A 130,013-nucleotide genomic window follows, 5' to 3' on the forward strand; every position below is an offset into this window, starting at 1 on the left:
GACGGAGAACCAAAATCAAAAGACTTCGCAGCGATGGTACGCGTAGCGCCATCTCGCAGCCATCGGAGAAACGAGCTCCCCTTCTAGCCACCATGCTACCGCCCTCCGCGGCGGAGAGCTCGTTTCTCCGATGGCTGCGAGATGGCGCCACGCGTACCATCGCTGCGAAGTCTTTTGATTTTGGTTCTCCGTCGCCACAGACGATGGGGATTTCCAAATAATTCTGCCCGAATCAGGCAAGTACCCCACCTAAATGTAGTATAAAACAAAACTGACCACTAAATGCAACCTCTGTGCGAAATTTGAGCCCGAACAAACGTGCGGTTAAGCCGAGAGAATTTTTTTTCGATTTTCTCTGATTTGCGCAACAGTCGGTAAACCAGATAATGTGCTGCACAAAAAAAAAAGAAAACAGGCTAACAAAGCAGAACACACATCATAACAGGACTCATCTCTGGCATATGAAATGACCTGCAATGCATTGCACAACCAGTCACTTCCACACACATCAAACACATATGAAACACAAACTGGCAACAATCTGCAGTACCTCGACTTTCTTGGTACTAATGCATTGTCACGTGCTGAAACAGCAGCAAAAAATTTTTTCTCTTGCCACTGATTAAACAGAAATCTCTCTATACATAGCAATAATCCAGATTCATTTCAAACAAGGTTCTTCAAAAATTAAAGCCACCCTATTGCCTGCAATGCACATGCTGAAAGCTAGATACACTGCAAAACCTTACAACAACTGAATGCATAAACCACTGTACAGAGACAGAGAAAAAAAAACTATATATACAATGACAGTGAAAGATGAATTTAAAAAAAAAATTCATCTTTCAAAGATGAATTCAATGTTAAAATAAGATGGGTTCTTGGCAGGCAGAAAGTTGGTTCAACTTAAGGGGGGACATGGGTCTTAAAACATTTTTTTTTATTTACAGACCAAATGCAATGAGAAGACTTGTTCAGTTTTTTCTACTGATTTCAAATATGCAATTTGTTTATTTCTAGGCCAATTAGTTCCTGAGATATTAATATATATCATGCCATTGTCTGCTCAAACAATAGAAAAAAATTGGCCACCCGAAATTTAATTTTAATGTGTGGGTAGATACTACAATGTGTGAGGAATGAAACCCTGGAAGCAGTTTTCAGTTTTTTTTGTCCATGTAGACAAATGGCTTAATAGTTAGTTTCATGTGTGTCATGTGTTTTCTGGCACTGTATGTCTGGTTAACTCACTTGAAAACTAACTATTAAGCCCATTTGTCCACACGGACAAAAAACTGAAAACTGCTTCCAGCGTTGCATTCCTCACACTTTGTAGTATCTACGCACGTATTAAAATTAAATTTCTGGTGGCCCACTTTTTCTCTATTGTTTGAGCAGACAATGGCATGATATACAATAATATCTCAGGAACTAATTGGCCTGGAAATAAACAAATTGCATATTTGAAATCAGCAGAAAAAAACTGAATAAGTCTGTACAGTTTCATTGCATTTGGTCTGTAAATAAAAAAAAATGCTCTAAGACCCATGTCCCTTCTTAAACAAGAGCGAAAAACAGCCCAGGAATGCAAACGAGAAAAAGAGAACGACATGGGCGCTAAGAACAAGGTCTGCATCCTTGAGCTGTTTTTCACTTTCGTTTAAAATGCGCGGAGCCAAGCTATTCACACGCTACTTCATGCAACAAAAACACGGTTTCCACACAAATGTGTCCACATGTCATTTTTACAAGTGTACGATCCCAGCACGACGCATGAAATGAGATGCACTTCAGACACATGTGATTTCTGTCAATATACAATGCTGACAGATCGCGTGTGAACACTGCACAGGCAATGCACGTTATTTCTTTGTGTTATGTCACGCCATTCAACAACTGGTACAGTGGAAAACGATGACACGTGCAGAATTCCAAATGTCAGCCCCCGTATTCACACCAGGGAGAACCTCCGACGAAATACCAAACTAAAAATACAAGGCTTGGCAGTCTCGTGCTTGAAATAAAGTTCAAAGTCGGCGCTCTGTGTGTGTCTTTTCTACTGCCTCAATTTTTGTTGAAGCATATCTACCCAAGTCACCATACACAAACCCCAAAGCTAAAACCAAACACCGCATATTTATGCTCCGGTCACAACCATAAAATAACTTTCTCTGCAAAGCACGCGCCTTCTCTTAGACACACTGCCCGAGATTTTCATTTACGAACACATTCCCCCACCTCTCGGATATCCGCTGTGTGTACACTCAGCCTGAAGATGAGAAAATACCACAAAGAAGCAAGAACATGTGCTCAATTCGCTGCAATACACACGACACACTGCTATGCAAATACATGCCAAGTGAATAATAAAACGAAACTCTCCCTCTGACTCTTATCAAGGGAAAGCACTGACTTACAAGAAACTTTTCACAGAAACACAAAAGAAAATGCACTGCAAAGAAATGCGTCGTCTCGGAAGCTAACTCTGAGGCAGTGCATTTCTTTGCAGTGATTTTTCTCACTCGTGACTCTTTTAAGGCGTCGCGGAATTCCTAAAATTCCACGCCCCCTTAAAGAGAAAATTCGACGATTCCCACACATACAATGAGCAAGAATGGTGTTGTGATGAAAACTTAATGATGACGTTCAGCTGCTTTACAAGCTGCACACTTGCATGTCATGTGCTTCACATGTACTGTACAGTATGTACACCAAGCTAACGATCACAATCATGTGAGAAATTGAAACAATCAAAAAGCAAAATTGCAGGCGCTGAGGTCATCTAAAGAAAGGCTACGAAGAAAGGGGTCCAGCTTTCAATGCCTCCAGCTATCTGAAGATCAGGTAGGCACAGAGCTTACGTTGTCATTAACATCAGTTTTAACCAGCAAAACAAATCTGGAGTGTGTCCGTACTCCGACGAGCTAAAACCACGCATCACTCGGGCAGGTACAAACCTGCGGCAATTAGAACAAAAGCAAGATTCCAAGATCCATCTGCACCGCTCCCGAAATTTAGAAAGTTCACAAAATGATTTGAGATCGAACCCTCCCGTAGCCCATGCCCTGGGCAAATGCGATGAGCAACGCGCCGACCAATCATGAATGGCCGTCACGTACGATGGGCTTTCAGAATTTGGCCGGATTACCCAACAACATAAGCTCCGTCTTCCACTGTGCCACATGGTCCCTATAAGACAGAGTTACGATCGTGCAGTAGAAAAAACGAGAGAGAGAGTCAGAGAGAAAAAAAGAGATAAAACACCCCTACACAGAGGCACACACCTTATTCCAAGGTGGTGCGACGAGTTAAGCGGGTGGAATTTTTTTTTAGATGTGCACCGGTTCAAACTGCAAAGCAATGGTGCCGTCATCTCGACGAACGTTTGACGGCCCTCTCAATGGCGATACTGGCGGTCACTGTGCCATTGACACGGGAAAGAAGGCTGCTATCCTTCTCCTGGCTCGTGGAGCGGCCGAAGTTGTCATGGAGTCAAACAGCTCGGCTGACACATCGGCCAAGCTTGACCCAGCAACTGAAACAAAATGGGGAGTAAGAGGTTTTCAGGATCAGTAGGTACCTCATGGTAAGGACACTGGAATATGTGATGTGCATTGCATAATGTATGTACTATCGGGGACAAAAGTGGTGTACTCCATGCAGCGGGAGCCGGAGCAACGAATGGATGGATGGATAGGAGCGCCCCCTTTGAAACGGGGTGGTGGCAATTGCCACCATGCTCAGCTTTTCTTTTTTATTTTTTGTTTACTGTGTTGGCAATTCTCATTAAGAATCGCCACCACCTTTGCCTACGGTTTCCTACAATTCTAACCCTATGCCACATCTCTGCTTTTCAGCCACCAATCCTCCAATCGCTTTTTGCTGACTTCCACTGCAGATTTATTTACATGACCATTGTTATCTTTAAACCCTAGGGCCTCAGGAAGAGTGACTGCGCCTGCATCGACATCCGGATGGATACCGTCACATTTGATTATGAGGTGTTCAATTGTGTCCACAGATCTACCACACACTGCACATGTGTCATCTTCTCCGTTGAATTTCTTTTTGTAGCTGCGCGTTCTAAGACACCCTGACCTAGCTTCAAAAAGTAGGGCACTGCCTCTTGAGTTATCATAGAAAAATTCATTCCTGATCTGCCTTTTCCAGCATCGATATAGTTCTACACTATGTTTCTTTTCCATTGAATTCATCCAATTTTTAACTTCCGCGTTTTTAACCTGTCGTTTAATGCTCTAACGGTAAACTGCGTTGCAATGCCATCTACAGGCGCTATCTCGCACCCAGATAGCCAATGTGCAACCTTTATTATCAACAGGCATGTCGCTTGGCTCGTTTCAATGTTTCAAAAATGCGCTGCCTCCATGACAATTTAGCCACGTGTGCGCGGCCATTCGACGGCATTTGATCACATCATAATGGTGCCAGCGCCGGCTCTCAAGTCATATCTCGAATGCATATTGAAAAATAGAAGACGCAAAAGAAAAGAGGGCCACAAGATTGCTACTGGTGCGGCGCCGCTCGGCATTTTGGCGAGCAAAAGCACAAAACATTGAAACAAGTGAAGCGACATGCCTGCTGATAATAAAGGTCACAGATTGGCTGTCTGGGTCCGGGATGCCGCCTGCAGATGACGTTGCAATGCAGTTTTCCGTTGCTCCGGCTCCCGCCGCGTGGAGTATACCACTTTTGTCCCCGATAGTACATACTATCGTGCTCGTTATGAACTACACCACATGAGCGCTTGGGCAGGTGCTAGCATGGTGTAGTTCATACTGAGCGCAATAGTACACATTATATTGCATTTGTTTTAAATATTTTATGTTCGTGAAAAATATAATGCAGTCACAGGGTTTTGGAGTTGTCGCTCCCAAACTGCGAACAAAAGTGTGTATCACTCAAGTTCTGTGATAGGCAGGGTGATAATTTTACCCATACATACTGGATTCCCTGGCGTCAAGAGAATGCAATGGCATACATTTCGGCAAGTTTCCAGCAGCAAATTTTCTTGGAAGCTCTTTACAAAATACTTGCACAAAAATTACAGAAGTGTCCAAGGAAATCTTTTACATGAAATTCAATGACATATTTAGAATCAGCGTGCAAAAAATATATGTTCCCTGAAGATTTCACAATCTACTACACTAATCAAATTTTGTTTTCAAGATCAGACTCCCCCCTGCCATCTCGGATGAGGTTCATTCTAGGAAGGCTATGCAGCAGTGAGAGCGTAGGAAGCATGGGTGCTAGGCAGTTTACTTGATAATTTTTTTTATCATGTTTTCTAATTTGCACCAACTAGCTCAACTACGCAGCATGGCCAATTAAAATTTTCCCAAGTCTTAACCACTAATTAGGCGGGGTGCGTTTGTGATGTGCGCATTTAACTGTCAAAGGATTTTTGGAACGCGGTGCGTCGGACAGCGGAGCGCCGTGCGCGCCAGCCCCACGTTGCGTGTGACGCAGGCACGAGGAGTGGAAGGCTGATGTGTCAGCAAACCGAGGCGTAGAGGAAGACAGCGCACCACATGTCTGGTCCTTCAAGTGTGGAAGTGGCAGCTGTCGGATGTTGGATCCAAGCTGCCAGTGACTTCCCTTTAATCATCGACTCAAGACCATTGAGTCCCATTCAAGCGTGGAAGTGGCAGCTGTCGGACAATGGATCCGAGCTGCCAGTGGCTTCCCTTGAATCATCGACTCGACCATCGAGACCCATTCAAGCGTGGAAGTGGCAGCTGTCGGACAATGGATCCGAGCTGCCAGTGGCTTCCCTTGAATCATCGACTCGACCATCGAGACCCATTCAAGCGTGGAAGTGGCAGCTGTCGGACAATGGATCCGAGCTGCCAGTGGCTTCCCTTGAATCATCGACTCGACCATCGAGACCCATTCAAGCGTGGAAGTGGCAGCTGTCGGACAATGGATCCGAGCTGCCAGTGGCTTCCCTTGAATCATCGACTCGACCATCGAGACCCATTCAAGCATGGAAGTGGCAGCTGTCGGACAATGGATCCGAGCTGCCAGTGGCTTCCCTTGAATCATCGACTCGACCATCGAGACCCATTCAAGCGTGGAAGTGGCAGCTGTCGGACAATGGATCCGAGCTGCCAGTGGCTTCCCTTGAATCATCGACTCGACCATCGAGACCCATTCAAGCGTGGAAGTGGCAGCTGCCGGACAATGGATCCGAGCTGCCAGTGGCTTCCCTTGAATCATCGACTCGACCATCGAGACCCATTCAAGCGTGGAAGTGGCAGCTGTCGGACAATGGATCAGAGCTGCCAGTGGCTTCCCTTGAATCATCGACTCGACCATTGAGACCCATTCAAGCGTGGAAGTGGCAGCTGTCGGACAATGGATCCGAGCTGCCAGTGGCTTCCCTTGAATCATCGACTCGACCATCGAGACCCATTCAAGCGTGGAAGTGGCAGCTATCGGACGTTGGATCCGAGCTGCCAATGACTTCCCTTGGATCATCGACGCAAGACCATCGAGGCCCATTCAAGCGTGAAAGTGGCAGTTATGACGTTGGATCTGAGCTGCCAATGACTTCCCTTGGATCATTGACGCAAGACCATTGAGGCCCATTCAAGTGTGGAAGTGGCAGCTGTCAGACGTTGGATCCAAGCTCCCAGTGACTTCCCTTTAATCATCGACTCAAGACCATTGAGGCCCATTCAAGCGTGGAAGTGGATGCTGTCGGACAATGGATCCGAGCTGCCAGTGGCTTCCCTTGAATAATCGACTCGACCATCGAGACCCATTCAAGCGTGGAAGTGGCAGCTATCGGACGTTGGATCCGAGCTGCCAATGACTTCCCTTGGATCATCGATGCAAGACCATTGAGGCCCATTCAAGCGTGAAAGTGGCAGTTATGACGTTGGATCTGAGCTGCCAATGACTTCCCTTGGATCACTGACGCAAGACCATTGAGGCCCATTCAAGTGTGAAAGTGGCAGCTATCGGGCGCTGGATCCAAGCTGCCAGTGACTTCCTTTGGATTATCGACGCAAGACCATTGACGCTAATTCAAACGTGGAAGTGGCAGCTATCGGACGTTGGATCTGAGCTGCCAATGACTTCCCTTGGATCATCGACGCAAGACCATTGAGGCCCATTCAAGCGTGAAAGTGGCAGTTATGACGTTGGGTCTGAGCTGCCAATGACTTCCCTTGGATCATTGACGCAAGACCATTGAGGCCCATTGAAGCGTGAAAGTGGCAGTTATGACGTTGGGTCTGAGCTGCCAATGACTTCCCTTGGATCATTGACGCAAGACCATTGAGGCCCATTGAAGCGTGAAAGTGGCAGTTATGACGTTGAATCTGAGCTGCCAATGACTTCCCTTGGATCACTGACGCAAGACCATTGAGGCCCATTCAAGTGTGAAAGTGGCAGCTATCGGGCGCTGGATCCAAGCTGCCAGTGACTTCCTTTGGATTATCGACGCAAGACCATTGAGGCTCATTCAAACGTGGAAGTGGCAGCTATCGGACGTTGGATCTGAGCTGCCAATGACTTCCTTGGATCATTGACGCAAGACCATTCAAGCGTGAAAGTGGCAGCTATCGGGCGCTGGATCCAAGCTGCCAGTGACTTCCTTTGGATTATCGACGCAAGACCATTAAGGCTCATTCAAACGTGGAAGTGGCAGCTATCGGACGTTGGATCTGAGCTGCCAATGACTTCCCTTGGATCATTGACGCAAGACCATTCAAGTGTGAAAGTGGCAGCTATCGGGCGCTGGATCCAAGCTGCCAATGACTTCCCTTGGATCATCGACGCAAGACCATTGAGACCCATTCAAGCGTGGAAGTGGCAGCGGTCCGACGTTGGATCCAAGCTGCCAATGAATTCCCTTGGATCATCAAAGCAAGAACACTGAGGCCCATTCAAGCCTGGAGGTGGCAGCTATCGGACATTGGATCCGAGCTGCCAATGACTTCCCTTAATTCATTGACGCAAGACCATTGAGGCCCATTCAAGCGTGAAGCGGCAGCTTCGGACGTTGCATTCGAGCTGCCAATGACTTCCCTTGGATCATCGACACAAGACCATTGAGACCCATTGAAGCGTGGAAGTGGCAGCTATTGGACGTTGGATCCGAGCTGCCAATGACTTTCCCTGGATCATCGATGCAAGACCATTGAGGCCCATTGAAGCGTGGAAGTGGCAGCTATCGGACGTTGGATCCAAGCTGCCAATGACTTCCCATGGATCATCGACGCAAGACCATTGAGGCCCATTCAAGCATGGAAGTGGCAGCTATGGGACGTTGGATCCAAGCTGCCAATGACTTCCGTTGGATCATCGATGCAAACCATTGAGGCCCATTCAAGCGTGGAAGTGACAGCTATCAGAAGTTGGATCCGAGCTGCCAATGACTTCCCTTGGATCATCGACGCAAGACCATTGAGTCCCATTCAAGCGTGGAAGTGGCAGCTGTTGGACGTTGGATCCGAGCTGCCAATAACTTCCCTTGGATCATCGATGCAAGACCATTGAGGCCCATTCAAGCGTGAAAGTGGCAGTTATGACGTTGGGTCTGAGCTGCCAATGACTTCCCTTGGATCATTGACGCAAGACCATTGAGGCCCATTGAAGCGTGAAAGTGGCAGTTATGATGTTGAATCTGAGCTGCCAATGACTTCCCTTGGATCACTGACGCAAGACCATTGAGGCCCATTCAAGTGTGAAAGTGGCAGCTATCGGGCGCTGGATCCAAGCTGCCAGTGACTTCCTTTGGATTATCGACGCAAGACCATTGAGGCTCATTCAAACGTGGAAGTGGCAGCTATCGGACGTTTGATCTGAGCTGCCAATGACTTCCCTTGGATCATTGACGCAAGACCATTCAAGTGTGAAAGTGGCAGCTATCGGGCGCTGGATCCAAGCTGCCAATGACTTCCCTTGGATCATCGACGCAAGCCCATTGAGGCCCATTCAAGCGTGGAAGTGGCAGCGGTCCGACGTTGGATCCAAGCTGCCAATGAATTCCCTTGGATCATCAAAGCAAGAACACTGAGGCCCATTCAATCCTGGAGGTGGCAGCTATCGGACATTGGATCCGAGCTGCCAATGACTTCCCTTAATTCATTGACGCAAGACCATTGAGGCCCATTCAAGCGTGGAAGCGGCAGCTTCGGACGTTGCATTCGAGCTGCCAATGACTTCCCTTGGATCATCGACGCAAGACCATTGAGACCCATTGAAGCGTGGAAGTGGCAGCTATTGGACGTTGGATCCGAGCTGCCAATGACTTTCCCTGGATCATCGATGCAAGACCATTGAGGCCCATTGAAGCGTGGAAGTGGCAGCTATCGGACGTTGGATCTAAGCTGCCAATGACTTCCCATGGATCATCGACGCAAGACCATTGAGGCCCATTCAAGCATGGAAGTGGCAGCTATGGGACGTTGGATCCAAGCTGCCAATGACTTCCGTTGGATCATCGATGCAAACCATTGAGGCCCATTCAAGCGTGGAAGTGACAGCTATCAGAAGTTGGATCCGAGCTGCCAATGACTTCCCTTGGATCATCGACGCAAGACCATTGAGTCCCATTCAAGCGTGGAAGTGGCAGCTATTGGACGTTGGATCCGAGCTGCCAATAACTTCCCTTGGATCATCGATGCAAGACCATTGAGGCCCATTCAAGCGTGGAAGTGGCAGCTATTGGACGTTGGATCGAAGCTGCCAATGACTTCCCATGGATCATCGACGCAAGACCATTGAGGCCCATTCAAGCGTGGAAGTGGCAGCTATCGGACGTTGGATCCGAGCTGCCAATGACTTCCGATGGATCATCGACGCAAGACCATTGAGGCCCATTCAAGCGTGGAAGTGGCAGCTATGGGACGTTGGATCCGAGCTGCCAATGACTTCCGTTGGATCATCGACGCAAGACCATTGAGGCCTATTCAAGCGTAGAAGTGGCAGCTATCGGACATGGATCCGAGCTGCCAATGACTTGGATCATCGACGCAAGACCATTGAGTCCCATTCAAGCGTGGAAGTGGCAGCTATTGGACGTTGGATCCGAGCTGCCAATGACTTCCCTCGGATCATTGACGCAAGACCATTCAGTCCCATTCAAGCGTGGAAGTGGCAGCTATCGGATGTTGGATCTGAGCTGCCAATGACTTCCCTTGGATCATCGACGCAAGACCATTGAGTCCAATTCAAGCGTGGAAGTGGCAGCTATTGGACGTTGGATCCGAGCTGCCAATGACTTCCCTTGGATCATCAACGCAAGACCATTGAGCCCATTCAAGCGTGGAAGTGGCAGCTAGTGGACCTTGGATCCGAGCTGCCAATGACTTCAAATGGATCATTGACGCAAGACCATTGAGGCCCATTCAAGCATGGAAGTGGCAGCAGTCGGACGTTGGGTCCAAGCTGCTAAGTGACTTTCCTTGGATCATCGAAGCAAGACCATTGAGGCCCATTCAAGCGTGGAAGTGGCAGCTATCGGATGTTGGATCTGAGCTGCCAATGACTTCCCTTGGATCATCGACGCAAGACCATTGAGTCCAATTCAAGCGTGGAAGTGGCAGCTATTGGACGTTGGATCCGAGCTGCCAATGACTTCCCTTGGATCATCAACGCAAGACCATTGAGCCCATTCAAGCGTGGAAGTGGCAGCTAGTGGACCTTGGATCCGAGCTGCCAATGACTTCAAATGGATCATTGACGCAAGACCATTGAGGCCCATTCAAGCATGGAAGTGGCAGCAGTCGGACGTTGGGTCCAAGCTGCTAAGTGACTTTCCTTGGATCATCGAAGCAAGACCATTGAGGCCCATTCAAGCGTGGAAGTGGCAGCTATTGGATGTTGGATCCAAGCTGCCAATGACTTCCCATGGATCATTGACGCAAGACCATTGAGGCCCATTCAAGCGTGAAAGTGGCAGCTATGAGACGTTGGATCCGAGCCGCCAATGACTTCCGTTGGATCATCGACGCAAGACCATTGAGGCCCATTCAAGCGTGGAAGTGGCAGCTATCGGATGTTGGATCCGAGCTGCCAATGACTTCCCTTGGATCATCAATGCAAGACCATTAAAGCGTGGAAGTGGCAGCTATCGGACGTTGGACCCGAGCTGCCAATGACTTTCCTTGGAACATCGTCGCAAGACCATTGAGGCCCATTCAAGCATGTAAGTGGCAGCGGTTGGACGTTGGGTCCGAGCTGCCAGTGACTTCCCTTGGATCATCGACGCAAGACCATTGAGGCTCATTCAAGCGTGGAAGTGGCAGCAGTTGGACGTTGGGTTTGAGCTGCTAAGTGACTTCCGTTGGATTATCGAAGCAAGACCATTGAGGCCCATTGAAGCGCGGAAGTGGCAGCTAGTGGACATTGGATCCGAGCTGCCAATGACTTCCCTGGATCATCGAAGCAAGACCATTGAGGCCCATTCAAGCGTGGAAGTGGCAGCTATCGGACATTGGATCCAAGCTGCCAATGACTTCCCATGGATCATCGACGCAAGACCATTGAGGCCCATTCAAGCATAAAAGCAGCAGCTATGGGACGTTGGATCCGAGCTGCAAATGACTTCCGTTGGATCATCGATGCAAGACCATTGAGGCCCATTCAAGCGTGGAAGTGACAGCTATTGGACGTTGGATCGAAGCTGCCAATGACTTCCCTTGGATCATTGACGCAAGACCATTGATGCCCATTCAAGCGTGGAAGTGGCAGCAGTCGGACGTTGGGTCCGAGCGGCTAAGTGACTTCCCTTGGATCATCGATGCAAGACCACTGAGGCCCATTCAAGCGTGGAAGCTATCGGACGTTGGATCCAAGCTGCCAATGACTTCCCATGGATCATCGACGCAAGACCATCGAGGCCCATTCAAGCGTGGAAGTGGCAGCTATGGGACGTTCGATCCGAGCTGCCAATGACTTCCGTTGGATCATCGACACAAGACCATTGAGGCCCATTCAAGCGTGGAAGTGGCAGCTATCGGACGTTGGATCCGAGCTGCCAATGACTTCCCTTGGATCATCGATGCAGGACCATTGAGGCCCATTCAAGCGTGGAAGTGGCAGCTATCAGACATTGGATCCAAGCTGCCAATGACTTCCCATGGATCATCGACGCAAGACCATTGAGGCCCATTCAAGCGTGGAAGTGGCAGCTATTGGACGTTGGATCCAAGCTGCCAGTGACTTCCCTTGGATCATCGACGCAAGACCATTGAGGCCCATTCAAGCATGGAAGTGGCAGCAGTCGGACGTTGGGTCCGAGCTGCTAAGTGACTTCCCTTGGATTATCGAAGCAAGACCATTGAGGCCCATTCAAGCGTGGAAGTGGCAGCTATCAGACGTTGGATCCGAGCTGCCAATGACTTCCCTTGGATCATTGACACAAGACCATTGAGTCCCATTCAAGCGTGGAAGTGGCAGCTAGTGGACGTTGGATCCAAGCTGCCAATGACTTCCCTTGGATCATCGATGCAAGACCACTGAGGCCCATTCAAGCGTGGAAGCTATCGGACGTTGGATCCAAGCTGCCAATGACTTCCCATGGATCATCGACGCAAGACCATTGAGGCCCATTCAAGCGTGGAAGTGGCAGCTATGGGACATTGGATCCGAGCTGCCAATGACTTCCGTTGGATCATCGACACAAGACCATTGAGGCCCATTCAAGCGTGGAAGTGGCAGCTATCGGACGTTAGATCCGAGCTGCCAATGACTTGCCTTGGATCATCGACGCAAGACCATTGAGGCCCATTCAAGCGTGGAAGTGGCAGCTATGGGACGTTGGATCCGAGCTGCCAATGACTTCCGTTGGATCATCGACACAAGACCATTGAGGCCCATTCAAGCGTGGAAGTGGCAGCTATCGGACGTTGGTTCCGAGCTGCCAATGACTTCCCTTGGATCATCGACGCAAGACCATTGAGGCCCATTCAAGCATGGAAGTGGCAGCTATGGGACGTTGGATCCAAGCTGCCAATGACTTCCGTTGGATCATCGATGCAAACCATTGAGGCCCATTCAAGCGTGGAAGTGGCAGCTATGGGACGTTGGATCCGAGCTGCCAATGACTTCCGTTGGATCATCGACACAAGACCATTGAGGCCCATTTAAGCATGGAAGTGGCAGCGGTCGGACGCTGGGTCCGAGCTGCCAGTTTCTTCCCTTGGATCATCAACGCAAGACCATTGAGCCTCATTCAAGCGTGCAAGTGGCAGCCGTCAGACTTCAGGTCTGCGCTGCCGTGGACTTCCCTTGAATCAACAACGCAGGCCTACTGCGATTGGCACTTTGCTGCCATGGCTTCCTTGGATGGGCTGCATAGGCCTACGGTGTATCGGGACACCATCGACAGGACCTGGCTAGTTTTCCTGCTGCAGCTGCCCAGTTCTTGGGGGCGGGGCGGCTGACAGGAGTTCGTCAACGTCTCCTGTGTCCATCCCCGTTCCTCACCTCCTGGTGCTGTACCACCGCTGCCCTGGACGCAACGCCAGCGACGCATCCCAAGTCAACAACCCGCGTCTGTGCTACCTGCAAGGCATTCCCGCTCCACCTGGGACGCTTTGTATACGGTGAACTCTCCTTTTTATCCCTAGTGTACGCATTTCTAGTATGTGTTTTCCTTGGTGTTTTCGTTCCTTTTATTGGCTCTTTTCCTATAAAATATAAGCACGGCTTTGTTTTGTTTGATTCCGTTGTTCTTTTCTTCAAACCTGCACGCGAAAGTGCTCCCCTTCAGCAGTTGGGGACGCGTCACCCCAATTCGCGACAGCGTTTATTTTGTGGGAGTGCTCGTTATGGAAGCAAATACAGAGACCAAAAAATACAACACTCAGTGTACACATAGTACAGTATGTTCCTTTTTGGTTTCCCAAAAGCCAAATTAAATTTATTTCAGCCAGTGTATGTTAATATATACAGTCTCGGGAGCAAGCAAATCGCTGGTTCTTTCTCAGGCTTGTTTCACAAGGCAGGAAAAAGTGAACCCATCACAGCCACAAAAATTTCCCAAGAAAGCTCACCGCAGTCGGCCTGGTCGAACTGCATGAGGTCGGTTGTTTCCGCAGTTACAACGCCCGCAGCTGGCGACACTTCCGGTCGGATGACTGGAGATGGGATGCCGCTCGGAATCGGTCTGTCCAGCAGGTCGTCCGGGCAGAGCTTCAGTAGCTCTGGCTCGGATCCGTTCTCCGAACTTCCGGCCACGCTCGCGTCCTGATCCAAGATGATCACTGGAGAAGTGGCAGTCGTTGCCGGTTCTGACGAAGCTTCATCTCCTCCTTGTGTGGTGAGCTTGTCTTTCGTCGCGTGTTGAGCGGGCGAATTGCGGGTGTTGGCCTCCGACTTTGTGCCCGTGTCTGCGAGGCTAACGCACACCACCTCCTCGGATGCAAATACGTTAAAGTACTCGGGCAGTGATAGGAGAAGCCCTTCTAGAGAAGTGAAACCCAGATGACATATCGCCGGAGGCGCTCCATGCCTGTGTCAGTGGAATGAAAGAGAAAATATGATGCGTCAGTAAGCTGCTGTACTGTGACCAAGAAAATATGGAAACAGTTCATTATAATGATGGTTTGGTTTGGTTTATGGGGTTTAACGTCCCAAAGTGACTAAGGCTATGAGAGACGCCGTAGTGGAGGGCTCCGGAAATTTCGACCACTTGGGGTTCTTTAACGTGCACTGACATCGCACAGTACACGGGCCTCTGGAATTTCTCCTCCAAAGAAATTCCAGCCGCCGCGGCCGGGATCGAACCTGCGTCTTTCGGGTCAGCAGCCGAGCACCATAACCACTGAGCCACCGCGGCGGCAGTTCATTATAATGAGGGCGAAATATTAGAAAAGGAGCATGCATGGAAGACTCCATCTTTTCACAGCCACTATCCCATGACTGACACATCAATGTTTGACTTACAGCGCTATACTTTTTTACGGGACTTTCAAGGGGACAACAGTCCAAGCTGTCCCATAAAAACTATAATTCAATATATCCAGGATTGACTGCACAGTACATAAGGTATTACCTTTTAAAGCTACATACCCTCCATGTGGTGACCAACTTTCTAAGGCTACATACAATCCATATGGTAACCACAACATAAATGCACAGTACTCTGAGCAAGACACAAGCAGGAAAGTGCAGAGCACAGTGTTAAAGGAAACTTTGAGCAGTGTGTAGTATATACTACCATGAATAAAATAGAACTCACTTGAAACAAACTATTAATTAAGAAGTTTTCTTTAACCCTTTGAGGGTCGAATTATTTTGAACAAAACTTTCCCAGGTGGTCAAATTACTTTATTGCGGATCTTGAATCTACAAAATGTATATAATCGAGAATAAATAGTAAAAAAAAATTAGGAACAGTACTTTGGTGACAGCATCACTCACAACTGGAAAATGTTCAATAGAATAGAATAGCAACGGTGATAAGCAAGCTAAGAGCAGCACCAATAAAGATAGAAATCAACTTTCGCCGCCTCTGCAAAACAGTGCCCACAAAGAGAAAACACGTTTCGCGCGACTCTGTTGCGATCCCGCGGCGGAATCGAAACCGCGTAGGCGCGTTGCCACAGAGGGCGAGAATACTTCGCGAGCAACGGTGATAAGCAAGCTAAGAGCAGCGCCAATAAAGATAGAAATCAACTTCGGCAGCCCCTGCAAGATAGCGCTGACAAAAAGAAAAACTCAAATTTCGCGCGACTCCGTTGCGATCACGCGGCGAAACCAAAACTACAAAAGGGGTGTTGCCGCAGTCTGTGCCGCCGCGCTAAAGCTAGACATAAGTTCTGCTTATCTCCGTAAGAAGGCAGCACAAAATTCAAACACTTCTTGTAAGTCCTAAGAGGTGGCAGCACCCCCCAGTGAGCACGCATTGTTCTTTTGGCGCAAAATTTCAAACGGAAGATCGAAACCGTACCCGTACGGCAAAGACCTTGTGGGACAGAAAACCGCCGCCGTACATATACGGCAAAAACCTTCAAAGGGTTAAGAACATGGAGCCTCCCCTCTCCTGTGTGCATCTTTGAAGCCAATTCTCAGACCAATTAAGCCCTCACTAAATGCACGGCAGCAACTGTTTTCACTGTGTGCACAATTATCTGGGAAACAGTGAGAAACGGACGAAGGCAAAAAAAAAAAAACTAACAAACCGAGGATGCTTCTGACAGAGAATTCTCAGCATACAGTGCAGATAACAAGCGTTTCATCTGCACCATAATCGGATACAACTCAAGCACGAAGCAGCGGATGCCTATCAAAAGAGGCTCGCCAGCCAATAGCATGGGCCATGACCAAGTGGTTAATCCGATTAAAGGGGCCCAGAAACACAATCTTAGTTGACTGTTTTGCCTGTTGATCACATACAGTGAGTTATAATGGTGCTATTAGCGTCGGTAATACCGCATACATTCCGTTTTTTTAATATTTTAATGTCCTCCCAAAAACAACTTCATGGCTCTGGTGGTGTCGCCACACAGTGGCGGGTTTTTAGCAGTGGATATGACATCACCTGGCGCGAGCTTCATGATCAGACAAACAGTAAATATACTGCAAATTGTCTGAATAAATAGACACATTTTGCACCTGTCTGCGTTTTATATTAGATCAACAAAAACAACTTGTTTGTCTTAGATAAAAGCCCTGCAAAGCAAGTAAAATAAAAATACACCACCAGGGGCGCTCTGGCATGGAAACGACGCTGCCAGTCTATGCAAGAACGAGTTACAGAGAGCAGGCAACCATGGAGTACAAACTTCCGCGACGTGCTCTGGCGGGCTGTTTTGATTGGTTGCGCCAGGTGCCGTCATTGGGAGAGCGAAATAGGAGTGGGAAGCCCCGCCAAAATTGAGTTGAGGGCAGCGTTTTGTTCGCTTGTATTTTGAAATTTCTCGACTGAATAACTCCCGTTCCTGTGCATCGATTCCTGCAATTCTTTTTAAGTCAGCATCTGTGTGACATAAAGAACCCACCTGAAGTATAGCCGGTATTCCCCCAGGCAGTGTTTCGCAGCCCCTTTAAGTCTTGATTGATCCTCTTACATCATCCACCCCAAGTGATGTAACGATAGCAGATCCTAGGGATTAACACAAAAGTCACGAAAATCGGTTGACGCCATTGGCTCTGAGGGGCATCTGCCGCTTCGTTCTTGAGTTTTATCCAGCTATAGCAATTTCTTAAAGGTGCACTGAAGAGGAATCTGAACTCGTCTTTTTGGCGCGGGAACTCAATCTACACGTTCCGAGCATTCTTAGAAACATCGATTTATTGCCCTGTGCGGCCGATTTCCCTAATTAAATTGAATTAACTTGAGTAAAACACGTTTTTGGGCAAGTTGGTAACATTGTTGATTCATATTGCAGCGAAGAAGCACACACACACAGAGAAGGAACACGCAAAAAAACACGGACGAACGCTGCTTTTATACTTGAGTAAAACACGTTTTTGGGCAAGTTGGTAACATTGTTGATTCATATTGCAGCGAAGAAGCACACACACACAGAGAAGGAACACGCAAAAAAACACGGACGAACGCTGCTTTTATACTTGAGTAAAACACGTTTTTGGGCAAGTTGGTAACATTGTTGATTCATATTGCAGCGAAGAAGCACACACACACAGAGAAAGAACACGCAAAAAAACATGGACGAACGCTGCTTTTATACTTGAGTAAAACACGTTTTTGGGCAAGTTGGTAACATTGTTGATTCATATTGCAGCGAAGAAGCACACACACACAGAAGGAACACGCAAAAAAACACGGACGGACGCTGCTTTTATACTTGAGTAAAACACGTTTTTGGGCAAGTTGGTAACATTGTTGATTCATATTGCAGCGAAGAAGCACACACACACAGAGAAGGAACACGCAAAAAAACACGGACGAACGCTGCAAAAATTGAATTAACGTCCGGCTCCCGCCTTTTTTTTCGAATTCTCTCCCGTACGGTGGGCGGAGTCGACCAACGCGTGGAGTGCCTTTCAGCCAGCTCCGTGGAGGCTTTGCTTTCGCTTTATTTTGTTTTTTAAGTTTCCGTGAATAAATAGTTTCATTCGCAGATAATATAGCCACAAAATAAGCCCGCAGAAATAAAAATACGCGCGGACTATTTGCTTCTACGGACTAGTACGTATTACTCCGCCGATGGCAGAGCGGCAAGCCGCCACGGGACCGGGTGAAAGTCACTCCACGCGTTGGTCGACTCCGCCCACCGTACGGGGGGAGAATTAAAAAAAAAAAGGCGGGAGCCGGACGGTAATTAGATTTAAGGGGGGATGAGGGTCTTGAAAACTTGTTTTTTATTTTTTGACATAACTTGTTGAAACTTAGCACACAGGTGTATCATAGAATGCTGATTTCAAATATGCATTTAGATTTCAAATATCTTACCTGGAAAAAATTTATCTCAAAATAACATTCAAATTAGGTAATTTCTTACGGGCTTTTATAGTAATTTATCAGTTAAAGAATGATTTTTAAGAATAAGCAGACATTTGCAAAGGCCCAAAGCACATGCTAAAGCTTTCTTTTTTCCTTTAAACATGATATATGAGCAATTAGGCCAAGTGTGGGCTAATTACTGCCACGTCATTTTTTCTTTCCAACTTTGTTGTTTATTTATGATCAACAAAATTAGTTTGTAGACATTCTGTTAGCTTTAGGATGTGCTTTAAGCCTTCATAAATGTCTGCTTATTCTTAAAAAATGTTTATTTAGCTGATAAATTACGAAAAAGGCCCGTAAGAAATGACCTAATTAGGATATTTTATTTTGCCATATATTTCCTTCCAGCTGAGATATCTGAAATCTAAATGCATATTCGAAATCAGCAGTCAATGATACACCCAGGTGCTAAGTTCCAGAACGATATGTTAACAAATAAAAAAAAAGTTTTCAAGACCCTCATCCCTCCTTAATTAGGGAAATCGGCCACACAGGGCAATAAATCGAAGTTTCTAAGAATGCGGGGAACGTGTAGATTTAGTTCCTGCGGCAAAACGACGAGTTCAGATTCCTCTTCATTGCACCTTTAATCATGCTCTTCCGAAACCAAGGGTTCCATGAACTGCTTTCCAGGGTAAACCAAGAGCTCGAAACTAATGCGAAGTAGCCCTCCCTCTCACCTTTCCCGATAGGCCTCTTCCAGACGAGCCAGTGGCATAGAACCCTGCGACAGATCCCTGTGTGACAGCAGCACGCGGCGCAGCTGTCTGGCGACCACGTGCCGCGGGGACAGGCGCATGCGGCCGGCCTTGCGGTCGAGGCTGACGTAGCCCCAGGCCTCCAGGTGGCGCAGAAGGGAGATGCTCGGGTAGGAGCCGAAGCGGGCGTGGAACGCGTCCCACAGCTGCACCAGGTCCAGGCTGCCACCGGGCTGCTCCGACAGCAGGTCCAGCAAGGACTCCTCCTCCTGCATCCTCTGCAGCTCTTCCTCCGTGCCCTTCTTCCCTTCTCGATTGCCCTGCACCATCATCATCATCATTGTCATCATCATCAGTCCAACTACCATAGAGTTTCTTACTACTACCTAGAGGGAAAGCTGGCGGCGCTGCACTTCAGCCACCATGGACGCCCAAAGCATCATGGGCCGGTGAGCTACTTGTTGCGGCACAGTCGTAGTTTTTCGGGAACACGGAGTGGTATTACTAAGATGTTTCATTCCGAAAACGCTGTCCGTGTGTGCGCACACGACTTTCACGCGAACGCAGTGTGCAAAAGCCATAGTAGTGAAAACGCGACGACACACGACGCCAATAAAAGGTTTTACTCTTCCGAAATGCCATTAAAAAACCTCTTAAAGTATCTAAGCAACAACATTTTTTTAAAAACATATTTACTTTTAAAAGTGCGCCTATTAATTACGCAATATTAGTTTTTTTGGTGTTCATCCCTCGGCCAATAGGAAAGCTAGTCATCTCTTATTTTGGGCAAACTTTGCACTTATATGCTTTTCTGCTCGTTTGTTGCAATCATTAGAAAAGATATCGAATGTTAGGACGTTTGTAGTTATCAAACAGCTTTATTTTGGCATTATTTTTTGGCCAAAAGTTGCAGTTCCGCAACAAGTAGCTCACCGCCCCATGATGCTTTGAGCGCCCATGGTGGCTGAAGTGGTCTCGAGGGGTCTCCATGCAAACTCCCATAGACGGGCCGCCAGCTTTCCCTCTAGGTAATAGTAAGAAACTCTATGCCAACTACACCCTCTGCAGGGCAAAGGCCTCTCTCCCAGTACTACTGCTCTCCAATGCCCCGCCCAATGCCAGCCATATCTGAGCAAATTTTGCTACTGCATTTCTTTTTCCCTAGATTCCCGTATCACACCTCCCCATGACTCCCTGCAGACCATGGCAATGTTGCCCTTCCTTTCGATATCCTCTTGGGACCATAAACTGCCATAATACAAACAATATTGCAAAATTTATTTATTTTATACAAGTACCTGCAGCGCCCAGGGGCATTATAGCAGGGGGGACAATAACAGTAAACATATACCGAAAATGAGCATGTCACAAATATTGAAAATAAACAATAAGGCACATTTGTCTAAAATAAAATAGTAACGCATCACTGAAATGGCGGTCCGAGAAAACAAGTTCTGAAAGGGTGGAAAGCTTCTACGACAGATTGGCTGCCAGGAAATAGTGAAAATGTTTATCTGTTTTACATTTTTCTATGCTCTTGGGAAGCCTATTCCAATGTGAAGAAGTATGAAGAAAAAAAGAATTACGAAACACATCAGTTCGACATCACGGTACAAGAACTTTCAAGTTATGATCGCGCCGTTCAGAGATAAAATGTGGAGGTAGAATGTACAAGCACTTGTTTATTCCCGTGAGATCAGAGTATATCTGGAAAAAAAGTTCTAATTTTGCGGTTAGTCTCCGGTGAGCCAGTGTTTTCCACCTAAGGTTTTCTTTAACTAATGTGATGCTACTACGGAAGTTATAGTTGCCAGAAACAAACCTGGCAACTATAAATGTTGTAATCATCACCATCACCAGAAGAGTAGGGTCTAATCCAAGACAAAAGCCTCTCATGAGAAAGGCTACGACATTTTCAGCCTCCCCGGCAACCCCTCTCCACTTCAGCTATCTTCCGAAGTTCTGCAGTACGCCACTTGTGCTGCTTTTTGAACCCTTCGTGCTCATCTGTGAGTGATGCATGTGCACATGGTGATCACATTGTATTACACTTACCCCGTCATCACCTCCCACCTTCACTTTCCCTTTATTCCTGTCATTCCCCTTTTTGTGCACGATTCCTCAGCGCCTCTTGAAAGTCACTGGGGTTCCCTGAGGCTGAAAAGGTTGTGACCTCCTCCTACTATGTGGGGACACCTTCGTCCCCTATGTTCACTTTCCCGCATTGCACACTCCACTGTTGTTAGCTCCCCCCGAAAAGCGCTCCTCTCGGTTCGGTTACTTTAACTAACAGGGGAGGGCGCTCGCGTCGTAGCGACACCAGCGCCACGAATGGCGTTTTGCTGCGCGCTCGCGGGGACCGGCGGGGGCTCTTCTCCCTGGGATCGGGAACGCAAGCGGACGTTTCCGCGCGCCGCTCCGCTCTTCGCCGCGGGCCTCTCGTGGTTGGAACTTACTCCCGCCACCCCGTCCCGTCGGGCCTCGGAGCTTCCCTTTGCCCTAGCGTGGGCGAACGTTCGCTCGTAGCCGTGCTGGTGAGTCAGACATCCTAGATTCCTCAGTGTATTTTGTTGCTAGCTGGCGATATTGTTGTTATAGCAATAAATGCTTTGTTTGTGTCAGCCAGTGTGTCGTTCCTTTGTTCCCGCAGAGCAAGGCCCGCCGTGGTCGGCGTGCGCTCGGTAGCGTACGCGACCACGGGGTGGGGGTCCGCGCGGCTTTGAACCGTGTCAGCCGCGGTTAAAAAGGGAGAACGTGTTTATCTCCCCCTTTTAAAACCCCATAACTAGTATGACCCAATAGGTGAATAAAGTGAAACAACGCTCATTCTCTCCTTCAGTGTGTACTACGGGGCTAGTTATTGTTGGTAAGATATGATGTATACTGCGTAAAGGGGCAAGGATGACAGAAAAAGGGAGGGCCAACACCACTGCACACAATAACAACTGTGAGGGAGCAGTATTTCCTGTCACAGTGGCACTGTAGTTGTTTTTATTGCGTTAATGATTTCGCTAGTCTTTCCAGATACTTTCCTTCTTTCATGCGAGTTGACAGCCATAAAATGGTGTGTACACACGAATAAAGAATCAGTTGCCAGTCGATGCATGCTGTGACACTTTCTTTTTCTGCCACCTAAGTCCCTAAATGCAGTTCACACCATGCAGTGCAAAGAATGAAACAAGTTGAAAGTCACAAGAAAGTTGAATTAACCAGCGCTGAATAAGCACATGTTGTGACTTGCTGCGTCTCATAAAGCATGTGCCGCTGAGTAAAACGCACCGCTGGTGACTGGGGTGCCGGTGACGACACCTGGTCCCCGCTGTCTGCCGGTGTCAGCAACTGGTAGCCCGGTGCCAGACGCACCATTCGGCGGTTCCCAGCTCCATGTACCTGCAAAAGAGAGGAAAAGAGGAGACAACACTTCAGAGTTGAACGCGCACAAAACACAGCATTCTGATATACTGCTGTCAACTGCTCCCTCTCACTATTTATGCTTGTTCTCAGACAACGCCCCACAATTTTCAAACTACTGAAACCATCCATACGTTGATAGATAGGCATCAGTGGCTAATGAAGTTCAAGAATGATAAATCAGGAAACCCAACCCCTGTGCTTTCTGGTTTGGTTTGGTTTATGGGGTTTAACGTCCCAAAGCGACTGAGGCTATGAGAGACGCCGTAGTGAAGGGCTCTGGAAATTTCGACCACCTGGGGTTCTTTAACGTGCACTGACATCGCACAGTACACGGGCCTAGAATTTCTCCTCCAAAGAAATTCAGCCGCCGCGGCTGGGATCGAACCCGTGTCTTTCGGGCCAGCAGCCGAGCACCATAGCCACTGAGCCACCGCGGCGGCTCCCTGTGCTTTCTAGCAGGAAACATCTTTGTGTTCATAATCATTTAAGAACCTGCATTTTTTCCAAATTCCCAGGAACCTTTGTTCTGTTTATATATTAGGAAAGCAAGTGCAAGGCATGTGCTATGTGCATGGGGTAGACATGTGAACAACTTCCATGGGGTGCCTCTGTGGCCCTGTCTTTCCAGTCACACTGCGCTACGCAGGCGCTTTTGGCTATTAGTACAGTAGAACCCCGCTGTTACGTTCCTCATTGCTGCGTTTTCCCGGCTGTTACGTCGTTTTCTTCGGGTCCCGGCATAGCTTCCATAGGATCCAATGTATTGGGAACCCCGCTGTTACGTCATAGCCGAGGAAACGATCCCACATGATACGTCGCAACCGGGCTCCCCGAACCCGCCTGGGCAATGCGCGCCAACTGCCTTTTTTATTTTTGACGAGTCTTGGCCAGGCTTGGCTACGGAACTGGCTGCAAGAAGCCGCACGCGAGTTGGAGAGGCCGCCACTAGATGGCTATCTGCCTTGCGAACGCCGAATGCCGCGATCTTTATCGTGGGAGGTGGTGACGAGGAGGCGCGCGGCTGCGGTCACTTATCTGTTTTTCTCCGCCAGCGTCCGCTTCGGCGGACGCAGTTGTTGCGACGCGCGTCTTTTCTTTTCTTTCACTCTTTCTTTTTATCTTTTAACTCTCCTCTATCTGCAAGTGGCAGCGGTGGTGGCTCGGCTGGAGCCAGTCAGCAGGCCCGTGCAATTTCCTTTTCATCCTTCTGTCAGTCACAACAGCGTGCTTTGATGATAGCGTTGCATAAGCGGAAGGCACTTCCCCTTGAGGAAAAGCTGGACGTACTAAACGCAGTCGACAGGCCTACGCGGAGCAGCGCGGCGAGCAGCCTACGAACATTTCAGTGCTTGACAATGTGCACAACGTCGCTTCAGCGTGGACTGCAGTGAGCGCGTGAACTGCACAGCACTGCTGCGTGCGGTGTGGCCGCACCGCAAAGCGACGCTGACAGCAATGCGGCCTTTGCTATTGAGAAACGCGTTGTTCTTTCCAGCGAGCGAAAGAAACTGCAATCCACTATTCTCGGTTTTTTAAAGTCCTAGGGTCAATTTGCGGAAATAAATTGTTTCAAGTCAAAGCTGCACTGTCATTAATTTTCGGTGCTTTCCTCACTGTTGCGTTTTCCCGGCTGTTACGTTTTTTTTTTCCCGGTCCGGTGAAAAACGTATGAACGGGGTTCTACTGTACTACCACAGCGATGACGACACGACAAACGTGCATCACCGAGAATCTTTCCATTGACAACTAACGCTGTGAAGGAAAAAAAAAAAGAAAGAAGAAATACATGGCAATGCATGGTGTGCTTTGCCGATCAGCACAGCAACCATAACGTGCACCACAACGGTGTGTAACCGAATACGCGTGTCCATGGTGAACGCTTTCCACTTGCATTGATACAAAGTGGTTCCCCACACGCTTGACCTTGGCTAAATCAGACTGCTCTAGCGATAGCAGCTCAATTATGCATTAAAAAGAGTCAGCCATACAGCTCCTTATAGAGGAGCTATGAATTGAAGTCAGTCGTATAACAGACCAAAATCTTGGACACTATCAGAATGGTGTGCTGTATCGAGTTGCTGCTGTATCACTGTCTCCAGTTGTATTTACAAGCAAACTGCTATGATGTCAAGACAGTTTTCTGGGGCCGGACTACTGAGACTAGGACATGCTGGCATCCACTTCCTAACGATGATCACGGGGCGCTCCTTGGTCTTGCAGGCATGAGTTTGAATTGAGTGGCCGGAAATATTTGAAATAAAACTTTTTGGCTGCTGCACAAGCATCAACATGCCCAGAGGAAGCAAAAAAATAAATTTTTAACAAGAAAGAGAAACGGAGCTGTTCCCATTTCAAGGTAATGAACCAAATTGAACTGAATTGACCGATACACACTTCCAAGCTTTTGAGAGATTCAATACTTTTCCCCCACCTGGGCGACGTCGGGGATGGCCTGGAGCAAGGGCAGAAGCTTCCGGAACGGTCCGTACTCGGCGGCCCGGAGCTTGCGCCCAAAGCGCTCCTGGTAGGCGGGGCTCAGCTGGGACAGGAGCAGGCCCCTGTTGCTGGTGGGACTGAGGAGCATCACCAGCTCCTTGGCAAACTGGCGCAGCCGCTCGGCCTCCTCCGCCGTCGGGACTGTTTTTGTTTTTCGGAAGGGTGAGATGAACGACATGCCGATAAGAACATCATGTCCTGGGCAGGTATGGTACAATGGTTACGCAACCGACACCAATCTGTAGTTGTATTTCCCGCACACGGTCACTGGCTGCAGTGACACAATGCCCGCAATACGTCCTCATCAGCATTGGCTCAAATTTAGCAGCAGCAGAAGCGCGGTGTCGCTTCAGGTAATGACCACCTGGAAGAAATAGTGCAGTAGAAGCCCTCTAATGTGCAGCTCCTCGGACCAGTAAAAAACTTGTTGTTGGTGATGGCTATGGCCCCGGGAACCATAGAGTTTCTTACTATTACCTAGAGGGAAAGCTGGCGGCGCTGCACTTCAGCCACCATGGGCGCCCAAAGCATCATGGGGCAGTGAGCTACTTGTTGCGAGACAGTCGTAGTTTTTCGGGAACACGGAGTGGCACTACTGAGATGTTTCATTCCGAAAACGCTGGTCGTGTGTGCGCAGACGACTTTGGCGCGAATGCAGTGTGCAAAATCCATAGTAGTGAAAACGCGACGACACACAACGCCAATGAAAGGTTTCACTTTTCCGAAATGCCATTAAAAAACCTCTTATAGTATTTAAGCAACAACATCTTTTTCGAAACATATTTACTTTTCGAAGTGCGCCTGTTATTTACGAAATATTAGTTTTTATAATGTTCAACACTTGGCCAATAGGAGAGCTAGTCGTCTCTTATTTTGGGCAAACTTTGCACTTAAATGCTTTTCTGCTCGTTTGTAGCAATCACTAGACAAGATATTGAATGTTAGGACGTTTGTACTTATCAAACAGCTTTATTTTTTATTATTTTTTGGCCAAAAGTTGCAGTTCCGCAACAAGTAGCTCACCGCCCCATGATGCTCTGAGCGCCCATGGTGGCTGAAGTGGTCTCGAGGGGTCTCCATGCAAACTCCCATAGAGGGGTCGCCAGCTTTCCCTCTAGGTAATAGTAAGAAACTCTATGCCGGGAACACTGTGAGGTAATTTGGCAACTTACTAAGCACGTAGAGTTGGTTTAGACAGGAAACGCTCAGAAATACCTTCCATCCTGCACTGATCATTTGATCATGTGCTAATAAATTCTGGTTATCACATTTTATCTTATGTTTTCGACTGAATTGCTGGCTTCAGCATGTGCGAATTGGGGGTTAAAAAATAAAATGCACAAACACACAAAAGCTCCGACTTTACTGCGTGTTAAAGAGAAGAGCATTGCAGCTGTTCACTATTATGAGCCTTACAGCTGAGGTGTAACTGTAGCGAAAAAATCTTCAGGGAATTTGTATTTTTGTGTGCCGATTCTAAATGTGTCATTGAATTTCATGCAAAACAATTCCTTGAGCACTTATGTAATCTTTATGCAAGTATATTGGGAAGAGTTTTGAAGAAAATTCGCTGCGGCAAACTTGCTGAAATGTATGCCTTTGGATTCTCAAGACACCAAGCAAGGCAATAAGGGTAAAATTGTTTTCCTGCCTATCGTAGAACTCAAGTTACAGAGTTTTGAAATTGTCGCTTCAGAAATGAGAAGAAAAGTGTGTTTACCTGTTTCTGAAGTGGCAGCTTCAGTACCCTATTACTCAAGTTCTATGAGAGCCAGGATGATAATTTCACCCTTATTGTATTCCTTAGTGTCAAGAAAACCCAATGGCATACATTTCAGCGAGTTTCCCGCAGCAAATTTTCTTCAAAACTCTCCGCAAAATACTTGCATAAAAAGTGCATAAGTGCTCAAGGAATTGCTTTACATGAAATTAAATGACATATCTAGAATCAGCGCACGAAAATACATGTGCCCTGAAAATCTCATAACTACGAGTAGATTAATAACATTTTCTTTTCAAGGCCAGGCTCCCCCCTTAAGAACTGAATTACACCACCGATCAACACCCAAATCAGGGCGTCCTCAGAGCTGAGAGAGTTACCTGTTATGAGGACTGTAACTGAGGATGGTGGGCAAGGATAAGGAATAGATAAGGAATCTCGTACAGAAGATAAGGAATGTGGAAGCCACTGGACATGCTTGTCTGTGTCGCACTTTACGCAGATTCCACTGTCATCATCATCATCATCAGCCGTGGCCATCTTATTCCAGCACCCCTGCCAATCTCCAACTCTCCACCTGACCATGGGTCACCCGTGGCTCCATCTGCCTTCGCTCGGAGGGAAAAAGCAGCCAGGAATTGAAAAAGCCTATCCTTACCCGCAGCCAGGAATTGAAAAAGCCTATCCTTACCCCCTGTTTCGCAGGAAAGTCTTGTAAAGCATTTCACTCTTGCAGGCATTGCCGACACGCATGCCTTCACAACCCCTTATGTAATGTCCCAGATGGGATCTTTAAGGGATCAATAAATGATGATGATGACGACGCATGCGACGGATGCTCTGTGCCTTACCCCTCTCAGGAACCGTGAGCACCGTATTGCCATCTCTCTGCTCCACCTGCAAAGGAGGTGAGAAATGTTTACAGCATTTTGATCACCACGATCTTGATAAAAATCATCATCATCATGAAAGAAATAAAAAAGGTGCAGTTGATAAAGTCGTTCCTTCTAACACTGATTCGCGGTGTGTGCATGAAATCTTGCAAGAAATAAATATAGCAGACTCCCATTAAGATAAAATCAAAAGTTCATCTTGACAGAAAGCGCAAAGCCACGCTCCTGATTAGCAGTAAAACCCTCTTTTCTCCGCGTTAAGAGCTAGTTTAACCCTTTCTCACGTTTCCTCAAAGTATGACACGACACATACTGTATATATTATGTGCGCAGTCTTTATTACCCCTTTTCTGAGTACGCTTCAAACGAACCCTAAAGAGTAAATATTTTTTTAAAATCCCAAGCAGTATCTTCAAAAGCTCAGCTGGGCGCTTAAGGGGGGACATGGTTCTTAGAGCATTTTTTTATTTACAGACCAAATGCAATGAAACTGCACATACTTATTCAGTTTTTTCTGCTGATTTCAAATATGCAATTTTTTTTATTTCTAGGCCAATTAGTTCCTGAGATATTAATATATATCATACCATTGTCTGCTCAAACAATAGAAAAAAAATGGGCCACCAGAAATTTAATTTTAGTATGTGGGTAGATACTACAATGTGTGAGGAATGCAATACTGGAAGCAGTTTTCAGTTTTTTTGTTCGTGTGGACAAATGGGCTTAATAGTTAGTTTTCAAGTGAGTTAACCAGACATACAGTGCGAGAAAACATATGACACACATGAAACTTAAGCCCATTTGTCCACACGGACAAAAAACTGAAAACTGCAGTGAAAGGCAAAAAGCTTTTTTTTTTTCCCCAAAGAGAAAGCAACAGTGATCATGCAGATCAAATCAAACAGGCCGTGCAAGCACTGCCGGAAATGTGGCTCACCACAAGCACGGACTTGGGCAGAGCCTCGAGCAGGTCGTCCAAGCTGCAAGCTCCGTAGTCCGCCACCTCCAGCGGCCTCTTGTGGACCTCCCGGAAGTGGTGGAGGAGGCTCGACAGCAGCAGGCTCTTGGGGCCATCTGCCTTCCCAAACAGACGCCGGACATCCGAAGCGAACCGCTTCATCTGGGTCTCGTGTGTCAGCGTCAGGACACGGGTGTGGCCATAGCCCAGGATCTGCAGGGTGACAGCGAAATGCGTACCGGATTTATTAAAGGTGCACTGAAGAGGATTCTGAACATGTCTTTTTGCCACGGGAACTCAATCTACACGTTCCGAGCATTCTTAGAAACTTCGACTTATTGCCCCCTGTGGCTGATTTTCCTAATTAAATCGAACTAATGTCTAGCTCCCGCCTTTATTTTTTTTTATTTCTCCCCGTACGGTGGGCGGAGTCGACCAACGCGTGGAGTGCCTTTCACCCAGTCCCGTGGCGGCTTGCCGCTCTGCCATCGGAGGAGTAATACGTAGTAGTCCGTAGTAGCAAATAGTCCGCGCGTATTTTTATTTCTGCGGGCTTATTTTGCGGCTATATTATCTGCGAATGAAACTATTTATTCACGGAAACCTAGAAAACAAAATAAACCGAAAGCAAAGCCCCCACGGAGCTGGCTGAAAGGCACTCCACCCGTTGGTCGACTCCACCCACCGTACGGGGAGAATTCAAAAAACAAAGGCGGGAGCCGGATGTTAATTCGATTTAATTGGGGAAATCGGCCACACAGAGCAATAAGTCGAAGTTTCTAAGAATGCTCGGAATGTGTGGATCGAGTTCCCGCAGCAAAAAGATGAATTCAGATTCCTCTTCACTGCACCTTTAAAGCACAATAGAGTTAGAAGAGCAGACATTCAGCAGAGACCCCCAGGGCTACAACGGAATTCTCCCATTGGTTGGCAGGCAAGGTGGAAACCTGGGCATGTTGGTGTGTCGTTATCGTTGCAGCGAAAAAGACGAGTACGAGAAGGGTACACAGGCACGACACGAGAACACAGTACACAGCGCTGCGTCTGTGCACTTGTCTAGTCCTCGTCTTTTGAGCTGCAATGATAAAGGTCAACAAGGCCGTGACGTCACAACCAGATAACCTAGTACAGGCAATTCAAACACACAACAATGGTCACAAAGTACAACAGTGATAATGTCACGACACAATTCCTCATTGGTCTACAGGGTCGAGATGACATCAAAACCAAAGTCACACAGTTGAGCTGTGGACTTCAACAGCTGCCCCCTGGGACATGAGCCCAGTCCGCAACCCCTTGTCCACTCAGCAACGCTCTTTCAGGGCGACAGTTTAAGGGCTTTACATGACCATGTCATACTTGATATACAGTTGAACCTCGTCATAACGAAGTTAAAGGAGGCCCGCCATTACTTCGTTATAGCCGTATCTTCGTTACAGCCCATGTTGACCGAGCTCCCAAGGAGAATTATCATTCCTTCGTTATAAACCGTTTCGTTATAACGAGGTTCGACTGTAGTTGGCAATGCTATCGCAATTACACTCTGCATCACACCACTCCCGGCGCAGTACCGTATTTTCCGGTGTATAAGACGCACCCGCCATATATGAAGGCTCTCATTGAAAAAGTTGGTATATAAGACGCACCTGTGTATAAGACGTACCCAAATTTACCCACTTAGTCTAGTGAGGGTTAATTAAACACGCTTGCTCGACCATCGCGAAATGAACCATGGATGGACTCCTCTGATCGCATAAAAGCTCCGTAGCTCCGTAGGCCCGCAGCCCGATTTCCGTTTTCGGTAGCATACTTGACCGCAGATAATTTGAACTTTGCGGTGTAGCTCTTGTGCAACTTCGGTGGCATACTATAGTAAGACCGAGCACGACAGGTGTAGGTAGTGGAAAACACGCCGAAGTCACCAACACAGACGTAATACGTACACGGTTGCAAAGTTGCAAAGAATGACTGAAAAAGAACACCGGCTTGGCTTGTTTTGACAATGGCGAGAAGCGCGACTGTCGCCATCTTTTGGAATTTCACATTACTTTTGCTTGCGCCTCCGAAACGACCGCGTGTGATTCTAGAAGTCGTCATCCCCGCCGTTTCATGATAAAGTTCATCTAAAAAAAGTTGCGCACGGCGGTCCACGTATTGAAGTATTAACCGTGTTACTACCGTATCATTGGTAGTGATATTTTTTCGGTGAAAAAAGCTTGAGCACGAACCTGAGTAATTTCTGAATTCGCAAAGAAAAAAAGAGAAATTCTCATATAAGACGCACCCTTGTATAGGACGCACCAGCAAGATTTTTGACAAAAAACCGCGTCTTATACACCGGAAAATACGGTAGTTTAAGTGATGCGCCAGTGCCCCAGCAGGTGCTGCCACTGGTGGGGCTTGTGCGATCTCGGGACCTCTCGTGACCAATCCTTTATTTTATCTGCCACCTGCCACGATGGTCAGTTTGCTCACAATCTGGAGGGCAGGTTGTGATAAAGTCACAAGGTCACAGGACCTAGCTGTACCCCAGATGTTCAAGGTCAGAGAGGAACCGGACGAACATAGGTGAGATCGGGAAGTGGGGACTCTACTGCTAGCGCACTTAAAATTCCCAGAGAAGCAACTTAGGTGGCAGGTGGGCTAGCCAGGTTCACGTGACCTTGTGACGTCATCACAACCTGCCCACACAGAGGGACAGCACAAATGGCTGAGCAACTGAGTGGAAGCTCCAGTGATAGCGCACTAAAACTAAATAAAAAGAAAAGATTGGTTGGTTGGTTGTATTGGGGTTTTAACGTCCCAAAGCGACTCAGGCTATGAGGGACGCCGTAGCGGAGGGCTCCGGAAGTTTCGACCACCTGGGGTTCTTTAACGTGCACTGATATCGCACAGTACACGGGCCTCTAGAATTTCACCTTCATCGAAATTCAGCCGCCGCGGCCGGGATCAAACCTGCGTCTTTCGGGTCAGCAGCCGAGCGCCATAACCACTGAGCCACCGCTCAGTGGTTACAGAAACAGAAAGAGAACAAAAACAGCAAAGCTGATTAAGAGCTGTCAATGCTTTGCATATGCGGCATTCACACAATCTGTGACTGTAATCATATCCACTAGCTGGATTACATCCACTTCAGGGCAACGACCTCTCTAGATGTCTGCAACAGGCATGACCATGTGATCACCACAACATATACCCGATTCATAAGGACCAAACTCCCTGCATTAAAACTAAACAGGAGCAACAGTGTTCCACATGTGCGCCAGATTTTCAGAGGCGGAACTGGTACATAGCATCGCAGTGTGATGCACGAACTTAGAAACGGAAGGAAAATTTGTTTATTGGGGTTTAACGTCCCCCAGCGACTAAGGCTATGAGAGACGCCGTAGTGGAGGGCTCCGGAAATTTTGACCACCTGGGGTTCTTTAATGTCGCACAGTAAACGGGCCTCTAGAATTTCACCTTGATTAAAATTCAACCGCTGCATCCAGGATTGAATCCACATCTTTCGGGCCCACATCTTACGACAGCAGCCACCGTGGCGGCAGAAACGGAAGGAAAAGGCGGGCAGCCAGTAACAAAGGTTGGGCAAGCCATGGGCCCTGCCTCAGCTACCTCGACAACGCGCTCAACGCCGGCGAGCATGTCGAGCAGCTTGGAGCAGCCGTAGTCGGCCAGGCGGCACTGGCGCCCGAAGTGCCGGTGGAAGGTCGCGATGAACTGCTGCAAAGGGAGGCTGCACCGGGTCTGCCCCGACAGCAGATCCACCATCTCACGTGACAGCTCCTCCAGGGCTGGCAGATACCCTTTGACACCACCTGGAGAGGATTGGACACGATGAGTCTCCTGACACTGCCGAGACTATTCCCAGGCCACAAGGGACGTTTCTACAGAGGGCTGCAAACTGAGATCATGATCAACCTGGGGTATTTACGAGAAAGAATGCTGAATGAAGATTCCCGATTGATTGACTGATAAGTACAGTCCTTGTCAAAAGTAACCAGGCTGCATGGTTTGCTTCTAGCTCGTACAGTGGAGCCCTTAGAACTTAACTGAAGCTGAAATGGTCGTTAAAGGTAAGAACGGGGGGTCTTCTTACTTTCCAACAACTTTTGGACTTTAGGAAAGCCACAAGGACTCCACTATTCAAGCTAGAAGCAAACCATGAAGCCTGGTTACTTTTGACAAAGACTGTACCTACATGTAAGTACACATACAGGTCTTCATCATGCGTGACCGCTATTGACAGGTGTCTACAACGCTGAAAGAATACACAAGTAAATCAATATATAGCTTGGCAGGTATCTCTACAGCAGTGATAATTCCAGAAATGAGTCCAAGAAAAGTGATGCAACAACGATGGGGTCAAGAGGAGAAGATAGCACATACAGTGAAAACTCGTTAATTCGAACCTCGATATTTCGAATTTCGGATAATTCGAACTACACTGCTTGGTCCGGCCCAGCTCCATAGAGATCTGTATATAAAAAAGCCCATTAATTCGAAAGCGAGTTGGTACCGCTACCGATAATTCGAACTACGCGCCGCCGTGCCTGTGTGGCTTGGCGCGCAGCACGTGCCCCCCCCCCCCCCCCCCCCCCAAAATGCATCTCCGCATAGTTATAGGCTGCGCAAGTCCTAAACGGGGACAGAAGATGGAACTAGATAAAACCGTGGATGAGTGGTTAAAGCCTATATGGCGCCATCACCGGCGCGGCGGCCGGCTGCCTATCCTCTTTTCCGCGCAACCTCCGAAACTCGCAACTAAATACTCGTTAATTCGAGCCCTGTTAATTCGGAAATACGGATAAGTACTGTCGGTGCGGTCCCAGCCAACGCCCGTGAAAGGCTATGACTTCGGACGGGCGCTACAAATTACGTGGGAAAAACTTTTTTTTTTCTTTGCGAGTGTCGTCCATCCTTCCACCCATCAGTCCCCAACGGAAGCACGTGGTCCGCCGCAATCATGACGCCAGCTTTTAGCATCGTTCGCTGCATAAGGCGTTTGCTGCTATCGCGCGTTCTAATGATTGAGTGGCAGTAGATGCCCCATTCACCCATGGCCCGATAAGGCGAACGTACCGAAAACGAGGCTTGCGCACCAAGACAAGCGTTGGCACTCTGCCAAGTTCGCTTCCCCCCTAGCTAGAGCTAACGCCAAAAGTAAACACACCGTGATGTTATATGTTATCGCTGCGCAGCATCTTGGCGCGCCGCCAAGAAATGCGTTGTGGACCCTGACGGCGCAAAATGGAGGGACGAATTTTTTTTTTTCAAATTCTTTGTAAAAAATCAGGAGTGGGTGGGTTCATTATGCGAGTGGGTTCGTTGCGCGAGTAAATACGGGACATATACCGTAATGCAAATGGTTCTTGCCGGTTTTTTCGCCGGCCATTCGACAAATCGAACACCGGATAATTCGAATTTTTTTCCCGGTCCCGTGAAGTTCGAATTAACGAGCTTTTACTGTATAAATTGCTACGTTTGAGATGTTTATACAACAGGGATGCAAGGTAGCCTTCGTATCCAGAAATAAAGAGACAGACCAGCCCTATATTTGCATCATCTTTTGCCATGTCCCTTTGCTGCCTCAGTCTCAGGCTATTTAACAAGCTCACGTCACTTTTCTTTGAAACAGCACTGTTCTGGCTTTTTTTTTTCCTGCAATTTCTTTTTCTACTTTGCAGCAACCTCTGAGTTAAAAAACTCTTTTCGTTTCTTGTGTTCCCTCCACTCCAAGTGCTCCAAAGATGCCCAGGTGTCAAATGCAGGCTCTGAAATGATATAACTGCTTTTTTTTAAGCTTTTTTCGGTGTTTTATCTCAATATTTCCTTACAACTACACAAAGTGGTGCATCATGCATCCTTCCTTTCATTGCAGTTACATCTTGCAGCTGAAAAATCCCTCCGAAAAATCCCCATTTCAGGCCATTTTCTCCCTCACAAGCTTGAAAATTCCACTAATTTAGAAAAAATGAGAAAACTTCAGTTCTTAAGCGGGGAGCCTGGTCTTAAAAAAAAATTTTATTAATGAGGTCACAGTTAAGAAATCTTCAGGGAATATGTATTTTTGTGTGCCGATTCTAACTGTGTCATTTAATTTCATGTAAAACAATTCCTTGAGCACTTATGTAATTTTTATGCATGTATTTTGGGAACAGCTTTGAAAAAAATTTATTGCACGAAACTTGCTGAAATGTATGCCATTGGGTTCTCTTGACACCAAGGAATGCAATAAGGGTAAAATTGTCTTCCTACCTATCATAGAACTTAAGTTACAGGGTTTTGAAGTTGTCGCTTCAGAAATGAGAAGAGAAAATGTGTATTCCTGTTTCTGAAGTGGCAGCTTCAGTACCCCATAACTCAAGTTCTGTGACAGCCAGGATGATAATTTTACCCTTATTGTATTCCTTGGTGTCAAGAGAACCCAATGGCATACATTTCAGCAAGTTTCGTGCAATAAATTTTTTCAGAGCTCTTCCCAAAATACATGCATAAAAATTGCATAAGTGCTCAAGGAATTGTTTTACATGAAATTAAATGACATATTTAGAATCGGCACACAAAAATACATATTCCCTGAAGATTTATTAACTGCGACTCCATTAATAAAATTTTCTTTTCAAGACCAGGCTCCCCCCTTAGCATCACAATCATCCAAGAAATGACCACTCTAATAAGGGAGTAATTACTCATTGACGTCCACCCGAGTGCAGCCATACGGCTACAAAGGGTGGAAAGGCTGCGCTCGGGTGGATGTCAATGAGTAATTACTCCCTTATTACAAATCTACTCCACCTTGGGGGATTCCCCTAAACATTTGACCAACACTCTTCCCACTTCGAGTTACTGATCAATTCGCTCTCGTCCTACCATAAGCTTGCCATCCCGGTTAGCTCAATTGGTAGAGCGACTACTCCGGTGAAGCGGTGGTCCCGGGTTCGATCCCCGGACCAGGACGAATTTTTCTTTAACTACGAAGTTTCTGAGAAAGCTGTATAGCTTTCCTTTGTAGCCGTATGGCTGCGCTCGGGTGGATGTCAATGAGTAAGTACTCCCTTATTACAAATCTACTCCACCTTGGGGGATTCCCCTAAAACATTTGGTCAAATGACCACTCTATCCCACAAGATGCAAGCTTGCTGGGCTGACCTTTCGGTGTCCGCCGGCGCTCGGCTGGCGCCCGCACAGCTCTCTTGAAGCCCTGTGGGGTGGTCACAACCGTGACTCCCGGCGTGGACAGCACCAGGTGTTCCAGCGGTACGCTGCCCGCTTTCCAGGGCTCCGAGACGGCTGCCACCGGCAGTGGCCCAAACTCAGCTTCGTAGCACGCTTGGAAGCTGCACAGATTGCAAGACACGCGTCAAGCCAAGATAGGCAGATAACAGGCAGCTCCGTTAAGGGGGGACACTGGTCTTAAAACTTTATTTATAGCTAGAATCTCATGAAATTGTGCACACAGATGCATTTTGCTCTTGTGATTCCAAATATGTAATCATAATTGAGCTGGTGGTCTTAAATCTTACAAAATCTAGGATGTAATTAGGTAAATTCTTACGCAGTTTAATGCACTTTATCATTGCATTTTGCTGCTGTTAATCACATGAATTGATAGCCAGAGAGTTCCCATACCCGATGACATTCTTCGTTTTTCTCTTAAGTTATGCCATTGTGATAATTACGTCGAGAGTAAAGGTCGCAGTATTTGACACTGCAGCTCATTAAGCTAATTGTAAATTTCTATTTATACGTGGCCTAAACAAAAAAAGTAAGAATGTTATCGGGTATGGGAATTCGCTGGCTATCAATTCATGCAATTAAAAGCAACAAAATGCAACGAGAAAGTTCATTAAAGCTGCGTAACAAATTACCTAATTACACTCTAGAATTTAAGATAACTTATTATCTAAGACCACCAGCTCTATTACGACTACATTTTTGGAATCAGAAGAGAAAAATGCATCTGTGTGCAAAATTTCATGAGATTCTAGCCATAAATAAAAAGGTCAGTTTTAAGACCATCGTCCCCCCTTAAGAGTGGACACTGGTCTTAATTTTTAGTCCAATCCTAATGAAACTGAACCACCTTGCTGAGTTTTTTATACGCATTTCAACGATGAAATTACCTTTCTCATAAATTAGTCATTTCCCAAGATAATTAATTTTAATTAGCCATTGATTAGCACCTCGGTGCAAAAAGAACTGCTCAATAAAAAAATCACTTTTCAATCCATGGCTACATAGTACGGTGAGCAAGGAGTGCAATAATCAAAACAATTTTCCATTTTATCTTCATTAGTAATTTTACAGCTCTTGGAACATCAATGTTCCAGGTGTGAATGTAATGCATCGATAAACTTTGCGAAATTACAAATTTTTGAAGTGCGACTGCACAAATCTGCTTCGATTATTGCACACACTGTGCCCTCAGCTTCCCTTAGCAAACAATATGACACTTCTATCTGTCCCAGATGTTGAGATATCGACATACTAAGACAGCCAGATGTCCAAAATTTTCATTCCATTAAATTGTCTGCTCCTGCATCAATTCACCCCACACAATGATCTGAATTTAATATTATGGTCAAAATGTTGATTTCCTGGAGGAAAAGACTGGTACAGTTGGAGAATAATAGCTGTACATTCCACAAATGTCATTTCTTGGAAATCGATTTTTTGGTCATTTTCTGGTCTCAATGACCAGTGTCCCCTCTTAAAAGGAGCTGCAAAACACTGCCTGGGGGGATACCGGCTATACTTCAGGTGGGTTCTTTATGTCACACACATGCTGACTTAAAAAGAATTACAGGAATTGATGCACACGAACGCGAGTTTATTCAGTGAAGAAATTTGAAAATACAAGCAAACAAAACGCTGCCCTCAACTCGATTTTGGCGGGGCTTCCCACACTCCTATTTCGCTCTCCCAATGACGGCACCTGGCGCAACCAATCAAAACAGCCAGCCAGAGCACGTCGCGGAAGTTTGTACTCCATGGTTGCCTGCCCTCTGTAACTCGTTCTTGCTGAGACTGGCAGCATCGTTTCCATGCCAGAGCGCCCCTGGTGGAGTATTTTTTATTTTACTTGCTTTGCAGGGCTCTTATCTAAGACAAACAAGTTGTTTTTGTTGATCTAATATAAAACGCAGACAGGTGACAAAATGTGCCTCTATTTATTCACACAATTTGCAGTATATTTACTGTTTGTCCGGTCATCAAGCTCGCGCCAGGTGATGTCATATCCGCTGCTAAAAGTCCGCCACTGTGTGGGGACACCATCAGAGCCATGAAGTTGTTTCTGGGAGGACATTAAAATATTAAAAAATGGAATATACGTGGTATTACCAACGCTAATAGTACCATTATAACTCACTGTATGCAATCAACAGGCAAAACAGTCAACTAAGATTGTGTTTCTGGGCCCCTTTAAGGGAGGACACTACCCTAAAGAGTGAACTTTGAACCGCTTGCTCGATTTCATTGAAACTTGCGAATATCACTGCTGGGATCACCTCTGACAAATTTTATTAATCAGCTGGGGGCTTGTCTAGAACACTGTAACGCTTAAAATAAAATGGGATGATTTTCAATCATGTGAGTCTATTTTTCTCATCGCCTGTTTCTTCAGTAAACTGTCAGCTTAGAAAAACTATCATTCCAATATTACTTGATAATATTGGTACTGTAGCAGGTTTTCTGGGGTGAAATTTTATGAGGAACACAACTGTGCGCTCAGTTTGTCTATATTTTTTCCTTTTTTCACACTAAAAAATGACTTAAAAAAAATTAATGCAAAATGAAAATCCAATGTCATTCTTGATACAGTATCATTCTTTCAACATATAGAAGAACTAAGCAAAATAATTCCACAGTTGTGTGCTCTGGACATTCCCAATGCCACATAACATAAAAAATTAGAAAAAATACTTATTTTTCAAACAACAGTTTTCCTAAGCACGCATAGTCATCGTTGGCACAACGGTTGCATAATGTGCTTCATACTTACTCTAGATTAATTAAATTCGGCAGAGGTGGTCCCACCAGTAATAAAACTAGCCCCACAAGTTTCAATAAAATCGAGCCAGTGGTTCAAAAGTTCACTGTTTAGGGTAGTCCCCCCTTCCCTTGTTTGCTTAATTGCTTAGCGAGGGCCTCGATTCTGGCAGCCTTGACGCCTTAGGGTGCATAAGAGGGTTCTCACGCAGCTTCCACCCTCTCCGTTCGATGACGTTCTACGTCCGCCGCTTATGAACGTGGGTGGCGCTGATGAACACTCTCAAGGTTAGGTTACTTGTAAACATAAATACCCCCGAAAGCAGAAGAATTGACAGCCGTCGCCGTAGCTCAGAGGTAGAGCACCGGACGCGTAATTCGGAGGTCATGGGTTCGGATCCCACCGGCGGCAGGTGGTTGTTTTTTCTTCTGCTTTTCTAATCAGTTATCTTTAAACGATAACATATTCAGTAATATTCTATATTGATCAACACCACAAAATAAATAACTTAAAAAAAAAAAATCCCCTGTGCCCCTTGGTTTCTGTGGCTGTTGGCTTCTGTCATATTTATAACGAGCCCCTCATCCCCTTCCCTTGTTTGCTTAACCTCTTAATCATAGTTTCTTACTATTACCTAGAGGGAAAGCTGGCAGCCCGTCTATGGGAGTTTGCATGGCGACCCCTCGAGACCACTTCAGCCACCATGGGCGCTCAAAGCATCATGGGGCGGTGAGCTACTTGTTGCGGAACTGCAACTTTTGGCCAAAAAATAATCAAGAAATAAAGTTGTTTGATAACTACAAACGTCCTAACATTGAAAATCTTGTCTAGTGATTGCAACAAACGAGCAGAAAAGCATTTAAGTGCAAAGTTTGCCCAAAATTAGAGACGACTCGCTCTCCTATTGGCCTAGTAATGAACACTACAAAAACTAATATTTCGTACTTAACAGGCGCACTTTTAAAAGTAAATATGTTTTCAAAAAAAATGTTGTTGCTTAAACACTATAAGAGGTTTTTAATGGCATTTCGGAAAAGTGAAACCTTTTATTGGCGTCGTGTGTCGTTGCGTTTTCACTACTATTAGTTTTGCACACTGCGTTCGCGCCAAAGTCGTCTGCGCACACACGAACAGCGTTTTTGGAATGAAACGTCTCAGTAGTGCCACTCCGTGTTTCCGAAAAACTACGACTGTGCCGCAACAAGTAGCTCACCGCCCCATGATGCTTTGGGCGTCCATGGTGGCTGAAGGGCAGCGCCGCCAGCTTTCCCTCTAGGTAATGGTAAGCAACTCTATGCTCTTAATAGATATCGTTAGAACATGTGGTGGATAGATAACCAAAGGTCTGTTGGGACCAACAGAGTGGATTCCAAAGGAAGAGAAAATTTCGGGGCAATCAACTGGACTGGTGGGGTGAGAACATGTTAGCTTTCTTCTTTCACTCGCCAATCCATTCCAGTTCCGATTCTATTCCAATTCTGAACCCACTGTGTTTCACTCTACAATCTACTCAAATTCCATAAATGCAAAATGACAGAAGCCAACAGCCACAGAAACCAAGGGGCACAGGGGATTTTTTTTTAAAATATATTTATTTATTTTGTGGCGTTGATCAATTTAGAATATTACTGAATATGTTATCGCTTAAAGCTAATTGATTAGAAAAGCAGAAGAAAAAACAACCACTGCCGCCGGTGGGATCAGACCCACGACCTCCGACCTCGGAGGTCGTGGGTCTGATCCCACCGGCGGCATGTGGTTGTTTTTTCTTCTGCTTTTCTAATCAATTAGCTTTAAGCGATAACATATCCAGTAATATTCTAAATTGATCAACGCCACAAAATAAATAAATATATAAAAAAAAATCCCCTGTGCCCCTTGGTTTCTGTGGCTGTTGGCTTCTGTCATATTTATAACGGGACGACGCTGAAGGCTCAAAAACCTAGCGCAGTATTGCTTTCGCAATAAAAAAAAAACGGGGGTGTGACCTCCAGTGCTCGAGTCATCACCTGTCGAGAGGCAGCGATCCAGTGTGCGAGTCCAGCAGTGTTTCGAGCCGAGCGATCCACTCCGCGCGGCCTAGGCACACCTCGGGCAGGGGCATGGGCATGGCTACCCACAGTGCCCACGGACTGGACGATGACGGTGCAGATGTGGACGATGACACCGCGGAGGCAGACGTCGGGTTGTAATGCAGTGCGCAGTACACTGGCTCTGTTGTCTGCACGCGACAAAAGGGCAGGCAGAGAGGCCCTGAGGCTGTGGCACAATACAAAACTGTGCAGCAGGACTAATCCAGCAGCCTGCCTAGTCCTACTTTGTTATACCCCTGTCAAGCGCACAAGTTAAGTGGGGACCCTGGTCTTGAAAAAAATTTTTTATTAAACTCGATATAGTAATGAAATTTTCAGGTCACATGTATTTTTGTGTGCTGATTTTAGATATAGTCATTTAATTTTGTGTAAAACAATTCCTTGAGCACTTATGCAATTTTTATGCAAGTCTTTTGGAGAGAGCATATAAGAAAATTTCCTGCAGGAAACTCGCTGAAATGCATGCCATTGGGCTCTCTTGACACCAATGAATGCAATAAGGGTAAAATTATCATCCTGGCTATCATAGAACTTGAGTTACAGGGTACTGAAGCTGCCACTTCACAAACAGGAATACACACTTTTCTTCTCATTTCTGAAGCGACAACTTCAAAACTTTATAACTCAAGTTCTATGATAGCCAGGATGATAATTTTACCCTTATTGCATTCCTTGGTGTCAAGAGAACCCAATGGCATGCATTTCAGCGAGTTTCCTGCAGCAAATTTTCTGCAAAAATTTTCCCAAAATGCTTGCATAAAAATTGCACAAGTGCTCAAGGAATTGTTTTACACGAAATTAAATGCCATATCCAGAATCAGTGCACAAAACTACATGTGGCCTGGAAATTTCATAACTGTGACTTCATTAATAAAAATTTTTTTTCAAAGACTAGGGTCCCCCCTTAAGTGCACTTACGGCGAGTGCTCTTCGGCATCCCGAGTGACACTTTGGTCCGCGGAGTGCTAAACGGGAAAGCAAAGTGCACTCGTAGTAAAGAAAAAAATGGCGACAGAAAATGAGCGGAATTTCTGAACAGGGCGATGGAAATGAAAAAAAGACTCATAATATTTGATTTCTAAACGTGACAGTGCAAATATAACAAGGTTCAGCAGTTTGTAACGATGAAAAAAAAAAGAAATAGAAGAAAAGCCAAGACCAGCCAAGACTATCCAGAACTGCGGCAACAAACAAGATGGCGGCGGGCTGTGATGTTGCATCAGATCACGTTTCCTTGTTTTGTTACTTCGCTTGTAGCTATAACGAGCGAATTTTTTTCTGAAAACAGTGTTATAGCATGTAAAATAAAGTTGCAAGTACTTTTTATGCACTATACATGTTTTGCCTTTGAAGTCGCTGGCGGCGAGGGTACGCACTCAGCCCTCCAAGTGTGGTCCGTGAACACACTCCCAGCGGAGTGCACTCTTCCGCGAGTGGCACTTCACTTGCGTCGTTTAGATGTGGTGAAGTGTGGTTACCGCGAGTGACGCTCTCCGTAAGTACACCTAACTTGCCCGCTTGACAGGGGTATTAGTAAGATGGAGTACGCATACAGAAGGGCCAGTATGGGGAACCGCGAAAAGCAAGAACGCCGTGACAGATGGCTTACTGCTGCGGCTGTCAACAATGATGGTGGTGTGTTGGATTTTATGGCACGTAGGCAACCAAGACCATCATGCGCAAAATGCCGTCAACGAGTAAGAAATCCTGGCTACTTTCGCCCCTGCCATCGAAGGACTGGGTCTGTGGTGAAGTCCACGCTGAGAACAACATACCTGTGGACTGAATTCTGTGAGCAGTTGAAAAGATACTGCTTGAACCTTGCACCAAGAAATGCTAGTCTACATTTTTATGGAGATTCGCAATAAGATGCCTCTGATGACCTCATTCACCAGTTGAAATTTTTCAGAATCTTTGGAGTCTTGGATCATACAATTTCTTGGATACAGTAGCCGACCGATTTTTCGGATTCCAAAAATTCGGACTTCGCTTGAATCGTCGTGCACCTCATAGGAACGTGTACATTTTCACGACCAATATTTCGGACTTTGTGGAGCCAAAAAGTTCAAATTTTCGGACTAAAATAGACGCCAACAATATTGTGGAGGTCGTTTTTCAACCGAAAGTTTGTTATTTCGGCCTAATGTAGACGAGAGCGGGCATCGCTGTCACTACCAACCTGCTCCCCGCCACCGTGAAAGGCGCCATCTTGGATTTAAACGGAATCGGCTCGGCGGGCGCAATCAGACTGGCTTGGATAGGCTTGGTTATTTGTTCTCCATCGTTGCCATTCGAGACAATGGGATGCTCTCCGTTGCCATCTAGATGGCCGACAAAGAGCACATGATCGCATTGAAAACGGGACAGTGGGACAGTTCCAGCGTGCACTGTCTGGCATCATGATGTGATAGGGTGCGGACATGATGAAAGCATGGCTGTGACTCAGATAGAGGCTAATATTATCGCTTATAGGCTATTATATTATCGGGAGCGGCGATTTTCGAGATTTTGAAAGCCGGTTTTTCGCAGAAAAGTTATTTTTTGGATTTTTCAGACTGATCGATTATTCGGACCAATTTTCGGGTCCCGCAGAGTCCGAAAAATCAGTCGGCGACTGTATTGTTTTTTTTTTTTCAGCATTTTTTTTGTTAATGTATCAATGAGGTTCCACTGTACCTTTTTCTAGCAGCTTTCATTGCAGTGGGATTTGGCTGAACACTCCTTCCAGTAACTATGTCTTGCATCCTCATATTTTCCGACACATCGAATACCACATTCGTTGAACAATAATAATAAAGAAAAATGCACAGGCATTCATGGAATGTGATGAGAAACAAATTTGCATTTGTAGTATTGGCTGCACAGTCTAGCGTGATTTGAATGTTACCACATTGACTCCGACTAAAACAGCAACAAATTTTTCCTGGCACGACGATCACTCATTCCGCAACAGGCGTGACAGTGTAGAATAGAGGAATCCTTCAGCTAACTAAGCTCATGTACTGGCTACAGCCTCATAGCAAAAATAAACCGTGACAGAACTGTTTAGTTGGAGTAAGTTAATCCTGGCATGATCGCCTTCAAATCGCGTTAGACTGTACATTTCGCTTTTACACTGATCACCTTCCCGTTGTGTCTCTAAAAATTTGATTTCACCGCGGACTTCTGGAGAGTGGGAGGTGAAGCTGTAGGGTGGAGGCTCATAGGTGGGAGATGCATTTTTACCAGTGGGTGCCTGTAGGTGCACCCACATGAAGATGCTTCACAGGAAGATGCTTCACAGGAAGAAGCTTCAGAGAAAGCACCTCTTGGGCCATGCTGGGAAGGTGTGTGTGCGCACACACACATCCACGCACGCACAAAACGTTTTTGCCAAAACAGTTGTGGGGTTACTGGCACGGTTCGGACCCTGAACTCAGGGCCAACGCCACTCCGCTAGCTCGACCACACCTGTGGCCGCGAAGAACACACCTCCGAGGAATAAGCCCGCAGGCAAAACCTTTAATTGGGATCTCCCAATGTCTTTCCTCGGTCGCGCGCAGGCAGCAGCGGCAGGCAACAGGCACAGGCACAGAGCAGTTCGGGTCACCTGGGCCGCCGCTGGTGTCGCGTCCGCTCTCTCTCAAGGCTCGCTGTCAACTCTCCATCAGACTGTCCCGTGCGCGCGGCCCGCGCGGCCGCCGAAACCGAGAGGGCTGGGTAAGGAGGACTGCCCACGTGACGACGCGTAGTCGCAGGCGCCTCACCTCCGCTCCCTCCACCGCCGCGCCTAGTCGGGGGCCATGTCGGGGGCCGCCAGAGGAAGAGCCGTGGTAGGCCACGAGAGAGAGAAGGGTGCATCCGGCGGGCGAGGGGCAACATGAATCCCCACACCCTCCCTCTCTCAATAGTGACCTCCACCCGCTGAAGCGAACTCGGCGGATCAGCAGGTCCATGCCGCCTTTCCGGAAACTGGGCCCCGGGATGGTAGCTCTGCGCCTGGGGCGCGGGCCAGACCAGGATGGCGCCCGCGAAAGCCGGCCTGCTCCGCGTTCAGGCCGCCCATCGTCAGCTCGCCCCGCGCTGCTCCGGAACCGCCGCCGATGCCCCGTGCGATGGTGTGGGGGCGAAGTTCGGCGGCTCGACCCCGGCCGCGCGCCGCTCTCAGTGCCGTCGCTGAAGCCAGGGCCGTAAATCAGGGCAGCCGGTGGGGGCTCGGTTCCTCCGAGCGGGCCTCTTGCAGTGCTCCGGGTACAGGAACTACACCGGCTTGTGTATCCACACAGGCAGGGTGGGTACGAGACCTCTAGCACCAGGCTTTGCCGTGGTCGGCATGGGTCACATTCGGCGATCTCGCCGAGTTCGGATGTTGTGACGTCGGGGGCAAGGACCTCCTTGCATTAGGCCCACCGTGCGCGATCTCGCGCGTCTGGCGTTCCTTCGCCGTTTGCTCGATCTCGAGCTGTTTTGGCCAACCGACGCCGCCGTGTGCGTGATCTCACGTTTTCGGCATTCTCCCGTTCCCCAAGCGAGCTCGCTGGCTTCGGGTATCATAGCGATGCCTGTAGAGATCTCTCTGGGCTTCGCTCGCCTCTGCGCAATCTTGCGCGGGTGGCGTTTCTGCTTCCACAGCAACCTCCCTCTGGAAGTACTGTTTCAGCTCTCCCACGTGAATGGGTCCGCTGATTCGGCCCGATCTCGGGTCTTTCAGCCGGTAGTTCAGCCGCGAAAGCTTCTCAGCGATCAGGAAGGGTCCCACCCATTTGGGCGCTAGACTGGCCGCGAAACCTGCGGTTGCATCGCTGAGTGCGTGATTGCGCTTGAGAACGAGGTCTCCCATCTGAAAGTCCACGTCTCTGTGTGCGCGATCATAAGTGGCCTTTTGACTTGCCCTGGCCTTCACGCGGCTGCGGTTCGCCTCCTTAATGGCATTTGCCAAACGCTCGCGCAATCGCCTTGCGTAGTCGTCAACATCTGCCGTGACTTCGCGGACACTCTCCGACCCTTCCATGAGAATTGTGTCCATAGGCGTGTTCAGCTCTCTGCCAAACATGAGAAAAGCCGGCGTGAAGCCGGTCGAGCGATTTGTGCTCGTGCGCAGAGCGAAGGAGATGGCGTCCAAGTGCTCGTCCCAATCATTGTGCGATCTCGCATATGCGCCCAGGAGCGGCTTGATATCTCGATTTCGGCGCTCGCTCACATTGGACTGGGGATGGTAGCACGTGGTTTTCTGCTGCCGGACACCCATTGCTGCACACGTATCACGGAAAACTTTCGATGTGAAATACGTGGCATTGTCAGTGATCAGCCGCTTTGGGAATCCGTAGCGGCAAAACACTTCACACAGCTTTGCCAGGATCTCCCGGGCAGGCGCTTTTCGCAGCGGGTACAATTCAGCGATCCCACTGAAGTGACACGTGACTACCAGCACGTATTTGTACCCTCGTTTGCTGCGCGGCAGCGGCCCCATCAAATCGCACGCCAGGATCTCCCAGGGCTTGGTGCTTATGACGGGTTGGAGTAAGCCGGGTGCCTTTCCACCTCTAGGCTTTCTCTCTTGGCATACGTGGCATGTTCGTACATATCTACATACGTCAGCCTTCATTCCCGGCCAGGTAGCAAACCGACAAAGCTTCTGCCATGTCTTTGGAGCGCTCCCGTGACCGTCTGCGTCGTGATAGTGCCGCATAGCGGCGCGGCGCAGTTTGCGCGGAATAACGGCTTTGAAACTCTCATCCGAGGCCTCTTTGCCTGGCACGTATTTTAGCAAAGCTCCATCACGGTCCAGCAGGAAGTTCTCCAACTCACTCGCCACAATACCAGCGACACTAGAGTTAGCGCCAACCACACTACCAGTGGCTTCACAGCGCAATTTGGCCTGACTCGTCGGAGTGTCTGTCTCTTCACTAAGACTATTGATCAACTCCTGACAGAATGAGTCTTCCTGCTGAGCCCTGACAAGCTCTTCTCTGCTGAACGCAACCTCGAGAGGGATCCCCGCTCCAACGAGGTGCACGTGCTCTCGGGGCTTCGGAAACGGGGCACTCCCCGCAACGAGCTCCTTCCGCAGAGGGGGAGACAGCTGCCACTCTGCCTCCTCCTCGTCCTGGCCGGCCAGTTGGGTGTCAGTGACCGGCGCCCGTGACAGCGCATCGGCGACTACATTTGCAGTGCCTTTGCGGTAACGCACTTCGAACTTGAAGCGTTGCAGTGTCAGGGCCCACCGCGCAAGCCTCCCGCTGGGCTCACGCAGGCGTTTCAGCCAGGTTAAGGCCATATGGTCGGTCTCGACCGTGAACTTTGTTCCCTCTACGTACATCTCGAACCTTCGAAGTGCGTAGATGATGGCCAGGCATTCCTTTTCTGTCGCTGAGTAATTGCGTTCTGCCGGCGTCAGGGCGCGGCTCGCAAATGCCACAGGTAGGAGTTCATGCCACTCCATCTGAAGGAGTACTGCTCCCACCCCGATATCACAGGCATCTGTCTGGATAACAAATGGGCGGTTCAGGTCGGGCAGCTTCAAAGCCGCCGTCTCAGCGATAGCGTGCGAGAGCTGATGAAAGCTCTTTTCCTGCTCGTCTCCCCATATCCACGGAGAAGACTTTCTCAGCAATCTTGCCAAGGGCGCTTGCAGTCGCACACAGTTAGGAATGAAATGGCGATAGTATCCCACCATGCCAAGGTAACGGCGAACACCGCTCACATCTTTAGGCGCAGGAAACTCCAGGATCGCCCGAAGCTTCTCTGGATCAGGAGACACCTGTCCCCGGTTTACTCGATATCCAAGCAAGCTCACCTGAGCCTGGCAGATTTGCACCTTTGCGGGATTGAGCGTGATGCCAGCCGCCCTGAGATTTCCCAGGACATCTCTCAGGTGATCGAGGTGCTCCTCGAAAGTTTGAGAGTAGACGATCACATCGTCCAGGTATGCGAGAGCGTGATGCCATCTGGCGTCTCCGAGTACACGGTCCATCAGCCTTTGGAATGTGCTCGGAGCTCCGGACAAACCGAAAGGCATTCTCGTGAAGTGAAACAGACATCTGTGACACGTGAAGGCCGTTTTGCACTCATCGCCCGGTCGCATTTCGACCTGCAGGTACCCCTTGCTTGCGTCAAGAATCGAGAAGAACTTAGCGCCGCCGAGATTTGAGACGATCTCGTCTATTCTCGGGAAGGGGTACGCATCTTTCTTTGTGACCGCATTCAGCCGCCGATAGTCAACGCACAAGCGCCACGTGCGATCTTTCTTCGGCACAAGAACCACTGGGAACCCCCAGGGACTGGAAGAGTGGCATATGAGACCAGCATCGAGCAACTCCTGGAGCGCCTCGTCGATAGCTTGCCATCTGGCAGCACTGACGGGCCTTGGGTTACATTTCCAGGGCAGCGCGTCACTCGTATCTATGCGGTGCTGCACCAAACTAGTGCATCCCGGCTGGTCCGTGAATATCTCGTCAAAGTCATCCAACAACGACAAGAGGCGGTCACGTTCGAGCTGTGTCAGCGCACCGGCATCTGCCAGTAAGTTGTGCATTTTCTCCCCCGATCTCGGAGGAAACCTGTGCTGACATGCCGCCGCTGCCGATCTCGGCATTGGGCGGGGAAACCCGCTGTCTCTTAGCTCGCCGACATCTGTCGGTACAGCCTGCTTTCCCTTCTCCGACCTCGGAGAGGGCGCATTGAAGCGGGCCGCTGCTGCCGATCCCGGCATTTGGTGGTGCGGGCTTTGCTCGTGGGAGGTATTTCGCTCCTCCGCGGGCGTGTCGGCCGTGCGTTCTGACAACGATCTCGTTGCAGTCGGCGGGTCGACAAAGGGCCTCAGTGGGGCGCACGGGCTCTCCCGATATCCGCCACGGGCGATGTCTACAACCAGTCCAGTTTTCGCCAAGAACTCTCGGCCTAGAATAACTGGCACTGTGAGACCAGGCAGGTGAACGAAACGCATTCTGCGCACACGCTGATCCCAGCGCACTGCGAGGCGAACATCACCACAGGACTGCACTTCTCCGCTAGCTAGCTGGAGTGGCGTCCTTCGCTGTCGCAACCGAACGGATCTCCGCCGGAGCTGGGAAACGACCTCGTCTCCTATTAGCGAGATGCTTGCCCCCGTGTCCAGCAACGCCTTAAAGGTTCTCCCCGCAACTGCGAGGTCCATGAAAGGAGCAGACGTGTTAGTTGGTTCTCCAACTTTGAATGCGGACGTGACGGGGATGGGCTCCCGAGCGTTGGTAGCCTCCGCCGGTGCTGCTACCGGCGGCCTGCCTCGTTTCCCGATCTCGAGGGGCAGTTTCTGGCTATGTGACCACTCTGGCCACAATTAAAGCAGCGCACAGATCTCCATGCTTCTCGCTGCGACGCTCGGGGGGTCTCAGTGGCACCTCGGCCATCCAGCCGTACACGGATCTCCGTGGGTGCTTTCTGAGCAGGTGTGGGCTTTTGTCGCGGTACCCCGCAGATCTCCGGGGGTTGTGTATCAGCACTCCGCAGCCCGTACCTGTAGGGATCCAGAGCACGATCCGATATTGCGAACGGCATCCGCTCGTTCGTGAACGCACCTGCCATGGGAGTGATCTCACCCCTTATCGCTGCAACGCCGCTCCAGGCACACCTTGGCTCGAGGCACTCCTCAGCCGGCGGTGGGGGCCGGTATTTACGGGCCGCTGAAATTTGAGCCTGGACTCGGCGCGCTTCAATGGCAAGCTCGTTCAAATCGCTGCATCTGCAGCCCCTTACGTAGAGGGAAAATGTCGGATGGCTCTGCCGGATGACACGTTCCACTCGCTCCGAACTCGGAGCTCCTGGGTCTGCATATTCATACAGCTCTTGCATCGCTCGTACGAACTCGACAAGCGATTCATTCACAGGGCAATAAGTCGAGGTTTGCGAGAATGCTCGGAGCGTGTGGATCGAGTTCCCGCGGCAAAAAGATGAGTTCAGATTCCTCTTCACTGCGCCTTTAATGCAGTTAAACTGTTAACAATACTGTTGACAAGTATAAAAAAAGTGAAGACTTACCTGCTGCTGTGCAGAAGAGGACAGCAGCTCAGCTTCATTGAAGCTCAGGTGCAGGCAATGCAGGCCAAGGCGGTGCTGATGGAGGCGCTCGACCGCTCTCCGGGCGTCAGCCACACTGGGGACTCTGACGGACGCCTGCAGGCTGCTGTCTGGCTGCAGAAGCAGCGACACGTGCAGAACCTGCAAAAGAAGGGGAGGAAACGAAGGGGTTACAACCCGTGAACAGACTTTATGCCAGCAAGACCAGCAAAAGTGTAACCACCTTCGGTCTCGGCAAGGTTTTGGCTGTTGGGCCAGTTAGCATACCATTTTAGCAAATTAAAAGCATTAGAAATGATGGGGATGACATAACACAACGCGCATTTCTGCTGTCCCTTGTCTGCTCACGCACTTTGGGCTTTCCCTAATAGTTCATTAGCCCTTTGATTTTATAAAGTTTATATAAGTTCACAAACAAAATGTGATATCAAAGTACAGCATTTAGTACAGTAGAACCTCGTTAATTCGAAGTCTGTCGGACCACGGAAAACCATCGAACTAACCGGGTTTTCGAATTATCAAAAATCGACGAAAAATTTGAAATAAACGTACGAAGCATGGCTGCATCAACACTGCACCTTTATTTTGCCTGAAAAACGGTCACTTGAACTAGTCATCGATGCACGACTGCTTGGCGCGGTAGTTAGAGGTGCGTACATACTCCGACGTTCTCGGCACGCAGGCGAGAGCCAGCTGTGGTCGGATACGTCAGATTGGCGACGCTACGCCAGGCGCTCCGATGCGACTGCTACTTGTGGCTACAGGAGGGAGGGGGGGGGGGGGGGTACGCTCGCTTTTCTGCCACCCTTTGATTGGGGGCACTGCTTGGAGCGGAGCTCCGACACGCGCGCAGAACGTTCTTCGTTCGACACGCCGCCTGGGAGAGGAGGCGAGTGGCGAAGGGAGTAGAGGGGAGGAGTGGCGCGGGAGGCGGGCGCAGTGCATTCTGGGTGGGCGGCTTCGGCACGCTCGGCGCGAAATAGAGACATGCTCCACGGTGCGGTCAGAGTGCGCCGAAGCCGCCGGACACGTCCACAGTCATAGCCATGCCGCGCGAGCGCGCACTACGTTGGAGTATAAACGCGCCTGAACACAGAACACGTTTGATCGCGGCACCGAACAATCAAAACACTACGAGCAGCGCCTGCCACGAGCTAGACAAACAACGGAAACAGAGCCAGAAAATTGGGACCTAGCGGCACCTGGTTGTTGCTTTGTCAACTAAAGCTAGCCTCCGAGACTGGTAGTCGACTGTGCAGATCGCTGAGGCACAACAAACCACCGGAAACCGAAAATTGATTTACAGTGCCGCCTGGCTGCCACTCCGGCAACTCAACTATACTGGCCTCGGAGACTGGCAACACATTTTTCTTTTGTGCGAATCACGGAGGCCATGGTTTAAACCTACGCATTATCCGGAGAGGGGTGCGCTGGCTGTTCAAATTATCCGGCAAATTTTGCATGGAAACTGTTGGGACCGCTGAAAACCTTCGAATTACGCGGGATTTCGAATAAACCGAGTTCGAATTAACGAGGTTTTACTGTATATGCAACCATGAATAAAACGTGAGAGGAGTGTTTAAAACAGCACGAAAATGAAAAATAAAAAATAAAACATTATGTTTTGGTTTGGTTTAGGTTTATGGGGTTTAACGTCCCAAAGCGACTCAGGCTATGAGAGACGCCGTAGTGAAGGGCTCCGGAAATTTCGACCACTTGGGGTTCTTTAACGTGCACTGACATCACGCAGTACACGGGCCTCTAAAATTTCTCCTTCATCGAAATTCGGCCTCCGCAGCCGGGATCGAACCCGCATCTTTTGGGTCAGGAGCCGAGCACCATAACCACTGAGCCACCATGACATGTATGACATGTAAAGATATGGAAGCAATCAATGTGTTGATATTATTTAAGCGGTAACACTTCAGAAACACACGTGACATCATAAAAGCACAGCGAATCCTCTGAAGCCACTGCATGCAGTCGCTTATCCAGCAATGGCCATCATAAATGCTACACTCTGACTACTTTGTGCTTCGTGCTGCCAGGTATTATGCCCGTTCGCCCTTTTTTTCTTTTCCCAACTCTATTCAACTCTTTGGTGCTCTCTTTCTCTCATCGGCGCCTGCCGCCCTCTTTTCCCTCTCCTAACCTACGACCCGCATAATCCCAAGGACGTAGAAAAGGTGGCTTCTCCTACCAGCTCAACAGTACGGTGGTGAAGCCTGGCATAGTTCTCGTGAGAACCGGCACGAAGAAAAAAAACATTGTGTTATATCCGTGCAATAGGGGATATTCAAAATTCCGCAAGTGCACTTTCCCGCATAACAATGATGCCCCTAACAAGATGGCCGACTTCGCTATAAAGGAACTACGTGGGCTTCAGGACAGGCGCTAAAGTTGTGGATAGAATGTAAGAAACGTATTTTGGAAGAATCAAACAAAAAAAACCAGTCTTTCTTGCTTTGTTTCAGCTGGAAACGCATGGTCCGCCATCTTGTTGGGGGCAACATTGTTATGCGGGAAAGCGCACTTGCGGAATTTTGAATATCCCCTATATAGGGGATATTCAAAATTCCGCAAGTGTGCTTGTTTCATTCTTCCAAAATACGTTTCTTACATTCTATCTACACCTTTAGCGCCTGTCCTGAATCCCACGCAGTTACTTTATAGCGAAGTCGGCCATCTTGTTTGGGGCAACATTGTTATGCGGGAAAGCGCACTTGCGGAATTTTGAATATCCCCTATTAGGGTACGCAGCCCAAGTTCTACTTGTTGCTGCGAAATGCCTGCCAGAGGTGCTTCTCCTGAGAACAAACTCTGAAATAAAAGCTGAGACAGAGCTTTCATTTCCGATGCACATTTCAGCTCCTCCTAAAGCCCGCGTACGCTTCACCACAGGGCAGTATTTATGGAAAGCCAAGCGCCCGCACGGTAAGGAGTTGGTGATACAGTCGAACACGGATATATCGAACCCACATATATCGGATTATTGTCTGTATCGAACTCGTAAATTATCCCCTTGAAAATTCTGTGTAAAAGTATAGAAATTCTAACGTTTATATCGAACGATATTTTTACCCGCCATTGGATATATAGAACGCCGCGCGATCTCGGCACTCGCTGCACACACGAGCTCCGCACCTCCCCCGAAAGACTCTGAAAATGTGAGAGCGAGGGGGAGGGAGGCTCGGACTGTACTCCCGCTGCGCACGCTCTCCGACTTGCGGAACAGCTTTTTTTTTTTTCCTCTCTCCCAATGTCTCTCATCCTTCCCCCGCGTAACCATAGTGATCGGCTCGGAAAAGGTAGTCAGGAACGAAGGCGCCGGCGGCCTCCTCCTTTTGCCTTTTTTTTCTTGTTGCTTTTTCACGAGTTTTGCTCAGCCAACCACAGCTCGTGCCTTTCGTACGTCGCTGTCGCCCTCGGAGGTGGCCATCGCGAGCGCTTTGTTGGCAGAGGCTGCGCACGTGAATTGTTGTGTTTTGTGCGCGTTGTTGTGTTTCGTGTTCGTACGTCGCTGTCGCCCTCGGAGGTGGCCATTGCGAGCGCTTTGTTGGCGGAGGCTGCGCACGTGAATTGTTGTGTTTTGTGCGCGTTCTTGTGTTTCGTGTTCATTATTGTTTTGCGTGCGTCTCACGACACGTGTGACTGGATCGTGGTGAGCTGACGCGGAAGCAATGGCCGCAGCAAGCACAAGCAGCGTCAAGAAGCGCAAGAACCTGGACTTTGCGACAAAGCTGAAAGCCATTCAGCGTGTTGAGGCGGGCGAGAAAAGTGCGACAGTGGCAGACGACATCGGGATTCCTCGGAGCACTCTAAGCACTTTGTTAAAAAACAAGGCGGACATAAAGTCGAAAGCGGCGGAGCAACGAACGTCGGGAGCTTGTCGTGTGCGCGCTCCTGCCCACGAGAAAGTTGAAAAGGCTCTCTATGCGTGGTTTTTAGAGGTGCGGGCTAAGAACATTCCGGTGGATGGCCCAATGCTAATGGCTAAAGCCAAATGGTTTGCCGCTGCACTTGGTGATGACAACTTCGCCGACAACACAGGGTGGCTGCAGAGGTTTAAGAACCGCCATAAGATAGTTGGCAAAACCATTTCTGGGGAAAGCGGAGCCGTCATCAGCCAGGATATCCAGCAGTGGATTTCGAAGGAATGGCCGGAAATTTGCGCGAAGTTTTCACCCGCGGAAATCTTCAACGCCGACGAGACCGGGTTGTTTTGGCAGATGCTGCCCAGCAAGACGCTCGACGTCCGGGGCAGCACGTGTCACGGGGGCAAGATGAGCAAAGTCCGCGTGAGCGTTCTGCTCGCTGCTAATATGGATGGCTCTCAAAAGCTCCAGCCCTTTGTGATCGGCAAAGCAAGGGCACCGCGCTGCTTCAAAAACTGTAAGCAGCTCCCCGTTCGCTACGCCTTCAATAAGAAGGCGTGGATGACGCGTCAGCTGTTTACAGAATGGCTGCAAGCGTGGGACGCTGAACTGGGCAAGTCGGGGCGTCACGCTTGCCTTCTCGTCGATAATTGCTCGGCCCATCACACCACCTGCGAGCTCGAAAACATCGCGCTCAAGTGGCTGCCGGCGAACACGACAGCGAAGTTGCAGCCGCTCGACCAGGGCGTCATTAAGTCGTTCAAAGTCGGCTACAGGAGGCGACTCATTGATAGGCTTTTGGTGAACCTCCGCATGGGCACCGAGCTTAAGGTTGACCTGCTGGGGGCCATTCAAATGATGACGGGCGCCTGGAGAGACGTGAAGCAGGATACCGTGGCCAACTGCTTCCGGAAGGCAGGCCTCGTGACGGCCGAACTTCCCGAAACCTGCGAAGACGGCGACAATGAGCGCATGGACGACGTGTTTCACGAGTTGTCGTCCCTTTTCCCGGCTGCCGTTCCAGCCGAAGTGTCTGCTGACGATTTTGTGAACGTTGACAGCAATGTTCAGGCTGTTGCAAGCCTCGCCGACGAGGACATTGTAGCTGCAGTCGCAGGGACCCAGGCCGACAGCTCGAGTGGCGACGAAGATCGTCCGGACGAGGGGGCGGCTACACGCTCGTACTCCGCCGCTGAAGTGGCGGCCGCGTTCAGCTTGATTCGCCGTTGTTGCGGCGACATGGAAGGAACCGGGCTTTCGCATCTGAACAGCCTCGATAAGATCGAGGTTGGCGTCTTTAATTTCATTTGCAAGGCGAAGAAGCAGACCACCATAAGCGATTTTTTTTCACGCAAATAAAGCATTATGTTGCGTCGTGTGTGCGGAAATAATTGTCATTCTTGAATGCTCCGATCGGTAGGTCATCGTCCGCCACAGGTAAAGTCTCTGGGCCTGTATGTTTTTTATATCGAATTTTCAATATATCGAATTAATTCGCGATCCCCTTCGAGTTCGATATATCCGTGTTCGACTGTATTCCCTTGGAAATCAGGAGAAAGAGAAACGGCCCAGGAAGAACACGTAAAATGGCAAACAGATAACCAATTCATTATCTTCGTCGACGAATGATAGTTACAAGGCAAGAGGAACCGCTGTTGGGGGTAACAGAAATTCTGATGCAGGAATGAGATAAGGAAGTTCGTCGGGAAAGGGATCGTTAGACTGCGTCAGGATCCTCGAGTGAACGTAACCAGGAATGATGATGACGAACCATTTGCATCACAGAGTTTCATCTGTTGATGTTTGCGCACCTGATGCAAAAGAAAGGTTTAAGATTTATATCATCTTATGAACAGGTGTCTGAATTTTTTGTGAAAGATGATATATTGAAACTTGAAGCCTTGTACTACCAGCGGCTTTCCGAAGCTATCTATCTAGAGGTGAAAGCAAATAGCAAACTTTTCTTTTCTACTTACACTAAGAATTTACCTCATTACACGTTCAGACACCACTCCTTTTTTAAACCTCTCATTAGAACGAATTATGGTATGCAACTGCTCAACTGGCAAATTCCTAACTGTTTGAATCTTTTCCCGCCTTTAATCGAAATCATTAATTGTTATTCTTCCCTGATCTACTTCAGGAAAAAGGGGCAAATTTATTTTCTGTATAAGCTGTAAGCATGCCTACAGGATTTGGTCAATGACGCTGCTTGCGAATAGCATATCATAATCCAGTGTTGTCCTGTGATTTTATTATTTTCCACTGCATGAGTTTACGCCCACTGATTGGCTCTGTATTTTATTATTCAACTTATTCTGTCAATTTATTTTGTGCTTAGTTCACACAACTGTATAATTTGACTAATTAGCCCTGGCTTCAATCCTGCTCTTCTTAATTTCCTCTGTAATCGACAGATTGCCTCTGTCCATAAGCAAAATGCTTTATTTATAGTCATTGCTATGTGTGTGCTGTTTGTGATGCCAGTTTTTGTAGGGACATTGGCCCAGTCAGGCGTTCATTGCTATCGCCTTTAGCCTCTGCCCCTTGGCACTACTTCTGTACTGTCTTAAGCACAGTAAACAAACATCATCATCATCAGCCTGACTACACCCACTGCAAGCCAAAGGCCTCTCCCATGTCTCGCCAACTAACCCAGTCCTTTGTCAGTTGCCGCCACTGTATCCCCGCAAACTTCTTAATCTCATCCGCCCACCTAACTTTCTGCCGTCCCCTGCTACGCTTGCCTCCGCTTGAAATCCACTCTGTTACCCTTAAGGACCAGCGGTTATCTTGCCTTCGCATTACAAGCCCTGCCCAAGCCCATTTCTTCCTCTTGATTTCAACTAGGATGTCATTAACCCGCGTTTGTTCCCTCACCCACTCCGCCCTCTTCCGATCTCTTAACATTACACCTATCATTTCTCTTTCCATAGTTCGCTGCGTTGTTCTTAACTTAAGCTGAACCCTCTTTGTTAGCCTCCACGTTTCTGCCCCATAGGTGAGCACCGGTAAGATACAGCTGTTGTATACTTTTCTCTTCAGGGATATTGGTAAGCTACCATTCATGATCTGAGAGAACCTGCCGTATGCGCTCCACCCAATTCTTATTCTTCTAGTTATTTCCCTCTCATGACCCGGATCTGCGGTCACTACCTGCCTTAAGTAGACATATTCTCTTACTACTTCCAGCACCTCGCTACCAATTGCGAACTGCTGTTCCCTTTCTAGGCTGTTGAACATTGCTTTGGTTTTCTGCATGTTAATTCTTAGCCCCACCGTTCTGCTCTGCCTATCTAACTGATTGATCATGCTTTGCAGTTATTGTCCTGAGTGACTTAGCAAGGCAAACAAACAAGGTTTGGTTTATGGGGTTTAACGTCCCAAAGCGACTAAGGCTATGAGAGACGCCGTAGTGGAGGGCTCCGGAAATTTCGACCACCTGGGGTTCTTTAACGTGCACCGACATCGCACAGCACACGGGCCTCTGGAATTTCTCCTCCAAAGAAATTCGACCGCCGCGGCCGGGATCGAACCCGCGTCTTTCGGGTCAGCAGCCGAGCACCATAACCACTGAGCCACTGCGGCGGCAATAAACAAACCTAAAGCACATGCTGAAATAAGTGACACTTACCGTCACGTGCTCCTGGAAAAGCGCGAACAGCTTCTTCTTGAGTTCAGTGGCCTCTATGTCCGGGTCGAGGTTGGTGATGTGAACTTCGACAGGACCGGTTGCCAGTTGCGCCGGACTGTCCTGCAGCCTTGCTTTCGCGGCTAAATTCTTCCCCTGGGGGCTTCGGGGATTACCGGGCGAGCCCTGCGGCCTGGTACGAATGCGTGGCTTCTCGAAGCCTCCGACGCTGCTGCCACCGTGTTCTGACATGGCCCGCCCATGCAGGTGGCTCGACTTGGCCGAGGCGCACAACCGGGGACCTGGGGAGACGCTCGAAGTCCGCAGGGAGAGCAGTGACATGGCTGCCACCTCGCCGGAGACACGGTGGGCAGTAGGGGCCTCTGGCTGTGGACGAAAAGGACAGAAATTAGGTTTGGTTTGGTTTATTGGGGTTTAAGGGGGGACACTGGTCTTTGAGACCAAAAAATGACCAAAAAAAACGGTTTTCAAAAAGTGACATTTGTGGAATCTGCAGGTATTATTTTCCAACTGTACCAGTTTCTTCCTTCAGGAAATCAGCATTTTGACCATAATATTAAATTCACATCATCGTGTGAGCTGAATTTATGAAAGAACCCCAGGTGGTCGAAATTTCCGGAGCCCTCCACTACGGCGTCCCTCGCAGCCTGAGTCGCTTTGGGACGTTAAACCCTATAAACCAAACCAACCACCTATGCAGGAGCAGATAATTTAATGGCATGAAAATTTTGGACATCTGGCTGTCTTAGTATGTCGATATCTCAACATCTAGGACAGATAGAGCTGTCATATTGTTTGCTAAGGGAAGCTGAGGGCACAGTGTGTGCAATAATCGAAGCAGATTTGTTCAATCGCACTTCAAAAATTTTTATAATTTCGAAAAGTTTATCGATGCGTTACATTCACACCTTGAACATTGATATTCCAAGTGCTGTAAAATTACTAATGATAGTAAAATGGTTTTGATTATTGCGCTCTTTACTCACCATACTATGTATCCATGGATTAAAAGATGATTTTTTATTGAGCAGTTTTTTTTACACTGAGGTACTAATGAACGACTAATTGAAATTGATTATCTTGGAAACCGACTAATTTATGAGAAAAGTAATTTCACTGCTGAAATAGAAACTGAGCAAAGTGGTACAGTTTCATCAGGATTGGACTAAAAATAAGGAAAATAGGTCTAACACCAGTGTCCCCCCTTAACGTCCCAAAGCGACTCCGGCTATGAGCGACGTCGTAGTGAAGGGCTCCGGAAATTTCAGGGTTCTTGAACGTGCACCGAGATCGCACAGTACACGGGCCTCTAGAATTCGCCTCCATCGAAATTCAGCCGCCGCGTCCAAGATCGAACCCGTGTCTTTCGGGTCAGCAGCCGAGCACCATAACCACTGAGCCACCGCGGCGGCAGGACAGAAATTAGGACCGATGCAAAAATATTACTTATCATACGTTTTGATATGATTTATCATATATTATCACATCTTTACTGTAGGTTTACTCACATTCTGCACAAACACTGCAATGAGACGTAGCTGTCATACGAAGATCAAGACTTTGCAATCGCACCATCTTTCATAATGAATGAATGAAAAACATTTACTACTCAAAAGATGTCTTTCATACTCCGAACTTCATGTGGAGTTAAGGGGGAAAGCAGGTCTTTGAAAAGAAATTTTGTTAATGAAGTCACAATAATGGAATCTTCTAGAAACATGTATTTTTGTCTGCTGATTCCAAATATGTAATTTAGTTTTAAGTAAAACAAGTCCTTGTGCACTTACATAATATGTTATGTTAACTTTTTGCCGAGAGCTTTCAACAAATTTTGCTGCAGGAAACTTGCTAGGACACACGCCACTGGCTTGTCTTCACATCAAACTATGCAATAACGGAAAAATTACTATCCTGCCTATCATAGACATTAAGTTACAGGGTTTTGAATTGGCCGCTTCACAATCCTACAACTCACCTTTTATAACAGGCAGAATGATAATTTTACCTTTATTGCATAGCTTGATGTCAATAGAAACCAATGGCATGCACTCTAACAAGTGCCCTGCAGTAGAATTTCATTGAAATTCTCGGCAAAAGTTACCAAACAGATTGTACAAGTGCACAAGGACTTGTACATAAAATTCAATTGCGTATTTGGAATCAGCACGCGAAAATGCATGTTCCCCAAAGATTTCATAGTTGTGACATCATTAATGAAAATTTATTTCTAAGAACCTCCTTCCCCCTTAAACCTTGTGGTAATGAAGATAAAAGTGTGCTGAAATTGCTTTGTTATGGCCCCTGTTTCATTACATCCAATTACACTACATTATGTTTCAAGAGAACCAAACGTTCTTTCGTAATAAGGGAGTAATTACTCATTGGCATCCACCCGAGCGCAGCCATATGGCTACAAAGGAAAGCTATACAGCTTTCTCAGAGACTTCGTAGTTAAAGAAAAATTCGTCCTGGTCCGGGGTTCGAACCCGGGACCACCGCTACACCGGAGCAGTCGCTCTACCAATTGAGCTAACCGGGACGGCAAGCTTATGGTAGAACGAGAGCGAATTGATCAATAACTCAAAGTGGGAACAAAGGTTCCTTCATTACGACCATTACAGAGTTGAAACGACATTTAACTATAACCATAACCAGGCCTCTTACCTGGCTGCTGCAGCGGAAAAAGGGGGACACTCGGCCGACACTCCTCGACTTCTTGGCTTCCGGAGTGGCTTCGGCTTCCAAGCCAGGCATCGAGTTTGCCAGGCGTTCCGGACACCACGTGTCGATTACAAAGCCACTGTCATGGGGATGGGCAATAAGAACAGAAAAGCGAAAAGCGAGCTCTTGGGAGAATCGGTTGTACTCCCGAGACACAAACGCAGTGCAAGACACACATTCGCAATCAGGAAGCACTCAGCTGCATCTGTCCGTGCGTGTGTGTGAGAGCGCTTCTTTATATCGTGAACGTGTTTCTTGTGATGCAGTCTTGCCTCAATACAGTCTAGCCCGGTTATAACGAAGTCGGCGGGAATCGGAAATCACTTCGCTATATCCGCTATTTCGTTATATGTGGACTACGAAAAAAAAATGCAAACATCGGCATACCGATTTATTGCCTCTGAAAGAAGTCGTCCAGCGTCCCCTGAACAAGTGTCGCGAGTGCGGACTTCAGGATTGCGGCTTCCATACCATCCAACTGCGAACCAAAGATCTGGTCGAACTCCGCGATAACGCAATAACGATAAAAATGAGCCACGCTTCCAACATGCACAATGCTGCCGCGCTTTCTCCCTGCCTTGCGCACCGCGGCACCGACATAAAACAAAGCGCGCGCTGCCACACCTCCTGCAGACTGCAATCCAGCCGTGGCGCCGACTGCCTGGGAGAAATAGAGAACCGCGATTGGCCAAGACGCCCGCTCTCTGCGACGTCATCGAAAAAAAAAAAATCGTCTCTCTTCTTTTTAAAATTTTTCCCCTGCGCTGCGTGCTCTACCGCTCTACGCCGTGACGCCGTTCAAGGACGGCGCAACACGAGACCGGCGTGCCATGCGATGCAGTGAAGCAACCTTTCGCTCCGCAGGAGAGCAGACGACGCCACGAAAGGACGCCGTCAGCCGAATTTTGCTCTTATTTTCGCGGAAAAAATCGTCTCAAAGACGCAAAAATGTGTTGATTGGCAGATTATTTTTCGGTTGGTATTAAATCTCTTCGTTATATCCGCTGACGCGCTCTTATTTACTTCGTTCAAACCGGACCCAAAATGTATTGAAAATGCAAAAATGGGAATGGGAAATTGAAATCCCTTCGTTATAACCGCTATTTCGCTATAAGTGGCTTCGTTATAAACGGGCTAGACTGTAATAAGAAAAGAGTTTTGTTATAACCTTACGCAGTAACAAAAGCGCACTAGTTGCATTAAATGGTCACTTTCCCGGACGAACAGTTGCGACAGCAAACTCCTGGTAATCTCCAGCATGCACCGGAATCTGAAACTACTGAACCATCTGTTGTTCGGTTTGCTGCTAGTTAGCTGGGCTGCAAGCGAGGGCGCCGGTTTATCGCCTTTTGTCTCGATTTACCTCTGACTGCCGGCTTTGCGACTGTACGTTGCACGTTTATTGCTTCGAGCTGCGCAAGTGTCGCATGTCATCCAGTGGAGCACTACACAATGTGTGTTGGGCCGGAGGGGGTATGAGTCCTATATTTTCCGTAAACATTTTTCTTGAGGGGGTGATGTACAGGCATCAACACATGGTATACATTGTGTGTTATGACCTTTGTAGAGTATTTAAGGACATGTTCATGAAATATCAGCGTAATTTGTGTACCCCGTTTCTGCAGCCCTAACTTTAGAAAAAAATAAAGGATGCAAGTTAGGAGAGCAAATACGCTATACACCCAAGAACCTGTGGCCACTTCAGGGAGGTATTATATTCCCACATCTCCATTATACGGAGCTCATTTTATCCTCCACATAGTGCTTCGACGAAAGCTTCACTTTACCCGTTTTCAGGACGATGTGACGAAAACAAGTGGTAGCTGTCTGCCTCCGCGGATGACGACTCTGGACTGCGGCTGGTGCTGCTGCTGCTGCTGCGTTTCGAGCCTCCGCGGAGGCCCCGTGACCGACGTCTCCGGGTGTCGTGCAGTCCGACGGCAATGATAGACCCGAAGACGTCTTCGCCATCCATGCGTTTGCTAGCTCTGTGTGTACAATTAGCCACAGAAAGACAACATCACTCTCTAGGTACGTACTCCATACTGCTTTAGTTAACAGAACCCCACTATAGCAAACTCGGATATAGAAAAGCAAAATGCGGTCCCATTTCGTCTCCGTTAGATGACTGTACATTCTTTCGGTTATAGTCAAGATTTTTTTTTCAAAAAAAAAAAAAAGACTGCTACAGTAAAGAGCGTCTGGCCGTGGCGGCATACCTCCCGCGGGACGATTACAAAGCGGCACACGTGAGGCCGACATTGGGAGGTAAATGCATAACAAAGCCGATGAAACGATGCCCGTTGAGACAGCTGCACCACCAAGCTCGGAAGCTATGAGGAGAAGACAACTTCTCAAAGTCCTTGAGCCGTGAGGCGCGGCGTGCACGGGAAAAAAAAAAGTGGCTACGAATGCACAAAGGTAGAGGCGCGGCTCACTGAGGGCATTTCATATTAAAGCACGCTTCAAGAGCCCAAGGGGTCTTCTTCTGGGTTAAGGGGGGACACTGGTCTTGAAAAGAGAATTTTATTAATTTAGTCATAGTTATAAAATTTTCAGGGCACATATATTTTTGTGCGCTGATTCTAGATATGTCATTTAATTTCATGTAAAACAATTCCTTGAGCACTTATGCACTTTTATGCAAGTATTTTGCGGAGAGTTTTGAAGAAAATCTGCTGCAGGAAACTCGCTGAAATGTATGCCATTGGGTTCTCTTGACACCAAGGAATGCAATAAGGGTAAAATTATCATCCTGGCTATCATAGAACTGGAGTTACAGGGTACTGAAGCTGCCACTTCAGAAACATGAATACACACTTTCCTTCTCATTTCTGAAGCGACAACTTCAAAACTCTATAACTCAAGTTCTATGATAGGCAGGAAGACAATTTCACCCTTATTGTATTCCTTGGTGTCAAGAGAACCCAATGGCATACATTTCAGCAAGTTTCCCGCAGCAAATTTTCTTCAAAACTCTCCACAAAATACTAGCATAAAATGTGCATAAGTGCTCAAGGAACTGTTTTGCATGAAATTAAATGACACATTTAGAATCAGCACACAAAAATACATATTCCCTGAAGATTTCGTAACTGTGACTTCATTAATAAAAATTTTTTTTTCAAGACCAGCGTCCCCCCTTAAAAATAAATGTGAATAAAAAGCAAGGCTGTTATCTTCCAACCAAGGAGTAAACTTCTGCATACAAATAAAAAGCTACTACTTAATTAAGAGGAGATTGAGATAGTAGAAAAATTTAAAACACTTGGAGTCGTCTTTCTCGACACAATGTCATGGGACCATCATGTAGATACTATCTTGCCTAAACTCGCTCGAGTCGTAGGACACCTATATCGCCTGAAAACAATGCTTCCTGCGAGGATTAAGGAGCTCATATACAAATTTTTGTTTTTGTCCCATTTGAATTATTGTCACCTTGTCTGGGGCATGACCACTCTGAATAATATTGACAAAATTTATCTACTTCAAAAGAAAGCGATAAGGTGCATATTCCAGCTTAGTTTCAACCAGCATACAAACCAGTACTTTGAAGATGCATGTATTATGAAAATTTTTGACATCTATAGTTTTCAACTGCTTTCGAGGTATACGAAGGAGCTACTTCGTCATATTGATTATTTGGGGACACTGGCCTGCCTAACGCCGAGCGAGAAGCTGTATAACACTAGACAACACTCCCCGTGGCAGACTAAGACTCCAAGAACAAACTACGGATTACAAATGATTGCCTTCCAGCTGCCTAAACACCTAAACACGTTACATCATAAAAATATTGACGTAATTAGTACGCCGATCCGTGACCTTTGTAAACGTTTCCTGTGTTTCAAAAATTAGTCTGGTTTTATTATCTTTTCGTTTTTCCTTTTTATTCGATGTCTGCATCAAAAGTTTGTAGTACTATTTTTGTTATTGTGATACTGTTGCGTATGTATTCTTTGTTCCCCTGATGCCTCTGTATATGTAGGGGCCGAGGGCTCGTCAAGCCTTGCTGGCTTTTTTCCTCGGCCCTTTTCATCGTTGTGATGAATAAATCTCTATTATTATTCTGAGTAGACCTGTGCAAATTTTGGATAATTTCGAATATCCGAGATGTGGCTCTGAAGTGCACAGCAGACGGTGGAAGGCATGCTCAGCCAATCATGTGACACCCACTCACGCGACACCTTTTTGTCACATGCACTGCCTAATGAATACAAACACGTGCGTTTCCAACTAGCGCATATGTTTCAATATGGGCAACTTTTTTTGCTGTTTTTTTTTTTATTGAGCCTATCAGCAAAACAGGGTGCCAACATGCAAAATTTAAGAAACCGCTCTTTTAAATGATACCAACATAACTATTAGCACAGTAGCGGAGCAGGAGGTGTACTTTTTGGCAAACGAGCTGCTTTATTATGCACATTAGCTCGAAATGAGACACCAGGCATATTATAAATTGATATCATGCCTCAAATATTGGCAGAGGAGAAAAGAAAGTTGGGGAATCTATAGAATAATAGTTATCAATTCAAAAAATCCATCTTTACAAAAATCAATTTTCAGCAGGCTAGCACTAGCAAAAGCCGTCCTTGGAGTAACTCAGGAAAGCTCAGAGAGGTGTCAGGCCGGCTACAGCCAATAGGAGGAATCTCGAATAAGTCCCCAGGAGTGTTGTGCCAGCTCTAGATGATGTCAGGAAGCTCGGGTGTGCTTGGAGAAGCATTGTGCCAGCTGCAGCCAATGGGAGGAGAGTGAAAGATGCGAATAATACGATGGAGTGCAGCAAAAGGTAAATCATTGATGAAGCCAGTCCTGTGACATATACCGAAGCCAAACGATGTGCACAGGGAGCTGAGTAGCAACCTAAAAGAAAAGAAAACCAACTCGAGTCAAACGATCCAGAGGATACAGCGAGATGGCAAGCCGAAGTACAGTGGCAAAGACAGTATAACCTTGCTAAACGGGATGAGGGAGTAGATGAACAGTGGGAAGTGCAAAGAAGAGCAAGAAAGAAGAGGCGAATGATGAAGTTGCCAGAGGAAGGTGCAGCCGAGAGGCTTCAGAGACTGCCCAACTGAGGGAACGGTGACTTGAGTTGCAACGAGCAGCTCAGGTGGCTTATCACAAAAAGAGAGCCGAGGACAGAGCGCAAAAACATTTGGGTGCAACCCGAATTTTCAAGCTTTACAAAAAGCTAAACAAAGATAAACAAAGCTAAACAAGGGCAAACGTGCCAGTGTACCAAAGTCGCACTTAGCTTAATCAGGTAAATCAGGGGCAATTTTTTAGAGATTCCTTCCACCTCTTCCTAAAACCCGTGCCCCCCTTGACTGTATTACAAGTATTTTGCAATGTACAGTGCCAATCTCCTATGCAGCACTTCCATGTCCGTGGAAGACCTACCTGTCTTCATGAATAGTGAAAACATTCACTCAATGTCACAGCAGCCATTTGAAATGTGCAAGAGTCTGAAGCAGCACGTCGTTAGTGTTCCTAAAACATACTTTTCGAACTTATCTACAAATTCGATCGTGTACAGCTAAAAAGAGGTTTTTTAAAATCACCAGTAGACTAAAAACACACACCTGGAATGAGTACAACAGACGCACTACATTTCATGCGGTCGCTTCAGCTTTGTGAACTGAAAAAACATATGTTCTCTAGAAGGCGCATTTCTGGGTGGAAGTCAATTTTTAAGAAATCCGAGAGCAAGAATGAGGTAAAATCAGGTTTTACCTGAAAATGAAGGGCCCGATTACATAACGAGCATTGCAACATGGCACATCTTTGGGGGTCTGCGCTTTTGACAAAGCCTCTACAGTTCTGCCCCCATAGCAATGCTTCACATGGGTGCACACGATTACCCGGTGCCAAAGCGGGATGGAGGCACAAAAGACACTTGCCTGAGTGCGGCGTCTGGGGTGGGGAAGCGCAGGACGGCCCTGGGGCCAGCGATGGACAGCACGCGGCCTCCGCAGTTGTCGGACAGCTGCCGGAGTCGCTTGTCCACTAGGCTGTATTCCTTGTCCGTCGGAAGGTCCAGCACCACGAGCTCGCAGCACCGGGGCTGGCCCTGCACCATCATACGCCATTCCTCCATCATGCACTTGCACGCATCTAGCGTTTGCTCTGAACTGAAAACCACCTGAGGTGTGTGAATACGAAATACTGGTTCCGAAGCGAATACGAATAAAAAGTAGTTACAAACTGAATCCGACATTTCCAAATATCAATTCAGGTATGGTTCAAAGTAAACACGAATGCTTTTCCAAAGGACACAGCTATGAAACGAAACATAACGTAAACAAATTTTGATTTACCCGCCATCGGTAAATCAATTCTTAACAAAGAGCCCTAATTGTGATTAATTTCTTTCCATTTCTTCCTACAAGCATTTTGCACTGCTTCATGATCTTCATTATAATTCAGTATGACATCAGCTTGCTTAGTTATGTACTTTATATGTTTCGGTGGTCCTTTTTAATAGCTTTTATTTCTCTCCCATGTGCCTGCTTTAATTGTATCCCATACGTGTATATTCTGTTTTGTATATTTGTCTGATCTGTCGTATGCTGTTAAATGTTTTACTAGATATATTTAATCAGAAGGTCCCATTACAGTCTCTGACTTCGGGACCTCCTTCTGCACAATATGCTGTACTCTCAAAATGTATCAACAAATAAAGACTGATTCTGATCGGCATTAAATAAGGGAGACGGAATCTTGCACCAGTAACAGTAATAAACTACTGAATGCTGAAGCTTATTGAACGCTGTCATGAAGCACTGTAAGGTGGCCAGAACCTACTCACTGGAGGAGTGATGTCAGTTGTCAACTACAGTCAACGACCGAATTTTTGGATGCCCAAATTTTCAGACATGCCCGATATTTCGGACGTCGTCGTGGCACCGCCACAAGCCCCATAAAATCAATGTATCTGAAATTTCGGACGCTCGAACTCCCTGCCGTCCAATTTTTCAGACTTTTTGACGTGGCGGAAGGTCCTCAGAAGGTCCACACTTTTTTTTCCAGATTCGAGGGTCAATTTTCGGGGTGCGGCCCATACACGCGATGTGTGTAAAAAAAATTGTTTGCAAATAAAAACACACCAATCGCGGAATGAGCGGCACTTATTCTGCGTTCAATCGTCACTCGCAGATTATTTAGACTCTGAGCTGGTGCTGTGCTCTGGCGCACGCTTATCCCACAAGAAGCCACGCAGCATGTCCGCTGTCAATGCGTAGCCGTTGTTCCGCACTTCGATCACAAAAGAGAGCATCTCTTCTTTTAGTTCAGGAAACTCGCACGGCTTGCCTCGGAAAGCGCACTTTTTGCAGCTTCTGTTTCTCAATGCATCCTTTTGGTTGCACCTTTCTTGCCTGCCGCACGCTTGCCGTGTTCGAGAGCCAACTCCCAGGCGTGTGGCTATTAAGGTGCTTGTCCATCGAGCTAAAACTGCAACGCTCGGCGGCAGCACGCGAAAGCCACAACCACCGTAACTACGGCGAGCACGCTAACACGCCACAAAAACAACAAACGGCTGGAGCTGGTGATACTGATGCCGATGTGGATAGCGGGAGGTCATGGTGGAGAAAAAAGTTAATGGTGATGATGATGACAGCGGCCTTGGGCGCCTTCCGTGAACGGCGCTTGGAAGCTCCTGTGCGCGTGCGTGGCCTCCACGAACAAGCGCACCGTTGCTCGCAGCCGGAGCTGATCGCGGAGGCTACGGCGTGTGCATTTAGAAGGCTACTCCCGCCTGGGTCATGGAAAGTTCGGATGCGGCCCTTACACGGATTTATTTTTTTAAAACATTTCCTTCGGAAAAACGGGGTGCGGCCCATACACGGGTGCGGTCCTCACACGCGTTTATACTGTAATTTGTACAATGGAACCCCATTAATTCAAACTGCAGGAGAGATTGAAAACATGATCAAACAAAACGAAATTCTCCATTTCTCGGTTCCTATTGTTTTTCCACCTTCGCGTTCTTGTTTACGAGCCCATCGTCCTGCGGGCGCAGCGGCGTGTTCGCTTTCCCGTTTAGACTTTGTCCCAACCCGTGCGTTCATCGGTGGCATGCCGAGGGCAGCACAGCCAGGCCGAGCTCGTGAAAGCGGTTGACGCCCGTCGTCCGTGCACATGTCGCGCGGCGAAATATAGTCATGAGGAGCTATGGAATGAGTGCAATACAACTGGCCGCTTCCTCCGGCATGCTGGTAATAAGTTCGTGATTTTTTCGGTGAAATTTTATTTTCCAGACTGCCCCATTTTTCTGTCGTTTTTTTGCGGTCCCTAGAGAGTTCGAAAAATTGGTCGTCGACTGTATTCAACAGGGAAATTGATTTTCTGTATCTTGGCACTGGTCGTGTCATCCACCCCTCAACCACAAAATCTAACATAGCAAGTTGCAGAAGCCTTTGAGAGCAGTGATTATAAGCAACAATCAGGTACAAATCTCTAGCCACTGACATGCCATTGACACAGCCACTAACACGGTGAGACCCCCGTTCACCTGGCCTTGCACTACTCTCTCCATCGCTCCTCCGAAGAACTCTGAATCTAATGTGAAATCCTGCAAACCCTCCCTTACTATGCTAGCAACAACGGAACGAATGCGGGTGAGTTCCCCATCAATACGTGTGGCTGACACGGAAGTTAAACTTTTGAGAATGGACAACCAGTCTGGTTTCAAACAAGTTAGTCTGCGCTCATCCAGTCACGTGTGTCATCATCTTCCTTTGTGAATTCTGCATCCTTTGTATTGACTTGGTGCAACTTCAAAGCAGTCAAAGCAATCAGGTATGCTCAGCTCTTCCAACAGCCCTTGCACAATGGCAGTCATCTCACCTTGGGTTGTGGGGTGCGGAATGGCACGCCTGCTGCCACCTGGGCAAAGCTGTAGCACTCGTGTGCGCAGGCGGTCAGTGCCTCCGGGGCCGAGCTCCCGTGGAGCAGCACCACCCGGATTTGCTGCCGGTGCCGGAAGTCCGACAGCTCCGTCGAGAAGTTCACATCGCCTGCGCACGTGACCGGCACAAGAAGAAAAAGAAGAGGTTTACACTTTTGCCAAAACAGGTGCCAGTGAAACTTTTGATACGTTTATTTTCACATGCAACAACTCAGAACAGTCAGCGGAACTGACTACAGTCACACAAAGTTCAACGAGTTGCTTTCACATTCTGTCCATGTGGTCTAATAGGTGCTTCCCACTTTTATTGAAAGCAGTGAAATCACAAAGAAAAGTAGATGCCCACTAGTCGCAAAGTGAACACGGGAGTTCCATCTTTATGGCTGCTGTTTGGCTAATCAGACATTCAGTGAGTGAGTAATAGTATCGGCAAAAAGCTTTTCACATAGCCGAAGAGATGAAGTATCTTGACCACTAACTTACTTCACAATACATGGCAGTTTGTATTTGGTATCCACACCATACTCATTTATGTCCACTTATGTTTACATTCATTCCTGTTCGAGCCAGATCAATGCATGGCTACCACAGTTTGTTTTCTTTACTCTGCTAATCTCGTTTCGTACAAACACAAATGTTATATTAGCTACATAAATAAGCACACTGGCTGCGTTAATGCCCTTTGCCCGCCTGTAAGCTGTGATCTTTGCATAGACTGAAATTTGTGTTGGACTTTGCATACTTGATGCTATAATTAAATAATCTGAACATTTCCTTTTTGTTGCACGACCAATTTTACTCCAGACGCAACAGGGCTTAGGCTAGTTGATTATGCAATGTAGAGATAAAAAAGGCACAGAAAAGATGGGGAGCCAGAAAGACTGCGAGTCTTTTGCTGTGTCCTCATCTTTTTCAGCACTTTCTTATCCCGACAATGCCTTTATTTAGTTTGCGTTTTTGATAAAAGATCCCATTACAGTATTTACTATGGGACCGTCTCCTGTATGCTTCTAATCATGTGCTCTGCATAATCAAACAATTTTACCAAAATATTATACACAGCTCTCTAAAATTAAATAGCCTGAACAGTACGTTGTTTTTGGCCCAACTGCTTTTATTTAATTTCTGTCTTCGATAACAGCTCCTGTTAATTTTTTTTTTACCTACATGCATCTAACCAAGTGTTTTCTGTAACTCAATTATTACACGGCAATGTTACTTGTACATGACTGTGCACAGTTAAATAATATGAACATTTGTTGTTTTCTGCATGACTGCTTCGATTTAGTTAGCATTTTTGATAAGAGACCTTGCAAGGGCTTACCATGGAAACTAGTCTAGATTGTCGTTAAAGAACCCCGGGTGGTCTAAATTTCCAGAGCCCTTCACTACGGCATCTCTCATAGCCCGAGTCGCTTTGGGATGTTAAACCCCATACACCAATCAACAACCAACCAGTAGGTGTCAAACCATGCGTTCCAGGCACAAGTTGTGCGAAACACACAAAAAAAGCACTCTGAACATCGAACAGCTGCCAAACTTGCAAGTAGACTGACCTGATATGAGCATGAGCGTGGCGGGGCTTCCGTGGATGTCGACGTATCGCCGCATGCACTGCTTGAGCTTGTCGTCGGCCGCATTCTTGCTGGTGGCGTTGATGTGGACCACCGTGACTTGGGCCAGGTTGAGCTCCTGCACCACCTCGGGCCGCTCCTTGCGGATGTCGCAGACACACAGGAACTCCGCCTCCGCATGGCCCGAGAAGAACAGCTGCCGGATGTGGCCCACCAGAGCAGTGGCCGACTTTCCCCGCGGCACCTGGCAGTTCTCAATGTCCCAGAAGACCCCGATGGGCAGCAGACTGCGGTCCCCTGCAAAAAACAACGCGCCACATTGCCCTGAACAAAGATATCTTATCTCAACTTGGCAGCTTGTCAACGTCCTGAAAGGCACTGATAACAATCAGGGAGCGACTCTCTGCAAAACAAGCAGCATCACGATACCATACCCGATAATAACGAGCTTATAAACGTCCAGGAAAACAGAGATTAAATGGAAAATGCTATCCTCTGCAAGGCATACACCATCGGCATTGAAGACAAACTGAAGTTGGCATCAGTTGACAGATTACTCAAATGTTTAGGGGAATCCCCCAAGGTGGAGTAAATTTGTAATAAGGGAGTAATTACTCATTGACATCCACCCAAGCGCAGCCATACGGCTACAAAGGAAAGCTATACAGCTTTCTCAGAAACTTCGTAGTTAAAGAAAAATTCGTCCTGGTCCGGGGTTCTAACCCGGGACCACCGCTTCACCGGAGCAGTCGCTCTACCAACTGAGCTAACCGGGACGGCAAGCTTATGGTAGGGCGAGAGCGAATTGATCAATAACTCGAAGTGGGAACAGTGTTGCTCAATTTACTCCACCTTGGGGGATTCCCCTAAACATTTGAGCAACACTGTTCCCACTTCGAGTTATTGATCAATTCGCTCTCGCCCTACCATAAGCTTGCCGTCCCGGTTAGCTCAGTTGGTAGAGCGACTGCTCCGGTGAAGCGGTGGTCCTGGGTTCGAACCCCGGACCAGGACGAATTTTTCTTTAACTACGAAGTTTCTGAGAAAGCTGTATAGCTTTCCTTTGTAGCCGTATGGCTGCGCTTGGGTGGATGCCAATGAGTAATTACTCCCTTATTACAGTTGACAAATTAGTGTGTATGATTTCACAAAGCCCCAACATCTCTGCATAACAGGTGTCTGATATCAACAGCAATCAATGTAACCCAAGGATATCTCATCTTTAAACGCTAACTGACTTTTGAACCCCAATTTTCTCTAAAGATGCCAGGCCACAGACTTTACCTTATCTAAATGATGACAGTAAGTGAGACATAACTGCCAGCATGGATGGAGGCCAAACACAAAACGCGCCCATGTGCTGTGGGTGAGAAGCCAGTGCACATTAAAGATCTCCAGGGGATCAGAATTATTCCAGAGACCTCCACTACTCTACCTCTTTCCTTCTTTCACTCCCACCTTCCTCCCTTCTCTTATGGCCAGCACAGTTCAGGTGTCCACCAAGATATGTTAAACAGATACTGTGATTTACTTTCCTTAAAAACGATTTTTTTAGGTACTTTCATGAATGCTTATCACACAAGCAGTGATGCTCATAGGCCTCTTTGTTACAAAATGTAATGAGGTGACTTCTTATCATCAATGCTGACAACAGCTGAAGCTTACAAACAGCATTATGGTAGGGCAATTACCTCCTCAACCTTGACATTTAGTCTCAATGCATCCATTGTATGCATCATTTATTTTATTTAATAAACATTACAGGCAGTGAAGGGCACTGGGTAAGGGGGGTTACAATATCAAAGTGGATCACAGTAAACAAGGGGCAAAACACTACTCATTGCATTGTTGCAAAAATAAAAAAAGATACCTAATTCCTAAGCATTAATAGAACTATACATGGTCACTACTGAATAGAATATATACAAGAGAATTCCCCCCCCCCCCCCCCCCCCCCCCCCCGTCTGTGCACATTAAAGATCCCCAGGTGGCGGAAATTATTCCAGAGACTTCCACTACCCCACCTCTTCCTCTCTTTCTTCTTTCACTCCTACCTTCCTTCCTTCCCTTATGGCACCCAACGAGAAAGATACTGCACCATTTCCTTCACTACAGCACCTCTTTCTCTCTTTCTTATTTCACTCCCACCTTCCTTTCTTCCTGTGGTGGGGATCAGGTGTCCACCAAGATATGTGAGAGATACACTGCGCCATTTCCTTTCCTCAAAAACCATTTTTTTTTTATTCTAGCAGTACAAATAAATCGGTAAATTGGTTTTTGAGGAAAGGAAATGGCGCAGTATCTGTCTCGCATATATCGGCGGACACCTGAACCGCGCCGTAAGGGAAGGAAGGTAGCAGTACAAGCTACAAACTAAATTTGGACATGAACGAACGATTACCTCATGCACTCTGCACACATGTAGCACTCCCATGATACAAAAGATTGCTATCGGAAACCAAAGACACAGTAACGTGCAACAGTTCTCCCAACATAGCACTGGGGTTCATGATGGCTACAGTGAACACATACACAAAAACAAAGCAGCGCTTGTGCTATCCCAGCTCTTTGTTCTACCCAAGTGCGAGCCGCAACACTAGCAACAAGTTTCAATACAACCCGTACAGCATCCTTTGGCCGATTAATAGCAAAATGCCGTCGGGCAATCTCACCTTTCTTATTTTCTTTGGCCTGCATGCTTGGATCAGGGTGCAAGGTAAGCTCGTGCTGGAAGAAAGTGCAAAAAATAAGCGTTAGCAAAGCCAACAAGCGTAGCGACGATCCCAAAGCGCGGATGATAACGTTCGCTTGGTCAAACAATGCGATCACACGGTAACGAGACAAGTGTACGGGTTTTCGGCAGTCGCGAGCTATAGAAGCGCTCAAGGCACGAACGTACGCGTTTAGATGCTCGCAAACAACTCGAGGACAACTCACAAGTTTGCAGACGCGGCACCGAAACACAGCGAAAGCCGAAAAGTCAGTTTAAAATGACTCTGTGCGCAATAGCGCGCGACGATGATACCCGACATCTGTGGCCACGGTAGCACGTTGGAAGCTTTGCCGAAAGAAAAGAATTCAGGCCCAGTAATGGGCTCCGCTCCAATCTACATGCATACAAACAGTTACCGCAAACAACTGTACAATTATGCCTCTTGGAAAAGCTGCGATCAACAGTGAAGAGTTGTAGCGAGACTGTTTGTACACACGATCGGCCTGAGGAGGCGATCGGAAACGGCCACTTACCGCGGCAGTGCCGGCGATTCAGGCACAATAAGCGAAACGAAAGTATGCTAGAAGCACGTAAAAGCCTGGCTTTTTACAATGGGCTGATGGCTACGCCCGAAAGCAAGAAAATACGCCAAGTTTTGGCCACAAAATTCCTTTAAACTGCACAACCGCCAGCCATCTTGTCACGGACTTAACTGGCCTCGATACCGCTGCTGCTACGGTGAAAATCATTAAACACACTTGTTCACAAAATTATTACTTTATCGAGTAATTTTATTCAAATTTTTAACGTATTTTTATAAACATTAATAAAAATGTTAAGTTTTGTAAAGTTAATTATTACTTAGTTGCAGTTGCTTGTTCAAGATTACTTGTTTCTCCGCCAGGCAAATCTAGGCGCATGAGCGGTAAATTAGAAAATGTTTTGTACGCGTAAAAATTGGCAACACGGTTATGGGAATATGACGACAAACTGAGCGATAGCTATTGATTTTTGAAAGCGCGGGAAAAAACGAAGGCCAAGAGAAGTGGGCAGGAGAAGCGCCTGTCCCGTCCTCTGCTCTTGGCCTTTGTTTTTACCTGCGTTTTCAAAATCCAATATGCTCTGACAACTACACCAGCATACGAATTTGTTGAGCAAAAGCTAGTGCGAACCTGGTCAGCAGTCGGAAACGCCTCTTGCCGCTGAGAGTGGCGAGCCGATAGTAATGCCGTGAGGTCGTTGCAGACCACAGACGATCACACACGAAGCAACTGACAACTTGCATAGAGTTCCAGTGACTTTAAACTTGCAGATCATGGAAGACAGTTGGGCTAGTTGGTGTGAATTCGTTAATGACTGCGACATTGCAACTAGCGTGGAAACACAAGGACAGCGACACAAGAAACCGACGGGACAGCACGCTAGTGAAGAAGGAAGTTGGGAAGGACAGGGCCCTTCCCAACTTCCGACGGGACAGCACTAGCGTGCTGTCCCGTCGGTTTCTTGTGTCGCTGTCCTTGTGTTTCCACGCTAGTTGCAATGTCGCAGTCATTAACGAATAAACTTGCAGAGTAACGATCGCCCTCTACAATGTGCCCACCAAACACCCTCGTTCGCAGACGGCAATCTCGCATTCTTCGAAAAGGGGAGGGTGAGAGAGAGATGTGCCTTTATCTGTATGAGAGGCAAATTGTTGAAAGGACATAATAGAGCCGGGGGGGGGGGGGGGGGGGGGGGCGAACGCGAGGAGCGGGTCGAGACAGGTACTCGTCAAAGGAATGCATCATTGTAACCTTTGCACAACTTTTCTTTACACTCTATCTCGAAAGCTGGTAACGTCCTCAGGGGCTTCAGGTTCACGCAGATTCGAGGGGCAGCCCCTCACACCTTTTCGAAGAAGGACACAGCGGAGGGTTGGTGACTCATCTCCCCTCGCGCTAACCCTTTCAGGCAACAGGACAGGAAGCGAATACGTGTCTGTGAACGAGGGTTTTTGGTTGGAAAACATTCCTGTAAGTCAGCTTTCCTGCTATTTTGCAAGCCTTCCCGCGTGCGGCACTGTTGCTTGTGGTACTCTGTAATACAATGGAAGTACGTCAGTAATGACCGTTCCCCCTCGAGTACGGCCGGTCAGGGGTGACTAAAGTGTGCCAGCAGCAGCGGGTTGCTGCCTTCGCTCTCCCTTTGTTAGCACGTGGTGCAGCGTTCCTGGAGTCCTATTCAACGCCGCCTTTGTGAGCCGGATGTTGACAAGAAAATTGAAACAGCGCTAGACAATAGGACCGGAATGAGGAGGAGACAAACATGGCGCTGAACTTACAACTGAGTTTATTTGAAGGAAAATGTCAATATATACCAACAAAAATGGGCACACGTGCGCACAGTCATACATCGAAGTTCGGATAAAAACTACAAGCCACAACAATCGCACGTGTTGTACCCTCCAAGCTACCCTTTGTGTAGGAATGTCATTTCTTTCGCTGACAAAGCTAAAGAAGTTTTGCTAACGCAACCATTAGATTTTCTGGTGATGCAATGACTGCAATGACTTGCCAGGATCGTGCCTTTTTTCTCCAATGAATTAGCATGCTCCATAAGTCTAATATTAATGCAACGGCCTGTCTGGTTTATGTAGGTACGACCACATGATAACGGAATCTGGTATACAACACCCATCTTGCAATTAACGAACTTATTCACAGGGTTCATCTTGCAGAAAGTCTTTGGTGGAGGTGTTTTGTTTCGTCAACGTATGAAGCCGGGCACCTGGAGCACGGGATTTTGTAAACGACACCAAGTTGTTTTTCTCTGGGGACGCGGTCTTTCGGTCGTGGTAAGAAGCGGCTTATTGTCGAAACTTTTGGTCTTTCTTTTAAACGACATGAGTGCCTCCTCTTCGATGACCTCCATTGTCAGGTTGGCAGCGGTCACCGAGATAGCGGCGATCGAGGAGAATTTTATAAGCAGACCAGCGGCACTGCCATGGACGCCGCGATCTTGGTGACTGCTGCCAACCTGACAATGGAGGCCATAAGCCGCGTTTACATGAATGCGACAGCAGCGCATACACGTACAGCATCAAGTCCGGTGGTACCGTGACCCTTCGCCCATTGCACGCGGCAGAGGCGTCCAGTGACCCCCATCTTGAGCCAAGTCTGCTTTGTTATCCGGCGGGGGGGTATTGTGTAGGCACGACAAGAAGGAGGAGGGACACCTCCAAACCTGTTTCCATTCCCCGCTGAAGTCGACTTGCCATTCTAGATCTACCCCCATCTGGCGCATTGATGCGATGCGCTTTCCTAGCGCATTAATTATCACCGTTTACATGAATACGATGCGCTAAAAAGTTGATGCGATGCGCTGCTGTCGCATTCATGTAAACGCGGCTATAGAAAAGGAGGCACTCAAGTCACTTAAAAAAACCCCAAAGTTTTCATTCGTTACATTGACGACTGCTTCTGCATTCTGAAGACATCGCAGGTCGAAAATTTCCTGGCACACCTCAACTCAGTCGAACGTTACTAGCCAACAGGCATCCGTCGTCACCTCTCTTCTGAGAAGATCAAAGTCAATCTGCTCCTCCGAAGCAGTGAAAAAAGCAGAAGAGGCCACCGTTTTCTCCGACCTTCAGAAGAATATGGCTACACACGTGGCTTCATTCAACACGTTGGTCGCCATCAGGCTCGGAGGAGAGGGGAAACAGCCAACAATGAAACAACGAAACGCGCGCGCGTGGTGCTTCCATACGTGAGGGGAACCAGCGGGCCCCTGCGCGCATTCTAGGAAAATATGGAATCTACGTTGCTCACGAACATGTTTCGACAATAAGCCGCTTCTTACCACGACCGAAAGACGTATGCCCCCCCCCCCCAAAAAAAAAAAAACAACAACCGGGTGTCGTTTACAAAATCCTATGCTCAAGTGCCCGGCTTCATACGTCGGCGAAACAAAGAACCTCCACCGAAGAATAAGGCAACACAAAAATTACATCCGGCAAATGAATTCGGAATCCAACCCCCTCGCCGAACACTGCGAGCGCGCCGACCACCGAATAGCTTTCGAGGAGGTGGGTGTCTTGGCCGTGGGACCAAACCTGTTCAAGAGGCGACATGTGGAGTCATGGCACATCCGGCCATAGCCTCCTTTATACTTTCTGCGCCTGTCAACTCCGCGCTCCGCGGCCGTCGTCGCCGCTCCTCCTCCCTTGAGAAGTTACGCCGCTGGCTGCCGAGAGATGGCGACAGCGACGTTGGGGCATCCTCGCGAGGCGAGTGCCGGGTGCGCTGTGTTGACAGCAGCCCGGATAGCCACGTGCTGTTGATCTGTCGTTATGTGGGCTGTTTTGCAGTGTTTGCAGTATTAGAGTGCTTTTTTAAAGCTTTGATTATTGCCACGTCTTGAACAGTTTTGCAGCGGTTTTTTTAAGCATCCGCTCTCAGTTCCTTGCACGCGACCTTGGAAAGAAAGGAGAGGTTTCGTCATCTCACTTGAAGAAACTCTACGAGATGTAAAAAAAGATAGGATTGTAAAACCTGTGAGGAGTCTAACCAGAAAACATGTTTTTCCGAACAATATTGAAAAAATGAACGTCTAACGAGCTGTCCAAGTTTTTCTCCAGACGTTATCATCTGCTCAGGAGTTTTTGAAAGAGCACGCAGGACAGAGCTGCCATGCATCATTTGCCTATGCGGAACCAACTACTACTACACGACACCAGCAACAAGTGCCAACATATCGAGCAAAATTTCCCTGACGCCGGGCACTTTGACGACAAAAAATGATTCTAGGCTACAATGGCTGGAAGTTACATTTCCGCTGTATATCGACCAACTAAAGAAAGATGCAACTTATCTTCGTGCCTTTTTCACAGCCGAAACGTACCAGGCCCTTCTGCTCACAACTTACTCGACTGCTTGCTGCATTCGCTATCTGTTAGCTGAGGAGAAGTTCTGTTTTGTACTAACGCGGAAATTCAGCAGTGACCCAACTGAAGCGCTATTTGGAACCCTGAGGCGGTCGCTGGGATGCAACGACCAACTTGACGTGCGGCCGGTGCTCAGGACTAGACAAAGTCTTGAAGACGGGAATTGCCGCGACATCTGAACACAGCAACGTACTATATCATGAGAGTCACCACAGCACTGGACTTAGGACTGTAGGGCTATGTGCACTTGGGAGGAGCGATGAGCTTCCAGAGGCTGCTTTGGAAGTCTTGGGACTCTTAGACGTGCAGCATGTCCCTGCTTCTCTACCTACATCGCAGCTGTCGACCACGTTCTATGTAGGTGGCTACATCGCTCGTGTGATAAGTGAACATATGGAATGTGAGCAGTGCTGTTTACTCACAACCAAGCCATCTACTATACCCATTCGAGAAGTTCAACCAAGAACAGGACCATGGTGGGCTGCTTTACCCATCTGACGAATTACTCTGTCTTAGGCTGCGGCTGTTTGTGGAGACAAGCTTAAAAGAAAACCAACGACTTCAAAATCCATTAAAAAACGGACCGATTCAGCTGATACAGCCATCTGTAAATCAAGGTTGCTGAAGTGCCCTGTCAGTGACAGCAGTCATTGTGAACATTTTTCTCTACTTGTGGCAACTAGATTCATCAGACCACTGCTGGTGAACTACGCCTCTTCGATAACAGACAAGAATGATTTGTATAAGCCGCTGTTTCGGCAGAAGCCACTTTCACGATAAGTCATGTCCGATAAGCCATGTCCACATATCTTGAAATTACAGTAACATATCGTTGGTGTTACTGGCTAACAACTAACGTGATCACTTGTTATCCATAGAGGATGTCGGCCTCACAAGTAAATATAACGAATATGTACGATTCATGCTTAGTAGCAGTTATCCCGCGAGGGAATAACAGCGCTCCCATGCTCGCGCCGGCATTCGCACCAGTGCGCCTCGACACCTACGTCAGTGGCGCCCTCAGAGGCGGGAGCGGCAGCGCCGCGCAACTTTACCCGACGGTGCGCGGCGCGTTGACAGGCACAGAGAGTATAAAGGAGGCTATGATCCGGCTCACAAAGGCGGCGATGAATAGAACTCCAGGAACGCTCCCCTCCGCGTACGTTAGTGGACTGCGCCACGTGTTAACAAACGGAGAGCGAAGGCAGCAGCCCGCTGCTGCTGGCACTTTTTAGTCACCCCCGAAGAAGGGACCGGGGTGGTCCCGAAACGTTGGGCAAAAGTAAAATATTGGTTGGCGTCAGTTTTCTCTCAACTATCTCAAGAACCCAACCAGACGCACTTTCCTCGCAGATGTTTTCGTTCAAATGAAAGAGAGACTTTTGATTCGGATGATGATGTGAACGAACAAATCTCAACCCTGCACGAGTCTCGCGCTGCACCTTAGCCGTCTCCGTTTGCGCCGCGGGCTGACCCATAATCCAATGACCGTTCTTTTGACCAGCTCAGTAGCCGATGCTAGAACATCATAGCCATTGCCTCCCGCTATGCGATAACAGGTCCACTTCCAACAGATACGCGTATCCGACGAAACCGCTCTATCTACCGCCGCTGAACAGCCTGACTAGCCTGACTGAACGCTAGATTGCCCTCAGACTGCATTTATTCAAATGCGTAGACTGGTTAACGGTGGCGTTCAGTATGGCATCTTGCTTACGGATACCCACGAACACCACGAACGCTGAGCGTGGTGACGTGGACAACATCGTGACGTCCTTGGCGCTAACCACTTTTCGCTGGAATGAGCCGTATTAAACCACTAGCATAACAATTTGTGAAATTTTTGATTACCTGCTAATATCATGCTTCTCAGTCACTATTACTGTGAAAAATTTTAGCCGAGAAAAAGCCGGTTTATTCTCCAAGGGCTGAATCGAAATCAAGTATACGCAGCGCATTCATAGCACCTCGCCGCCTCTTCTCTCGAAAAGACAGCAGTGTACGTGTCCTTCATTTCTGAATGGTTTACTCTCGCTTTAGTTTCCTCTCTTTTCTCTCTTTCTTGGCTCGGGACAGTGTATTGAACGCTAGTTTCACGCTCGAAACACCCCTGTTTTTTCGAGTTCCATACAAACCTGAAACGTTAGGTCTCCTATTATTTTCTTTCCCTTCTTGTGTTTCCTCGCAAGAACATTTCGTTGTCTCTAGTTACGAAGAAAGGCAACAGAAGAAAAGATTCCTGTGTGCGCAAACACGTTTTTTTTCTGAGTTTTTTTTTGCTGACTTTCTCGCTTCTTCTTAAATCTCTTTCGTCTTTTGTCCCCCATGCTGTCTCCAGAGCCGCGCAAGTAGAAAAAAAAAGAGAAAAACTCCGGGGGAAAACGAGATCGCAAGTGTAGCGTTCGAAGCCAACCAAAGCCATAACCGGAGCCAATGAGCCGTCGCGCCGCGGGTACCGTGGGGCAGACGACAGAAGAAAGCAGACGAGGAGGTCTTCAAGCGGCGGTAGTTAGCAGGCCGAGCACGTTACCTTTTTGCCGGCACTCGTCCGGTCGCAACAGCGAGGCCCGGGACCGAGGAGTCCGGCGCCGGTTTTTACGAGCTCTTTAAGGTGCAGCGGCATCTACTGAGAAAATACCAAATACAGGCGGGTCCCAAAGCCCGGCTGATATGACGGCCGTAGCTAGGCCTAAAAATGGGTGGCGGCAGCCATATTGGGATGTGCGTCTTCGAGTCATCGTCTGCTGCAATATACTGGGTTAATCAAGTGGCGAACAACGGGTGGTGAGCCAGTAAATGACATAAAGCGAGGGACAAAAAAAAACGATTGATGATCGGTGAAGAACGGACATCAAATGAAATGAGGTGCAGTAAAAAGAGAGGCAGGAGAAGAAAAAGCGAAGAAAAAGGAGGCTTAGGCTTAACGCGCCTGCGCGAGACTTGTGCCCGATGGTTTCTTTTGATCTTTTTTTTTTTTTTACAGACGCGATTATCGGACACCACAGTGATAAATATGACGGCTGCGGCGATAAACCACAATAAGCTTTGATTACAGAGGCTTCCAGCAATTTCATGCTTAGTTCTGCATTATTCATTTCTTAAATTTACGATGGTATACCGGTTCAGGGAGGTTTCGCAAGGCTGACGGTGTGGCCAGAGCAGAAATTATATAAAGGTCCCTCGCCGGCGCATTATCACGTGGTGAAGCAGAGGCCCTCAATCGCATGCACGCACAGGACGTCACAACCATGTGACGTCATCAAACAAGATGCAACAAGTTTCTTGTTAATCGCCACGCGACAACCAGTTGAAAGAAACGTATGTGCCTGTGGGGCCGTCACAACATTGCGCGACGACCACCAACAACCGGGACAATGAAAACGGGTGCACTTTATCTAGCCAGCCAATAAGCGTGTGAGTGGGACGCTTGCCGTCCAATGACAGACTAATGAAAAAGGGAGCGCTTTAAAGCCAGCCTGTTATCGCACTGGTGGCGATTGGCGTTGGCGGATAATCATTTATTTATTGTTCATAGTTGTGAGGCGCCCTGAGCGGCGAAGGTGCCAAACAAACAAGTCGACATTTTTTTTTTATCATCCATGGTTCGTTCGAGTTCGTGCTGATGTCGCGTCTGCATGCTTCTGAGGAAAAAAAAAACGAAAAAAATGACATTTCCAACTTACCAATAACGGCGTTATTTGCTTAGATGCTATACTGCGCCGTCCACGCTTTCTTACATCACGCGCACAGAAGATGGTGTGACGGCCCTAATGAGGGGTCACAATGTGCAACCCGGTGGGTTGCCGTCTGGGATTCGTGCAGAGGGTGGGAGTGAACGAGTCAACATCACAACTGACTGATAAGGAAAATATTTAATCGTCAGCTGTGGCTGCCTGAAGGGGGTCGGCGATCTGCTCACCCGGTGACGAGACGGGGCTTCTTGTGGAGTGGAGGGGCGGCATCAGCTCCACCACGGGACCATGGAAGGGCTCAGCAGCTCAGGGTCGATCTCGGCCACCCGGACGGAACTCTCTTGGCTCTCACTCTGCTCCTCTCCTCATCGCTCCTCTTGCTTGCGGTTTTTGTTCCGTTCGTCTTCCCTAGGCACCTAGCCAGGGAACCCCCGGTCATAGGCTCCGCCCTCAGCACGTCACCGCGCACATACCGCCGAAACACGTGCAGGCAAGACAAAGCTCTACCCTGTCCTTTCTCGCTGTCGCTCCCCTCTATACTTCTCCTCACTATCCTCTTCCTTTCCCTTTCGTTTCCGCCGGCTGCAGCTCGGGTGCTTAAGATAGTAGATAGCAATTGCCGCGGCCGGCAACACTCTTTTGCTTCACTTTTTATTTTTTTAAATAAACCACTACCACCAAGGGGGGATCATGGCGCCTTTCAGTCGCGAATTCTTTGGCTTGCCGCGGGCCTCTCAGGTGCATGCGGGCGGTGGGCTGGCGCCGTCATCCTTCCGCCGTGCCGCCACTCGGTGTTTCTTCTGTCATTTCACAGGAATGCACCGTTCGGGAGAATGCGCCGCACTCCCCCGGCAAAGTCGTCACGCCTGTCCCATTCTCGTGAGGCGCATTCAGGCTCCCTACGTGGGGTGCGCTGACCTGTGCGCTGGGGGGAAGTCTGCAGGCGCGTCAGGGGCAGCGACGGTGCTTGCCAGCCGGGTCGGATTACTGCCGCCGGAGGCAAGGCCACAAAGCGTATGCCATAGCGCGCACATCACAATGGAACTTGAACACTGCAGAGCTTGAAGTTTCGCGTCGGCATCATTTGCGTCAGTGAAAAACAGCGAAAACAAGTCGCTTCACGCTTTGGCAACCAGAGCTGGAACGTACGGGCGTAATAGGCGAACGCACATAACGTAGACGCAAACAGCAGTGGTACCGTCGTGACAGCAGACGACGCGACTCTGTCCTTGCAGCAGACGACGCGACTCAAGGCAGAACATTCCTGCGGCATGCTCGACTTAAACGGTTGTAGTCGCAACAAAAACCTTTGTGTCACAGAGACAGCACCAGGAGCGGGCACAATCCCAGGAATATTTTTCTTTTTTTTTTTCTATTTCTCCGTCTTGTGTCGTCCGCGGAGACGTCTCGGGAGCCCTTGAGAAGCCAGCGCTAAAAATACCTATACACGCCTGTCTTTCTGCAGCGTGTCGTTGCCCCCACAACGACTAAAGCAGGTTCGGCTGCCAGTGTGTGGGCGCAACTCCGATTCGCGGTATCCTCAGAAAGCATAGAGTTCTCGAAAGTTGACGAAACAACACGCTGCCCGCGGCTCGGGGGGCCGGGCTAACTGCGAACGGAAATTCGATCAGGCCGGGCCCTTAAAGGCGCGCCGAAAAAAAAAAAAAAGAAAGGACGCCGGCTGGGGAACCACCGGGAAGGCATGGGACGTGCCTTCCTTCGAAGAGGGAAAGGGAATTGGCAGAGGATGGGGAGGAGGGTGTTGGCTGGTAGCGGCATTAGCGGCTGTAACGACTTTTTCTCGGGGACGGTCCGTACACTGAAAAAACAAAACAAAACAAAAAAACCTGTGGGTGAGCGCGCTTTCTTTGCGGCGAAAGCCGGCTTTGTCGCCTCGCCACCGGATTTTGTTTATTTTGCTTGATTTTTATTTGGTTAGCCTTGAAATAAGATCAGGACAGGGGCGAGGAAAACAAGGCAATTCGTTTTTGTTTTTCAACGGGCGTGCTGTGTACGCAGTTTGGTTTTCGAAGGAGCTCTGGGACAGGAAAGAGAGAGTGCAGTTTTAGGTCTCTCTTCTTTTCTCCATTGTTGTTTCCACGTCTAGACGGCGGCGAAATGAACAGGAAGGAAGTAAACAAAATGTAATAAAAAAGGAACTGTGCTGCCTAGCTTTCATTCACAGGCATCCCGTGGGGACAATGATGAGAGACTGTACAGTGTGGGGCTGAACGACCGTGAACAGTGTTTTGCTCGCAAGAGACTTGAGAATTCTGCGGAGGGAACCGTCCATACATGGGTTGAGCTGCCCGACTCCCTACACTGCCTAAGGGGGCGCGAATTTCCTTCGTGAAACGAGGGAGGTGGGAGAAAGGAGGTCTTCCTGCAGAGTTCGTTTGCGTCCCTCACTGCTCCCAGAATAAGAGCACAGCTTTTACTGAGAGCCCTGCACATGTTCATGACCTTGGTTCTGCACTGTGAAATGTAATTCCGATGGAGCAAACTACTCGTCTGCAGAAATCACTTGAGACTGATGCGTGGTCGCCATAGCTCTCGCTTCTTAAGGAAGTCAATAGCCACCGAAACCAAGGAGCATGGGGGGAGTGCTTCTATATCTTTACTGCGAAAGCACTGTTTCATTAACAATGCTGAAAAGGGCGAAGTTTGTCTGAAGGCTCTCAGATATCTGCAGATATCTGCAGAAACAAAACCTAAATGCGCATTCCGCACCAGGTCCTGATAGCATTCCTAACTATATTTTAAAGCACTGCGCAGAACATATTAGTCCCTTTTTGGTTACTTCATTCAACAAGTCACTACAGACCGCGAAACTACCTATAGACTGGAAAATAGCCAATGTTACACCAGTTCACAAAAAATGTGATCGTAGCCAGGTTTCCAATTACCGCCCCATATCTTTGATATCTGTTTGTTGGAAAACCCTGGAGCACATAATCTATTCTGGACTTGTAAAACACCTTCAAGACAACAGTTTTTTCACATCAGCGCAGCATGGCTTTCGATCAGGGCTGTCATGTGCAACGCAACTAACTGAGTTCATTCATGACATTGCATCCGGGATAAATACTGTTTTCAGATAGACGCTATTTTTCTAGATTTTAAGAAGGCCTTTGACGTTGTGCCGCACCACCTTCTTATAAAAAAAATGTCATGCCTTGGTCTTCCTGCCTATCTGTTCGGTTGGCTAAAATATTATTTAAGCGCACGACAGCAGCAGGTGGCAATCAATGGTGCATCATCCTCGCCTGTGGATGTTTTATCTGGAGTGCCACAGGATTCGGTGCTCGGACCATTACTGTTCCTCATATTCATCAATGACATACCTGTCGGCCTCAGATCCACTGTCAGACTGTATGCTGACGATTGCGTTTTGTATTCCCCTGTCACGCGCTTTGATGATCTTTGCGTATTACAGGCTGACCTTGAAAGAGTTTGCGAGTGGTGCCTGAAGTGGGGCATGGCATTGAATGTATCTAAGTGTTTCCATGTGCCATTTACAAAAAAAAAGAAAGAAAATTCTTGGATCGTACCTTTTAAACCATGACACTATCCAAACTACTGATAAGGTTAAATATCTAGGTGTTATACCCACAGCAACCCTCGACTGGACAGCCTACGTTGACATGATAACTGCCAAAGCTTCTCGTCTTTTGTATTTTTTCCAACGGAATTTCAAAAGCTCTCCCCAGGTACTAAAAGAAACATTATATTTAACAAATGTCAGGCCAGTATTAGAATATGCATGTGTAGCATGGGACCCTTTCACGGGTCCACTCATTGACAAGTTAGAAAGGGAACAGAAACGCGCTGCAAGGTTTGTCACTGGAAATTTTAATTTTCATATAAAGAGCTCAGAACTACGCGACCGTATTGGTTGGAAGACTTTAGCAACCCGAAGAAAAACCTGCAGGCTGAAGTTCTTGCACAGTATCTACAGTGATTGTACCGGTATTAATAAAAACACTTATCTAAAGCAGCCATATTATATTTCGGAGAGACTGGATAACACGAAAAAGATTAATAGTTATCAATGCCGCATTAATGTATTTAAGTATTCGTTTTTCCCTAACACAATCCTGGACTGGAATAAGCTTCCTAATGATGTGGTTTGTGCACCTGATTTCGAATGTGCTGTTGAAGCGATAATGTGATGTATTTCTTTCACGTCTCAGCGTTTACCAGCGCTGTGCCATCACTCATACTACTTGTAAACTCATTTAGTCTTCTTTTAATATGTTGTGTTATCCTTGCTGACATGTTTCCCAATATCTTCTTTGCATGTGTTATTGTATAGAGTAATATTCCCCTACAATAATGTCTCATGGGCGCTGTAGGTACTTTCAATAAATAAATAAATAAATAAATAAATAAATAAATAAATAAATAAATAAATAAATAAATAAATAAATAAATAAATAAATAAATAAATAAATAAATAAATAAATAAATAAATAAATAAATAAATAAATAAATAAATAAATAAATATTGCCTCGACTGGGTTTCGAATCCACGGCGGTGCAAACAGATCAGTTTCACTGGCCACAGCACGAGAAGAAAGGAAATGCGCGCATAACTGGTTCCCTGGGTCAGTGGACGCTTTAGTTACATGGCGATGGCGTCCACCCGCAAAAAAAAAAAAAAAAATGTGCTTCCGCACAATATTTGCTGCTTAGCAGTGCTAAACCGCCGGCAATTCTTTAGAATAATTTGTGGTGTTGATCAGTGTTGATCAAGCAGAGGTTCGGAATGCGGTGAATTCAGTGCTGTTTGTATGTGTGCTCGCAACCCCTCCTTTCCCGAGTGTTTGGTTAGCCGATATCCTTTTCCCAGTATTTGATTAGCTGACGGAAACTTTATTTTCCTTTCTCTAACTATCGATTGGTGAGACGTGTCACCTGATTGATTATTGCATGGTTGCTGTCCCCGCCAAGGGCAGGGACAGAGGGCTTAAATCTAAGCGCTCTAGGTTAAGCCGGGACTAATTTAGTCCAATCAAAGGTTCAGTCATGCTGTAAATAATTTTCTCCTTGCTCGTTTGTTCTTGTTTATTTATGTGTAAATAAAGAGTTAACCTTCTTTTCCTGCCGTCGAGTAATGTGAATGTTTGCTAGTCCGAACCATCAATCCATCATGAAACCGGATTTCATCAACAAGTGTTTCCTTACGTCGCCACGTGAGGGGGAAACGCAACTATGAGTGGAAAATTAAGCGTAATTGCGTTACCACTGAAATATAATTGATTAGAAAGTACAAGAAGAAACAACCATATGCCTCCTGTCGGATCCGAACCCACGACCTCCGAATTTCGTGTCCGGTGCTCTACCAATTGAGTTAAAGAGGCTTGAGGGGAGCGTCGGTACGCCAGCCAACGTTTCGACGAAAGGACTTGCGCGCAGACGAAGACAAGAACTCTTCTTGTCGAAACTTTGGCTCTATCCCTTGTTCACTTTGTTTCTAACACCGTAACGTACGCCTGACATTCGTTCAGCCTAGATTATTGCTGCTGAAGGCACAGTCGCCTACACTCTTCTGCTTCAGCGTGACGAAAAACAAAGTATCGGCTTAACACAGCAGTCCTAAATTATTTGCGTCAAGTCTCGCAAGTGACTGGTCCACCAACATTTCGCATGTGCATTCGGTTCATGACTACCAACTTCGGGGTTTGACATGCGACAATTTTAATTAGTTAGCCATCAGTTCATTGTGGCCGTTCCCACGCTAAAACCTCCCAAGCTCTGCAGAAGCACCTTTACGGCAATTTCCATAGTTTGGCCTTGTTCAGAATCACGATAATTCTACTAAAGATCTTACGCCTTTCACATTCTTGACTACCGACTCCAGTATGCATACGACATACACCCCTCCAAAATTTCAGCTCTTTCATATAGACAACCGCTGGTCCTTGAGGGTAACGGCGTGGATTCCAAGAGAAGGCAAGCGTAGCAGAGGGTGGCAGAAAGTTAGGTGGGTGGATGAGATTAAGAAGTTTGCGGGGATACATTGCAGCAACTGGCAAAGGACAGGTTTAATTGGAGAGACATGGGAGAGGCCTTTGCACTGTAGTGGGCATAGTCAGGCTGGTGGTGGTGGTGATACAGCAAATGCACCACCGGAAGGGCTATCGCATGGCCCTTGCGATGACATTCGCGAAAAGAGATGGTGAGCCTAGTGAGTGACGTCGCATCAGATAAGGAGAGTCCTGCTCAGCCGCCAAAGAAAGGCATTCTGCTAAGCGTCGATCACTGCACAACACGTGATGGCCTTGCTCTTAATCGGGCAAGGGGTAACACGATAAAAGACCCGATTGGAGATGAAGTAGGGTGAAGGGTATTAAGATCAAGGCAAAACACCGTGTCTAACGCCAACATCCTGATTGCAGCAACCCACGAAGTCCAAAAGGAGCAGGAGAGTTGATCAACGCGTAGCAAAGAAGCACCCCCCTTGTATTCACCAAGAAGCACCTCCTTCAAGATGGCGGCATGGGAAAGGGAGGGGGGGGGGGCAGCTACAACAGGTCAAGGAAGAACGGGTGAGGGATCCAGGCAGAGCAGACGACGATTGACGGGGAGGACTAGCAGCGACGTCTGGCTACTGACTAGGCAGGCTTATCGAACCACCGCCACCTTCGCTGTCGGGATGGAGGCAACTCGTCTTGCTCGACGATCCGCGACGGCCCAAGATGGATCGGCGAAAGCGCGCCACGCCAGGCAAGGGTCCCCTCGCCCCTGACGGCTCGAGCTGCTTGCCTGGATGACTGCCTGCCTGCTTGCTTGCTTGTTTGTGTTGGGTAGATGGCGTCGTGGAAAGAGACACAGCGATGTGAGGAGCCCGCATTGCCACACTGGGGATGCCGAGAAGGTTGATGCGGAAAGGTCTTATCGCGGAAGCGACTGGCTTAATCGAAGTAACGATCTGGGCCCTGCGATGAAGTGTGTCTCCAAAAGTTGCGTGGGAACACCACTTGGATTCAGAGGGGGGAAGGGTAATGCAAGAATCCTTACTGGCCTGCGTCTTGTAGAATTCTGTGCAGCGTTGTAGGGGTTCAGGGAACTTTCGAGCAATTTTATTTCACTTTCCGGTCCATAGGCTTATTCCAGAAGCTTTTTGCTTAACTTAAGTTCTTTCTTTTCAAGGTTGCGTGCTGATTATTTCTGTTTATTTATGTCTTCGCAATGACTTTTTAACACTAACTGGGATCTAATCGTGTTCAATACAGAGAAAAAAATTTATTTATCTGTAACAAATTCTTTTCTTTTATGTCCTTCCATATCTATTTTTCAAATGACATTATGCCTGCTATTGCTTTCTGGTGAGGCTTGTTCTCGACTTCTCACTTTTTTTTTATGTGAGAGGATAATTCTACGAGTTCAGATAGTACGAAGACGCGCGTGGTTGTCTTGAGCTGAAGAAAAATTAAAGAACAACAGAAAGGCTCGCTGAATCGGAATGAAAGGTTGCGCTGCCTGGCCCATGCGGTCGGGATAAAATGAAATGATATCAAAACTAATTGCACAAAATTAACCACGCGCATCATCTGGAAAACTTTTACACAGCAGATGGATTCGTTTCCTGTAATTTAAGTTAGTTAAGATAATCCAAGAAAAAGAGGTGAGCTACCGAGTGCCATGTGGAACGTACACTCTAAACACGAACTAGCCCATATGGGAATAAATAGTGAATAAGCTATCCTCTAGCGCATTGTCATGAATGGGGCTGATATTAACTGGACTGGCTGTCGCCGACAAAATGTTTTCAATGCGTCTGTAAGTTTAAAATTACATATGTTAGATCTCTACGGGTTCTGTCTTGCCGAACGCGGGAGAGTTCAGTCGTAAGAACACGGTGTTGATCAATTAGTTACCCGATATAAAGAAACGGAAACACGGGGGCGCATGTAGGTGCTGCCTCAGCGTGGCAATCAAGCATTATTAAATGATTAGTTTTAATTAAATAGCTCGCTCTAAAAAACTAACCAGCATTATTTTCTTCGCAGCAACCTTAGAAAAAAAAGCGGAAATTGTGTAACCTAACCTAACCTAACCTAACCTAACCTAACCTAACCTAACCTAACCTAACCTAACCTAAACTAACCTAACTTAACCTGACCCAACCTAACCCAACCCAACCCAACCAAACCAAGAACAAGTTTCTTTGTGGCACCAGCATAGGTTTGAGAACACTGAAGTTCTTTGGATCATGCAGTTTCCTAAAATAACCGAAATAAAAAGAGGCGCTGCAGCTGCTCTTTCGCAGTGAGAATTTCGAGAAATAGGAGCTTCGTGTGTTGCTAGTAACCAGCCGGAAACGCAAATTAAAATGTTAAGAATAGCAACTTCTTGCGAGGCAAGCCTACCAGAAACGCTTTTATATCTTCCAAATGCTCTAAAACAAAACTTTTAATTGAAATAAATCGATTAAAATTGTGAAATTTGAAAATTGAAATAATTTAATTTGCTCACAACGAGAAGCATCACTTCTTTAAAGAAGCTGGGCCCATGTTTTCGGACTAACGCTAGCCAAGACAAACACGATTTCCACACTTCACGGCATTCCCGTGGCGGATGAAGCTCTCTCCCAGAAACATCTATAGATGGCGGCACATCTTGATAATTTTGAGAAAGTGTGAGCCTTGCATTACACGACCGACGACAGGCAACAAGTAGATACAAAGTGCCGAACTCCATCCTCCAGGTAGACTTCCCGCAGTGCCTCTATTTTTCTCGCTGTCGCGTAAGCTCATGATCACGTCTACAAACGACCATTCATGTTTACGCACCGCACTCCGCGTCCTTGTTTATCTAGCGCTCAGTCTCCACAGAGGAGCGCCTTCGGCAATCCTCCCTTTCGCTCGATCAACCCCGTACGCTGTACAACAGGCAACGGCAGTTAGGCTTCTCCCTACAAAGACCATTGATGCGGCGAAGCACGCCTTACACACACAACGAGCCAAACGAGGCGATAAGCGCCCAAGCTCGCTCCCTCGCCGTGCAGTAATTGCTCTGGCCTGGCTGTCGCGACTGGCTGTGTCTTCGGGCTTGTCTCACTCTTGTCTTTTTTCCATCTGCTTGTTTCCGTCGTAGCGACAGTTTTCCCTAGACCAGATCCTGCCTCCGTGTCGGGGCTTCCGAACGTGGCACAGAATAATGCGTCTTGTTCACTGCCTCTGTAGCTCCTGGAAACACCCTACCGTATGCTTTTGTTCTTCTTTCTTTCATTTTCTGGTCTGTCGCTCCTCCTCAGTACGAAAGAGCGTCACCGTCTGCCTTCGACCGTGTCGTCGTTCATCTCCTACTTGTTGGGCTTTCTCTCCTGCATTGTCTTTATGTGGCAGAGTATTCTTTGCAGGCAGTTAGGAACTGTGGCAGTCTTATCCTTGTTTGGTTATGGTTTCATGTTTTTACAGCGACATTTGTGAAGACGCCTTACTGTAACCGCTACTACCAGCACGATGCTACCAACACGACACCTACTACTGTTATGCTACGACTGTAACCATCAACACCACCACTCTAACTAGGGCTGTGCTACCATTATCATCACAGACCTACTACTACTACTACTACTACTACTACTACTACTACTACTACTACTACTACTACTACTACTACTACTACTACTACTACTACTACTACTACTACAACTACCACTACTACTACTACTACTACTACTACTACTACTACTACTACTACTACTACTACTACTACTGCGTAATCGTAATGTAGACATAAGTAAGAGAGCTTCGGTAAGCTTATATAAAATAAATGTATCTTTAACTGATGACTGCGACCAAACAAGAAATATTCAAACATGGTGGACTAGAATAGAGTTAAAGATGGAAAGCTTAAAGCGCAATCAACTAAGCCTCTAAGCTGTTGGCTGCGCATTTGGAAATTCAGTCGTTAAGCACATCGCGCTCGACACACACGCGCACACGGACCCTTGCGATGGATCGAATTATGCAAACCAAAAATACAAAAGAACGAAGCCACTAGCTCGCACGATAAGGTGTGCACGATTAAAACTGCGCAAGTTAACTCGTGACAGCATGCAAATAAAACGTGTGAGAAGCGGTAATAGTCGTAAATGGTTGGTGGGCTTCTTCTGAAGCCATGAGTTGAGAAAAATCAAACAAACGTAGTCTCGAAGCATTTGCGTTAACTAAAAGGCATGGGCGGCTGTATCAACAAGGAAATGAGCCTCAGCATCCGGGATTTTTAAAACGCGAAAACATCAAGCCTGATGTCAAAATGAGCCATGAAAATTCCCAACATGAACAGGAGTTACTCTACGACGTCACGCTGTCGCAATGAATCCTACGCCGTGAGTTTTCCGGGCGCATGAAGGACAATAATCGCGCATTGCGCTGCTTCGGAACCGTGCGTACACTCGTTTCCAAAAGTTTATGGGAGACAACTTCGTCAAAAACATACCCTAATGCGAAAGCACTATTCCGATGGGTCAACCCCGAGCAAGATCTTGCGATGTTTGTATGCTCGAGGTGTTTGTGAGTTTGTGCCAAGTGAAAGTGACACTAGCGGCGACGGCGCTACCAGATGAGCTTCGCTGGTCACTGCACGAGAGAGCTAGGCTATCCCAGCAGCCGAACACTTCAACACTCTCTCGCGATGTGCATTGCACACAGCCTTCTTCATCAACTAATACTGCTATTAAACTAATATTCGGGCATTGAGCTACGTGGCGGTAGTGATTGATGTTCGCTGCACGCGTTGAGTGGACAACGCTGTGGTAGAAACAAGGCGCTAGAGCAATACGCGGTGGCGTCGAAAACATTGCTGCAGAAACGCAGCACTGGAGCATAGGCCGCCGGCGCACACTAGGTGAATTGGCGTTGACGATAAAAAATTTGAAGATGAGCTTAACTGACTCCCTGTATACTAAAGTGCCCCCACAAGCAGGTCGTCTGCGTTCCCTGATTTATGCATTTCTTACTAACCAACTCTCGTTTGGAGTCTTTTGAACCGGGTCCACGATATGATGAAAAAGAAGCCAAAGTGCTTCGTTGAATATTTATTTATTTATTTATGCAAATACTTACAGGTTCCACACTTGGAACATTGTGTGAGGGGAGGGATTACATAATTTAGCAGACAAAAGATGGCACAAAGTGGAAAGAATAAAGTAAACAATATTAAATACATTGTACTGCAAACAATTATTACAACGTAATTGAAGAAAACCGTATTATATTGACACAGAAGAAAAAACAGCAAACGAATAGCGGCACTGCATGGATTTGACTACACATACGAACACAATTTATGTACTATATCATGGATGCATAAAGGCGGTCAATTTGTTTTTGAACATTAATGGGTCACGTATGGTAGCAATGCAGTCCGGAAGACCATTCCAACACTTGATAGCACGTGGCAAAGCAGAAGAATTAAACGCGAGTGTTCGGCCGAATAGACGTTGGAAGCTAAGATTATTATGTAGGCGACGTGAAGTGCGCATTGGGCGTGTAAGTGGCAGTGTGGACGCGTGACGACTGTATATTAGTTTCTGTAGTAAGCAAAGAAGTGCGATATCCCTACGTGTCTGTAAACTTGTTAGCGATAAAGATAACTTGTTACGCTGGAATGGCGGTTGTAGTCGTGAGAAATAAAACGCGCTGCACGGTTCTGAATTGCTTCGAGGGAATGAATTAAATAAGCCTGATGTGGTGACCAGATAGGTGATGCATATTCTAGTTGGGGACGGTAAAATGCTAAGTATGCTAGCTTGCGGGTAGAAACAGGTGCGCTATGAAGATTTCTCTTCAGGTAGCCTAGCGTGCGCGATGCTTTGGCAAGAAAGAGAGAACAAGGAAAAAAAGAAAGAAAGGCCTAACCAACGATGTAACAACGTGCGACTTCTCGTCCCAACTGTGAAAACAACGCCCTCATGGTTTGCCACCGTTAAACACAAACGCTGTATCAAATCAAACCGGTGCTTTTTCTGCCGAGCACAACCGCGCCTCATCTTCTCTTCTTTTTGTACCGAAGCTTTAAATACAAAATCCACTGATCCCGCTTTCAGCTTTTCCAGCACCTGCAGCGCAGCTTGCTCTTCTGGCGGCAAGGAAAAGGGATGGATTTCGCAAAGTGCGTCGACCAAGAAGGGCCATTTCTCAATCCTCTCTCTTATTTTCCCTTCTTTTGTCGCGCGCCGGATCGCATACAGCTATAGAGTGGAAAAGCTGTTCCCTCGACTTGACATCTTTGCCGTCGCTGAGTTTCCACTTGTGCCGTTTCAAAGCTACCACGACCACCACCTCATCAGCGTACATACACACAAGGGAACGGCAAGAGCGACCGCAAAGCTCAAGACACGCATTCGTTTTCCCAAAATTTAGAGTGAAACGACGTTCCCCGTGCCACAAACGAACTGCGCGGCTGCAGACGCGTCTGAGTCCCGAATCGCCAAATCCCCGCGGGATTTCAATCCTTCTCCCCCTTTTCTCCCCATTTCCCCGACATATTTTGCGCTCTTCCCCGAAAGAAGATCGAATAAGTGGCGCAATTCTGCTCGTCGCAAATCTAAGCCTCGCAGTTCGAACCGGCGGCGAAGCGCAGTACAGGAAGTGGCTGCGACGAACATTTTTGTTTCGGGCTCCTCTTTACCTTTCTCCCTCTCTCATTCACCCCTTCCCCACCTTCCCGAAGAGCCCCGAGAGAAGCACTCAGACACGGCCCAACGAATGAGGATCTGCGGTCGTCGTCGTCATCGGAAGGAGAGAAAGAAGACATTTCGTCGATAAACGCCTCCCCACGCCACCACCACTCCATTAACAACCGTCGCCGCAGAAGCAGTAGCAGAGGCGGCTCCGTGTACGTCCTGTTTTCATTTTTTCTAATCTTCGTACTTTTTTCTCCTTCTTACGTTTCTCCACAGCTTTAGCCTTTGGAGGCTCCATTATTCCGAAGCCCCCTCCCCACTCCCTTAGCCTTTTTTTCTTCCCCACCCTACCGGTTCGACGCCGTCGTTCCCTAATCTCTGAGAAGAACGCCAGAACACGCCGCGGCGACAGATTTCTTTCCCCAAAAAGGGAAAAATCCGTCTCCTCTTCCCCCTCTATGCTACGGGAGAGAAGTACGCTGTTCCCGTGTCACGTTTTGAATGTTTCGCCCAGCGCGGTGTTGAAGTATCGCGCGAGGGGAGTCTGGATGTTCCGCGCTGTGCCGTGAAAGCTGAACCAAGGGAATAAAAATAAAAGTGGCCAACCCGGGTGTATGCTGAGAAGTTTGTTGAAGTAGTTGTGTGTCTTATTGACAAGAGGCTGCTGCGGAATGCTAGTTCAACTGCTCATAATAACCAAAACTGTGGAAGAAGCGCTAAAACGTCATCGCTATTGACATTGCTTCGTTTTTCTTGGGGTTCTCACGCCTCTGTCAAGATGCATTGAACATCCATAGCTATAGCGCATTTTACGGAACACAGAAGAAGACAAACAGCAGAGCGCTGTTCTGTGTCGTCTTCACTGTTCCGTCAAATGTGCTGTAGTTATGGAAGTCGAAAACTAACACGCCCAACATAATGTATTGTGCCATGAACCGATTTTTGTACAGATGTTCCTACCGGCATGCAACTGGTGAAAAATAAATAAATATAAAAAAGCGAGCAGTGAATACAATTTGTCAAGGGGGCAGTGTTATAGATCCTGGAGAGCTGAGCACGACGTAACAGGCTGTCGAAGCTTAGGCGACCTTGTACGATCCTGGTCTAAGTTGTATGCTAAAACAATAAAACTGCAGATTTCTTTTTTTGCGTTCTCACGGCGAAAGAGTGATAGCGATAGTGGCATCGCACCTCCTTCTCCTTAAGGTCGACCACCTGGAGCACGTGACCAAAGATATGGCCCACTTGTCCCTAAAGAGGCCCTGACCAGGTTCAATCATTTCAAGCTAACAAACCCAAAACGCAGGTCAGGCTGTCCTGATTGCCTCTGCAAAATATAACAGCGATGCGCGCCCTGAAAGGCGGGGAAAATTCAGATCAAAGACAGTTGGCATCCTCATTCGACAAGGCCAATCTCTTCATGCCTTTTTTGGGTACCTAAGGCTTCGCTGTGATCGAACATTAACTGCATTTTTTTTTGGTCTGCCATTCCATTTCACGGAAGAATGGCGGACTACGACTTGTCATCAGCTGGTTGCTCTCGGTCTTATTCGTTGCGTTGTTCGTTTTGACACAAAAATGAAAGAAAAAAAAACTATACACTTTAGTTTCTCAACCTGATCCACTTATGTCTCTGTGTGGTATGACCAATACTCGACATTTGGTTTATCGTTTTCGTCACGCTGTAGGGGGCTATAAACCAATGTATTCAGAACCACGTATACGTCGAGCCATTACCGAGTGATCCAACTTTGCGCCGCACAGATAAAGAAGTTATGATCTCGTACCTTCGCTACTGCTGTTGTTTTTATCAGAAAAAAAGACAGCTATTAATTCCTTGTCATGTCTCATGTGGTGGCAAAAAAGTGAACTAGACCGGTGTCCCGAATTCCTGGAAGCGGTTTTCATAGGCGCAAAAGCAACGCAAATATGCTGATGTGGACAGTACGCCCGCATGCCCCCCTGCAATCTGCTGCGTTCGTGTGTATGTTTGAAGTTCGGACTGGCTCGCGGATGCATGGTAACGTGATGTCCGAGCTTGCGGAACACATTCCATACGGTCCGCTCGTCTGAACCCAATTTCACAGAAATGTTAACCGCCTACAAGAGACATGCGCATCTCCTTGCATATATTTCCATAGATGCCCATGTTTATGTCCGTGTTTATGTCCGTGTCCATGTCCCCCATAAAGAACAGTTCAGACGGCTGATAAGGTCGCGGACGAATCCGTGACGTCCCATCAAGTCAGGAGACCGTCCGCATGCTGAAGGCATTCGCACGACGGTTAAACACAGCAAATTACAAAGCGAAAAAGCGCCCTCCTTTTAACGCGATAACGTTAGGGAGCTCGCGTCCCAGAAAATCCGGCGTCGTTGACCGTCAGTGAAAAAAACTGGCTGTGGCTTAGCTTGGTTAAGCCTGGTAATTGCGAAGCAATACGATAGGTTGCGCTATTTTATTGGTTTCCCATGTACTGACACGGCTAATGACGCATAGCCAATAATGACGACACACACGTGTTACTTTGTTTCATTTTTTATTCAAACCTATAAATACGCGTTGGTTCCAGCGTTCTGAACTAGTAGTACTGGAAAGAGATGCACATTCCTCACTGTCCGCCAAACTCGTAACTTCTTCTCTTGCTTCTGACGTTGTTTCTGCCGAAGACGTATACCGTTTTCGTCGGGCTGCATATTGAGCACGCCGCTTGGAAAGTCGTTCTTCTCGTTCTTCTGCCGTCTCCGTAACTCGCTGATGCTTCCTCTTTGCATTCTGCAGAAGTGTCTTGCTTACTTGAGGCGGCAGCTGACAGGCTTGACGAGAGGAGCGAACCGGCGTTGGTGCCTACCAGCCTCGCGCTGCGACGGCGCGAGATGGGGCCCCGTTTTTTTTTACACAGATGGTATGACGTCACTCCGCGCGCGGCGCCCCTGGTGAGAGGAGCGGGAGTTAGGCCGCCGTTGGTGCCTACCAGCCTCGCGCTGCGACGGCGCGAGATGGGGCCCTGTTTTTTTTACACAGATGGTATGACGTTGTAGCGCCCGGCGACGCTATAAAGCGCAGGCGCTGAGATCGGCTTTCCCGCGACAAAAGAAAATAAAGAACGACAGCGCGTGCTCGGAGCGCACGCCCGGCACGCGCAGTCCGGAACTAGAAGCCTGCCACGCTGGTCGTCTCTGTCTGGTGCTCCGCTGCGACCCCGCAAATCCTCAACAGTGGTGACCTGGCGAACCGTGCCTTCTATCGCAGCGGCGTTCCAGCATGGCGTACTGGCAGCACCCAAGTTTCGACCCGCCGCTCCCGGCGTTCCGGCCTGCAGGCGTCGGCGGGTGGTTCGCCCAACTGGAGGCTGCGATGTACCTGAACGGCATCACCATCCAGCCGTTCAAACACGAAGTCCTTTGCGACATCCTCCCAGCCGACCTCCTGCGTCGGCTCACCTACTCTGCTTTCGGCGGCCGGCCATACGATGAGCTGCGTGCGGCCGTCTTGGCGTACTTCGGCGCCTACTACGTTCCGCCGCCGCTCTACGACGCAGCGGACCCGTTTTCGCCGCCGCCAGCCTCTGTCCCTGGACCGGCCTCGCTCGCGCCCACGCAGCCTTCATCAGAACCCGGCCCGCCTCAGCAGCCTCTCGCCGCCTCGCCGCCACTCCAGTCCAACGTCTCCGGCCCGGCTTCTTTAGCACCGACCGCACCAGACGCTACCGCATCGCCGCCACTCTCGTCCAGCGTCTCCAGCCCGGCTGTCTCTCTCGACGCCACACCAGGTGGGATCCGCACGAGCTCCGCCTCGCGTCCTGCTCCCACTACTATCCGACCCGCGTCTCTGGCTCTGCCTCTTTGCGCTTCAGTGGCGTTGTCGCCAGAGCCTCCTGCAGCCAAAGACGACTCTGCGGCAGCAGCCGTGCCGAGGCTTCCGGCATCTCCATCTACCTCGTCACTACCGCCAACAGCTCTGCAGGCCTCTTCTGTGAGGTTGACGCCGTCGCCCGCTGATGCTAAAGCGCCCTCGACAACGACCAAGCCTGCTTGTCACACTCCCAGCCCCTCAGAAGGTCCGCAGAGCACTACTCGTCATCAGGAGCAGGATGAGAAAGCCAACCCGATGACAGCAGTACCAAGCACGGCGATCGCCTCCAGCCCCACTTTGCCTGAAACAGTTCCTGACCCAGTGTCAGCGCTTGCTCTCAAGCCCGACCATGCCCACACGCGCATCAGCACTGGCCAGTCGCTCCGGACTGTCACTCCCGCTTCGCCCAAGCACCTGGCATTGAGCCCAGCAACTTGCTCCGGCATCGTCACAGCTGTCGCCGCTATGTCGATGGTCAAAACACAGCTGCTGTCAGGCCACGGAGCCGTTTCGCCCACTCCAGCGCTTGTGCCGACGTACTCGGCGCGCCGGATTCCCACCGACACCAGCTTCAACGTCCCCACACCGACGACATTTGTGTCCGCGGGCAGCACTACAATCGGTGACGGCCCGACCATGGCCTCCCCTGCTCCCATGTCCGTTGTCAGCTCGGCACCCTGCATCATTCGCCCCTTGCGCAGCAGCCAGGCTCGTCCACCTGAGCCGGCGCACTCCACCCGACTGCTCTTCCCGGCCTCTGACCTGAACTTACCGGACCTTGTAGCGACCCCGTGGGGACACTGTTACTCTAGCTGCCTGCTTGCCTGCCGTGGCTACTCCATCTCTGCCCCGTCGGCACGTACATTCCGACGTTCCGTCTAGGCGGGGGGCCCTGTAGCGCCCGGCGACGCTATAAAGCGCAGGCGCTGAGATCGGCGTTCCCGCGACAAAAGAAAATAAAGAACGACAGCGCGTGCTCGGAGCGCACGCCCGGCACGCGCAGTCCGGAACTAGAAGCCTGCCACGCTGGTCGTCTCTGTCTGGTGCTCCGCTGCGACCCCGCAAATCCTCAACAACGTCACTCCGCGCGCGGCGCCCCTGGTGAGAGGAGCGGGAGTTAGGCCGCCGTTGGTGCCTACCAGCGTCGTGCTGCGACGGCGCGAGATGGGGCCCCGTTTTTTTTACACAGATGGTATGACGTCACTCCGCGCGCGGCGCCCCTGGTGAGAGGAGCGGGAGTTAGGCCGCCGTTGGTGCCTACAAGCGTCGTGCTGCGACGGCGCGAGATGGGGCCCCGTTTTTACACAGATGGTATGACGTCACTCCGCGCGCGGCGCCCCTGGTGAGAGGAGCGGGAGTTAGGCCACCGTTGGTGCCTACCAGCGTCGTGCTGCGACGGCGCGAGATGGGGCCTCGTTTTTACACAGATGGTATGACGTCATGCCAAAGGTCATGCCAAAAGTCAAGTGGTGCCTATACCACCACCTCGCGCTGGAACGGGCTGAGGTGGTAGCTAAAGTAGTATTGCTTCGCAATAAAACCACGCAAAATCCCCAGAGAAGCAACCTAGGAGGCAGACGGGCCACATAGGTCAGGTTACCTTGTGGCGTCATCACAACCTGTCCACCGGATTGTGTGCAAACTGACCACCGTGGTAGGTGACAGTTAAATTAATGATCGTTCCCGAGAGGCTACTCGGAAGAGCTATCTGGATAGCACAAGCCCCACCGATGACAGCACCTGCCATCGCAGGTCAGTGGCGCATCGCTTAAACAATTCACCACTGTGCCATGAGTGGTATGTGAACTCCCAGGGACCCATGAATTTAAAAAAATAACAGGGCACTTTGGCAGCCTAAAGCATTGCTAGGCCAGAGCCTTTGCCGCGCTACTTCGACGAGCCACCTGGCGCGGAATCGATGCACCGCTTGGGAGCCATCCTCCTCCACTAGCTGCCCCACACCGACTGACGACGGAGCAGCGCTCGACGCCGCCGCGCCGACAGCTCCACCTGTCGACGAAGATGACGTCACCTTTTGGCAGCGGCACTCGTCGATGAGTCACCCCAGGCGCTGGATGTCACGCCGGACGGACGGACGGGAGAATAAGCCATTAAAGGCTTTCGCATTGAAATAGACAATGACCAATACGAGCCCGTAGGCCTGAATCTGGGACGTCAAGCAACGCGATGCCCCGTTCGTCCTCGAGATCTGTGATTCAGTATGTTCTGTGAATCAACCTTGAGGAACATGAACTCTGAGGTCACAGTCCTTTGACCCATGTCCACAAGTGGCTGCAGCTTTTCCTTTCGAAAGTGCGTTGGCGCGGGGATGTTTTAGCTTGTGACGTTCAACGGAGATGCAAATGCCGTTTACGTAGCCGAGATGAGCCTTCGTATAGGGCAACCTAGATAAGTTTCTCATTTTGTCCGTGTTTTTTTCGCAGGTTTTCATGTGAAGCTGCATTTAATTAAATTAATTCACAATTTCAGTATGAATCATTCGAATATAACACGATTTTGCCGTACCTGAATAAGAACCGCAATGTACTCCCCTTTATCACAGATATCGGATAAAGATAAACAGATCATGCTCTTATTTACCAATGTAGTTTTTGAAGTTTCCAAAACGCGTAAGACTATTTTGGTCGTATGACTATGAGTTACCACTTATGCAATTCACTAAAACTTCCTCCTAGTGCCTTCGCAGATGCTGTCTTTCCTCGCGTTCATGAGATAGAAGCTGGAATAAAAAAAACAACATGAACCTGGTGCAAGCTGATGAAAAAAGCTCGCTGTTTTTTCCACACAAGGTCTGGACAAGCCATAAAAGAACAAGCACGCAAGCACATTACGGTCATTTGAAAAAGAAAAAAAAAGCAGCAACGTAGGAAGTATGCATATACGCACAAACTCATTCCTCGTTTTCTGACAAATATTTCCGTTACGCAACCGGAGTGAATGCGAGATGAAGCTAGGCTGAGTCTTGATTAGAGTCTCTAAATTAGGTCTCTTAATTAGAGTCATACATCACCGCTTTCTGTCGATGATGAGTTCATAATTATTATCGAAATGAAGATTCTTCTTTAAGAGGTATAAAGATTAGCAATCACCAGAATTTTTGAAATGCACTGGCCGTACGAGGCTGGAATCGCTTCACTAGCAAATAAAAGCGAAAATAAAAATAGCAGCACGAGTATTCAGTACAGGCGGCTGCGTTTTTGAAACCAATGGCAGTGTTTTTTCTCGGTCCCCTGGCACCGTATTGCAACGGTAGGATGTTTCTTTTGTTTCGAAAGCAACACAGCCGCCGCGGTGGCTCAGTGGCTATGGTGCTCGGCTGCTGACCCGAAAGACGCGGGTTCGATCCCGGCCGCGGCGGCTGGAATTTCTTTGGAGGAGAAATTCTAGAGGCCCGTGTACTGTGCGATGTCAGTGCACGTTAAAGAACCCCAGGTGGTCGAAATTTCCGGAGCCCTTCACTACGGCGTCTCTCATAGCCTCAGTCGCTTTGGGACGTTAAACCCCATAAACCAACCAACCAAAGCAACACTACGCGAGTCGCCGAGCCATTTCGCGGATCTGACGAAAAGCCATACTGCGCATGCGCGAGGAGCAGTGACATCACACGGCGCACAGCTGGCGCGCCGCCGCCGTCGATGCGCGGGTTACTCAGAGGTGCCGCCGCCGCGCTAGCGTGCCGGGGCCGCCGCTGCTGCCGACTCGTGATCATGACTAGCAAGAAGTGAAAGACGCTTATCCAAGGACAAAGAAAATAACAACGAAAATGTTTAACTCGCTGGTGCCATCAAAGTGCAAGGGCTGAGGTATAAGGCGAAGCACTAACCGCAGTCGTGGCGTGGTTGTTTGATCGCTGTGCTCTTCTGCGGGAGGATGGGGGTTCGATCCCCGCCCCGGGTACCCACCGGCCCCGTGAAAATGGGTACAAGCGTCCCCTTTGTGGGTGGTCTGGCCCCACCGGGTGGGAGTCAACGCTTGGGGGAAGCTCGCTAACTCTGCTCCGATACCGGTGCTAGCAGCGTGTTCTCGTCCACCAGGGAGCACCCACGAGTGGATACTGGGGGAAGGCGACAGGCTCACTGCTGAGTCGCGGAGGTGCTCCTGGTGTTTACACGCAGCGGACGGTGAATAATAAAAAAAACTTACCCATTTCCCCCCACGGGTGAGGCCGTTGACATGGCGGGGGTTGCGGCCCGAGCACCCGCGAGCTTCTTTTGCTTATTTTTTCTGTGCGTATTATGTCGTTGATCTTATTATTTATCATGTGCATTTTAATATCATCGGGCTTAATTTTTCACCAATAAATATGCCCTAAGTTGTTCCTGACATTATTCCTTTCAAACGAGTTATGCGCATTCCGCGGACTTCCAACTCACTGTCCTCAAGTGGCCGTAGATGGTAACAGGCGAGAAGTCACTGCAGCAGGCGCTTAAGACTGCTTACGCGCTTTATGTGAAAGCATTGTCAGATCCTGAGTTCTGTTGCGAGGTTAATTAGACATTCCTTCCTTCCTAATGATACTAATACTAATTAGCATGCAGTCCTAACGAAACACATACTCTAGGTTCCCCTTAATTAATTCGCCAAAAAGAAACGCACTTTTGTTGTATAGGCCCTACAATGGGACGCTCACTGGGCCATATTCCCCGAAATCACGTTGCTTCTTGGCGACAGCTGAAAGAGGAGTTGAGAAACAATGCATAAAAATGGGGGGGGGGGGGGGCAAAACAAATGCCAGTGTTAACTCATGCAACTACGTGTAATTTTGTTTGATTGCCATTAGAGTGTGAGATGTGCTGCAGGTTTTGCACTGTTCAAGGGTGGATATACAAGAGCTAAAGAGGATCTTCGCTGTGTTTGTCGAGTCTTCATCTTTCGAGAAAACAAGTCGAAGGAACCTTTTACGCTGCATACGCTCTGTTAACCTTTCTCTGCCACTCTTATTTTTGCGTCATGTTGCTAACCGGTTCATCTTCTTGCGAAGTGTGGAGGATCCGTTTCTGGGCACTGTTTTTCAAGTTCACTTGACAAGAGCTTTGCCGATGTTTGTTCTGTTGGTCATGTGACTGGTGGAATGTACGGTTATTTTAGTGAAATTGACCCATAAACCCATTTCCCACCCATATGCCACCCATATGCTACCAAGCCGTTTTAGTTTAGTTGCGTCATTTTGACACGCCGCTGACACTTCATGACCTAGTGTCGCTTCACACGAGGCGCTACGGTAAGCGAAACTTTTAGCGTATTTGTTCAGCTTGGCACGTTATACTTAGGCACAAGAACTAGTTACAAAGAACAGATAAGACAGGTACGCGCGCGAGCCTGTGGAGCACGTACCTGTCTTGTCCTGTTTTTTTTTTAACTAGTCCTTGTGCCTAAGTACAACCCGCAAAGCTGAAGATGACAAACCAACTAGCCGCCATTACAGCATAGCACATGTAAGCAATTCATTGCGAACGAGCCCCAAATCATCGACTATCACCAAGTGAATATTCCCTCCAAACATTCACAGTTTCTGGAGATGTTCATATTAAGCATAAAACGTTAAACACGGACCTGTCATAAATGCTCCCCAGAACTGTCAGGTCATATCATTACATATAAAAGTAAAAAAAAAAAACGTATTTCACAAAAACGGGGAAACTTTTGTCGGAACACTGCTAGATTACGACTAGCTATAAAAAAGAACCTACAGTGACAATGATATTTATAATTTCTGGCATGACGGTTTTGCAATAGGTTTTTATTTTGCCTAGCACCTTCTATGGGCTCTTGAGGGCAGCGAGTTATGAGCGCGCGGAATGCACGTAAGCCGTTTGAAAATGGCAATATTAGGAAAAACTCGGGGCTTTTTTACCAGTGCAAAATTAAGCTAGTGGCCATTAAAATGCTCATGACAAAAAAAAAAGCCTGGCTACATAACACAAAGCAAAAATTAGCAAAAGAAGCTCGCAGGTGCTCGGGCCGCAACCTCCGCCACGTCAACGGCCTCACCCATGGGGGGAAAGTGGTTTTTTATGTTGCTGTTGTAAATACACCGGTCACCGCGTGCACCAGGAGCACCGGGAGCACCTGTCGCCATCCCCCACGACCTTACCGGGAGTGCTCCCTGATGAACAGATACACGCTGCTAGCACCGGGATGGAGCAGAGTTAGCGAGCTTCCCCAAGCGTTGACTCCCACAGGCGGGACGCTTGTACCCATTTCCACAGGGCCGGTGGGTACCCGGGGCGGGGATCGAACCCCCATCCTCCCGAAGCAGGGCACAGCGATCAACCCACTACGCCACGACTGCGGTGAGTGCTTCGTCTTACACCTCAGCCCTTGCACTTTGATGGCGTCGACGAGATAAACATTTCAGTTGTTATTTTCTTTGTCCTTTGATAAGCGTCATCCACTTCTTGCTAGTCATCATTACGAGTCGCAAATCTGTCTACCCCGTCCGAGATAAAACACTGCCACTAGTTGCAAACACACAGCCGCCTACATTCAATACTCGTGACGCTATATTTTTCCCTTTTATTTGGTAGTGAAGCGACTCAAGCTTCCTATATACATCCAGTGTATTTCAAACATTATTCTCATCCCCAATCTTCGGACCTCGTAAAGAAAAATTCGGTCTGCTACCCTAGTTTCGAAATCGCGGTTGACGCAAAGTGTTGGTGCATAGCAACAGTTATGGGGAAAGCCTGGAAATCTTGGAAACGGGGAGTCAAGGTCAACAGACATAAGTCGCGAAGGCGGGACTCGGCAGCGGTCTACAACCTACTGCAAGCGACATCAACTGGTTGGTGGAACTGAGGCGCCAAAATAGTTGGTGTGAACGGCACAAATAACGAAAAATAATTTGTCACATATTTGTTATCTTTCATCACTTCAGATACCGCTGTAGCTACTGATTTTAAAATCTTTTAGTTGTGTATACTTGGTTGGAAAGCATAAAATTTTTTATAAAAAATTATTTCGTGCGCGCTTACAGCAGCGGGCAGCGGCTCTTATGCCATCCACCCACCCGCCTCGAATATTGTGCAGCTTGCTTGCCGCTTTCAGCCGGTGGGTGCCGACCTTCATCTGCGTATCTCGTCATCTTGAGGCTTCGTTGAGTGAGGGATGCTCGCCTTTATCAGTGTTAATTTCAAGTGATTGCCATACCAGCCACAGTTCAATCGTACAGTTTCGACACCGCTGCCTTTGGAAAGTCGGTGCGGTTCGAGACAAGAGCGCACAGCACGCGAATAGCTTGGGCTCTGTAGAAAAGTGTCAAAGTGATAACTGCTCCGCTGGCATACGCTTTGAAACGGTAGGCTGTTACAGTCTCTTTTGTTGCGAAAGCAACACCACGCGAATCGCCGAGCCATTTCGCGGACCTGACGAAAGGCCATACTGCGCATGCGCGAGGAGCAGTGCCGTCACACGGCGCACAGCTGGCGCGCCGCCGCCGTCGATGCGCGGGTGACTCAGAGGTGCCGCCGCCGCGCTAGAGTGCCGGTGCCGCCGCTGCTGCCGCGCGCTCTCCATCGCCTCTCTCTCTCTCCTCGTTGCTTTCGCAATCCTCCAGGTTTAACCAGAGCTATACCACTGCCAATTTCCAGTGCGTGCTTAATACTAGCCAGGAAGATATCTTACAACATCTTTGTGGGAAGTGTCAGACGTGACTTTCGGATTGTTTGGTTGGTTTATTGGGATTTAACGTTCCAAAGCGAATCAGGCTATGAGAGACGCCGTATAGTGAAGGGCTCCAGAAATTTCAACTACCAAGGGTTCTTTAAAGTGCACTGACATCGCACAGAATATACGGGCCTTTAGAATTCCGCCTCCATCGAAATTCGGATTTTCGGATGATCGCTTGGTAGCTTGTACGAATACGCATGTTCCGTACAGAATTTCGTTAACTTTCTGGCACCATCAGTATGACAAAATGGTTTTGCTTTCTGTTGACTGCACTGGGGAAAATATTTAATGAGAATTATTTGTGCTCCTGGTGAAGAAACGATACGATAAGCGTCCACTTGGCCGTAACTTCAAGAACACACATGCTTTATATCCTTCTAAATAATAGGAGACGCTCTGGTAATTGAAAAATTTGTAGCCCTATTTTTTTGCAAACGCAGGGAGAATGATACCTTGCATGCTCACGCTACACACATGTAACTGAGCACTGAAAATTGCAACGGGAAGGAATTTATACCCATTGAATTTTGTAGATGTTGATGGGATACTGCTCTCTTATATTGCTTCATTATCATAGATCAGAGAAGAGAGCGTCGTATTTCATATCTCATGGCCCTCCAAAAAATCACGGATGCTCAGGTGCTATTTCTATTTGCGTGTTACGCACAGAGGAGTCTGTAATGAAATCACTCGTTTTATTTAAATATTACGAGGTAGTATCCTAAAGCATGTGCAGATATGCCGAAAATTCGCAAAAGTGGAACTCCGCTAAGGCCAATCGTGGATTTCACCAGGTCGCCTCTTTTCCGTCTGTCTGGATATCTGCACAAAGTGTTGGCTCCGTTGGTGGGACAAACAGCGACGCACATCAAGAATTCGCAAGAATTTATTGAAAAAGTCAAGGATATCGTCCTCGAAGAAAGCGATGTGCTCGTGTCCTTTGATGTATGTTCCCTGTTCACAAGTGTCCCGGTCGATCTTGCTGTGGAAACCTGCAAAGAGCTCCTAAAAAACGACCCCTCTTTTCCCGATCGCACGCCGTTGAACGTCAGCGAGATCAGCGAATTGCTTCATTTCTGCTTAGCCAACACGTACTTTACGTACAACGGAACAGTGTACAAGCAGATCTTCGGAACCGCAATGGGAGCGTCAATTTCAGTCACGGCTGCCAACCTGACAATGGAGTCTATTGAACAGAAAGCCCTGAACTCGTTCACTCATCGCCCAAAGGTGTTTCTGAGGTATGTTGATGACTGCTTTTGCATTTTAAACAAGCAGCATATTCACAGCTTTCTTGAACACCTGAATGCCGTAGAGCCATCCATAAATTTCACTTTGGAAGAGGAAGCGAACGGCATGATACCGTTCTTGGATGTGCTCGTCAAACGTGATGCGCATCGCTTAGCCTTCAGCGTCTTCCGAAAAGCAACGCACACGGGAAGATACCTGGATTTTGACTCCGCTCATCCTACGGCTCACAAGCGTTCAGTGGTTGCGTCCCTTGTCAACCGTGCTAAAAACATCTGTTCCGACCCGGTCAGCCTTGGCAACGAGATGGCGCTTATTCAGAAGGATCTTGAGCGAAATGGCTACCCCAGAAATTTTATCAGCAAAGTGACCAAGAAAGTCACCTACACACGAGGAGCACAAGAGCTGACAAGAAAGATAAAACGTGCTGCGATTCCCTACGTGCGTCAGATCAGCGAGGCCCTTTCAAGGATTTTCCGTAAACACGGAGTGCACATCGCACACGTGCCAACCAGCAAGCTTCGAGCCGATGTGGTCAACGTGAAGGACCCGCTACCACGTCCCAAGTTCCCTGGCGTTGTTTATCGGATACCTTGCAGCGACTGCCCCTCCGTCTACATCGGGGAAACCGGGAACTTCCAGCGGCGCATTAAGGAGCACCAGGCCGACGTCAGAAACAAGCGCGCTGCAAAAAATGCAGTTGCAGAGCACGTGCTGTCCACTGGCCACGAGATAGGCTGGGATGAGGTGGAAATCCTGGCGACGGAAAGAAACCTATCTGCAAGACTACATCTAGAATCCCTAATCATCCAGACAACGGCCAACACGCTAAACAAGAATCAGGGCACGCTACATCATATCTACGTGAAAAGTTTGCAGAAGATTCTGAAGCGTATATAACCATCCCTTCTTCTGTGACAGCCTTATTGTGAACAAGGGCCCCGTATGGGACCCGAAACGTCATTTTTCATTTTTTGACTTGGTCAGTGACCCAATTTTCCTTTGTGAATAAATAATGCTATAGATCTACGTCGAGGGAATTACACGGCAGCTTAACTTCGTCTCGCATACCCTCTAGCCAAGTAACGGCAACCTATTTCTTAAAACAAAAAAAGTAATCTGGTTGTCTAAGGATACATCTTCGCTACTGCCTTTTCAGAATGACTATACTGCACATGCGTGCCTCTCCTCCTATGTTTCGCTATGTTACCCCCAGACCTCCAGCGGAAAAAAATGAAGGACAATTTAGCGTAGTTATGACAAAACCTAATCAGGTGCTCCACCACTAAAGTTCTCACTTCGGTTTCAATTTCAGTGCCAGGCTCAGTTTTCCACGTCAAGCTGACTTCAGACGAATATCGGCGAAATCGATGGGTGGGGCCTTATTGCTAACGCACCAAAACTGGACATCAAACTTAAGCTCCGCATTAAAGGTATGACGCGATAGCTTCAATGGAGTAATGCCCATATATGCCGAATGTGTCATTCTCTGCATTCACAGGCGTCTGGCAGTTCTCATACCGCTCCTGGCTTAAAGGTCCGGCTGCTAAGGGGTGCATTGCTTCCCTGCGATGGCAGGTGCTGCCACCCGCGGGACTCGTCAATCCCAGGCTGCTCTTCCCGAGAAGCCTATCGCCCCCATTCGTTATTTAACTTCCTTAGTACTGTACGCTAATTAGTATTAGTATCATTAGGAAATAAGGAATCTTTAACCTCGCAACAGAGCTCACGGTGTGACAATACTTTCACATTCAAAACGCGCAAGTAGTCTTAAGCGCCTGCCGTGATTTCTCGCCTGTTACCATCTAGGTCATTTCAAGACAGTGAGTTGGAAGTGCGCGGAATGCGCATAACTCTTTTCAAAGTCATAATGTCAGGAACACCTTAGGGCATATTTATCGGTGAAAAATTAAGTGAGGGCATAATAAAAATGCACATAATAAATAAAAAATAAGCCACATAATGCACAGAAAAAAATGGCTGTGGCTTAGCTTGGTCAAGCCCGGTAATTGCGAAAACAATATCCGTAGCTACGCCATGGTTCAGCTGGTAGTGTAGCTGGTGGTGGTGCTTGTGGTTAGACTTTTGGTGACGCAGCGGTTATACAATCCAATGCAGTCCAATGTAATCTTATCCAATCCAATCCAATCCGCGGCGCGCGCCGCGGGCGCAGGAGTTCGGCAGCAGCAGTTTGTTTTACCTCCATGGGCAGCAGCTACCACGCGCGGCCTCGCTTCGCGACGGCCCAAGTTGGAGCTCTGCTCTTGCAGCTGTGTCGTCACACCGCTAGGCGCGCCGCTCAAGGTCAGCGGTAGCTACCGCGGCCTCGCCACGCGAGGAGCTGAAAGTGAAGGTAGTATTGCTTGGCAATAAAAAGTAAGCAAAAGAAGCTCGCGGGTGCTCGGGCCGCAACCCCCGCCATGTCAACGGCCTCACCCGTGGGGGGAAATGGGTAAGTTTTTTTGTTAATCCACCGTTCGCTGCGTGTAAACACCAGCAGCACCTCAGTGACTCAACAGTGAGCCTGTCGCCTTCCACCAGTATCCAGTCGTGGGAGCTCCCTGGTGGACCGAGACACGCAGTTAGCACCGGGATGGAGCAGAGTTAGCGAACTTCCCCCAAGCGTTGACTCCCACCCAGGGTCGCCGGAACTCCCACAGGGGGGACGCTTGTACGCATTTCCACAGGGCTGGTGGGTACCCGGGGAGGGGTTCGAACTCCCATCCTTCCGAAGCCGGGGTAGAGCGATCAAACAACCACGCCACGACTGCGGTGAGTGCGTCGTCTTATGCGTCAGTCCTTGCATTTTTTATGGCACCGACGAGATAAACATTTTCGTTGTTATTTTAATTGTCCTTGGATAAGCGTCCTTCACTTCTTGCTAGTCATCGTTACGCGTCGCAACGCTGTGTAGCCCGCACGAGATAAAACACCGCCACTGGTTTCAAACACACAGCCGCCTGTACTGAAGACTAGTGTCGCTAAAACACTCGAGTAGGCAGTGCCCGCTCGAGTAGGGGAGCCAGGACTGTTAAGAAGGGTGAGGTGGCGTTCCTGGGCCAGACAGTGGAGGAGGCGGCCGGGTTTGAGGGTAGCCCCAGAGTGTGTGAGGGGCATTAAAGTCACCACCAAAGAGGAGATGGGAGTTAGAAGGAAGAGAGTGAAGGAACTTGCCCAGGGCGGAGAATAAAGAGGAGGTGAAATCATGAATGACAGTTTGCCAATATCCCTCAAGAGAAAAGTGTACAACAGGTGTATCTTACCGGTAATCACCTATGGGGCAGAAATGTGGAGGCTAACAAAGAGGGTTCAGCTTAAGTTAAGGACAACGAAGCGAGCTATGGAAAGAAAAATGATAGGTGTAACGTTAAGAGATCGGAAGCGGGCGCAGTGGGTGAGAGAACAAACGCGCGTTAATGATATACTAGTTGAAATCAAGAGGAAGAAGTGGGCTTTGGAAGGGCATGTAATGCGAAGGCAAGATAACCGCTGCTCCTTAAGGGTAACAGAGTGGATTCCAAGAGAAAGCAAACGTAGCAGGGGGCGGCAGAAAATTAGGTGGGCGGATGAGATTAAGAAATTTGCGGGAATACGGTGGCCGCGGCTGGCGAAGGACAGGGTTAATTGGAGAGACATGGGAGAGGCCTTTGCCCTGCAGTGGGCGTAGTCAGGCTGATGATGATTGACAGAGGTGGTGTAGAAAGACAAAAGGGCGAGTGAGACGCGGGAAGAAGGGTGGTAATAGACCACACCAACTAAATATTTAAGGAGGGTGGAGGGGATGTCAAGTGGCTCCACGAGCACGTCGCTGCGTACATAAATAGACGCAAGTGGTGTGGCCGTAGTGGCATGGTAGGCGCGGTAGCCTGGGACAGTGCGGGCCGTCCGAGTGTTCTGGAGAAGGAGAAAATGGGGCAGGGAGGGGCGGGCGAGTAGATACTGGTGGAGGGGGGTCTTATTGTGGTACAGATTTCGGCAGTTCCACTGCACAATCTCGAGGTCCTCGCCAAACGCCATTATGATAGTGCAGAGGTAGAGGAGCGCAAGGGAACGCTTTCCTTCTTTTTGGCCGGGGGCAGTGACTCATGCAGGGATTGGAGCGTAGAGGTGAAGGATTGCAGTTGTTTATTGTGCTATATATAACAGGAATTCTTCAACTCTGCCTCCTGTGTGATAGAGAAACTACAGCCACTTTTTACTGGTGTCTATGAAAAAATTACACTAAAGTTTTGGAACATTACACACGCTTTGACTGGGCAGTACGACTCAATTCATGCTGCAATACCACTGAAGTAGCGTCATTTTGACACGCTGCTGGTACCTCATGATCTAGTGTCGCTTTACATGAGGCGCTACAGTAAGCGCAATGCATAGCATATTTCAGTTATTCATTGCAAACGAGCCCCAAATCAGCAACTGCCACCAAGTCAATATTACCTGCAAACATTCACAGTTCCTGGAGATTTTCATACTAAGCATAAAACGTTAAACACAGGCCTGTCATTACCTGCTCCCAAAAGCTGTGTCAGGTCATATCATTACACATAAAAGTAAAAAAAAAACGTATTTCAGAAAAACTTTTGTCAGCACAGTGCTACATTATGACAAGCAAAAAAAAAGTACAGTGACAATGATATTTGTAATTCCTGTCATGAGAGTTTTGCAATAAGTTTTTATTTCGCCTAGCACCATCTATGGGCCCTTGAGGGCAGCGAGTTATAAGCGCGCGGAATGCACGTAAAATGTTTGAAAACGACAATATTGGGAAAAGCTGGGAGCTTACATACCACTGAAAATTTAAGGTCGAGAATATTAAAATGCTCATGACAAAGAAAAAGCCTGGCTACATAATACAAGGAAGAAATAAGCAAAAGAAGCTCGCAGGTGCTCGGGCCGCAACCCCCGCCACGTCAACGGCCTCACCCATGGGGGGAAAGGGGATGTTTTTTTTTTGTAAATGCACAGGCACCGCGCGCACCCGGATCATCGGGAGCACCTGTCGCCATCCCCCACGACCTAACCGGGGGTGCTCCCTGATGAACCGACACACGCAGTTAGCACCGGGATGGGGCAGAGTTAGCGAGCTTCCCCAAGCGTTGACTCCCACAGGCGGGACGCTTGTACCCATTTCCACAGGGCCGGTGGGTACCCGGGGCGGGGATCGAACCCCCATCCTCCCGAAGTAGGGCACAGCGATCAAGCCACTACGCCACGACTGCGGTGAGTGCTTCGTCTTACACCTCAGCCCTTGCACTTTGATGGCATCGACGAGATAAACATTTTCGCTGTTATTTTCTTTTTCCTTTGATAAGCGTCATCTACTTCTTGCTAGTCATCATTGCGAGTCACAACTCTGTCTATCCCGTCCGAGATAAAACACTGCCACTAGTTGCAAGCACACAGCCGCCTACACTGGATACTCGTGCAGCAATTTTTTTTTGTTTTATTTAGTAGTGAAGCGGCTCAACCTTCCTATATACATCCAGTGTATTTCAAATATTATTCTCATCGTCAATCTTCTGAGCTCGTAAAGAAAAATCCAGTCTGCTACCCTAGTTGCGAAATCGCGGTTGACGCAAAGCGCTGCTGTATAGCGGAAGTTGCGGGAAAAGCCTGGAAATTTTGGAAACGGGGAGTCAAGGTCAACTGACATAAGGTGCGAAGGCGGGACTCGATAGCGGTCTACAACCTAGTGCCAGCGACATCAACTGGTTGGTGGAACTGAGGCGCCAAAATTTTCGGTGTGAACGGTACAAATACCAAAAAAAAATCTTAAATATTTGCAATCTTTCGCTATTTAAGACACCGCTATAGTTACTGGTTTAAAAACGTTTTGGTTCTGTACTATTGGTCGGAAATCAGAACCCTTTTCGTTGAAAAGAAAAAATTATTTCGCGTGCCCTCACAGCTCCGGGCCGCGGCTCTTAAGCCATCCAACCATCAATCTTGGTTATTCTGCGGATTGCTTGCCGCTCGTAGCCGGCCAGTGGCGATCTTGGCCGACATATACCTTGTCTCCTGACTTTGTCTCGTGTTCATCTCGTGTTTCGATTCGTCCAGTCTCTATTTTGCTTTGTGAAATAAGTACAATAAAAACAATAGGCCACGAAACCTTTTGTTTCTATTGTGTTTATTCGACAAAGAAAAATAGAGACTGGACGAATCGAAAAGGCGATCCGGTTTACAAACAACTGGTCTCGATATAATTGACGCAGTTTCCACTTTCTCCAGTGCACTTATCTACTCAGGTACACATAGCTCAGTTTTCTAAACCTGTACGAGTTCATGAACAGAATTATCAAAATTCTGACAAATAGCTCCGACATGAACGACAGGATGCCGAGCAGCCATTCGACATTTCCACATGCTATGCAATCCATACAACAGCAGCATCTCATTCATACGGCACGGCTTCCTGATCCTCGACTGCCGAAAACCGAATCCGATAAGATTCCATGAAGAAATCTTTCATCAAAGTTCGCTGCAAAGCCTGCCCCCCCGCCCCGCCGAAAAAAAAATCATCCCAACAATCTATAAATAACTGCTCAATAACCTCCGGCTTCCTGCACACAATATAATCGACCGTCCATGGTAGAAAGAGTTCCTTTTCCGCCATCCAATTCTTTAAGGGTAGAACCCCGACATGCAGTTTAAAGAAAGTTTTCACAGCAGGCTGTACAGGCATCAGTTTTACACGCTTCATTACATTTTGCCGCGGTTCAAAAGAATATCATGAATGATACACAGGAACAGGCAAGATAACTTCAACACGATCTCTTATAGAGCTCTTGTTTGGTAATGCTGGTTAAATATTCCGTCGAGAATCGGGCGCATAAGAAATGGGTGTTGGGTAAATTTCACGAAAATAACCGCACATTCTACCAGTCACATGACCAACAGAGCAACCATCGGCAAAGCTCTTGTCAAGCGAACTTGACAAGAGCCCCGGGTACCCACCGGGCCTGTGGAAATGGGTACAAGCGTCCCCCCGGTGGGAGTCAACGCTTGGGGAAGCTCGCTAACTCTGCTCCATCCCGGTGCTGGCTGCGTGTGTCGGTTCACCAGGGGGCACTCTCGATTGTATACTGGGGGAAGGCGATAGTTGTTCCTTGTGTTCCTGGTGTACGCGGTGAACGCTGCATTTACAAAAAAAAATCCCCTTTCTCCTCATGGGTGAGGCCGCTGACGTGGCGGGGGTTGCGGCCCGAGCACCTGCGAGCTTCTTTTGCTTAGTTTTTCTCTGCGTATTATGTGGTTGATCTTTTTATTTATCATGTGCATTTTTAATATCATCGGGCTTAATTTTTCCCCAATAAATATGCCCTAAGTTCTTCCTGACATTATCCCTTTCAAACGAATTACGCGCACACCGCGGACTTCCAACTCACTGTCTTCAAGTGGCCGTAGATGGTAACAGGCGAGAAGTCACTGCAGCAGACGCCTAAGACTGCTTACGCGCTTTATGTGAAAGCATTGTCAGATCCTGAGTTCTGTTGCGAGGTTAATTAGACATTCCTTCCTTCCTAATGATACTAATAGTAATTAGCATGCAGTCCTAAGGAAACACATACTCCTAGTTCCACTTAATTAATTCGCCAAAAAGAAACGCACTTTTGTGGTATAGGCCCTGCAATGGGACACTCACTGGGCCATATGCCCTGAATTCACGTTGCTTCTTGGCGACAGCTGAAAGAGGAGTTGAGGAACAATGCATAAAAATGGGGGGGGGGGGGGGGGGGGGTGCAAAACATATGTCAGTGTTCACTCATGCAACTACGTGTAATTTTGTTTGATTGTCATTAAAGTGTGAGATGTGCTGCAGGTTTTGCACTGTTCAAGGGTGGATATACAAGAGCTACAGAGGATCTTGGCTGTGTTTGTCGAGGCTTCATCTTTGGAGAAAACAAGTCGAGGGAATCTTTTACGCTGCATACGCTCTGTTAACCTTTCTCTGCCGCTCTTATTTTTGCGTCAAGTTGCTAACCGGTTCATCTTCTTGCGAAGTGTGGAGGATCCGTTTCTGGGCACTGTTTTTCAGGTTCACTTGACAAGAGCTTTGCCGATGTTTGCCCTGTTGGTCATGTGACTGGTGGAATGTACGGTTATTTTCGTGAAATTGACCCAGAAACCCATTTCCCACCCATATGCTACCAAGCCGTTTTAGTTTAGTTGCGTCATTTTGACACGCCGCTGACACTTCATGACCTAGTGTCGCTTCACACGAGGCGCTACGGTAAGCGAAACTTTTAGCGTATTTGTTCAGCTTGGCACGTTATACTTAGGCACAAGAACTAGTTACAAAGAACAGGATAAGACAGGTACAGGCGCGGACAAAAGTAAACGGAGCACGCAACTGTCTTCGAATATTTTTCACGCATCACCTGAATGAAATTTCCAGCAGTGGTACGCGAATGCTGGTAGCGGAGGTTAGTGGGCTTTCTTGTAGACACACAACGCTTCTTCATTACCAATGCAGAAAGCGTGATTGCACATCGAACGCAATAGCGTGCTCCGTTTACTTATGGCCGCGCCTGTACGCCCGCGAGCCTGTGGAGCACGTACCTGTCTTGTCCTGTTTTTTTTTTAACTAGTCCTTGTGCCTAAGTACAACCCGCAAAGCTGAAGATGACAAACCGACTAGCCGCCATTACAGCATAGCATATGTAAGCAATTCATTGCGAACGAGCCCCAAATCATCGACTGTCACCAAGTGAATATTCCCTCCAAACATTCACAGTTTCTGGAGATGTTCATATTAAGCATAAAACGTTAAACACGGACCTGTCATAAATGCTCCCCAGAACTGTCAGGTCATATCATTACATATAAAAGTAAAAAAAAAACGTATTTCACAAAAACAGGGAAACTTTTGTCGGAACAGTGCTAGATTACGACTAGCTATAAAAAAGAACCTACAGTGACAATGATATTTATAATTTCTGGCATGACGGTTTTGCAATAGGTTTTTATTTTGCCTAGCACCTTCTATGGGTTCTTGAGGGCAGCGAGTTATGAGCGCGCGGAATGCACGTAAGCCGTTTGAAAATGGCAATATTAGGAAAAACTCGGGGCTTTTTTACCAGCGCAAAATTAAGCTAGTGGCCATTAAAATGCTCATGAAAAAAAAAAGCCTGGCTACATAACACAAAGCAAAAATTAGCAAAAGAAGCTCGCAGGTGCTTGGGCCGCAACCTCCGCCACGTCAACGGCCTCACCCATGGGGGGAAAGTGGTTTTTTATGTTGTTGTTGTTGTAAATACATCGGTCGCCGCGTGCACCAGGAGCACCAGGAGCACCTGTCGCCATCCCCCACGATCTAACCGGGGGTGCTCCGTGATGAACCGACACACGCAGTTAGCACCGGGATGGAGCAGAGTTAGCGAGCTTCCCCAAGCGTTGACTCCGACAGGCGGGACGCTTGTACCCATTTCCACAGGGCCGGTGGGTACCCGGGGCGGGGATCGAACCCCCATCCTCCCGAAGCAGGGCACAGCGATCAAGCCACTACGCCACGACTGTTTTTTTTTTTGCTTTATTGCCTGGCTTTGACACACAAAACTGGACAACACAAACAATCAACAAAAGACAATAACTATTTACACACTACTTGTGGTCAGCCAGCATAAATCTGGCTTCGTCCAATTAAAATTCACGCAACGTACAGAGCGGCTCTAGTCTTGAGAGCCACTCCGGAGGCTCCGCAGCGGCTTTCTGAATGGCCAGAAACATGTTCATACTTTCGCGAAAATAAATTCTGGCAGGTCTTGCGTCACTGTCACAATGCCAGCCTGCCATTCTGGAGCGCCATATACAGTGGAGGCCTGTCAGCATTATTAAATCGAAAGGCACCCCATCCTCATTTTCAACACATAAGAACCGGATGCCATACGGGTCTAGTGGAAATTCTTTCTTTAATGTTCGCTGCAATACATCCCAAAAATAAACCCCTTCCCAACAGTGTAAAAATACATGGTCTATTGTTTCCGGCTTTCTGCAAATTGAACAGTGAGATCCCCAGGGTAAAAATAATTCCTTTCCCTCTAAAAATTTTTTAACCGGTAAGGTTCCGGTGTGCAGCTTAAAAAAGAAGGTTTTTGTTCCTGATGGCACCTGCATGTTTTTAACTCTCTTTAAAACATCTTTGCCTTGGCCTCCACTGTACAAGGCCCTGTACAAGGGCACTGGGAAAACAACATCGCACAAAGCATGGTAGAGTTTCTTTCTTTTCACAGTCGACAGAAAGTCATTCGAAAACCGCGCGGAAAGAAACCTTACCACTGGCAACGATTTCCCGGTAAAAACCGGTGACCCTACTGTAAACTTCAGCAGTTCCGACTATGTACTCTGGAAGCAGATGCCGCAGCCTAACTTGGCATACGGTACGCAAAAACGGGTCTCTTGTGTCCCGAAGAAACAAAAAACGATTGACCAGCTGTCTCAAAAACAAATGGCCCAGTCCCAGCCCGCCGTCTTGAACCCGTCGGAACAGGTTGGTTCGGCTGCAGCGCTCCCATTCAGACGACCAGATAAAGACGGCGAAAATTCGGTGTAGCTTTTGAATGCTTAACCGTGAACAGTGCAACACCTGCATGACGTACCAGAGCCTGCTGATAAAGAACAAGTTGCAAACAGTGGCTCTGGCGAAAATGGACAAGGTCGTTCCTTTCCACTTATCTGCTCTCTCCCGTATCTCTTTGACCTGTCCTGTCCAATACTTTTCACTGTCACGGTAAGCATCGAGCGGAACGCCCAAGTATTTATCTGGTGTCGTCGTCCAAGTCACACTGGCAAACCGTTAGGCGTAGATGCCCACCTTCCATGCCAAAGCCCGAGGCACTTTGACCAGTTAACCCCGCTGCCTGTAGCTTGGCTGAAATCGCGTACACATTGAACAGCCTCGCTTATGCCTCCCTCGTCAACGGCAAACACAGCAATGTCATCTGCATACGCCAAGAGCTTCACTTCGGCTGCTTGTAATCTGAATCCGGTAATACTCCTGCTGTTCAGTATCTTTAAACAAAGAGTCTCCACATAAATACAAAATAAAAGGGGGCTGAGGGGACAGCCCTGGCGCACCGAACGCTGCACGCTAATGGGGGCCCCCAGACTCTTGTTAACGATCAATCTCGTCGTGCAGTTCCGGTATGCCAGGGCCACACCCTCGCGAATAACAGAACCAACGTTAACATGGCCTAATACTGCAAACAAAAGTTCATGGGCAACGCAGTCAAAAGCCTTTTCTAAATCTATCTGGAGTATAGCTACCTGATCATTAGTGTCATCACAGCATTCTAATACACTGCGCGAAACGTGAATATTTGTAAAAATGGACCGCCCTTTAATCCCGCAGGTCTGATGCGGACCAACTAATAAATGGATCACGGTCTGCAGCCTTCGCGCCAAAACCTTCATGTAAATTTTGTACTCGACGTTAGTGAGTGCTATGGGTCTATATGCTGCTACCAGTCGTAGTCTGTCTGTGTCGTCCGTTTTCGGAATCAGCACAGTATGGACGAGCCATAGGACGGAGGCAGTGATTTTAGTTTAAAGGCTTCATTAAAGATGACCGTCAAGACCGGGAAATTGCATGCTTAAATTCTTTGTAGAATGCCGCGCTGAACCCGTCCGGTCCAGGCGACTTACCAGGGTTTAAGCTGTCTATTGCTTGCTCAACTTCCAATTGAGTTATCGCCTGCTCTAATCTGTCTTTAGTTTCGTCGTCCAGGCGCGGCATCCCGGCCAGAAACGCCTCCCTAAATGTGACAACATCTACCGGATGCAATGCGAAGAGCGCCTGGTAATGCTCGAAAAAAGCTGCTTTTATATGATCGATGTCCGTTTTTGAGACACCTCTCCATTCTATTTCGTTTATGTGGTTTCTTTCGGCACGGGCTTTTTCTAAACCAAGCGCTCGTTTCGTTGGCGCTTCCCCTGAAGCCATGTCTTCTGCCCTTGCCCTCACCAGCGCTCCCCGATAACGTTCTTCTTCGATAAGCTGTAACTTTTGTTTGGTTTTTCTTATGTCTTCTATCCATTTACCAGGCGCTCGGCATTCCTGTTTTATCATCTTTTGAAGCAGTGCCTTTAGCTCCATTTCCTCTTTTTTTGCTTCATGACGTATACAGGTGGCTCTTTCTATTGCTTTTAATTTTAAAGTTTCTTTAGTGAGCTCCCACTGCTGCCAAATCCTCATGTTGCTACTTGGTTCTATTTTTGCTATTTCTTCCCTTACAGCTCGGTTATAAAATTCGTCCTGGAGTAGCTTGTCATTTAACTTCCACATTTCCCATGAAAAACCATTCCCCTTCTTAATGAAACCTATGCAGCATTGAACCAAACAGTGGTCAGAAAATGAAACCGGCAGAACTACATAACTATTGCATTTAGGTACAGTTTCCGCGGATGCATAAATTCGGTCTAGCCGTGCGTGACTTGTGCCCTCGAATCGTGTGTACTTTACAGCACGCGCTCCTTCAAGACACTCTGCTACATCCTCGAGGTTGCAGTTGACAATCATTCGTAACAACACTTCGGTGCTTTTATCCCTGAAACCTCGGACGCTTGTCTTGTCGCGCGCACTAAGGACACAGTTGTAATCTCCCATAACAATGAGCTGCCTGTCCGTGCGAAGCCGTTCTTCGACGCTTTCAAAAAACGCGGCTCGGCCATCAACCACATTAGGTGCATACAGACAAACAATGCGCCAGTCGATGTTACAGAGCGAAAAATCGATGGACACGTATCGACCCGACAAGCACGAATGATGACCGTGTACCTCTATTCCCGGCAACTTCTTAACAAAAAGAATACAGCCAGCCGATGTGCCAACAGCATGGCTTACGACGGCAAAATACCTAGACGTGAAACGTCGCACCATGCTCCCGGTCTCTTCCTCACCATCGACTTTAGTTTCTTGCACTGCTAATATATCAATATCTTGCTCCGTTATAAGTCGGTACAGCTGACTTTGTTTTCTTTTGCCTGCCAGGCCTCTGACATTTAAGGTGGCGACTTTGAACGGAGTTGCGGAAGCCATTTCAACTTAAGAAGAAGGGACCGAAAGCATGGTGCTTACCTCCCGCGCCTAGCATGTCGCTAGACGATGCCGTCGCCGCCGGTGTCATCCGGCGCGAGCACATGGACCTGGTCAGGCGGCGCCTTGCCGCCGCCACGCCTGTCATCCGGAACCTTCGGGCGCGGTCGCAGACTGGGTCGTCGTGCTTGGGGCGTCTTTGTCGGCGGTTCCTCCACGCTGGACTCTGCTGCCTTCTCCCCGTCGGCCTTGGTCTCGGTGTGCAGACGCTTCGCAGGGGTAGTCACGCCGGTGTTCACGCGGGCGTCGGCCTTCTCGTCGCGGTTCTCGCTGGCCGCCTTTGTTTCCGCTTCCACGTGCTCAGGGGGGCTCGGGTTATCTTTGGGCGTCTCCAGAGGCGTCAAAGGTTGGTCACAGATGGGCGACCCGCTCTCCTTTGCGCCAGCCGCGTCGGTGTTGCTGGTCGAAACCGCAGGCTCAACCCCCGCCGTTTTGCCCGTGTCGTCGATGCCGCTGGCTGCTTCCTCCGCCTCGACAACGTCCATGAGCTCTGCGGAGTCGCTCGCCGCCACACGCCCGGTAGCCGACGCGTAGGTGCGCACGCAGTCGGCCTTGGAGTGACCGTAGCGTCGGCACTTCGAGCACCTGGGCACCTTGCAATCACGGCGCACGTGCCCCGCGCCGCCGCACCGCAGACACTGCATCGGCCGCCCGGGCACCACCACGAGAGCCAACTCGCCAGCAACTCGAACCTGGTGGGGCAGGTCGTCTACCTTAATGCCTGGCTTCATCTTTAGGAGCACGGTCCTCGTGGTGGACCCCTTCTCCTTCATGCCAGCGACGCGCCAACGCTCCCGGGTGACCTCGGTCACGTTGCCGAACGCCGCGAATGCCGTACGGATGTCCTCGTCGGCGACGCCGTGAAGCATCCAGTGCAGTCGCAGCTTGACCTGGTGGTCCTCTGGGTCAAACACGATACAGCGGCGTCCCTTGACTTCCAGCTCCTTCATGGCGGCCAGTTTCTTTGCGGCGTCGGCGCTGCTGAAGGTCAAAGCCCACACGTGGTTAATCTGGTACGCCCCCAACGCCACGACGTCGGGGAGCGCACCCACGTTAGCGAGGGCGTCTCTGAAGTCTTCGACCCTGTAGGGTCGCACACGCACGTCGCCGTGCAGAAAAACCGTGTTTAAAACAACACGTCCGGTGGGCAGGGTAGGCAGAACGATCTCGTAGTCCTTATCAGCGTCGCTGGCAAACCTGTTTCCGCGGCCGGCAACGGCCGCTATCGCCGCTCCGTGGGAGCCCATGATTCTGCGTCCGTCACGCTCGGTGGCTGGAAGTAGAATGACTACGCCACGACTGCGGTGAGTGCTTCGTCTTACACCTCAGCCCTTGAACTTTGATGGCATCGACGAGATAAACATTTCCGTTGTTATTTTCCTTTTCATTAGATAAGCGTCATCCACTTCTCGCTAGTCATCATTACGAGTCACAACTCTGTCTAGCCCGTCCGCGATAAAACACTGTCACTAGTTGCAAGCACACAGCCGCCTGCACTGAATACTCGTGCCGCTATGTTTCCTTTCGCTTTTATTTGCTAGTGATGCGACTCAAGCTTCCTATATACATCCAGTGTATTTCAATGATTATTCTCATCGCCAATCTTCTGACCTCGTAAAGAAAAATCTGGTCCGCTGCCCTAGTTGCGAAATCGCGGTTGACGGAAAGTACTGCTATATAGCAACAGTTACGGGAAAACATGCAAACCTTGCAAACGGGGAGCCGAGGTCTATTGACATAGGTCGCGAAGGCGGGGCTCGATAGCGGTCCACAACCTAGTGCCAGCGACATCAACTGGTTGCTGGAACTGAGGCGGCAAAATGTTCTGTGTGAAAGACACAAATAAAGGAAAAAGAATTGGTTAAATATTTGCGATCTTTCGCCATTTAAGACACCGCTATATTTACTGGTTTTAAAATGTTTTAGTTGTGCACGTTTGGTTAGAAAGCACAACACTTTTTCGTGGAAAAAAAGATATCTCGCGTGCCCTCACAGCAGCGGGCAGCGGCTCTTATGCCACCCACCCGTCCACCTTGACTGCTCTGCGGTTTGCTTGCCGCTAGCAGCCGGCTAGGGACGATCTTGGCCGGCATATCTGTTCATCTCGTGACTTCGTTGCGTGCGTCTACTCGCTTTTTATCAGCGTTAATTTCAAGTGATATGTTACTTTTTGTTCCCGTGCTAATTCCTCATCGGCTACGTGTGCCCGCTTGTTTTCTTGTTTCTTTTTATTGCGAAAGCAATACTACTTGCACTTTCTCGCATTTGCCGTGCCGCGGCGGTGACCACCATTGACCTTCGTTTGACCTTGATTGCATTAGATTGGATTATATTGGATTGGATTGGACTGGATTGTACTGGACTGGACTGGATTGGATTGGATTTAATTAGATTAGAATAGAATACATTAGATTAGATTACATTGGATTGGAGTGGATTGGATTGGATTGTATAACCGATGCATCACGACAAGTCTAACCACAAGCACCACCACCAGCTACACTACCAGCTGAACCATGGCGTAGGTACGGATATTGCTTTCGAAATTACCGGACTTAACCAAGCTAAGCCAGAGCGAATCTTTTGTTTGTTTTGCATTACCAGGCACAGTCAAAGTCGTACAGTTTCGACACCGCTACCTTAGGAAAGTGGGTGTGGTTCGAGACGAAGAGCGCACAACACCCGAATAGTTCGGTCTCTGTAGAAAAGTCTCAAAGTGATAACTGCTTCGCTGGCATCCGCATTGCTACGGTAGGCTGTTATGGTCTCTTTTGTACTCTGGCATGATATTTCCACTTTGTGCCTATTCCAGCGAGGAAGATGTCTTATAGATCTATTGGCAGGTGTCAGATGTGACTTTCGGATGATCTCTTTTGAGTTCGAGCGAGTGTGCATGTTCCGTATTGAATTCCTTTAATTTTCAGGCCCCAGCAGTGGGACTAAATGATATTGTTTTGTCTTGATAGCACTGAGGAAAATATTTCATGAGAAATATTTGTTCTTGGAGAAGAAACGATAAGATAAGCGTTACTTCACAATAATTTGAAAAACATGCACGCTTTATATCCCTCTTAATAATAGGGAATGCTTTGATGATTGAAAAATATGTAGCCCTTTTTTTTTGCAAACGCAGAGAGAATGATACCTTGCACGCTTACGCTACGCACTTGTTAGTATGCGCTGAATATTGCAACTGAAAATGATTTTGTACACATTGTTTTTTGCAGGGGTTAACATGATGAGATACTGCTCTTTTATATTGCTTTATTATCATAAATCAGAGAAGGGAGTGCTTGTATGTCATATATCATGGCCCTCCACATAATTACCGATGCTCAGCTGCTATTTCTATTAGCGTGTTACGCACAGAGCAGTCTGTAATGTAGTCACTTTTTGTTGAAATATGCTGTGGTAGTATCCTAAAGCATGTGCTTGCCTGAACATTTCCTCAGACTACAAGGTCATTATCCGTATTTGCTCATTTGCCCTTATACCTCCCTCCCCATCCCCCCCCTGCTTCCTTTCTTTCTCATTGTGAGAACACTTGATTAAATGTATTATCTGGTAGGCAAAGGTCTTGATCGCATTGATGAAAAAGTCTGTCCTCCATATATTCCAATAAGCATCCGTAGCTTGAATGGAAAAGTGCCGCGCTATTTAAAGCACTAATATGGCATTTATGTACCTGAGGCAACTAGCTGATCATTCAACTGGTCTCGTGGGTTAGTTCAGCCACTTCTTATATCGGCACTACTCGCAGTCTGAGTTTTTCTAGTGGTTTACAATAAACAAACGGACTCTTATAAAAAAATTGCATTATTGTCTTTCTATGTGAGCAAAGCTCCATCAACATAATTCTGTTCCAACGTATTGCTGGCAAATCTAGAGGGCAGAAATCCTGTCCAGAACAAGAAGCCATAAATGTGCCTAACCATAAATGTGCCCTACAGGTACATTAACACCTTGCAGTTCAGCGTGACACACGAGGCAAGGGTGAAAGAAAAAATACGCAACGAGAATCCAGTAGCGAACAAATGGCGTTTGTAATCGGCATTCGTCGCGTCTTCTTTTTTCGCCCTTAACACGTGCGTCGCAAGGAACCTCAGACATTCGAATATTTTTTTTTCCGCTAAAAAAACGCGTTGTTATAACGTCACGGGATTTTTTTTAGTAATTACGTGATTGCTTAGTTCGCCTCACCACTAGAAGATGGCACAAGCTACGCACCATAATCCGCAATGTTATAACGCATGGGCTTCTGTGCAAGGAGGGTTACCACTATACATCTACCATACGGGAGTTTCGAGGCAGCTTAGCTTCATCTCGCATACACTCCAGTTAGGTAACCACAACCCATTACTGAAAACAAAAAAATTATCTGGTCCTGTAAGCATACTTTCTACGCTACTGGCTTTATAGAATGACTATACTGCACTTGTGTGCCTCTCCTCCTATGTTTTGCTATGGTTTGCCCAGACCTCCAGCGGATAAAAATGAAGGACAATTTAGCGTGGTTAGGACAAAAGCGAATTAGGTGTTCAACCACTAAAGTTCTCACTTCGGTTTCAATTTCAGTGCCAGGCTCAGTTTTCCACGTCAAGCTGTCTTCAGACAAAGATCGCAAAACTGGCGAGTGAGGCCTTATTGCTAACGCACCAAAACTGGACATCAAACTTAAGCTCCGCGTTAAAGGTATGACGCGATAGCTTCAATGGGTGGATGCCCGTATATGCCGAATGTGTCATTCTCTGCATTCACAGGCGTCTGGCAGTTCTCATACCGCTCCTGGCTTAAAGGTTCGGCTGCTAAGGGGTGCATTGCTTCCCTGCGATGGCAGGTGCTGCCACCCGCGGGACTCGTCAATCCCAGGCTGCTCTTCCCGACAATCCTCTCGCCCCCATTCGTTATTTAACTTCCTTAGTACTGTATGCTAATTAGTATTAGTATCATTAGGAAGGAAGGAATCTTTAACCTCGCAACAGGACTCACGATGGGATAATCCTTTCACATTCGAAGCACATTAGTAGTCTTAAGCGCCTGCCGTGATTTCTCGCCTGTCGCCATCCACGGGCACCTCAAGACAGTGAGTTGGAAGTGCGCGGAATGCGTATAACTCGTTTGAAAAGAATAATGCCAGGAACAACTTTGGGCATATTTACTGGTGAAAAATTAAGGCATAGGTTATTAAAAATGGATATATTAAATAAAAAGATAAGTCACATAATGCACGGAAGAAAAAAATAAGCAAAAGAAGCTCGCAGGTGCTCGGGCCGCAACCTCCGCCACGTCGACGACCTCACCCATGGGGGGAAAGGGGATGTTTTTTTTGTAAATGCACCGGTCACCGCGTGCACCCGGATCACCGGGAGCACCTGTCGCCATCCCCCACGACCTTACCGGGGGTGCTCCGTGATGAACCGACACACGCAGTTAGCACCGGGATGGAGCAGAGTTAGCGAGCTTCCCCAAGCGTTGACTCCCACAGGCAGGACGCTTGTACCCATTTCCACAAGGCCGATGGGTACCCGGGGCGGGGATCGAACCCCCATCCTCCCGAAGCAGGGCACAGCGATCAAGCCACTACGCCACGACTGCGGTGAGTGCTTCGTCCTATACCTCAGCCCTTGCACTTTGGTGGCATCGAAGAGATAAACATTTTCGTTGTTATTTTCATTTTCCTTTTATAAGCGTCATCCACTTCTTGCTAGTCATCATAACGAGTCACAACTCTGTCTAGCCCGTCCGAGATAAAACTCTGCCACTAGTTGCAAGCACACAGCAGCCTACACTGAATACTCGTGCCGCTATTTTTTTTTCGCTTTTATTTGGTAGTGAAGCGACTCAATCTTCTTATACACATCCAGTGTATTTCAAATATTATTCTCATCGCTAATCTTCTGACCTCGTAAAGAAAAATCTGGCCTGCTACCCTAGTTGCGGAATCGCGGTTGACGCAAAGGGCTGCTGCATAGCGACAGTCATGGGAAAACCTGGAAATCTTGCAAACGGGGAGTCAATGTAAACTGACATAAGTCGCGAAGGTGAGGCTCGGTAGCGGTCTACAACCTACTGTCAGCGACATCAACTGGTTGGTGGAACTGAAGCACCAAAATAGTCGGGGTGAACGGCACAAATCACGAAAAATAATTTGTTAAATATTTGTTATTTTTCATCACTTCCGACAGCGCTGTAGTTACTGGTTTTGAAATGTTTTTGTTGGGTACATTTTATCACACGAAAACTGCGCCAACTACACAAAGGACGCAGAAACGGGAGACGAGAGAGAGGCGCTGACTAACAACTGAAATTTTATTGCTCTGACACATCGGTAAATATACACAAGGTATCAAAAACAACAAGAAGGATGAAACAGACAATCGCAGCAGGAAACTAGCAGGGAATCATGAATGCCGAGCTTACACAAGGAAACGAAATTCCTTATCCAGAAGGGCTATAAATGGGGTGCTGACACAGCGGTCTTTTAGGCTTGCGATTTTTTTGGCTTCAATTATCTCTCGCGTGATTTGATCACTGCGCCTGCTCAGCACGCTTGTGTCACTCCAGTGAGGAATGCATTTACAGTCGCGGCAATGAACGCCCAGATGGCCCGAGATTCGTGTGCTTACATTGTGTTTGTGTTCTGACAGTCTTTTGTTAAGGCATCTGCAAGTTTGTCCTACGTAAGCATGACTACAAGGGAAGGGAATTGAGTAGATTACGCCTTGATCGCAGGCAACAAACCGATCCCGATGATTCGTGGTGCAGCCAACGTAACCGCGACCCATCTGGTTTAAAGGCTTGCACAGGCTTGACAGACGATCTGGGGCTGAAAACGCGACATCTATTCCTACTTTTTTCCTGATCTTTCTCCGGGAATGTGAAATCCCGTGTCAGTAAGGAATCACGGCGATCATCTTATCTCTGTCCTTTTGACGTGGTTCTTTTTTTGGCAACATGGCCTCGGCCACTGATGACAAGAGTTTGAGAGGGTAACCAGCCTGCACAAGTCGGCGCGTCTGGTTTAAAAAACTACCTTCAAGCTTATGATTGCATGATTTTTTGACGGCCTTATAGAAGCAAGAGTTATTAATACTGCACTTAAGTAACTTCGAGTGAGGTGAATCAAAGGGCAGAAGGAGTTTTTTTGGCTCGAGGCTCAAAGGCCCAGCGCACATAATTGTTGTTAAAATAGAGTCTTAGTTCTAAAAAACGTAAGAAACCATTCGAAGGCAGTTCGTGGGTGGCAATCAAAAGACTCAGTATGCTAGAAAAATTGCAACGAGCCTTTGAAGCTTCGAATGGGAGGGCCTGATGTTCACAGTCTAGGATGATAAGACAGTCGTCGACAAACCGGAAGATCTGTTTAACATTGCTACACTGAAAGAGGCTGTGTAACGCTCTGTCCTTCATAGCTAAGTAAAGATCACTGAGTACCGGAGCAACGGAAGAACCTATACATATGCCATTTTTTAAAGAAAAATTGTATCATTCCATTCTGCGAAAGTGGACTTTAAGTACACAGAAAGTAGCTCGACAAAGCCGGAAGTTGAAATGCAACACTCGTTCTGGAATCTTACAGATCCATGCTGGTGAGTACAATCCTTGATACAAGTGATCAAGTCGTCATGAAAGAGGGCATAGTATAAGTCCTTAATGTCAATAGAAAAGCCTACAAAAGCCTTGTCGGAGTTGTCTTTTAAAAAGTTAACCACAGGATCTGCGTTCTTTACCAAAAATGGGTCGTCTACAGTTAGTAGCTTTAGTTGCTTCTGTAAAAATGATGCAAGAGATTTCTGCCAAGTCCCTGTCTCAGAAACAATGACACGGCAAGGATGATCTACCTTATGAGTTTTAACAGAGAAGAACATTTCCAAGCCCAAGTAGCTGCTGTGGTCCAATGCATAACATAATTTTTGCAAGTTCAGGTGTTCACACAGTTTCCTGGCCCCGTTCTTTACCTTCTTCAAGGACACGTTGTCGCATTCATCGAAGGACGATCTCATGGCTTCGAAGGCCTTGGACATGAAGTCTCCTTTCGGTAAAACTGCGAAACCTCCTTCCTTTTCAGGAGGAAGAAGACAAAGCTCATTCTCCTTCAGGTAGGTGACAGTCTTACCCAGGGGTAGTCTCCAGCTAGTTGGCTTACAGCGGGTCAACACGTCCACTCTCTCGGAAACGCACCGGTCCAATTCAGCACCAGGAGCAAGTCTGGAGACGTTCCGAACCATGCTCAGAAGTTGAGGAGCCGATTTCTTCGCTCAACAGAAAACTTGGGCCCGCGAGCCAGAACGTCGTGGACAGCTTTGGGGACCTCAGCATCACCGAGAAGGTGAACCTGGTTTCTGTTGGAGGGAGGTTTCTTCGCTACGAGCAGGCGTAGACGTGGAAGGGTAAGCTGTCACAGCAGCTCAGTTGTCCTGTCTAAGAGTTGGGAAAAATGACCACACAGTCCTCTCGAGTCACCGTTCGGCTTTGAAGCTTGCAGCAGCAACCACAGGTGGTCCTTGAAAAGACGCCGTTGTCTGTGCAACTCAGTCCGCACTAGCTTGCAAAACCGGAGACCATGTCCAACAAAGGGTGGAAAGCCTCCAAGCAAGGCCAGGATGTCTGGTGGCAAAACCTTGTTGCGGATACATGTCTTATCCTTCATGTCTTCATCTCTAATCCTTATTGTTCTTTTTGATACCTTGTGTATATCTACCGATCTGTCAGAGCAATAAAATTTCAGTTGTTAGTCAGCGCCTGTGCCTCGTCTCCCCTTTCTGCGTCCTTTATGAAGTTTGCACTGTTTTCGTGTGAGGGAAAACCAACTAGCTCGTGATGTGTTCTTCGGGTACATTTGGTTTGAAAGCACAACGCTTTTTCATACAAAAAAAGTTATTTAGCCTGCTCTTACAGCAGCGGGCAGCGGCTCTTATGCTATCCACTCACCAGCCATGAATATTGTGCGGCTTGCTTGCCGCTTTGAGCCGGCTAGTTCCGACTTTCATCAGCGTATCTCGTCATCTTGAGACTTCGTTGCGTGAGGGCTGCTCGCCTTTTATCTGCGTTAATTTCAAGTGACTGCCATACCAGCCACTATTAAAATCGTACAGTTTCGCCACCGCTGGCTTTGGAAAGTCGGTGCGGTTCGAGGCAAGAGCGCACACCACGCGAAAAGCTTGGGCTCTGTAGAAAAGTGTCAAAGTGATAACTGCTCCCCTGGCACCGTATTGCAACGGTAGGCTGTTACAGCCTCTTTTGCTGCGAAAGCAACACTACGCGAGTCGGCCAACCATTTCGCGGAGCTGACGAAAGGCCATAGTGCGCATGCGCGAGAAGCAGTGACGTCATACGGCGCACAGCTGGCGTGCCGCCGCCGTCGCTGCGCGGGTGACTCAGAGGTGTCGTCGCCGCGTTAGTGTGCCGGGGCCGCCGCTGCTCCCGCGCACTCTCCATCGCCTGTCTCTCTGTCCTCGTTGCTTTCGCGATCCTCCAGGTTTAACCAGAGCTATACCACTGCCAATTTCCAGTGCGTGCTTAATACTAGCCGGGAAGACATCTTATAACATCTTTGTGGGAGGTGTCAGATGTGACTTGGTTGGTTTATTGGGATTTAACGTCCCAAAGCGAATCAGCCTATGAGGGACGCCGTAGTGAAGGCCTCCGGAAATTTCAACTGCCTAGGGTTCTTTA

At 47.9% G+C, this 130,013-nt stretch overlaps 1 protein-coding gene across 1 annotated transcript; it reads right to left on the bottom strand.

The window, feature by feature from the left end:
* Window positions 1-1,727: 1,727 nt before the first annotated feature.
* Marf1 (meiosis regulator and mRNA stability factor 1-like protein) lies at window positions 1,728-73,923 on the bottom strand. The gene is made up of 19 exons (XM_089588047.1): window positions 73,733-73,923; window positions 73,159-73,213; window positions 70,469-70,783; window positions 68,852-69,021; window positions 65,905-66,074; window positions 61,786-61,986; window positions 59,942-60,077; window positions 57,260-57,643; window positions 49,712-49,891; window positions 40,634-40,845; window positions 35,783-35,970; window positions 32,246-32,448; window positions 28,610-28,843; window positions 27,631-27,676; window positions 24,995-25,200; window positions 22,429-22,539; window positions 19,132-19,469; window positions 14,031-14,488; window positions 1,728-3,535 (listed from the first exon to the last, which is right to left on the bottom strand). Exons 2-19 carry the CDS (start codon window positions 73,181-73,183, stop codon window positions 3,417-3,419), a joined length of 3,696 nt encoding a protein of 1,231 aa, XP_089444173.1. The 5' UTR covers window positions 73,184-73,213; window positions 73,733-73,923; the 3' UTR covers window positions 1,728-3,416.
* Between the last annotated feature and the right edge of the window lie 56,090 nt (window positions 73,924-130,013).

This window comes from Amblyomma mixtum, chromosome 4 (genome assembly GCF_055824585.1).
Source record: "Amblyomma mixtum isolate Tamu chromosome 4, ASM5582458v1, whole genome shotgun sequence".
In the NCBI taxonomy this organism is placed as follows: domain Eukaryota; kingdom Metazoa; phylum Arthropoda; class Arachnida; order Ixodida; family Ixodidae; genus Amblyomma; species Amblyomma mixtum.

Excerpts from the sequence above, each read along its gene's own strand:
- Marf1 (XM_089588047.1), bottom strand. The coding sequence starts at position 73,183 with ATGCAGGCCAAAGAAAATAAGAAAG. Across the intron at positions 69,022-70,468 it reads CACGCTCATGCTCATATCAG|GCGATGTGAACTTCTCGACG; the intron begins GTCAGTCTACTT and ends TCACGTGCGCAG. Across the intron at positions 28,844-32,245 it reads GCGTTGAGCGCGTTGTCGAG|ATCCTGGGCTATGGCCACAC; the intron begins GTAGCTGAGGCA and ends GTCACCCTGCAG.